This window comes from Vigna unguiculata, chromosome 2, assembly GCF_037176805.1.
Source record: "Vigna unguiculata cultivar grain cowpea cultivar isolate G323 ecotype 2 chromosome 2, ASM3717680v1, whole genome shotgun sequence".
NCBI lineage: Eukaryota > Viridiplantae > Streptophyta > Magnoliopsida > Fabales > Fabaceae > Vigna > Vigna unguiculata.
In genome coordinates this window covers 17,882,038-18,004,941 of record NC_140793.1, presented here as the reverse complement: position 1 = coordinate 18,004,941, position 122,904 = coordinate 17,882,038, and the positions used below count along the sequence as shown (strand labels likewise).

The 122,904-nt window shown below is 34.9% G+C and overlaps 6 protein-coding genes, 1 long non-coding RNA gene and 4 other non-coding genes across 18 annotated transcripts; 2 read left to right on the top strand and 9 right to left on the bottom strand.

Moving 5' to 3' along the window:
* Window positions 1–10,301: 10,301 nt before the first annotated feature.
* LOC146888382 (uncharacterized) lies at window positions 10,302–12,326 on the bottom strand. Its single transcript, XM_085669572.1, has 2 exons — window positions 11,389–12,326; window positions 10,302–11,315 (listed from the first exon to the last, which is right to left on the bottom strand). Exons 1-2 carry the CDS (start codon window positions 12,317–12,319, stop codon window positions 10,402–10,404), a joined length of 1,845 nt encoding a protein of 614 aa, XP_085525698.1. The 5' UTR covers window positions 12,320–12,326; the 3' UTR covers window positions 10,302–10,401.
* A 760-nt stretch (window positions 12,327–13,086) lies between these two features.
* On the bottom strand, window positions 13,087–15,947 carry LOC114173194 (uncharacterized). Of its 3 annotated transcripts, XR_014990055.1 has the most exons (4): window positions 15,093–15,947; window positions 14,594–14,866; window positions 13,463–14,439; window positions 13,087–13,222 (listed from the first exon to the last, which is right to left on the bottom strand). XR_014990055.1 is itself a non-coding variant. In XM_028057451.2 (3 exons), exons 1-3 carry the CDS (start codon window positions 15,853–15,855, stop codon window positions 13,526–13,528), a joined length of 1,950 nt encoding a protein of 649 aa, XP_027913252.1. In that variant the 5' UTR covers window positions 15,856–15,947; the 3' UTR covers window positions 13,293–13,525. The 3 variants fall into 3 exon arrangements, 2 of the variants coding, with proteins under 2 accessions (XP_027913252.1, XP_027913253.1); XM_028057451.2 differs by lacking the exon at window positions 13,087–13,222 and having other exon boundaries at window positions 13,293–14,439; XM_028057452.2 differs by lacking the exon at window positions 13,087–13,222 and having other exon boundaries at window positions 13,293–14,439; window positions 14,594–14,791.
* A 16,161-nt stretch (window positions 15,948–32,108) lies between these two features.
* On the top strand, window positions 32,109–36,819 carry LOC114173147 (B3 domain-containing transcription factor VRN1-like). 2 transcript variants are annotated; one of them, XM_028057390.2, is made up of 7 exons: window positions 32,109–32,299; window positions 34,436–34,521; window positions 34,822–35,374; window positions 35,470–35,621; window positions 35,730–35,988; window positions 36,091–36,254; window positions 36,387–36,819. In XM_028057390.2, the coding sequence occupies exons 2-7, from the start codon at window positions 34,453–34,455 to the stop codon at window positions 36,648–36,650; spliced, it is 1,461 nt and encodes a 486-aa protein (XP_027913191.1). In that variant the 5' UTR covers window positions 32,109–32,299; window positions 34,436–34,452; the 3' UTR covers window positions 36,651–36,819. The 2 variants fall into 2 exon arrangements, with proteins under 2 accessions (XP_027913191.1, XP_027913193.1); XM_028057392.2 differs by lacking the exon at window positions 32,109–32,299 and having other exon boundaries at window positions 34,045–34,521; window positions 36,091–36,313; window positions 36,387–36,521.
* A 4,520-nt stretch (window positions 36,820–41,339) lies between these two features.
* Window positions 41,340–44,229, top strand: LOC114174098 (acyl-acyl carrier protein thioesterase TE3, chloroplastic-like). Of its 2 annotated transcripts, none has more exons than XM_028058851.2 (5): window positions 41,340–41,552; window positions 41,868–41,968; window positions 43,196–43,305; window positions 43,478–43,573; window positions 43,651–44,229. In XM_028058851.2, exons 2-5 carry the CDS (start codon window positions 41,869–41,871, stop codon window positions 43,765–43,767), a joined length of 423 nt encoding a protein of 140 aa, XP_027914652.1. In that variant the 5' UTR covers window positions 41,340–41,552; window position 41,868; the 3' UTR covers window positions 43,768–44,229. The 2 variants fall into 2 exon arrangements, with proteins under 2 accessions (XP_027914652.1, XP_027914650.1); XM_028058849.2 differs by having other exon boundaries at window positions 41,343–41,602.
* A 1,888-nt stretch (window positions 44,230–46,117) lies between these two features.
* Window positions 46,118–46,998, bottom strand: LOC114174099 (endonuclease 2-like). Of its 2 annotated transcripts, XM_028058852.2 has the most exons (4): window positions 46,840–46,998; window positions 46,574–46,748; window positions 46,390–46,448; window positions 46,118–46,298 (listed from the first exon to the last, which is right to left on the bottom strand). In XM_028058852.2, the coding sequence occupies exons 1-4, from the start codon at window positions 46,948–46,950 to the stop codon at window positions 46,269–46,271; spliced, it is 375 nt and encodes a 124-aa protein (XP_027914653.1). In that variant the 5' UTR covers window positions 46,951–46,998; the 3' UTR covers window positions 46,118–46,268. The 2 variants fall into 2 exon arrangements, with proteins under 2 accessions (XP_027914653.1, XP_027914654.1); XM_028058853.2 differs by lacking the exon at window positions 46,390–46,448 and having other exon boundaries at window positions 46,118–46,268.
* A 6,390-nt stretch (window positions 46,999–53,388) lies between these two features.
* On the bottom strand, window positions 53,389–55,127 carry LOC146888381 (uncharacterized). 3 transcript variants are annotated; one of them, XR_014992947.1, is made up of 3 exons: window positions 54,613–54,944; window positions 54,379–54,411; window positions 53,389–53,692 (listed from the first exon to the last, which is right to left on the bottom strand). It is a non-coding gene; the product is annotated as an uncharacterized LOC146888381 (long non-coding RNA). The 3 variants fall into 3 exon arrangements; XR_014992948.1 differs by lacking the exon at window positions 54,379–54,411 and having other exon boundaries at window positions 54,613–55,127; XR_014992946.1 differs by lacking the exon at window positions 54,613–54,944 and having other exon boundaries at window positions 54,379–54,606.
* Window positions 55,128–69,380: 14,253 nt separating this feature from the next.
* LOC114174097 (endonuclease 2-like) lies at window positions 69,381–75,453 on the bottom strand. The gene is made up of 9 exons (XM_028058848.2): window positions 75,294–75,453; window positions 73,429–73,603; window positions 71,831–71,932; window positions 71,697–71,752; window positions 70,450–70,533; window positions 70,267–70,356; window positions 70,113–70,180; window positions 69,690–69,763; window positions 69,381–69,604 (listed from the first exon to the last, which is right to left on the bottom strand). Exons 1-9 carry the CDS (start codon window positions 75,405–75,407, stop codon window positions 69,489–69,491), a joined length of 879 nt encoding a protein of 292 aa, XP_027914649.1. The 5' UTR covers window positions 75,408–75,453; the 3' UTR covers window positions 69,381–69,488.
* An 8,335-nt stretch (window positions 75,454–83,788) lies between these two features.
* On the bottom strand, window positions 83,789–83,860 carry TRNAR-UCU (transfer RNA arginine (anticodon UCU)). The gene has a single exon. It is a non-coding gene; the product is annotated as a tRNA-Arg (tRNA).
* Window positions 83,861–91,500: 7,640 nt separating this feature from the next.
* TRNAG-UCC (transfer RNA glycine (anticodon UCC)) lies at window positions 91,501–91,572 on the bottom strand. The gene has a single exon. It is a non-coding gene; the product is annotated as a tRNA-Gly (tRNA).
* A 1,379-nt stretch (window positions 91,573–92,951) lies between these two features.
* Window positions 92,952–93,023, bottom strand: TRNAG-UCC (transfer RNA glycine (anticodon UCC)). Its single transcript has one exon. It is a non-coding gene; the product is annotated as a tRNA-Gly (tRNA).
* Window positions 93,024–94,342: 1,319 nt separating this feature from the next.
* TRNAV-UAC (transfer RNA valine (anticodon UAC)) lies at window positions 94,343–94,414 on the bottom strand. The gene has a single exon. It is a non-coding gene; the product is annotated as a tRNA-Val (tRNA).
* Between the last annotated feature and the right edge of the window lie 28,490 nt (window positions 94,415–122,904).

Genomic DNA, 122,904 nt, shown 5'->3' with positions numbered 1-122,904 from the left:
TGGACCCTAACTAATCTTCCGCCCGACACCAGCACAGTAGGCTGTAAATGGGTTTATAAGGTGAAGCACAAAGTAGATGGATCTATTGAGCGACACAAAGCTCGTTTAGTTGCTAAAGGATATACACAACTTGAGGGCATGGACTTCCATGACACGTATGCTCCTGTTGCCAAGCTCTCTACAGTTCGTCTCATCCTAACTATTGCAGCCTCTAAAGAATGGAAGTTATCCCAGTTTGACATGAACAACGCATTTCTCCATGGGGATCTTGAGGAGACTATCTACATGGACCCACCTCCTGGTCTTACCATTGAAAAGGGACAGGTTTGTCTTATGCATAAATCCTTATAAGGATTAAAGCAGGCCAGCAGACAGTGGTATGCGAAGCTTTCCTCTTTTCTCTTCATTCATAATTTTATCCAAACTGCTGCTGATCATTCTCTCTTTGTTAAATTTGTTGATAATCGCATCACCATTTTACTTGTTTACGTGGATGATATCATCCTTACTGGTAATGATCAATCCTCCATAGATCAGATTACTTCACAGCTTGATAAGAACTTTAAAATAAAAAACCTAGGGACCCTTACTTATTTTCTTGGTTTCGAAATTGTTAGAAATAAGCATGGTATCAATGTATCCCAGAGAAAGTATACCCTTGATATTTTAACTAAGACTGGTATGATCAATTGCTCTCCTGTTAGCTCTCCTCTTAACTTTTCTGACAAGATGCAGGCCGCAGGTGATCCTCTGGATGACCCTACCACTTATAGAAGATTAATTGGAAAGTTAGTCTATTTGACCAACACCAGGCCGGACATAACGTATGCTGTTAGTCACCTTAGTTAATATATTGTTGCCTCCACAAAGGATCATCTACAAGCCGCCTTTCGTGTGATAAGATATCTCAAACAAACCATTGGTCAAGGCATCTTTCTCCCTGCTTATAGTGACATCCACCTACGAGGATACAACGACTCTGATTGGGTGAATTTTGTAGATACAAGACGATATGTCATTGGTTTCATTGTTTATCTTGGAGAATCACCAATTAGTTGGAAATCCAAAAAGCAAGCAACCATCTCCAGAAGCTCCTCAGAATCAGAATATCGTGCTCTTGCTCAAACATCCTGTGAAATTCAGTGGTTAACTCATCTCTTACAAGCCCTTCATATCACTTACACATCACCGACTACTATCTATTGTGACAATGCTTGAGCAATTAAAATTGCCACAAACCCAGTCTTCCACGAACGTACCAGACATGTGGAAATTGACTGCCACACTATCAGAGAAAAGATACAACAAGGATTACTCAAATTACTTCTTGTCCGCACCAACCAACAATTAGCTGATATCCTAACCAAAGCTCTACCACCTGGGTTATTTTCTAAGCTTAATTCCAAGCTTGGTAGTCACAACATCTACTGCCCGCTTGAGGGCGAGTCTCAGAATACAACAGAACCCGTTCAACAGCCTCAAATCCTACTGCCCCGCAATTGAAAATTCATAATTAAATAATATTCTGCTTATAACATAATCAATAGTTAGTTTCTTTTTTTTCTATATAATTCCTTTCAATGTTACTCTGTACATAAGCTTTCATACTAATAAATTCAGTTCAGTTTTTTCTCTCTCCCCTTTCCGTTGCATTCTGCAAACCTTCTCTTTCTCTGTCAACGTAAACCTGTTTCTGCATCTAAGTTTCTTTTGTCTTCATGAGGCTGCATGAGGTTTAAGACTCAAAGAAAGAAGATTAAGACAATAAAGTATTAGAATTAATTTTCCCAATCTATATGAATTAACAATTAATGTTGTATCTAAATTTAGAACAATTTAAATTAGCACTTCTTTTTTGAGCCAAATTTCTTTTCGATTTTTTGATTTGTGTTTCTCATTACTTAAGGTTTTTTCTATTTGCATTTTTACGTGCTTTTAATTTTCTAAATTACACACAATAATAATGTATTTCTCAAGTAAGATTTGAATTTGGAAATTCAAAAAGGTAATGACGAGAATAAAGGAGGTTTGGTTGAAAATTAGTCATGATTGTCATGTTTACTTCATGCTTCTCTTGTCTCGCATGTTTTTCAGGCCTTTTTCTCCTTCACTTTTCTATACTTTGACTTTTCTTACTTGGCTAAATTTTAAGTAGGCTTTACTACACTTTGATGACTTCAAATTAGTTTCTTAGTTTATTTCAATGCTCACAACCCTAACCTTATTTGACTTAATAGCCGTAAATACAAAATTAATATTTATACTTATTTTACACATAAAAGTACATTTAAAATTTTACGATCAAAATACACTATTCTACAAAAACTTATTTATTTAAGACCATTTAAGATTCTTTTTATGCACATACTCGTCAAAAGATAACTATCTAATAGCAATTTCAACGCCACACAAGTACTAGCAATAATGAAACTCATCAACTGGAACAAGTAAATATTTTAGAAAACCTAGGAAAAAATACTTTAATGAAAGAGGGAACAAATTATGTGTGTTGTGAGGGAAAAAAAAGTAAAACTATAAAGGAAAAAAAAATAGTGGAAATATTTTAAAAGTTTGAGTGAGATTATTTCATTAAGGTATTTTACTAAAAAGTCAATGTGAAATTTATTGTAACTTTTTCCTAAAAATATCCATATTTGTATCTTTAAATATCATTAAACATTATATAAATTGTAAAAAATCTTAAAACAAAAATCACGTTTGGATGTCCTAAACGTGGACAAACGACTCGAGAAACATGCGTGTCCATTGTCCCACCTCGAGAATTCCGTTTGTGAAGACCCTACTATGCACTAGTTTCGTATTTACCTACCCCTGTTGAAGACCTTCGGAAGGAACACAAAGCAAACCCCATCTTCTATTCATACTAATAATCCTAACTAAATAAAAATATAGATCATGAACATACAAAAAATAGGAAAAGTAATGCTTAGATAAATTGAAAATACCTAAAGATATATTAAAGATACTAGTTAATATCTTCCATATACTCTTAGCGTTTACTTGTTGCTAATTACTAAGTGCAGGGGAGCACAATAGATGAAGAATCAAATTGCATCTCTAATGGGTTCATGCTGCATTTGGAGATGGAAGTGTGAAATTGAATTTGGGATGAAACTGTGTTGTATCTGATACAACACGATGGGGATGGACCAAACCAAACATCACAGGAATGTCAAACTAAACTAGACAAAATTGATCTCAAATTTAATGATGAATCTCCCTAAGTCATAACTGTACTGTACCTAGCCAAGCCCAATCAAGTAAATAAGTACACACGTTAAAACCACATACCATCCAGCATCCGGACACAACCAGCACTAACCATCTAGACAGGTAGCCGGCCAAAACCGACTACTTGCCTAGAAGGCTAACCCATTTCAATACACCTCTGGAAACTGCTTTAGGACCAGGCCCACTCATGGCACAAGCTGGGGCCCAAGCTAGAGCCCAAGTCAAGGCCCAGCCCATGAAATGGTCGAACGTCATTAATGTCTATAAATACACGTGGACCCCATCATTTAAAGGTACGCATTCATTAATTGCTGATTTGACTCTTGAGAGCTTTGACTTACTTGAGCTTCGGAGATTCTTCTGCAGGTAATCCCTCCTGGGTTCAAGCCGGCATGTATCGAATGGGAAGAGGCCAACTAAGGAGATAGCGGACTACATAGTAAGGTGACGCTCGTGCCTAACTTATCTTATTTGTTCTTCTGCAGGAACAATTGGCGCCCACCGTGGGGCCGAGACGAACACCCTTAGTACCCGCTTTTCTCTGAAGATGGTTTCTACCCGCAGCAAAGCTGGAGCTAGCAAGCAAGTTGACGCTGGTCCCTCTGGACCCTCTGGCGTCACCCCTGATTTGGCCGCCATCCTAGACGGCCAGATGAAGATGCAAGAGGAACTTGCAAACCTCAAGAAACGCAACGCTGAAGAGATGGAAGCGCTCAGACAAGAGAACTCCCGCCTCAGGAGGAAGATCGAGGCAGATGCCGACCTGAAAGGAAAAGCCAAAGAGACCTCTGAAGCTGTGAAGTCTCCGGCTTTCCAACCTACAGAGGAAGAAAGTGAATACAACCCCACCCCCCACACCTTCACCTCCACCCAACAAACCCCTCTCACTATCACACACCCCCAACACTTCCCACCAGGTCACCCGGGACCCACCGTACCCTCAACAACCCACGTTCCCCACAACATACCCACTACGCTCCACACCGCGTATATCCCACCCTACAACCCCCCATATCTTCCCACAACCCACATCCCCCCTCATAACATCACCTCCACCTACCCTACCATGATCAACCACCCACTCCCATCCCACATTCTCCCCTCCTACCAGCCCAGACGCCGCCACCCATTCACAGACTTTATCGCTAACACCCCTCTCCCAACCCAGTGGGAACCATTCAACCTCGATCGCTACACTGGCGAAACCGATCCCGATGAACACCTGAAAGTTTACATCACGCATGTTGCTCTGTATACGTCCCATGACGCAGTCTTCTGCAAAGCCTTCCCCACAACACTAAAAGGCCCCGCCCTAGAGTGGTTCACTACCCTCCCACCCTACTCCATTGATAATTTCGACACCCTTTCCCACATGTTTTCCACACATTTCGCCGGCAGCCGCCCCCACCAAACCACCACCATGTCCTTACTGGGCATCAGACAGGAGCCTAATGAACCTCTCAGAACATTCATCGACCGCTTCAGTAAAGCAGCCCTTCGCACACCACACCTCAACCAGGAAATGATACTCCAATGCATGACCCTCACCCTGCAACCCGGACCCTTCGCTAACAACGTCTACCTTCACCCACCCACCTCCATGCACGAACTCAAGCTGCGTGCCGCTGACTACGTTCGCATGGAAGAAATGCAAACCCTTCACACTAAATTTTGCAACGACTATGCCGCCAACACCACCACCCCCAATCCCAACCCCGTACCCAATCCCACCCCACACCCTCACCCGCGCCCCGATACTCGTCCACGTGAACCCCGCCAACCACGTTTTACCAGATACGCCCCACTCACAGTAGCCCGCTCCCGCATCCTTGACGAAGCCCTCCAAGCTGACCTCCTCCCCCCCCCCCCCCACGCAAAACGACCACCCCTCCTAACGCAGACATGACCAAGTATTGTCGATACCACCGCAATCACGGTCATACTACAGAAGAGTGCAAAGCGCTACAGGATAAGATCGAAGAACTGGTACGCGCCGGCCACTTTCGCCGCTTCATCCGCAGAGATGACCACACCTCCTCTCGAACCCACCACCCCCCACGACACGACCACAGACGACAACCAAGCGACGCTAACCACAATAACCAACCCGCCCAACCCAATGACCAACATTCACAACCCGCCCACACCAACATCACCCCTGCCGACCCCCCCTTGCGAGGCACTATTAACACAATCTCTGGTGGCTTCGCAAGCGGAGGCTCCACCTCATCTGCCAGAAAGAAACACCTCCGTCACATACAATCTATCAACCACATCACCCAAACCCATCACATACGACGTATGCCCCCCATCGTTTTCACTGATGATGACTTTCACGGCCTCAACCACCAACAAGACGACCCCATGGTCATCACAGTTGAAATCGAAAACTATGCCGTTAAAAAAGTACTGGTAGATCAAGGCAGCTCAGTTGACATCCTCTACTGGGCCACTTACCAAAAATTGCAAATCCCTGACACCGCTATGATCCCATATGACGAGCCTATATACGGCTTTTCTGGCGAACAAGTCTCTACCCGGGGCTATATAGACCTCCATACCCTCTTTCGAGAAGGAACCCAATCAAAAACAATCCCAATCCGCTTCCTAATAGTCGACGCACCCACATCCTATAACATACTCTTGGGCCGTCCTTCCCTCAACACCCTCGGAGCAATCGTCTCCACCCCCCATTTGGCCATGAAGTTCCCGGCACCATCCGGTGATATCCTAACCATCCACTGCGACCAACGTTTAGCACGCGAATGCTACATGGCAAGCTTAAGGCCCCAACTCCCAATCCAACAAACAAACCACATCCAACGACCACCTAATTCACGCATAGCCTTATCCGGCGAAGACCTAGATCCCAGAATAGGCCGAGATGCCCGCCTCGAACCAGTCGAGGACACAACCCCCCTGGAACTCCCCAACGGCCATTCTATCAACTTGGGCACTGGTTTAAGTCTTGACGAGCGTGCCACAATTACACCCATCCTTATAAACAACACGGATCTCTTCGCTTGGTCAGCCGCCGACCTCCCAGGGGTAGACCCCAACGTCGCGTCTCACAAGCTCTCGGTATATAAAGAAGCCCGCTACGTATCTCAGAAAAAACGCAAACTTGGTGAAGAACGCAGACAGGCAGCCAAAGTAGAAGCCGAGAAGTTGCTGAGCGCAGGATTCATTGATGAAGCGCATTACACCACCTGGCTTTCTAATGTTATCTTGGTGAAGAAGGCCAATGGTAAATGGCGGATGTGCGTGGACTACACAGATCTAAACAAGGCATGTCCTCGCAACGCTTACCCCCTACCCAACATTGACCGCCTTGTAGACGGCGCGGCAGGAAATAAAGTACTTAGCTTTCTGGACGCATACTCAGGATATAACCAAATACCCATGGCCACAGCAGACATGCACAAGACCGCCTTCATCACAGATGATGCCAACTACTTCTACAGAGTCATGCCCTTCGGCCTAAAGAATGCTGGAGCAACCTACCAGCGGCTAATGGACAAAGTCTTCAGCCACCTCGCGGGACACTGTGTCGAAGTCTACGTTGATGACATGGTCGTCAAATCCCCAAGCCATCACCAACACGCTACAGATTTGGAGGCGGTCTTCTCCGCACTGCGCCAGTACAACCTCCGCCTAAACCCAGAGAAATGCGTATTCGGCGTGGACCGGGGTAAATTCCTCGGCTTCATGTTAACCCAGCGAGGCATAGAGGTTAACCCTGAAAAATGCAAGGCTATCATCGAGATGCGTAGCCCCACCACCATCAAGGAAGTACAGCGACTAATTGGCCGCCTCACAGCTATATCCCGTTTCCTACCAAAACTAGCAGAACAAACTCAACCCATAATCCAGCTCCTCAAGAAATCCGCCCGGTTCACATGGACCGAAGACTGTGAACAAATCTTCCTTAAGTTCAAAGCATCCCTAACCTCACCCCCCATCCTCCGCAAACCTGACACTAGCCAACCCCTGCTAGTATACATCACGGCCACCGATCACACCGTCAGCGCTGCCCTTGTCCAGGAAGCAGAAGGCACCCAGCACCCTGTTTACTTTGTAAGCAGGACACTCCAAGACCCTGAAACCAGATACCAAATGGTAGAAAAACTAGCCTTATCCTTGGTCCACGCCGCACGCCGTTTGCGCCCATATTTCCAAAACCACACCATAACCGTCAAGACCGATTATCCAATTCAGAAAATATTGCAAAAACCAGACTTAGCCGGGCGCATGTCGTCATGGGCCGTGGAGCTCTCCGAATTTAGCATCCGCTATGAACCACACGGCCCCATCAAAGCCCAATGTCTCTTGGACTTCGTTAATGACCTACAACAAACACCCACCGAGGACCAATGGACGCTTCATGTAGATGGCTCCTCGAACCCAAGAGGTGCAGGTGCCGACATCGTACTAGAAGGCCCCAACGATATCCTCATTGAGAAATCCCTTCATTTCGCTTTCAAAACATCAAATAATCAAGCCGAATACGAAGCTATACTAGCCGGTCTCTCCCTAGCCCGTGAAGTAGGCGTCAAAAAGCTAATATGTAAAACCGATTCCAAACTCACAGTAGGTCATTTGAACGACGAGTTCCAAATCAAAGACCCCATCCTCCAACAATATTACCATTTAGTCCGCGCAATCATCCAATCCGCCTTCGACCTAGTCCGCGTCGAACACATACCCAGAACCGACAACGTCAGAGCCGACATCCTTTCCAAATTAGCCAACACCAAACTCAAAAACCGCAACCGATCCTTGCTACAGCAAACACTATCCACACCCTCCGTCACACACACTTGCCAAACGTTAACCCACACCCCATCAGACAATCTCACCCCTACCCAAAGCCCAAACTGGACCACCCCTTACATTCAGTACCTCAAAACTGGCAACCCCCCGCCCGACGCGGACAAAACTTGGATGGCCAAGGCCGCCAGGTACACTATGGTAGGCGACGACCTCTACAAACGCGTATATGGCCAACCCTTACTCAAATGTGTCACACCAGAGCAAGCCTAGTACGTCATCAAGGAACTACACGAGGGGATCTGCGGTTATCACTCAGGAGCGCGCACCATGACCACAAGAGTTCTCAGAGCCAGGTACTTCTGGCCTACAATAGAAGCGGACTGCCAAGAATACGTCAAAAAGTGCAAACCGTGTCAAAAGCACGGTAACCTCATACATCAAAAACAAGAACAGCTACACCACATATTGTCCCCCTGGCCATTCGCTAAGTGGGGAATGGACATCCTAGGCCCATTCACACCCGGCAAAGGACAGGTTAAGTTCCTCATCGTAGCCGTGGACTACTTCACCAAGTGGATTGAAGCCAAACCATTGACCACTATAACGGCCCAGCAAGTCCAACAGTTTGTGTGGAAGGACATCATATGCAGATATGGTATACCGCATACCATCATAACAGATAACGGCCGACAATTCATTGACAAGGAACTAGCAAAATTCTACACCGGTTTGGGCATCAAACATATCACAAGTTCTGTAGAACACCCACAGACCAACGGGCAAACGGAAGCAGCAAACAAAGTTATCCTCGTGGAACTGCGTAAAAGATTGGATACCGCTAAGGGCCGATGGCCAGAGGAGTTAATTGAAGTACTATGGGCCTACAGATGCACCCCACAATCGTCAACTAACGAATCCCCCTTCAGCCTAGTATACGGCGCAGACGCCATGATACCAGTAGAAATTGGCGAACCTTCCCTGCGCCGAGAACTATACGACCCAGCTCACAACCACCAAAACATGGCCTTGCATCTCAACCTCCTTCCCGAACTCAGAGAAAAAGCCCAAATACGCAATCTCGCCGCCAAACAACGAGCCGCCAGGAAATATAACGCAAACCTGCACCCGAGATCGTTTGTCATAGGAGACCTAGTATGGAGAATGGCCAGCAGTGCTAGAAAGAAGGATGGCAAGTTCTCCGCCAATTGGGACGGCCCATACCGCATACGAGAAGACACAGGAGGTGGGGCTTATCGCCTAGAACAACTATCCGGGGAAGAAATCCCCAACACATGGAATGTATCCCACCTAAAGTTTTATTTCAGTTGAACATACACCATACTTGTAACCACGGGTGTACTCTTTTTCCTCACTTGGTCTTTTTTCCCTAAGGAGGGTTTTGGCCAAGGAGGTTTTAACGAGGCACCCCCATTTCAATCAATAAAATGAGTGGTTCCCTACTCTATGACTCTATGATACTTGTGTTTTTAATTCGTTTAAGTTCCCCACCCTTACCACAAGTAAGCGGCCTGGGTCGAACACCCGCTACTTGTGTTTAAATCGTTTAAGTTCCCCACCCTTACCACAAGTAAGCGGCCTGGGTCGAACACCCTCTACTTGTGTTTAAATCGTTTAAGTTCCCCACCCTTACCACAAGTAAGCGGCCTGGGTCGAACACCCTCTACTTGTGTTTTTAATTCGTTTAAGTTCCCCACCCTTACCACAAGTAAGCGGCCTGGGTCGAACACCCTCTACTTGTGTTTAAATCGTTTAAGTTCCCCACCCTTACCACAAGTAAGCGGCCTGGGTCGAACACCCTCTACTTGTGTTTTTAATTCGTTTAAGTTCCCCACCCTTGCCACAAGTAAGCGGCCTAGGTCAAACACCCTCTACTTGTGTTTTTAATTCGTTTAAGTTCCCCACCCTTACCACAAGTAAGCGGCCTGGGTCGAACACCCTCTACTTGTGTTTAAATCGTTTAAGTTCCCCACCCTTACCACAAGTAAGCGGCCTGGGTCGAACACCCTCTACTTGTGTTTAAATCGTTTAAGTTCCCCACCCTTACCACAAGTAAGCGGCCTGGGTCGAACACCCTCTACTTGTGTTTAATTCGTTTAAGTTCCCCACCCTTACCACAAGTAAGCGGCCTGGGTCGAACACCCTCTACTTGTGTTTTAATTCGCAAAACGCCAACAACGTTCCCTTATTTAAATACACATACAACATATCTCATATTCCTATCACATGCTATCATCAACAACCACAAAACATGTATATATCCACAACATGCATCATATTAAAAACAAATCAAAATATTGTACGAGTTATTACAGACTTAGGATTCATTGCGAAATCAAACAATATAAAAACTACATCCTAAGCTGCTTGGTTATCATCACCCTCCACGGTCACATCCGCTTCCTTCTCTGCCTCGGGCGCCTCACTCCCAACCCCTTCCTCAACTTCTTCATCCTCCCCTACCAGCTTTCCACCGACCACATCTTTATCTACATCAAACCTTGAATCCAGTGCATCCACATCGTTATAGAAGAAGGCCGCCTGCCGCAACCCCTTCTCAAAGCCGTTTATATGCTCCTGAATAACACTGTTCTTTAGGTCATCCAATTCACCGACAGCCCCATCATACTTATCCTTTAGATCCTCATAGTCCTCCTCCATCTCCCCTATCCGCTTATTCAACTTCTCCTCAGAGTCTAGACAACGAACCTTCCACGACACCAACCTTTTTCTCTCAGCTTCCCATCCTTCCTTCTCCTTCTCCAACGCCGCCTTCTCCTCCGCCAACTTGTCCAACTTACCCTGCAGCTCCCCCACCTCCTTCACTTCCCTTCTGTAAAGGGACCCCACACGTCTACCCAACACCAATGCCTTACTCCCAAATTCAACCATGGTCCTCACAATATGATCAACCTCCATATTGTCGATGGAGTTCACAACAGTATCAGGCAAGTTTATCGAGATATCCTTCCTCACGGATATCTCCGGCAACTCGATTAGCCCGGCCTCCGGCGCCTTCTCCCCGCTGGCCGATCCCGCCCCATCACCTGACCCAAGGATAGCGGCTCTTATCTTCTTTACATCCTTACCCTTCCCAGGTCGAGCCGGAAGCTCAACCCTCCTCTTCGTGCCGCCATGTACATGCACTTCCACCACGGACTCCTGCAGATTGGGAACACCAGCTTTCCCAGCCTCCTTGGCCTTGGCGGCCATCTCTTTCCTCAGTGCTTGAAAGAGCGCCAAGTTCTTCTTGCCAGACTGCGCCATATGCCCTGCAATAACATATCACAACTCGGATCAAAACAACTTAGCATCATTAACACAGATTAAGTAATAAACAGATACCTTCAATATCTATAATCGGATGCACCGAATTATAAACCCTAACTAAGCCCTTAGTGGGCAACTTATCCACAAATCTTAACAACATCCCCACCACCTCCTTATCTCCGGACGACAACTCCTCCATCCCCATATCCTTGTAACGCGAAGGGTTATTGGTCCAACTGAAAGGGAACTTTGTACTCCCATCCGCATTCAGGAAATGCTGCTCACCTCCCTCCTTCACCACAACCTTGAAGTATCCATCCTTGAAGTGCTTGAAAGACTGGGAGAATGCATCCAACCTGCTAATGCTGGGACGACTTATCAACGACAACCATGTAGCCGGCCTCCGGGGTCTGGTATCATAGAAATACAAAAACGCATAAGGTGAAGGCTCCAAGTACAGCGACTCGCACAGAATGCGGAAAGCCTGTAAGTAAGCCCAGCTGTTAGGGTGTAGTTGAGTAGGCGCCACATTCAAAGCCCGCAACACGCCCATGGTAAAGTCGTCGAAAGGTAGACGTATATGCAGTTGAGAAAAATGGCACATATACATGTAAAAGAACTTCTCGGTAGCCCCTTCTTGCCCATGACATACCCGGTCTATGGCGCTCACTCTTTCCAATGAAACAATGTCTCCACTGACCCCTCTAGAGATGACGGGTGTACAGTTTAGCCAGGAATTCAGCAGACGAGACCACCTGAACAGGGATGACTGCTCACGAACATCAGATGCAACCCACGCATAACCACCCTTAGCCGGCCAGTTGCTTTCCTCCAGTTCTTCAAGGGGATCTTCTCGGATCTCCCTCACTACTTCCATTGGCACCCCGCTTGTGCCAACTCCAACATTCACACCCTCTCCACGGAGCTGGTCACCTCTACTCCTATCCGACTCAGTACTCTGACTACTACTAGACGTAGATAACGATGAACTATCGCTACTGGACATACCTGTTTGATTTTTTACGGAAAGATGTCGGCGGAATTTGGAAACTAGTCGGACAAGATGTCGCGCACAAGATCTCTGATTTCGAAACTCGCAAATGAACCAAGTAAACCATCAGCTGCATTCAAAGCTGTATTTATAGTCCACGATCCCAAACGACTTAAACTCTTCCCGCCAAAATGGAATCCCAGACCAAGCGACACCATCATTATGAAATGTATGACACATAAAAAACGACGGCGCCAAAAGTTTAACGATGTGACCACCTGGCGCCTTTTCACCTACCTTCTGACACTTCATAGCCTTAACACTGTTCATCACACTTAAAGGCTGGGGGACTGGTGTATCACACCTAGCCGGTTTTGCTAGTTCACCAACACATGTTATCCTTGACCGACAACCCATATCGGACAAGGCTGGGGGACTGGTGTATTGTACCTAGCCAAGCCCAATCAAGTAAATAAGTACACACGTTAAAACCACATACCATCCAGCATCCGGACATAACCAGCACTAACCATCTAGACAGGTAGCCGGCCAAAACCGACTACTTGCCTAGAAGGCTAACCCATTTCAATACACCTCTGGAAACTGCTTTAGGACCAGGCCCACTCATGGCCCAAGCTGGGGCCCAAGCTAGAGCCCAAGTCAAGGCCCAGCCCATGAAATGGTCGAACGTCATTAATGTCTATAAATACACGTGGACCCCATCATTTAAAGGTACGCATTCATTAATTGTTGATTTGACTCTTGAGAGCTTTGACTTACTTGAGCTTCGGAGATTCTTCTGCAGGTAACCCCTCCTGGGTTCAAGCCGGCATGTATCGAATGGGAAGAGGCCAACTAAGGAGATAGCGGACTACATAGTAAGGTGACGCTCGTGCCTAACTTATCTTATTTGTTCTTCTGCAGGAACAATAACAAATGACATCAAACTAACAAAGACTATGTGATTGGTAATACATGACTATCAAAATATCATGATGTTATATATATATATATATATGATCAGATCATGTTTTCTATATAATATGTTGAGCTAAGGGTATTTTGTAAGCATCCGAATCATCAAATTTCAAAAAATGTATATTGACACACTCGTTGATTCTAATGATGCAAAGTGGAGTTGAAATCTGCACACAGTACCAAGTATATATCAGCAAATAGAAATGAAAGATAGCTTCTGACATATTTTGCAGATCCCTTTTATCAGTTTGTTTTGAAAAGGCGCTGTTGTGGGTTTATCAGAGTGTTTGGAAGAGGTGGATGAACATAGCTTTGAGAAGCCCTTATAGCACCATTAACGACAATTCCATCCTGATTCGGTGGCTCATCCCTGCCACTGTGAATTCTCTCCAGCACCTCCAATACTTCACCCATAGAGGGTCTCAATTCCTTGTCTTCTTGCAGACACCGAAAAGCCAACTCTGCCACCGAACCTATCATCATTTTTAGTTTCTCATCTGAGTGGAAACCAAGGGAAGGATCGACCAACTCATAAAAGGCACCCTTTTGAATCTTCCTAATGGCAAGATTTGCCAACTTAATGTCTTCCCTGTTCCTGTCCATGTCAACTGCTTTGAGAGATGATATTAACTCAACAAGCACAACCCCAAAGCTATATACATCACTCTTTGTTGTCAGCTGGTAGCATAGGCGATAATCCGGATCAACATAACCAGGGGTCCCTCTTGGAGCAGTGGAAACGTGGGTGACATCATCAGGGAACAGCCTTGAAAGACCAAAATCCGTAACCTTAGCATCAAACGAATTGTCCAGGAGAATGTTGGTGGTTTTCACATCCCGGTGAATGATGTCAGAAGCGTGGAGATAAGCCAATGCACTAGCAGTTTGTATGGCAATTTTCATTCTCAAATGCCATGGCAGAAAGCTTGAATTTCTTTGATCACCGTGGAGATGAGAGCTAACAGTGCCATTTGGGATGTGCTCGTACACTAGCATTAAGTCCCGGCTGTGACGCGAAGTGCAGCCATAGAGGGACACAAGGTTTCTGTGTCGCAGACGTGTGAGGATCTGGATTTCATTGATGAATGACTCCACTGGCCTGTAGTTGCGCTCGAACAGCCGCTTCACTGCAACTTCACGACCATCTCTAAGTTTTCCTGCAATTCAACATATCAGTTTGAAGTTAAAATAGCAGATTTTCTTCCTTTTAGAAACATGGAAAACTAACAAAACTAAACTATACAAAATCGATGAAATTTGCATGTACTATATTCGATCTTCAGAAAAGTGTGAGAACTTGGAGTTCCTTACCGAAGTAAACGATTCCAAAGCCTCCTTCTCCAAGCTTCCTGTCTTCAACAAAATTATTGGTTGCCTCTCGGAGCTCGTCGAAGGAGAAGACAGAGATCCCAAAGTAGACACCTCCACTTTCCATGGACGTTGTATTTCTGAAGGAAGAAGAATAAGCGCTTCTTGATTTGCTTTGGAGGCCTGAACGTTTCTTTCTTCCTTTCAACAACAAAAGAATAATAACAACAACCAAGGCAAAAACCACAACCAGGATTGGTATTCCAACAAATAAAGCTGCAGAAAAAGTGAAGGATCAACCAACTCTGTATAACAGCGTGTTCTTTTCCAACAGCAGACAGTAATTTTTTTCATGAATATAAATAGAATATGAGCGTGTCTATTATTTTTTTCCTTTTCAACATTAGTCGTGTATTGGCGCATGTGAGTGTTCCACAGTAAATATGAAACTATGTTAGCGTGATTCAAAACATATGCAAATAAAGAGAGTTAACTAGAGTACCTATTTTCTTAGCCTTAGCCGTTGCAGGTGGAGGAACCGGGGGCTGGGAAAGACGAGGTGGTTGTCCATCACAATTGAGGCGTTGTCCTTCAAAGTTAAACTTACAGAGGCCATGACAGTGTTTGCAATTTTTGGGTATTTTTAATTTAATTTGGAGAATAGAAAATAGAAATGTAAATGAAGGGCAATTGCAAAAGGTTCCACATGGACAAACCGGAAAAAGCAAGCACGCGAATGGAATGTTGGGCATGGGATAGTCGAACGAATGGGAAGAATTATAGTACATGCTGTGGTTTTGGCAATGTCTGTATAAAGTCATGTTTGAAGGGATTGAATTTGTGATTTCGTTGGGGTTGAGAGAGCATCCGAAGAAGGTAATATTGTTAGCGATCGTGAAATACTCGTTTTCTATCTCAGAAGGCTGTATACGCTGCTGCTCTGTAGCAACGGTGTCAAGATCAGGGTAATGGATGAAAATTGAAAGGTAATTGAGGTCCAAAGGATTTATTATGGCATCAATTTTATACAATTTTTTGCCTCCCAGTGAGATTTGTTTGACTGCACCGTCGTCTTCACAGCCACTTATTCGCAACCCACATTTTGGATTGGAGCTTGTTGTGAAGGGGAAGAAGATTTTCCCCAGATAGCCACATGGTTGAGGAGAAGAAGGACAATCGTCTTGGGGTTCCCAATTAGCTGCAACCAAGACAAGAAGCATGAAACAAGAGAGTAGAAAATGGAAGGACAACATGGAGCCAAACATGGTGTGGCCCTTGAGCAAAAAACACTTGGTTGATCTTTAGTTTTATTGTGTCCTGTGTCGATCCTGGTTTGTCTTCATAATATAGTACCGTTAGCTGCATACTAATGTGTTGTGTTGTGTTTGGTGTTGTGAGTGTCCACTACGCAAGTTGACTTGACTTACCATGACTCCAGAAACTAGCCCGAAAGAGGGGTATTCCGAATTCTGCCTATTATTCTTCGGCGGAGGAATAAAACATGGCTATGCGTGACTTCAGTGGCTTGACTTTTGGAGCTGCCTTTCTCACGAACTCCAACTACAATTTTGTTCACAAAAATTTGGAGATATTATAAATCATCTTAAATTAAGTTTAGATGTGATTGCCTTCAACACCCAGCTTTTAAGTTTAAGACAATATTATAAATGCTTATAAGGCAAGGATTATACAATTTCCATCGCATTACCTCCGTACATCTCAAATATATATGAAAATAAATATTAACGAGTAGTTCGATAATTTAATAGTATATGTTATTATAAGTTTAACAAATAATAAATTTTGCTAAAATAGGTTTTAAGTAACTATAATATCATCTTAAGAAATAAATTTTAAATTTAATTCAATTTTATAAAATTGATTTAAAAAGTAAGGTTTATATTAATTCATATAATGTGAAATTATTTTATTTTCAATTGATGTAGATCTCTCTCAAAATCCATGATAAAATACTGACCGACAATATTTATTTGAGAGATAAAAATATAGATTTATTTAGAACATATAGTATTTCTAAAATAAAATATTAAGTTAAACAAATGGCAATAGTCAAATGCATAAAAAGAGAATAATAATTAAAAAAAGAAGAGAAGTGAAACATCTATTTCTATAAAATTATCAAAGAAGTTATTGACTAATGACGTGAAAGAGGTATTTCATATTTGAATAAAATGTTTTCTAAAGCTAAAGCTAAAGCAAAAGTGTTTCAAGTCAAAAGTAAATTGTTATATGATGGTTAGAACTATACAAATTGCAACTCAAAAATGACTATTTTAATATTAATGATAAGTAATTCTATTATAACAAAAATAAATATAATTCATAATGTCATTTTAAATTAAAAATAATATATATATATATATATATATATATATATATATATATTGATGAAAAAGAGACTTGTTCGAGTAGCAAATGATGGAAGAGAGTTAAGACACTCTTCAATAAACTATGAAATTGATGTTAATGAGGGAACATGATTGGAAGAAGGAACAAGCTTTGGTGTCAAATGATGGAAACTCACTTCATGAAAGTTGAAATTGCTTCCATCGAGATGATGCGCTTGGATGCAAAATTAGAATGTGTTTGGAGAGTGGTTTGGATGTGTTTCTTGAAGGAGGTTGGACCAAACCTCAAGAAAAAAGGTTTACAAGAAGTCAAGTAAACAGTCTATTTTAGTGAACTTGAAACAAAAAAGAGGTACAAAATTGATAGAATTCTCTATATCATTTCAAAGTTTAATTTACAAGCACTTTTATTTATAGAATTTAGAGTGAACCTAAGTTTCAAAAAGATACAAAGAACCTTGAAACTAACTAGCTCTAAAACTTTCTTTAAGAGTGACTAATGAGTTGTCAAGTTCATGCACTAAGTTAACTACCTAATGCATGTACCTTTCAAGGTACCTTGGCCTCCAAGCAAAGTTCTAAGGGTTACTTGAGGCCAAGCAAGCCCAAAGAGCACCTTAGTTTGCATGGTCACTCAAGAATCAAGTTAAAAAGCTCAGAAATATAAATATGCAAACGTTGCCGGATTTAATCGATTATGGTACTTACATAATCAATTAAATACACCAGCCTTGTAAAAAATGGCTAAAATACAAACTCCAAAAGAAATATATGCTAGGCCAAAATACAAGGCCTAAAGGAAAGACTTATTTACTTTTTAACAAAGCCAAGAGGAGGAATCTCAGAACCACCATAGCCACCGCGAGACCTGAATAGACATCCAAATAATGTACCTCCATATCTAGTACGCGAAGTCAATACAAACTCCATCAATCACTACAATGCCACTAACCCATTTATGCAAATCACAAGCCTCGTCAACCCACCAACGTCATTCCTCTCACAAACATCTGCAGAAAAACCCTAATGGAGAGAAAGAAGAAGATGCCACATGGCAACCTCTCAATGGACACTCAAATGGTCAAACTTGACCAAACATTCAAAGTCTAGTCAAAGTTGGTTAAACAATATGGATTTAAATGCAAATATTGATATATTTGGAAATTTAGACTACAAGATTTCAAAAAGGTTGATTTAAAAAATTAATGCAAATATTAGTTGGTGATAATTTATCAAATATCTTTAAATAATTAATTTATTTAATTATATCAGAAATTTAAAACCAACTATATTTGTCAAATAGTTTTAGATATTCATAACAATTATAAAGATAAATGATTATGATTATTTTAAAGATATTTGAGAGATTCTAGCAATAGAAAAGCTTAGTCCAAGTCCTATATAAAGAGACTAAGGGGAAGCAAAAAGACAAGTTCAGAACTTCAGAGTTTAGGAACCCTTAAGGGGCCTAATTTCTTTCTCTCTTTCCATCCTTTCTTCTTTTATTTTAATTTTATTTTGATTCCATGAAATGCTAAGCTTCGAGGGTTGGTTTCACTGTAATTTCATTATGGATTCTGAGGTTAGAATGAAATAATTTCTTTGTTCTTTTCACTATTGTTGTGGTTTTCATTTATCTATGTCTTTTATCTTTGAATTACGTAAAAAGTAATGATTTTACATGTTATCTAATTAGCAAACTTTTTAAATCTATATGCATGTTGATCATATGAGTCCAAGGGTTTTTAGATTTAATTGATACTTTACTTTGTATTTATTTAGAAACTTTCATATGATTAAATGAGTTTTTACCAATAATTGAGACTTTACTTTGGTTAAAGGTATTTACTTTAACTAAAATTAGTCAAGACTTTACTTTGATTAATTAAGCTTTATATTTGGTGAGGGATAAAAGAATAGACATGATTAAGCATAGTAAAATTTGGTTGAGATTGTACTTTGGTTGAATTTATTATGGATAATCTAAAAGTTCTCACTTTTAATTGAAATTGTATTTTTGTTAAAAGTGAGAACGCCAACAAATTAATTGAGACTTTACATTGATTAATTTGCAAACCTACAACAATAATTAATTGAGCAATAATCTTTAGATAGCAGATGATGAATCTATTTTGAAAAAGCAGTGGAATCAATCTATTTTATTTATCATTGTTTTTTATATCTTTTTATCTTTATCTTCTTCTATTATTTTTCAAATATTATTTAACTAATCCCTATTGTATAATTTTATAAGAACTAATTTGCCAAGCATCAATTCTGTTTGGTTGAGAGATGACATAGGGTTAACTTTAACCTTTCTATTTTCTTAGCAATACTGAAGTTGCTAGAATTTAGTAGTATTAATTTGATCGCGTCAACGATAGCGTTATCACCCCCTTCTTTTTCTAGACAACCTAGTTCTCTTTTTCTCCTTTAAATAGAGATCTCTAGTTCTCGTAAATTCATCCATGAAATTAGTAAAGTTATGCTATTGAAATGCATCCATATGACTCTCTCTTTGTGAAATCAACTTAGGCTAGAGTTCCCCTTAATGGTTTCCTCTAGCCTCCTTCCTTGAGTGTTGGCCTAACCTCGCTTGAGAGCATCTTTCCCTCACCATAGTAGAACCACTTCCTCTCATTTCTTTCTTGCTTCCACGCATCAACTCATTCCATGGAGTTCTCCCTCACTTGCTCATGGGCTCCAAGCTTGAAGATAGACTCATCATGTGGTATTGTGAGCCTTGGTTGATCACATTCCAAGATAAGTTCATCTTCTTCTTGTTTTCTTCAATTTTGAGTTGTCTTGAGTTTTTATTGATTGGATTGTGGTTGTATGTCTTCTTCTTTTGGATCAACTTCATTTGCTTCATCTTGAATCATCCATGTGTGCTTTAGGTGTTTTCTTTTGATTGTATCGATTGCTTTTTTATTTTCTTTGAGTATTTGTTGGTTTTGTTTGGTTAAAGTGTTTGTTCTTGAGTCTTTTGATTTTTGAAATCCATATGTTGTGTTTAAAGTCATGTTTAGTCCATATATGCCATTACATCTGTGTTTAGCCATTTAATTTGCTTTGAATTTGTGTTGCCTTCTTTGAGTTGGTGTTATGCGCATATGTACTACACTTTAAGTGATTCAATTGACCACGTCTTCTCTCTTAGAGCCTTGGAAATGCACCTTCACATCTAGATAACCTTGGTTGTCTTAATGTCTAGTGAGAATTTTCCTTGTACTTGCTTAATCACCCAATCCCCTATTTTATTAAGTTATTTAGTGATTTTGAGTTCTTTTAATTTTTGCATTTGAGTTCATACTTGTTAATTAGTCCTTAGCAAGTTTATAGAGTTAGTTTTCCATTGTGTTAGTTTCAAGTTCTTACTCTAAATTTTGATTAATTTAAGTTTCCCTTCTACTACTTGTTTCTTGTTTTTCAATTACAAGTTATATCATGAAGTATTGTGTAGTGGTGATTTTGTTTTTGTGCTAAAAGGAGCTACTGGAAAAAGAATTAAAAGAAAAAAAAGAGCACAATAGAACAAAAGAAAAGTTCCCAAAAGAGTTAGATAAAAAGAAGCAAAAGAAAGTGGCAAACAAGTCCACTAGAATCACTATTAACATTTGCAATTTGAGTTGTTTTGTGTGCTTTAAGCTTTGACAATTTAAATCTAGAAAAATATCCATATGTATGTCTCAGCCAGGAGCTAAATGAGTGTTTATATGCACCATTAGTATTTGACAATCAAGAGACAAAAAGCATCCATTCAATTATAGCTTTGTTTTGTCTTTTGTAATCAATTCTATTACCTTTCGTTAGTTGCTTCTTTTGTGTGCCTACTTCCATTATATACCTTTAATTTCTTGATTGTCTTTACTTGTTATTCTTTGAGTATGTTTCACTATTTGAAGTTTAACATTTCTTCATTTAAGTTTTTCTTGCTTTATTTTTTTGGCTTCTTTTGGTATATGTGATACATTTTGGTGAAAGACTCCCTTTTTTATGTGGATCAATTACTTAAGGTAGCATCTTAGCAGGTAGAAACCAAAGTGGAACTCCAAGCTACAAGTGAAGTTCAAAACAAGAAAAGAAAAAGAAAAAGAAGATAGGGATAGGTATATTGATATCTTAGAGGAAGGAATGAGATAAGTTAGGGAGCAAGAACGAGTTAAGGAAAATCTTAAGAGTAAAGCCACCCAAGAAGCTTCAAAACTCCTAAACTTGTCACACACTATGAGGAGGAAAGTAGGTTAATGAACAGTTTTTGTCAACCTCCTCCATCAAGGCCTAAAGGAGAACATAAGGAACCAAGACCTATTAGAGTAGACCTTCCCCCATTCTAAGGAAAAGATTATGTGAAAGCTAATTTATTAGATTGTGAGATGAAGTTGAAACAACTTTTTGATTGCCACCAAATAAGTGAGGAGAGGAAGGTACCCTTAATTACCCTAAGCTTTCAAGGAAATGCAATGTATTGGTGGACGTCCCTAGAAAGGGAGAGGAGAATCAATCAATTCCAATATTGGAATGATCTTAGAAGTGCCCTTAGGGAGAGACACATTCCCTCCTACTACCATAGGGAACTTATGGATAAGATCCAAAGACTCCATCAAAACAAAACAAGAGTTAAGGAATACACACAAATGGAGTTATATATGACGAGGGCAAGGATTAGAAAGCATGAGGATACTACTATTTCTAGGTTCCTTAGTGGCCTAAGTCTTAAAATAAGAGATAAAGTAAAATTGTTGTCTTACCAAGATTTAAATGACTTGGTACAACTTTGCATAAAGGTAGAGCAACAAATTTTGAGAAAAACTTTAGAAATAACCACTGTAGTTCTTATATTAAGAAATATTTCAAAAGGGAGGGTAAACAAATCAAAGAAAAAACCCTATAAAAATTTCAAAGAAAAGGAAAAAACAAGGGAAAGGACATTTACTCACACCCGTACTAGTGATATCAAGTGCTTCAAATGTTTTGGTAGAGGTCACATAGTTTTTCAATGCCTCACAAAAAAGATCATGATTCTTAGGGAAGTTGACATCTAGAGTAGTCAAGATGAAAAAGAAAGTGAAAGTGATAGTGCGGAATCAAGTGAGTTAACAAATGAAGATGCTTACCCTTGTGAAGGGGACATAATTATAATAATGAGGATCCTCAACAATCAACCTAGTCCATTGATAATGTTAACTTTTACCATTATCCAAGCTATATTTCATTAGCAAAATCATCTCTTCCAAAGCTTTTAACCTACTTAATCCTCAATTTTATCTTACTTTTGTAAATAAATACATTTTGGGTTACATTGATCTAAATATACCACTAATCCCCATTTTTGAGTCCTTTTTGTGGATTGGAAGCTTTGCTCCAAAAGTCTAGACAAATGAGTGACCCGGAATAGCAAGGAAAAGAGCAAAAATGTCAACAGGAAGCGCCAGGCGACACAGAGCCAGCACCAGGCGGAACAGGCCGCCAGCACCAGGCGCCAGACAAGCGCCAGACAGGTGCCACTACTGCTCACTGCCTGGCGGCACTTGGACACCGTCGGGCAGTAGCGGGAAGATTTGCCCACTATTTGTTGGCTAGCGCCTGGCGGTGAGACCCTTCCTCTAGGCGCCAGTGTTCGCTGATGTGGCAAGTTGGCTCTTTTTCTTCTGTTTTCGTGAGGGGAAACGCATCTTGGACATTTTGGAGCTCGAGCAACGCGATTTGGAGAGTTTGGGGGAGTGCTAGGGCTTGTGGGAACAACTCCATCTTCCTCTTTGTATCTCTTTCTCTTCCATTTCCATTTTGTAAGCTTGAGCTCTCCATGACAATGGAGTGCTAAACCCATTTTTGTTGGGGTTAGATGTAGCCACTGAACTTTCATGTATTTTTGAATGGTTTGAATATATATATATATATATATATATATATATATATATATATATATATATATATATATATATATATATATATCCATTGATTTCTAGTATCTTTGTTTATGTATTTAAAGCTTGCTTTGTTTTACCCATTCATTGCATGATATTTGGATCATTAGGTATTGGAAAATATCTCTTGAAACCTTGAATTGGAACAAGATACCTAATGGAACTTGTATCTAGGAATGGAACTTGAACCATTAGTTGTCTTAAACCCTAATTTGTAAAGCGGGTTTGTTTATTTAGGGATTCAAGGAATTGACTCTAAATAAGGAAACCTAGGCTCATTCAACTAAGGGATTAGAGTTTGAGTAGACTTGTGGGTTGACATTAGTAATTAATGGAGAAGAGTTTTATTGCTTAATATACATGAGAGTGAAGTAGGTGAAGTCTAACTCCAACAATATCAATCCATTGCATTTCTAGTCTTTACCATTTTCTAGAGTCTTCAAATATCCAAGTTCAATTTTACTTGTTTATGAAATATTTAATTTCTTGCATACAAAAACCCAAATTATGAATTTATTCATTAGTTTAAATTAGTCACTAATTACACAATAATTTAGTATACACGAGTCTCTTGGGAAACAATATCCTGGTCTTACCGGTTACTACTTGCGCGACTTGGTACACTTACCAAAGTCCTAACATCCATAAGCACTAACACAAAGAGAGAATATTTTTCATAGAACGTGCAAAATTTTATAAAGTACTTGTTCTCTTATTGTGGAGAGTGGATCGTGTTGTAACTGCTGGAATAAATCTCACCAACGAGATTACCTTCACCCAAAAGGAAAAGAAATTTCTTCTTCATCCTCTTCTATCATCTTAAGTGGTAGAGGATCAAGTTTAAATGACAAAGAAAATAGGACAAAAAAAAGTCCTCAAACTCTCCAAAAGGTAAGTAAAAATGAATTTGAGGTGGGAGAGATTGGTGTTCCCTCTGCCAAGGTCATTCAATATGAGAACATGTTAACAAAAAATATTTAGAAAAATAGGGCAAATGGAAAATGTGTTGTAAGTGTAGAGCCATCAATAATATTACTATTAAATATAGTCACCCAATTCCTAGACTTGATGATGTGATTGATAAGTTGCATGGGTCCATTGTATTTTCTAAAATTGATCTAAAGAGTGTTTATCACCAAATAAGAACCAAAGAGGGTGATGAGTGGAAAACCACTTTTAAGACTAAGTTTGGATTATATGAGACGTTGATGATGCCTTTTGGCCTTACTAATGCACCTAGCACATTCATGAGGCTCATGAATTATATTCTTCAAGATTGCATAGGTAGGTTTATAGTAGTTTACTTTGATGATATTTTTCTGTATAGTTGAAGTTTGCATGATGATATAGGACACTTGAGAGTTGTTCTCTGTAACATCTCGACTGGATATTACTGATTTAAATATTAAAATAGAGAAAATATAATTAAATTGCATTTACTGAAATATCATTTCCCTAAAACGCGGGAAATTTTAAAACTTTTATTACCTCAACAATAATCCAAAAATCCATGATAATAAATACTATTATAATTGTCCAAAAGTGTAGTAATATCCATGTTTACTATTTATTTGAAATCATAATTAACAATATAAAACTCTGAGAAAATCCTTCTCCCAAGTCTAGCTTCGCTCCGGCTCTACGCTCCACCAAAACCACCTGCAACCTCATATGCTCCCTGTACCGCGTACACGATCATCGCCAAACACAAGCAGATAGGGTGAGCTAAAGGAATATAAACATATGTAACTATTTATATAACAAAACACACACATTAAAGGAACTCCATCCTTTGATCTCATCACACATGGCCACCACCATGTAATCCATGTTCTACGTCTTTGGTTGATAATCTCAAGATATCATTGTTATCCAACCTACAAGCCACCACTTGTAGAACACATGTGGGAACACTCGCTATTCCGAGCCACAACTCAAAGAATGCTCGTATTACCCTCAATCCTGAGCCACAACTCCAGGAATGCTCCAACATCTGACCCTTGAGATATCGCCCAAAGCCTCGTAGACCATGTAACATCCCGTTCGGATATTACGAATTTAATAAAACGAAATAGAGATAATATGTCAACATCATTTATCAAAAACTCATTTAATAAAAAAAATACCTCGTTTCCCAAAACACGAGAAATGTAAAACTTCATTAAATTACCAGTAAGTCCATAAATACAAAAATGTGATTTTAGTCAAATAGGCCATAAGCCTTTACATCATAATTCAAAATAGAATAACAAAACGTGAACATAAAAGTTCCCCTAAACATCCCCTCTTCGCAGCTAAGCCTCACCAGCTCCACCTGCATCATCACCTGCTCACGTGTACCGCGTACACGATCATCGCCAAACACAAACAGATAGGGTGAGCTAACAGTTAAAACACACAAAATATACCTAACATACATATACATGTAAACCCAATACAAATAATTCAACAATAGTACGAACTCTTTCTTTATACTGCATGGCCACCACCATATAGAATATCCTTACTTTTCCCACAGAACCTTACTCCATTTCCATCACATGGCCACCACCATGTATACCGATGCACCTAGTGGAAGACTCGTTACCTTCCCTCCACATGGCCACCACCATGTATATTAAGTACATCAGGGAACCTCGTTCCATTTCTTTCACATGGCCACAACCGTATTGCTGCCACACCTATCGGCCACAACCGATAGAGCACGTGCGGAAACCATGCTACGGATCACACACCGTAATGCCAGGTGGAGTTCCCAAATACGAACATAGTCTGCAACGTCCCAGGACTACCAAACTCGTCAATGACTCACTGAGAAGGGCAATCCATCTGGACCCATCCGTACTGGCCACAACCAGCACACTTGCCAACCCGAGCCACAACTCAAGGTTCCTCGTGTTCTTCCGCTATCCCGAGCCACTACTCAAGGAAAGTCATTCTGAGCCACAACCCATAGAATGCCACGTGCTTAACCCCTATCCTGAGCCACAACTCGAGGATACGTTCCGGGCCACAACCCATGGAACACCAGCAAGCCCACCAAGAAGATATTTTAAAAGCCATGTAGAACACCTCTCACAAGTTTCATCTCATCTTATAAACACAGCAGGTACGTCTTCCTTAAACGTACCTCTTCACCCTTACTTGCTTTAATTGAGAGCCTTTGTTTAACCACTACAACCCACCTCCCTTAAGCTAGGCCCCCAACCTGTGCAAGCCTTCAGAACCACTGCAGCCTACGTATTCTCGCTTAAGCGAGCTCATGCTCGCTTGGGCAAGACTCTCGTTCGCCCAGAATAAAAATGCCTCGTCTAGGCGACGAGTCCCACAAAAACACAAACCTTCCCTCGCAATCTCGCTTAGGCGAGAGGGTCTCGCCTGGGCGAGACGTACTCCCACTCAGAACAACAATCAACCTCGCCTACGCGAGTTGTTCAATCAAAACACCCAATTGCATATGAATTCTCGCTTAGGCGAGTCTCACTCGCCTAAGCGAGATGAGCCCTCGCCCAAACCCCAAAACTCTCCGCCCGAGCGATGGCCACGAGCAGATAGAGGATACGCGTCCCTGCATATCTCGCCTAGGCAAGCTTGACTCGCCTGAGCGAGAATTGCAGGTTTTGACACTGATTCACGCACACACTACACCAGCGACCCCAAAACACATCTCAACCACACCAATTCTTTAAGCACAATTTAGATAGGCATATACGCATTATTTGGACGCGAAAATAACCCCCAACCACCCAACTTTGCATAATCACAGAATACACCACATACCATCCCATTATAGGCAACATTTAGGTCCAATTCCAATGCAACAGTCCCCAAAATCCACAACCCCGAATTGCCTCAAGTATAGCACGAATTTTAGTGCAACAATTCATCAAAATCAAACAAAAGTAGTGCAGTAAAGCTAAGGTTCGGGTTCAGCTCCCCTAACCTGAAAAATCTCTTGCTTAACTTCTAAAATTGGGGAATTTCCTTTGATCACCAAGGCTTGCCTTATCACCACTTCAATTACCCTCTGTCCTTCACTCCCAAATTTCATCCTCCCTCTAAAGCTTTCAGAAAACAGCCTTCCAAAACCCTATTCTCCTCTCAAATTTTGCCTTTTATAGGTCTTACTAATTGGTTAATGAAAAAAAAAACGGGAATATGATTAAATTTGGGTTTTATTGCTTTTTAAGGGCCATGACTTGATTGTTTCTCAACCCTTTAGCTGCCCACTTTCTGCTAGGTTTCTCCACCTATTCATATTCAGTCCACAACTAAAGTTTAAGCCAAAAAGAGTTAAATTTGACTCACCAAGGTTTGAACCCATGACCTTCCCCATGCCAAATCAAAGCTAAACCACCAGGCCAACTTATGTTTCTTGCTAACACACACAATTCAAGCATTATCTCATACAAAAATGTGGCCCAACATACCATTAAAACAATAATAACAAAAATACACACAAAAACAAAAATACACTACACACAATTGGCATGCATAGGACTCGAACCCAAGTCCTTTCACATAAACCAAGTAGTCTCAACCACTTAAGCTAGTACTTTTCCACGTCATACATTACAGAATTTAATGTCATAAATGTACAACCTACCCACATTTATTAATTAATTAATTAATTAAATTCCGCGGGTCTTACAGACCACGCGCATCCAAAGCAAGCAAAACACAATGTCTACGTCATCAAAAATTGTCTGGCGCTCCACACGAGTCGCCAAGCGCAAAAGTCTTCCAGACCGCCTGGTGGGAAACACATGCTGCTAGGCGCCAAGCACCTCTGATGCTACTATTTCTACGAGTATCGCCTGGCGGGACAACCCTTATCGCCAAACGCTACACACTTCAATTCTCTACTGGTTTTGTAGCTATTGCCTTGCGGTCAAACACCATCGTCAGGTGCTACACCAATACTTGCGTAGTACTGGATTTTAAGCACCCATAACAAAGTAAAATCAATCCATTTACATTTCATATATATATATATTCCCCTTTAAATCCATGCTAGCATTCCATTCTAACTTATGAATAACGCATGCTCAAACAAATATAAGCAGCATCACTCTAACATTTTAAGCATATGATCCTATGCACCAATGCAAATTCATATTGACACACATGCATTCACCAATAACCAATTCTCCACATGTGACTAACCCAAAGGAACATTCAAATTGTTAGAGACTTACCACATAACCCAATCATGCTTCATTAGAAGTTACTTGAAATTATCAAGACCTTAATCATGTATTCAAGACTCCAAAATCAGCAATATTGAGTAACGTATATCTCTAGCTACTGTCCTCCAAATCAAATCTCCACCGTTCAAAGTGAAGAACTACATGTTATGGACCACCTGTCAAAATTTCACCTAAATCGGACGGTTAACGAACTGGGAACTGCAGTTTTACGAAAATTATGCAAACTAGAAAAAATGGTGGCGCCCAGTGCCCAAATATGAGGAAGGTGGCGCCTGGCGGGACTAAACTACCGCTCGACGGTTCCTGTTGCGCGAAAAGTACGAAAAATAACATTTTTCATGATCAGAACACCACGCACCTCTGGTGTGGTGCCTGGCGGCCAATTGGGTGTCGTCACGCGGTTCCTACTGTTCCAGGTACCCAGAAATCCTCCCTTTGCACCTGCGGAGCCCCAACACTCCTTGGTCTTCCTACATTATAGATTTCACCAAATCTTCACTCAAATTCACTTACAGTTATAGAAATTCCCATCCCAAACCCACTCATTCTTTCTTTCCAATACACTTGAACCACCAATTTCCTTAGGACATCAAGAACCCAATTTCCAACCCTAACATCATCTTCCCATTGTTCCATTCATTTACATTAATTTAAATGTCGTTTGACATCAAATCATCCTTTAACAATTAAAAATTGGCTTTTCCTCCGATTAGAGTCATCCCAAAACATCAAGAATATCAAAACCGAACCAAAATTGGTTCGCGTTGCCTGGCGGGTGTTCATCATCACTAGGCGCTTCATCCAAAAATCTAGAAAACTGGGTTGTACAGTACGCATCGCCTGACGACCAGTTAAAACTTGAGTTTTAGAGTTCTTCCTCTTTGATCAGTAGGCCGCTTAGCGCTTCCCTTTAATTCAGCTCCCAAATGCACTCAATTCTCACCACACACTATCTGAATTCGTACCTCTCCCAATGCCCAGTAATGGGAGCATAGAAAAACCCTCCTCCACACTCAAAATTTGCCTTTTATTGGTGCCTTAATGGTAGTTTAATGTGCTAAAAGGAAAATGACATTAAAAGTGATGTAAATACCATTCAAGGTCCATCATTAGTTGTTTTCCAGCCCCTTGGACTGCCTTCACATGGTTGCTAGGGTTCCCTGCCCCTCTCATCCTTGCCAAAATAAATTTAGAAAAAAGAAACTTAATTAGTGTCTACCAAGAGTCAAACCCATAACCATGTCAATGCCTAAACCGATGCACAACCATTCAACCAAAGCATGTTTCATGATAATTCTTAAAATTCTAAGACTATATTACCACTCACATAATCATACATTTATTAAAATTAATAATAACTTAAATAACACATAAATGGCTTAACTAGGACTCAAACCTAAGACCTCTCACACAATTAAGTACTCTCAACCACTTAAGCTACACTACTGTAACTTTGCCTTTCTAACTCGGCCATTATGCCTCGGTTCCTCTAAAAACGAGGCATATAAAAAAGCGGTGGCATTTTTGAAATTTAAATGAACTTATATGCCTCGGTTCAAAACCAACCGAAGCATAATGTTTGTCCAAAATTTCAAAATTCCCGCTCTGTTAACATTCTTAAACTGAATGACGAAGATTCTGCCTCGGTTTCTTTAAAACGGAGGCATAACGTTCTTATGACTTCGGTTAAAGCGCACCCGAGACAGATACGGTCATTTAGATTAAAAAATTATTTTTTTTAATTTTTTGTGCATGTTTATGCTTCGGTTCTATGTGTACCCGAGACAGAAAGTGGAAGGGGAAAGGTTCTGTCTAGGGTTTAAAATTGGGAAAATAGATAATCTTTTTCGCATTTCTCTTCGCGAGCCACTGGTTCCCTCTTATGCGCGTTGTTGTTTCATCCTCTTCGTGTTGCTCCCGTTGGCACCTCTGTTCTGCACATCCACCGTCAGTACTGTGCGCGTCCACCGTAGCTACCTTTGTCGTTGTTGTGCGTGTCCACCGCAGTTGCCGCTGTCGCTGCTGTGTGCGTCCACTACAGTTGTCGTCATCGCTGATGTGTGCGTCCACCTCGTTATTGTGCACGTCCAACGCAACTGCCGCCTGCTGTGCGCGTCCATCGTCGTTGTTGTGCGCGTCCACCGCCGCTGCTGTGCGCATCTATCGCAGTTGTCGCTAAAGCTGCTGTGCGCGTCCACCTCGCTGTTGTGCGGGTCCACCGCAACTACCGCCATCACTGATGTGCGCGTCCACCATCGTTGTTCATCACATCTCCACTACTACAGCTACTGTTAGTGTTGTGGAGGATAGAGGTCGCGCAGTGCTACACAAAACCACCATTGGTTGGTGGTTTTTTTGCTACATTTTTTAATTTATTTTTTGTCCTTTATGTGTGTAATGGTGGTCCCTTTTGTTTTGCAGGATGGGGAAGAGGAAATTGAATGAAAGTGATAGTGATTATATTGATGATTCTGATGTAGAGGGAAAATGGAGAAATCAGATTTATTGAATGACCAAAATGAGTCTGAGTCAACTAAGGCTAAGGGCAGTCTGGGTTCGGTGACTGGTGGAGGAGGCACCTCTGGTTTCGGCTCGTGTGAAAGTGGCTTCGAGGAAGAGCAGGAAACTATTGGACAAGGAAAAGTGGGATTTGTTGGGTTGTTGAGTGATGAAAGTATTCAACCCCTATTCTTTTTTAATTTTAATCACTTTTCTGTCTTGGTTGCAACTAGACCCGAGGCAGAAAGTCCAGTTCTAATTTTTTTTAATGCTCATTAGGCCTCGGTTGCCTATAGAACCGAGGTAGTAGTTGTTGAATATGTCTCGGTTTTCAACCGAGGCAAAAAAGTGACCTTTTTGGCCTCGGCTTTATATGCCTCAGTTTTGAAACCGGGGTAGAATAGTAAAAATAACTGTGGCCAAATTTCCTGTTTGTACTGGAACTAGTACTATTCCACGTCATAAAAAAGCAGAGTTAAATGCCATAAGGCTCCACTACCCGTATTTATTAAATAATTAATTATTTACTTATTTAAATTTCACGGGTCTTACATCAGTGGAGACGAATTGGTTTGACTAATCATATCTACACTCACATTTTGAATAGAGTAGATGTTTCAATCAAGGATTAGATGTTCTATTACTACTTAATTTGATCATATAAATGATAGTGATCAATAATAATCCCATTCAAGATTATTTTCCTAAATATAGGTTGTGATAGCCTCCTCGTCAAGCTAGGTTAGGTCGAAGCCTGAAAAATAGTGGTTATGGTAAAGAATGGCTAGCGAAAGCAATAAAGTAATGAGAGGAAATATGTCTCGGTTTGGAGGTTTTGGTGATGGGATGAAGCTGGTTCATGGTGCTCTTAGAGAGGTTGGACCAACTCTAGAGAAAGGTGGTTAGAGAGACCTCATGAGATGCTCTAAAAATGACTAAGAGACAATTTTATGGTATAAAATAATTTTGACAGTATCAATACCTAATTTTGTTCAGTAAAAAAAATTGACTTGGAATATAATTAGGAAGAAGAAAGAAAAATAAAAAAGAAGTGGACATCAGTTTGAGTAAGGATGTATATTTCTATTTTTACTTTGATCTTATTTTAATTTTTTTATCTTATTTTATTTTTATTTTATTCTATTTTATCTTTTTTTAATTTTAATTTTATCTTATTTTAGTTTTCCTTATTTAATTTTAATTTTAATTTTCATCTTTTTTTGTTTTATCATTTTTTTATTCCATTTTGTTTTATTTTAATTTTAATATTTATATATATATATATATATATATATATATAATATGAAAAAAAGATAGAAAAGTCAACTAATTTGAAACCTGTCCAGCTATTCCTTTCCTAATCCATGCAACGAAAAATGATAAAATCTTTACATTTTCCCCCGCTTTTGATCTTGGCATGAAAAGGGAAAGATTGGGTATCTGTGTCTGTATCACTGCTGCACCCCGATGACAATCGTACCGGAAGGCAACCTGTCTCGTCCTTTTGTCATTTCAAAAAGAGTTCAAACAGAATATGAAGAAAAGAGGAAAAGTGGCATGGTACTAACAGGGGCTCGTTCAACTTTGAAGTAACAAAGATAAAGAGACAACAAAAACGTGAAGGACCCTTAGAATCAAAGAGGGCAAAAGAGGAGAGGAGAACTAGTAGACGAGGCCAACAACACGAGAAAGGAACTCCAAGAGGTAAGTACTACACCTTGCATAGGAACAACATGTTTTAACATTGTGTGAAACTGGTTGTGTTTCATCTACTGCATTTGTTGTTGCCACACGATTATGCTATGCTTGTATACCAAAGATGTTGTTGTCATACACGCCCTCTGCCAACAAATCACCACGCCATTATCATTCTCACTTCCCCACCGTCAAACACTCATAAACTCATACAGAGCCACAAGCACAGATAAAAATACAAGGCAATATTCAAATCAGTCAGGATTAATCATCATAACAGAGAAATAGAGGAGGGGATTAATCATCAATACAAGGCATCGTCGCCGGCTAGTCAGATTTCGAGCGGTATGGCGGGAGGCGCGGCATTGATTCTTCGGCGGTGGAGGAATGGACGACTTGGGGTCTGGGAAGAAGAGAAACGAGGGAGAAGGAGACTGAACAGGTTGGCGCTGGCGACGACTCCGGTAGTGAGGGTGGCGAGGGTGCTGGAATCCGCGTGCGAGAGGGAGAATGAGTCGCCGCGAATGACGCCGACGTTTCCGGCGTCCACTTGTGTCGCCGGCGAACCAGCCTCACTCGCTACACCCTTCATTTTAGTGTCTAGACCCTATGTTATTATTTGTTTGTTGGGCTTTTGCTGTTTTATATACTTCATGCACCACCACATGTGATAATCCTACACCCCGAGTTATTATTTGTTTTGTGTTTATTCGTTGCACCTCCATATTACCTGCACATTGCATGTTAATTGTTTACTGCACCACTCATTTTATTATTTTGCACCTGTGTTGTTGGTTTTATTTTTTCTATTTGACCTATCTTAAAGTTTCGACCTTTATTTTAGTTTTTAATTACATGTTATAAACTCTGTATGATCATTCACAACGTTTTAATACTTAATATCTTTTATTTTTCAAATAATTAAATACGTTTTAAAGGATTGAATATTTTTTCACTTCATTTTGATATTTTTCGTCGGTAAGAATGTTTTACCCTTGTTTATGGCACTGTACATGTTCAATGATGCATGATTCTCACCCTTATAGATATACACCTTCACGTTACACTTCTCTAGAGCATGTCTATATTCACTATACATCACCGCGGGTTGCTATTTTTTTTGAGCCCGGTTATTTTCATTTCGATGTGTTTGTGTAAAGGTGTGAACCTGTTTTAAGCCGCGTGTACCATTATTGTTACTGTAACAGTACCTCCAAGCAGCGGCAGCAATATATGTTTTATGTTTTATTACAGGACTATGATTTTTGACAAATTTTTTTTTAATAAAGTTTGACAAAATTTACTTTTTAATTAATACTAAATATTTTTCTTCTCTTTTCAAATTATATTAATTATTTATTTTATTTATTAAAATATTGTCATGTTCACTTTGTCAAAAGTTTATTAATAAAATTTTGTCAAAATATAATTTTCCTTTATTATAAAATAAAATGAAGCATGCATGAAGAGGAGGTCCACGTTTTAGTAGTTTATATCTTTCTTAAATTGTTTTTTCTTATAGTGGGGCGATTTTATTAAATGCATTTGGTTGGCACACAACGTATAGCAGATTTTCTTACTAATTAATATTTACCATAAATTTATAAAAAAAGTATTACTAATTAATAAACAATTTATATATATATATATATATATATATATATCTAACGTCAATATATACACGTGTTATAATCCCCCCGTTTAAAACTCACAAATAATCAATTACGTTTTAAACATAATCGATTATGCTTCATCATAAACTGTTTGTCATTAAAAATAAAGTTTAACATGTTAAAATTATCTTATTTTTATTTTTTAATATTATAATATTATATTTTCTCATTTTTTTAAACTGTTGTCGAGAATTTTTTAATTTTATTTTTCACTTCTTCAAATTATGTTAAAAACCTTCAATAAAGAAAAAAAAAAACTTTTAAAATCAGGATTCGTGTTGTCCAATCAGCTTACAATCTGACTTTGACTACAAAAAACTAGATGGTACTCTCTTAAGCTTGAGCCATGCGCATTTATTCAACTAGGTGTAGCACAAAAAAATTAATTTTTTTTTTAGCATCTCAAGAAGCTGACCTTTGTTTGTTAGTTTCAATTGTTAAATCAGAATTTCCCTTGAGTTTTGATCTTCAGGTATAATCTAAGCATCCATGACTCCCCCCTGCAACATCCGTTTCTGTAAGATTATCCCCGGAACAAGTCTTGCACATGGGTTACTGGTAAGAATCAATATTCAGTATTTTATAGTAAAGTTGATGTTCATTTTAGTAGCATCAAACGAAATGAGTCTTCTTTCCCAACTACAGTTTGTTATTGGTTACAAATGTGATAATATGTATAAAATCAAACTTGAACTACCACTCCTGTATCTCTGCATGCCTGATCCATGCTTATGATATACTATTATTTTCCTTATTTATTGGTAATGATATTTGAATTTGTAAGATAGGGATTTGGGGTTTTACAAAATGTCATGCATGTGAATTTCATCATTCGTGTTAAAAGCAGAATCTTTGCAGAAACTTCCAGGAAAATTCACTGCAAAATGTGGAGATGGCATGTCAAATCCAGTGTTCCTCAACCTTCCAGATTGTACTGAATGGAAAATACAGTGGACTAAGCATGATGGTGAGATTTGGTTTCAAGAAGGATGGAAGGAGTTTGCAACACGCTATTCTCTAGATCATGGTCACATGCTGTTTTTTGAATACGTGGGAATTTCTCGTTTTGATGTCCACATATGTGACAAAAGTGCTGTTGAAATAGACTACCGTTCCCACTTCACTCATGACAACCCTGATAATTCTGTTGAAACTTTGGATGAACAATTTCATGATGAAACAGACAACATTGTGCAGATTAGTGATGATTCTGAGCAAATTTTGGATGAGCAATGTATCCGAAAGAGCGGAGTCAAAAATACACAGTCACCTTCTCAACCCTGTAAGAAAATGAAGAATAGCATCACTACAGATGCTGGACGAAGCCCCAATGGGGTAAATTTGCATCAGCATGATCAAAGTAGAAGTGCTGGTTTGCAAAAGCAAAAATTTACGAAGCAGAAGTTAGAAGGTATATGAATGTCAACATGAGATCATTGTGTGGATCCAATTAATTTTGGGAGACCAATTTTTCATAACTTACTGATGACATGTTTGATTTTTCAGAAGAAAAGGGAAAAAGCATTTTTCATGGTGAATGCCCAAAAGTGGAGCAATTAACTTCCTCGGTTTTAAACAGAGCGACGAGTACTTCTAAATCCATGCATCCTTCTTTCAAGCTTGTTATGAGGCCATCCTTTATCAATGCAGATTACCTGGTGAGCATTTGAGTTAATATATCGCTTGTTATGAGTTATGTTCTTTTGTTGCAGCAGAAATATAATCCCCAAGAGTGTACATTTTACCTTGTAAAATAAAAATCCCAGGTTATTCCGTCAGAATTTTCAGAACAATATTTGAAGAAAAAAACAAAAGCAGTTGTCCTTGAGGTCATGGATGGGAGAAGTTGGCCTGTAATTTTGTCTGGTCCTAGAATTACTGCTGGATGGCCGAATTTTGCATCAGAAAATAATCTGAAAGTGGATGATGTCTGTGTGTTTGAGCTGATAACGAAGATCCAGAGTCTGGCCTTCAGAGTTTCCATTATCCCATCTGCAGGAAAACCTAGCACACCCATTTTACATGGTAATCCTTTATTTCATTTTATCTACATTGAAAATCCAACACAGGAAATTTAAACAAATACTGTGAAGGAAAAATCTGATTCCTGTGAAATTGCAAATATAGATCATTCAAAAAGCAGAAAAGTGCATCCTGCAACTACCTCTAGAGGTGGGAGTTCAAGTGTAAGAACTTTAGTAGGCAAACGTGAAGAAGCCAGAGAATTCTCATCAGAAAATCCCTTTTTCATGAGCACTCTAAGTTGGCAAGGAAACACAACCAGATGCCCGGTGAGGTTTAGTTAAGCACTAGTTGTGGGGTTTCACAATGTCATGCTGTCTTCCAACAGGTGTTGTTTTTCGTTCATAAGTTGTTTTATGTTGTTCTAATAACTGTTAACATGTATGTATAACTTGATGCAGCGTGTGCCGAGAAACTTTGCGAGGAAGTATTTCCTAGGGATGAATCATGATTCGATAATGATGCAGTTCAGAAATATACTGTGGCCTGTAACCATTGTATTAACTAAAAGTGATTTATCAGGCACGCTTTCTGCTGGGTGGCCCACGTTTTCAAGAGCAAATAAACTGCGAGCTGGAGATGTTTGTGTCTTTGAGTTGGTCAACAGAGATGTTATGACACTCGATGTTCATGTTTTTAGAGATCACAGTGAGGTGATGCATTAAGAGCTCTATCTATATGTAACTTCTTAACTTCACTTCATTGGAATGACTTTGCTGTTGTTTACACTTCAATCTCAAATTGTTGGGTCTTTCGAGGATTCCTAATACGACCATGAGATGTATGTGAATGGATTTGTATCTGCTAATATATGTAATGCCTGTCTTCGTTTTCTCTTTGTTTTTATCATCTTTCCTTGTCTCATTGTCATGGTTTCCATCGTTATGTAAGATATTTAATCGTTACAAGGGAGATTTTAAAGGAAAAACTTTTTGTATTCTTTCTTAATGTTCCTATAATCTAGAAAGAGTAATTAGGAACGGTTCCAATTTCAATGTTTTTCTTTTTCCATATGATTATAGTTGATTTATTTTAAGGATAATAACAAAAAAAAATATAGATGGAGTTTGTGCTATTGATTTTTACCAATTAATTACTTAGTTATATACTAATGTGAAGTTAACGGAACACTCTAATGTGTGCAATAAATTGGATTCATTTAGATTTATTTATTTAATAGTTTAAGTGTGTTCAGTGCTTTAAATTCTTCAGAACAAATTTTATTCCAGATTAAAAATTAAAATTGAATGTAATATTTTTAAGAAAAACGACAATTCGTATGTTAATGCAAAGAGAATGGATTCTCTGGTAGACTCGGATGAAATACCTAACTTTGACTAATTTTTGTTCTTTATCTTACTTTTTATATCATGTTAGTTTGATCTTCTTTTCGTATAAATTAATTAAAAAAAATACTTTTTTGGTTGATTTATTAAACATTAAAAAGTTGTTTAGATAAGATGTTGGAAAATGCATTAAAGATGTATACTACATGTTTATTTTCATCAGATATTTTTTTCTCTATTTTTTTTGTCTTTCTAGTAGCATAACTTCATGTTTTGAAAAGAGCTTCTTCTAGTTGTAGTACTTGAGTAGCTTGATGAATATATAGATCTTAAAAGTAAGTAAATGAAAATTCCAAAATTTTGATATCCCCACATTAGAAGTCAACCTACACCATTTATATTGTGGTGATGGGTTTGTACATGAAGAAGGAAAGCCAGAGCAGAAGATCTCTCCGAATCACTACTGAGATAAGAAAACAGAGCACAGAGAAAAGCAAATAAGATCGGAGCCGCTCACGAAGATGCTCATCATCATAGAGGTGAGAATAGGAAAACATTTATTGCAGATCTCCTATGGTTGTTGTGCCTCTTTACGTAGGACTCAAAAGGTTGTTCATATAGGGATTCATTTCTCTTTAGAGTACGTCTTTCTTTGGAATGATGTTTGCATATGGTGAGAGATTCATATTTTTTATATTATATAATCTGATGCATGACTTTTTGTTTTGAATATTATATATTATATAATTATATAATTGATGCAAGGTCATCTTTTTCTTACACTTGCTTAAAGTATTTTCTTTTTCATCAAGTGTGACTATATATATATATATATATATATATATATATATTAATATTAGGTGTACTGTATGGCCTATCGTCATCTTTAGTCAAACCATCAGTCAGGAGGTCCAAAGATAAGTGGTTGCAGGTCGTCCGCTACAGGCAGACGATTCCTTGGATTATTGATGCAACAATCTCTCTGGTGTGCTTTAAGGGAGTTCGCGACCGAACGGCCTCCGCGTTCATTCCAATTGAACTTTGTCTCCACATTTATGGAGACAACCGCCAGGACGCACGGTCCTCTGGTCGGGCAGCCACACCAGAACTGAATCAGTAAGTTAAAAGTGAATTAAAGTAATACAAGTCAGTAATCAAGTTTAAAAAGCAATTGGGTCGTGATTAAGAAAACCCTAATCACAAGCCCATATCAAAAACTATAAATAGCGGTCCAACAACATTAATTGCACTATCATGATCGGACTCGAACTGACTTAAGCATCAGAGCTTTTTAGACAAGTACCCCGATCGTCTGAACAACCGAACGGGAGAAAGAACGAAACAACGAACTGTGGAGTGTTGGACAAAAAAAATTTAAAGGACAGCTTGAGTGTTAGAGATAGGTGCTTGACCCCTATACCCGAAACACTAGGTATTTAATTTTCTTATTTTTAAGTAATTCCAATTTTATAGACCGTAATATTAGTACATTTATAAAATAATAAATTTAATTTCCATTATTTTCTATAGAGACATGAAAGCTTATTATATATAATTTTATTAAAACAATGAAAGTTATGTAGTACTAATAGAGCTGAGGGATACACGGGATAGGTCTAATTCGGGTCTTACAACACAATCTGGATTTAATATTTGAAATTTATATCTTATCATTTTAAATTAAACGGATGAAACATTTTAAGTTAAACCAACACTGCTCATTAAAACTAAAATTTCTAGACCTTTTAACCCCATTCTTACAATTATTTTTATTATCATGAAGCTTGATATAAAATTTTGTTAAAAGTCAATCACTAACATTACTAGTACACAAGCCTTAAAAAAATTTATAATACCATTTGTCATGGTTCCAAGAATGGTTGTATATTACGGGACCAATTAAGTTAATAATTCCTCCCAAAATAGTTAGGATATGTGTAAACTTCAAAGTGTTAAAATCTCATATTACATCATTTATATATGTTCGGTTTATTTTTTCATATGAATGAGTAATTTATGTCATGAAAGTAGATAGGTATTTTGGTGGAACACATTCCAAGTAGATTTTTTAGAAGCAAAAATTAGTTATTGATAAAATAAATCATTTGTTCCATACCCCTAAAGGAAAAAGATTTTGAGTTCACAAATACACAATAAATCTCAAAGGAAAAACAAAAGACATAATAAGAAAATCCTTAATAATTAAAAAATAATTAAAGTGTACTGATACTGCTAGTAATCTCGTTATTTAAAAAAGTAGAATGACAGTTATGAACTACTACAAGTAGCAAAGATAGATTTCTTATGAATTAATCCCATCAAATTTCTTGATTATTAAATGTCACATGTGAAAAAAACATTGTAGTCCACTAAATCGTGCAGCTACCATGGTGTTGTTTTTGATGGATTCTATTTTAAACAACAAAACCGTGTGTACCTTTGATGTTTGGTCTTACAAAACCGTCCGACTTTGCTAAGCCACTAATAGATTATACATACCATAGAAAAAGAAATGAAAAGGAAAATGATAAACTTTACCATAGAGATAAAAAATTTCTAGTGAAAAAAGATAAAAACTCATTTTTGGATAAGAGAATGTATTACTCATTGAGTATAAGATTCTTATTTATATTACATGTACAACAAGATAGACCATTAAAGCTAAACTTTATCTCTTAATTAAGTAACAATAAGTTTTAATAAGTTTTAGGAATTAAAATAATTAATCACTCTATTGAGTAAGTTAGATATCATTTTATAAACTAATAATTATTGATATCTAAAATAAAAAATTATAATTTGTGTGGGACTAGAGTTTATAAATTTTAACTACTTATTATTATGATTATAAATTAATTTCTAATTTTAAATTAAAGACTAATTTAAAAACTAATTTTATTGGGTTAATATTAGAAATTAATTTAAACTGTAATTCAAAAATCAATTATATTATACTATTTTAGATATAGTAATTTTAATTTATAAAATAATATCTAAATTAATCTATATATAGTAATTAATTAATTTTTATCTAAAAATTGATTTATATCTAACTATTTTTTTTGTAATAACGTGTAAATTTAGAATTCCAATATGTATATTGATAATTAAATGTAATGAGAAAGACATAATCATTTTATAATGCAACATTCTTAAGTATCTTTTTCTCCTTTTGAATATCTTATCATGTGTTAATGATTACATAGAGATGTTACAATGAATTTCAATTTCCAATCTCGGAGCCAATTCGATTCACCACAGGTTTAAGTAAGGTTGGGGTAAGAAAAATTTAATTTTTTCAAAGGTGTGTTGAATTAAGCTCAGCTCACTTAATCCACGGGTTAGACTAGTTCGAGTCAGGTTGAGGGTGGGTTGACCCACTTAACCTACCAACATTTTCTTACATTTTTTTCTAATTATTTTTATAATATGATTTACTATTCTAATTATATAGGTTCAAAATTTTATATTTTTAAATGCTAGAACATTGTTTAATAATATTTGAGTAGTTTGAATGTTTAATTTGTTTGTCAAGTTATATATGCTGATACTTGATACTTTAATTTTTAATTATTGTCTTTATACTAATATTTTGATAATTAGATGAACACTTTGATTCCACTATCATACATGATAAATTAAATCAATTCACTTTTATTGTAATTTAATAGATATATAAGACAAATTGTAAAAGAAAAACATTTGTAACTTAACCGACCCACCAATCCGTGATTGATTGAACCGGTGTTGTAATATTTCTAGTTCACTAAAAAGTGAATCGAGTTAAACTGATTATTTTTCAGCTCAGCTCAACCCGTGATGGGTTGACTCACTTCCACACTTCTACGATTTCAGTTGTGAGAGAAAAATATTTTTTCTTAAGTTTTATTTCTTCTTTGTAGTTATAATTTTGTTATCAAATTTGAAATTACTTTGCTTCTAATATCGTATGATATCGTGCTTTCCGCTTGCAAACATTTTTCTTTTCCATTTTCATTTATTTTAGCATGTATGAAAAATTACCTTTTTGTCACCGACCTAAAACCCACCGGTTTTGAAAGCATTATGAACAAGAAAAGCATAAAAGCATTAACATGGGTGATAACGCCTACTGTCACAATCCCATTGCTCTCGAAAAAAATGTTCTCCAATCACGCTTCTACGGTGTCATTACCTCCCACGTTATTCCTCAAGGCGACGTCGTTTCGTCCCGTACGCCAATTTCCTTTTCCTTTTCTCCGCCGACCGCTCAATCCGCCGGTACTCCGATCAGTTTTTCCGGTGAGTTTCAGCGCCTCTACACCACTCTTCGATCTCAGAGGTGGCAAAGGGTAACTGCAATTTCTGACATATCCCTTCTTTTACTCTTTAAACTTTTACCTGTGCGTTCAAGAACTGAACTTCAATTCGGGGCTTCATTTTTGTGCAATTGACGGATCCCACCTGGAATTGCGTTAATTCTCTATTTTTTTACTGTGATGGGCAATTTTCATTCGTGCTCCTTTTTTAAATAGTGATTAATGTATTCAATGTCAGACTATATATAATAATAACTTCATGCAATTTATAACCTCACGATTGTTTACGATGTAACAGAATGAGTGGATTCTGTGATGTCGAACTGACAGTGCGTGATTATGAGTTGGATCAGTACGGTGTGGTCAACAATGCAATTTATGCAAGTTATTGCCAGCACGGTGAGATCTCATGAGCTTCTACTTAAAATTTTTCCGCACTCTGAACTCTTATTGATACATGAATTAGAACTATCCTATCAACATGAATTTACATTTTTTATTTCTTTACAACATGATCTTGAATTTACAACGCAGTCTAGATTTGATATATTTTAGTGTTTGTAAAAATCATGAAGGTAAAACAACAAAATCAGACTAGCACAAGCAAGTTGTAAAACACTTACAATCTTTCTTCCCAATTCCTTATAAAACACATGTATTGATTATGACAGCAATATTGTGAAGGAATTTTATTGGACAAGTTCTGAACTTTATTGCAAAATGGACAAAAGAGTTGGTTCGAAAGGAATTAGAACATATACAGTTTCCTGGTAAAACTATTAGAAGTCACATGTGTAGTTTCATTGAAGTGTATTCCTCAGAATAACATCTTGCTGAAAGAAAAATTCTCACGTCCAGTATGCAAGATGAAGTTGGTGAAGTCTGACAAAGAAGAAAGTCACAGTTTGTAAGAAATGAAGGTGAAGTCTGACAAAGAAGAAAGTCATATATACAAATGAACGTTTGTTAGGTTATAAGAGAAGAAGAGAGAATAACACAGAAAATAGTGCTAGGACACTGAAATATTTCTTGGTATTATTAACTCAAGAATAGTGATTTTGGGTGTTTCTTGGACTACAAGAATCACAGAGGGAGAAAAAGTACTGAATAGAAATGAGTCATTCCAAGCATGTTGGTCGAACATCGATTTTCTTGGAACTTCCCTATCCAAGCATTTAATTCATCACTTGGGATGAAATAACCTATGGAGCCTGAGTCGAGGACTTATTTCCAACGCAAGGATATTTGCAGTATGAAACAGAGTGATATTTTGTATGGTTGCATCAAAGCTTTTATGTTCTAATTTAGATGCAATACAATGGTTCATCATCACACTATAGTTATATTTGTTTCTTGTACATATAATATTTTTCTTACAATTCGTGTATATGCTCTGGAAATGTTTCCTCTCTTCTGTTGAGCTTTGTTTTGGTATATTTGAGCCAGTATAACTGCTATTATGAGGGGATTGACTATTAACATGATACTGAATTGAAATGTATTGAGTTGGATGATCTGCAAACATTTTAAGTTATCCTTGTTCATTCATGTGTGACAACTGTCAATTAAAATGCTACTTTCTATTTTAGATGTCTAAATTGATCAAATTCCATACATATTTGTTAGGTCGTCATGAACTCTTGCAAAGCATCGGTATTAATTGTGATGCCGTGGCTCGCACTGGTGATGCATTGGCATTATCAGAACTGTCTCTCAAATTCCTTGCACCTCTAAGAGTAAGCCTCTCCGATTCTGCTTGCTATTTCTGTATGTTAAGATATACATTTGTTGTGATGTAGTGTAAATAACGTCTTAATACATTTTAGTACACTAAAAGAAGGATATGATTTTCTTATAAGCGAGTTCTGTTTACTAATATTTGCTCTCCTTTTAAGAACATGTAACCAGAGTGGAGACAAATTTATTGTAAGGGTTAGGATTTCTGACTCTTCGGCTGCTCGTTTATACTTTGAACACTTCATTTATAAGCTGCCAAACCAAGAGGTCTGTCTCCACAATTTATCACATAGTTTTTTTCCATCTTTATGAATATGTGTTGATATTTGGTGAATTGGTTGCAGCCTATTTTGGAAGCTAAGGCTACTGCGGTTTGGCTTGACAAAAACTATCGTCCTGTAAGAATTCCAGCGGACATGAAGTCTAAATTGGTAAAGTTTATTCGAGTTGAGGATTCTTAAATTCGGATACCAGATGACTATAGCTTATTGGTTAATAGAGCATTCAATTATTTAAGTGCTGGCCTTTATTTTAGCTTGTGAGTGGGAAGGAGGTAACGGTGCTCTGTAATGGATCCACCAATGAAGTTTTAAAGTATAAGAATATTAAATTCATGATGCTGAAAAAGAACAAATGTGTTTTCAGTTTTCTTGTTTTTCTAAATCTGTACGCCTTGTCTGGCCTAATTTAAAGAGGGGGGAGGAATTACAGGCTTGAAGCATTTTTCCATGTCCCTGTATCCTTAGTTTCTTCAGGTGTTTGACAAAATGCCCTGTGGGAAATTGCTGCCATGCTTGTTCAATTATAAACACAACGTGAACTTAGTGAAGAATTGAAATGTTATAGATGGAAATTTCCAGATCCAATAATGCTGAAACTGATCAGAAGGTGATTTTTAGCAATATAGCCTTTATTTCGTTTTATGCGGATTGCATACTTAAAATTTTTGTTGTACATGCTTGGAACAACATTCCTCTTCACTGAATATGTTCAACTTCGTTGGTTGATTAGTTCACTTCCGTTGACAGTCATTGGAACCTTTGTCAACTGATACCTAAACACTCACGTAATCTCTGCTTGCCCCATTAAACAGATAATTTTACTTTTTGCAAAGTGCAGATTCAATTTAACTGAACATTTATCATTCTCCTGCAACCATGTACCACCTGGTTATGTGCAGTTTAATTTATATGATGATATCGGGTAGCTTATAAAAGAATTGATGGTATGTAACAGATTCTTTTAAACACAGCAATACGATGTATACTAACTGAAATCTCTTAAATTTTTGAGTGTGATTATTGATATTGCTAAAGTCAACGAGTCTGAAATAAACAGACATTACTTTTGGTAATCCTTTATAATATTAGTGACATACATTTAACTTAAAATTGGATATTACACTGGTAACTTAAAATTTCATTCATCTCACTTTTTCGTATTCTTTCTGTTTTTCTCTTACATTCAAACTAATTTAGCTTCTTTTTCATATATATATATATATATATATATATATATATATATATATATATATATATATTGTCTCTGTCTCTGGAATATAATTTTCCAACAAAATAACACAATATTCCCATCCTCTTGTGAGTCTATTGTATAACCATCTTTGCGTGATCAGTATATTGACCACTGAGAAGCAGAAGCCCTTAGTGTTGTGAGAAGCAAAAGAAGTGGTGTCTTGGATGAGCTGATTGGGTGTTGGAGTTTTTTCCTTTACGTGACATTTCAAACCCTAATTCATTTGGTCCTAACATGATTGTTCATATGTGAAGTGACAATATCCTAAACCTGGTAAGAACTCATGTTTGCGTAAGTGAGTTTTATACATGGAGAAACATAATATTTGACAACTTGTGTTTCAAACGAGGTTCCCAATGTTGAAATGGAAGGTCGTTGAAAAAGTGTTGGTGAGAGGCATAAGAGGTGCTTTGTTGGTTGAGGTAAAGGTTCCCAATGTTGAAGTGGAAGGTCATTGAGAAGGAAAAGGTTTCACTAGCTAGGGTTTTCTAAAGTTTTGACAGCAATTTGAGAGTTGAGTGTGGGTTTATGGTTATTAGGCTTTTGGGTTGTTTGGCCAATTTTCATTTCAAATTCAAACTCATTAGGTTAAACACCAATTGTCATACTGCAATTGGAATTTCATTTTAAATTAAATTTGATAACCAAATCATGAATTCAAATCACACTTTCATTTGGAATTGGGCTTATTTAAGAGTTGTTTCATAGGCATTGAATTTCAAATTACAATAAAAATTGGATTTGGGGCATTTCTTCTTGCACGCCCTATAATTTATGATATCTCCACTTTATCCTTTACTAAAAATTTAATCAAAATTCTAAAACCCTAATTTCACACTCCATTTTTCCTTCCTTGCGTCGTGAATTCCCTTGCACCTCCCTCCATTATAACGTCGAGACTCTCTTTTCTTGTGAAGTGGGTGGTGGTTTCGGTTGCCAATACTTGTAACTATGTGTGGGCATTGGTGGTTAATGTTTGTTAATAAATAATTAAATTTTATTGTTTTTGAGTTGACTAAGTTAATGTTACATTCTCATAATAAATTAATGTTAAATTTATATTGTCTCCTAAATATGAGTTTAGTTCATACTATTACCTTTTCCGTATTTAGTGGAGGCAAAGAGTCCTTTTTTCTACTGACACAAGGTAGAGACTAATTACTTGTTAGCGTTCGTTATTTGTTATTTTCGCTGATTGAACACTAATTATAATTAAATTTTCTTGTAGTGTTTTTATAGTATAATAATAACAATTTCTTAACAAGATTTGATTCACCGTTTAAAATAAATATAAAATGTTTCACCGTTCAAATCATTTTATTAACCATCATGATCCAATCACACTACATCTCCGCTGCATACTTGGTGTTAAAAATACGATTAAGAGCTGCAGCCAATCGAACTCCTCCTTGAGCTAACCGCAAATTCACTATCGGAAAACGAGACAAGAAGTATTCATCTGCAGAGTGCATTTTCATGTTGTAGTTAGAAAAAAAAGAAAAATCGATAAAAGAAATTTTTTCATAACTATCAAATCTCTCATTGCTTACCATCAAGTACTGCACCTTCAGTGGCATCTTTATAGGCCCATTTACAGGCATCTTCGGCACTTTCAGACGCATAAGTTTAATTTAAATGTATAAGATAAAGTATCACTTCGAGGTAAGATCTGCATTTTGTCTAAAGAATGATGAAGAAAATATTTGAAAGATTTGAGAGGAAAAAGCAACTTACTGGTGTGGTCGTAACTGCAAACGGAGTCGGGAGTATCAGCAAAGTGCAAGGCGGAAGACCAAGGAATCACCTTTCTCACATCATCTGGCCATGAACACTGACTAGCCAGGTCATTTTCTGCAGATTTGGGCAACAATTTGCTCACAGCTTCTGCAGCTGCAGTGTCGAGGCGAGCCTGCAAATTCAAATTTTAACCCAAAGAAAGATTTTAGTGATACACTAAATGGAATGTTGGAACACAAGATACAGATAAAAGAGAGAGAAACCTGAGCAATTTTGCATACAATGGCGTGCCCATCTTTTCCCCATCCTTCTGCATTTGGAAGCACCAGCATGAGTGACAGTATAACCACTGCCTCAATTCTACAACAACCCATTCTTCCTTACTGTACCACTCAAACCATACAGATAATATATATAATGTATATGCTCCTTTTAATAAAGGTTTACTTATTAGTTTTTTTGTTTATGAGAATGGAATGGAATGGAAGATTCGAGTTATCCATGTCAATAACATCATTTTTTATTTATTTAAAACTTTAAAGTCTTAAAACTTCAATATGTATGATTTTTTTTTTTTTTTTATGTTCAATTAGTATTTTTGATTTCAATATTCTTGAGTTAATTTAATGTGATTTTTTAATGTTTTAATTTTAATTTTAATTTGTTTTTATTTTATTTAAAAATATTCAATGTGTTTTCTTTTTTTAAATTGGTTTAAAGGTAACGTGTGTTACTTATGTTTTTTTTTTTTAAATATTCAATGTGTTTTTCTTATGGTTTAAAGAGTCACAAGCTTTACATTTCATTTTCTTACAAATTAATTATTTGAGGAAGTTATTCGTTTATAGCTGTTAAATTACAAAAGTAACGAAGGTGTGTGGGTGAAAAAGAATTTAACTGGCACCTAGAACCATAAAAAATAGTTATTTATTAACAAATAATTAATCTCTCTAAAAGTATTAGATACTCTTAACGTCAGATTTGAGTATTTTTGGACATGAATCGATTTTAAGGAGAAATTGATGTTGAGGTGAGTTTCAATATTGTCAATAGTTAAATAGTTAATGTATCTCTTTCCGGTGAATGTTGTTTTATGGGATTACAAATATCAATGGGCTTCAAAATACATTTAAAGTTTACCCTAAAGATATATAAATATACTGACTTAGAAACAATTTTTTCACTAAAAGAGCTCTTGCTAGAAAAACTATATTTTTAGTCAAGTGCATTTAGCACAAGTATTCCTTTTTTTTTCCATTCACGTGCCCTTGGTTCTTTCGTTATTGAACTCTAAAAATTTGAACAATGATTTGTTTATATGGGTTGTAATTAGTAGTATAAAACTAATAAAATAAAACATTTTACAATAATATTCAAAGACAGATTTATGAAATAAAAAGTATAATAATATAATCCTTTAAAAGTTCGGACTATAAAAATATATTATTTATACAATAAACAACAACAACAATTTTAAAGTTTATCCTATATCAAATGTACTAGTCATTCATTCAACTACCTTAATCTCACAACTCTAACTATGGACTTCTCATCCTTCGAAGCGGCCTCTAAATCTGCATTTCCATTTGCTCCCACCAGAATGGTAATCATCACAAAAGAAGAATGCAAGACAAGACCACAAAGTGCAAGGGTAAGTGATAACGCTGTCGTTGACGCGATCAAATTAATACTACTAAACTATAGCAACTTCAGTATTGCTAAGATAGTAGTCAAGAAAATAGAAAGGGTAAAGTAACCCTAAGTCGTCTCCCAACGAACACAGAATTGATTTTTAACAAATTAGTTCTTATAAAACTATACAAATGAGTTAGTCAAATAAAATAAAAAATATAGGGGATTAATATAAACAAAGATAGAAATAAAGTTTAAAAGGTAAAAAGAAATAAAAACAATAGTAAAGAAAATAGATTGATTCCATTGCTTTTTCAAAATAGATTCATCATCGGTTATCTAAAGATTATTGCTCAATTAATTATTGTTGTAGATTTACAAATTAATCAATGTAAAGTCTCAATGAATTTGTTGGCGTTCTCACTTTTAACCAAAGTACAGTCTCAATTAAAAGTGAGAACTTTTAGATTATCCACAGTAAATTCAACCAAAGTACAGTCTCAATCAAATTTTACTATGCCTAATCATGTCTATTCTTTTATCTCCTCACCAAATAAAAAGCTTAATTAATCAAAGTAAAGTCTCAATTAATTTTCGTTAGAGTAAATACCTTTAATCAAAGTAAAGTCTCAATTATTGGTAAAAACTCATTTAATCACATGAACGTTTCTAAATAAAATCAAAGTAAAGTCTCAATTCAATTTAAAAACCCTTGAACTCATATGATCAACATGCATATAGATTTAAAATCATTACTTTTTATGTGATTCAAAGATAAAAGACATAGATAAATTAAAACCTCAACAATAATAAAAAGAACAAAGAAATTAATTCATTCTAACCTCAAAATCCATAATGAAATTACAATGGAATCAACCCAAGAAGTTTAGCAATCCATGAAATATAAAAGAAGAATAGAGAGAAGAAAAGAGAGAGAAAGAAATTAGGCCCCCCTAAGGGTTCCTAAATTTCGACGTGCCGAGCTTGTTTTCTACTTCTCCTTTGGTCTCTTTATATAGGAATTGGACTGGGCTTTTCTGTTGCTAAAATCTCTCAAATATCTTTTGAAATAAAGATAAATATAAATATTTAAAAATACTTGGAGAGATATAGACTATTTGACAAATATAATTGGTTGATAATATCAATATCTAATATAATTAAATTAATTAATTACTTAAAGATATATGATAAATTATCACCAATTAATATTTGTATTAATTTTCGAAATCAACCCTTTGCAATCTCCTTAAATTATCTTCTAAATAATCCAATATCTTCAAGATATATTTGTTTGTTGTGGAACTAAAAAGATTCAAGAAGATCTTGTCATATTTAAAAAGATTTGGTAGTTATTATCTTTTAATATTTTATGATATAATTAAATAAGATAATTATTTAAAAATATCAAATAAAATATCTAAAGATATATTTTACCAAATTATCTTCTATCATAAAGATAAAGAAAACCGCAAGGTCCAATTTTTCTTTCCTCTCTTCTTGGTTTAGCCAAACTTCTTCACTTTTTCAAGCTTTTCTTGCCGTCTTCATGTAATGCTTGGCCTGAATTTTTGTGCTTTTGATAATTTCTTATTCTTTGATTTATCTTTAAGGTGTCATGAAGCTTTAATCAATTTATTTCCACACCTCTAAATGAGCTTAAAACTTAACTTCAGCTGCATCAACAAACGTTAAAATATCCAAAAATAATTTATGCAGCTAAAAATCACTTTTTAAGACATTTTTATCTCACAAGCTCAAACAACCTAATTATCAAAATTATCAATTAAATCACTCTTTAGGCACACAAATTCAATTAAATACCCAGAATTAAACATTAAATGAGGGCAAAAATACGTACTCATCAGTAAGCTAGTTTACAAAAGAGTTGTCTTAAAACCATTTAAATCATATCAATTATAATTCATACATGGTGGCAACTACAATTAATTCACATAACTGCACACAAACAGTTGACACTAAACTCGATTATCCAGATACATGCATTTGAAATCAGAATCACTAGAGACTTACACTTGTGGTGACCTCTATTGTTCTGTAAAGCCATTACCAATGGGTTTCACCTTACCACACATAAGGTAAATCCATGTCATCTAAAACCATTATCCTACCTTAGACTAGGATTTCCTGCTACTCTTACCACATTAACCATTCTACTCTATTTGAGTGTGAATGATCATCAGAGTTTAAGGATGTTACCTTACTTGAATCCATAGTCCAATACATACATTAAATTAACACCACCATAAAATCTCCCTATGAAACCCATGAAATTACGTCAAACATATATAATGTTCGTGTGTGTGTGTGTGTGTGTGTATATATATATATATATATATATATATATATATATATATATATATATATATATATATATATATATATATATATATATATATATATATATATATTCACAAACCCATTATCATCACAGTTTCACAACAATACTTTCAAAATCATATACATCCTTAATCATATTTTCATATTCACATATCAATAATTCCATATCAAATTCTAAATATTTAACCATCACAAATTTTGCAACAACATATGAGGTCAATTCTTAAAAATACCACATCATTCATGTATAGCTTCATACATCATATTTTTAAAACTTATTTAGCCAATCTTAGGTTAAAAGTAACGAATTAAAATTCTACGACATTCTCGCTTGACATAGAAATTCTCGCTTGAGCGACAAGGGCTCTCGCGTAAGCTAGAAATTCTTGCTTAAGCTAAAAATTAAATAGAGACAAAAATGTTAACAAAAGAAGAAAATAAACAACTTGCTTCAATAAAGAATTTTGATGATGATGACTTATGGAGAAATGCAGAAGACTTAATGATGATTCATTGAGAAATGTTGAAGACTTAAAGAATGCATGGAGCTTGGATTCAAGATATACATTGAAGACTTAAGAGTTTAGTTGTTTAAGTCTTGTAATATGTGTATGTTATTTAAAATATTTAAATTAGTATGTCAAGAGTCAAAAGACAGAACCCAAGCAACAACGCACTTAGAGAAGGTTTTATTTTTACAAAATGCACTATGATAATCGATTATCACTTATGATAATCAATTATCATAAGTATTTTATTAATTTTTCATAAATGACTTTGGGATAATCGATTATCTCAGAGGATAATCAATTATCAATGTGAAACAATATTTTTCAAAAACTGCTTTGGAATATCATATCATAAGTGATAATCGATTATCTCTATCAATGGTGACTTAAATTTTCATATTCTTAACCTAATTTCAAAATAGGCTTCTATAAATAAAGTGGTAGGCTTTCATTTGAAAATACAGAAGTTAGAGAAGTTTTTTTACTTGAGAACTTTCTGTGGGAAGGCTTTGAAAAACCTAGTGTGGGTAGAGCGATATCTTTCATCAAGTGGGATGTTGAGTGATCGAATGCTTCTACTGTTGCTAGGAGAAGTTGTTCATTCTTTATGTGATTCAAATGAGGTGTTCATCCCTTATAGATTTCAAGGTAGGTGTTTTTTAAACCTTAAACTTTCTTATCTGTGATTGTATTAGTGGTTTATTTTAGTGATAGAGTTAATCTCGTTTTTTAGAGATTAACAACTAAACATAGAGTCTTTTAATCCCAACCAGTATAAATGCCTTGTGCAATTTTCTCTTCCCTACTCTCTTTATTTTATTGTGATTATTAAAATAAAGAAAAGGATTTTAATTGAACTTTGATATTAAAAGGGAAAAATTCTAAAAGCACAATTTTTATTAAGAATCCAATTCACCTTCTTTCTTGATTTTTGTCCACACGCGAATCATTCCGTTGCTTGATTTCTAACAAGAAAGAGTTCTAGCAACTTTCTCGCTTAAGATAGAAATTTTCGCTTAAGCTAAAACTCGAATAAAGAGCAAAGTGAAATTCTAACTATTTTCACTTAAACTAGATTTTTCTCGCTTGAGCTAGAAGACTCTCACTTAAGTTATAAATTCTCGCTTAAGCTCGGATAACAGATTTTCACATGTTTTCAGCATGCAAAACCAAAAATCAAACACAAAAAAAACACAAATCAGTCTAATTCAATACACTCATCAATTTTACACATCAAGACACAATTAATAACCAAGATAAACAATTCATTTCAAAATTTTTAGAAATTCTAGCTATCCTTACCTCAAACATAGACTAAGATTAGAACAATCAAAAACTCTCTAAAATGATTTTTAGTTGTAAAGCACCAAATCAACCTAGAGGAGCCCAAAACACAAGAATGCCGAGAAGAACGAGGTTGTGATCAATTATTAAAGCAATAATCAACCTCCAAAAACAGTAAAAGGAGACAAATGTAAAAATTTTAACTTACGTGGATGAAAAATATGTTTGGATAGCTTCGAAGGGGATTCGGCCATGAATCTAAAGTTGGTCTGTGATTCGAAACAAGATGAGAATTAAATGAGGAAGAGGAAAAACAAGGTTAAATGAATTTTTTTTTGAATTTGAAACAAAGAGAGAACATGCGTTTCTTTTCTTTAGAATAGCTGAGTTTAATTCTAAAAAAGAAAAGTTTTTACATAGGTAAAGAAAATAAAAATTTATACACATACATACATATTTCTATTTTATATACGTCAGTCAAATATTTTTTTTTCTATCTTTTTTCTTTGCAGCTTAATGTATTTTATATATTTATAATTTTTACTTATATGTATAATTAATATTTTAAATGTTGATGAATATTATAAAAATAGAAAAGATGTGTACTGTCAGTTTTAATGAGCTGTAAGGAGACAACTTTTCTAAAAGTTTTTGTTTTGGTTTAATTATTACGTTGTACTGTCAACTTTGAAGAGTACAAAATCTTTAACTTTTATCCATAAATGCTACCAACCCAATTAACATTCATTGAATTTTGCATTCCAATGCTCTGGTGCTACGGGTGTCAAAACGGGCCAACCCGGCCCGTTTTAACCTGGCCCGATTTTGGCCTGTATTAAACGGGTCGGGCCGGGCTGGTCCACCGTGCTAAAACGGGCTACATTTATGGCCCGGCCCGCGGTCTGGCGGGCTGGCCCGCCAGTTTTTTTTGGTCTGTGTAATTTTTGGCCCAATCAGTCAGATTTGAATTTTGAATTTTTTCACATCTGTCCAACAACAATGATCTATTATCACAACACAAAAAACAGCCCTGGAATGCAATATATAATAACATAACTGATTCAGTTAAGCATCAGGCAGGTTCATTCAGACAAGAAAATGATCACAAACAATAGTCAGGGTGGTCTGCATTAATACAATAGTCCATGATTTAATGTAACCTAAAAAGAGGAGCATCATGAAAGTCCAAACAAATTGAAATGATTAAAAACACATGTAAATGACGTTTTGCTCTCTGCAACTGCAAGTCATCAAGGTCACTTTTGCAGCATTAATAACATGTCTGAATCAGAACATCATTCGGCATGGAGCATAACCAAAGTGCAAGCAACTACACAAAAGAAAAATAGAAGCATTTAAGACTAGCATAAGCAGATTACACATAAAAATAGATGTGCATAAAAATTAATACATGTGCTGCAGTGTGAACCAGTGGCAGAAATTGTATAGGCTTGCTTTCAATTTAAGTTAATGCCAAACAACTCAATCCCAGTTTGAAACATGCAGAGTACAGTACACACATCTAAATATGAACCAGTGGCAGTACTTATTATCAACAAACAATGTATCTGTAATTTATATGAACAAAGTTACTCACCTTCAATTTTCATCAATATCAAATTCGAGAAAATTCAGCAAGATCAACCTCCATACACATTATTAGTCACTCAAATAACTGAGTCACTCAAATCAGGGCTTGTACAACAACATAACACCATCAATAGACATATGAATATGGAATTCCTTAAAAAGATAGTAAATTTGAGTATAGCAAAACTTGGTTCATTCAATTTCATAAACTTGCAGGGATCACATTGCATTTAGCTACCAACATATCTGTCATCGTGTATAGTTCAAATAAACCAAGGGATAAATAACAGAAAATCAAAACGATAATCATACTGAGGTTTGTATCCAAGCATTTCTAGTCTAACAAGGGTGGTGAATAATTCATCAAAACAGCAACACAATTACACCATTATACAGCAGCAGCAGTCCAGTCCAACACATGGTTACCTGAATATTGCTCATCCAAATAAGCGGCAGCAGCTACGCAAATTGAAATTGGGGAAGATTTAACGATGAACATCCATTAACAGCAGCAGCACCAGCAATTACGAACGATTCATGATTCACAGAATGGGTCGTGGTGGTCGGAAATCAGAAAATCAGAAATTTAGGGTTAACAAAATTGGGAATTTAGGTTACAAAACGGGAGAAATGGAACCACAACTCAAATTAGGAACATACCTGTCTTCGCGGTGGTCGTGGCGGTCGGAATCGTCCGCCAATCGCAGTCCGACGGTGGCTCCGCTGTTTTCGCGGTGTTCGTGGACGCTGTTTTCTCGAAATAGCCAACGGCGTGGTGGATGTGAAGGTGGAGGAGAAGAGAAGCGGCGGGTATGGTTAGCGTGGTGGCCTGTGTGTTTCGCGGTGGCCGGCGGCGACGTCAGTGGAAGAGAAGCGAGCCCAGAGAGAGAGTGCGCGGAGGGAGAGATTGTGTTGTGGGTGGGTGGTGGGGAGCGCAGAGTGTGTCAATATTGCAGAGTGTGAGTTGTGTGAGGGATGCTGAAAATAAAATATGCACGTGGGATTTTTTTACTTAAGTTGGACGGGCCGCGGGCTGGCCCGTTTTAGCCCACGGGTTGGCTCGACGGGCCAGCGGGCTTGACGGACCGGGCTGTAGGGGGTTGGCGGGTTGAATTTCTTGACCCGGCCCGTGTCTTTTTTGTGGGCTGACGGGCCGGCCCATCGGGCCCGGCCCATTTTGCCATCCCTATCTGGTGCTGACACCCCCCTCTATCTGTTTGCATAATGGGGTTGCGAAGTTTTAACCCTTTCTTTTTCTCATTTTAAATTGAGTAATGCTACTTTATACATTATGGAGTAAAATAATTATAAAAAATGAATTTTTATATTTAAAAAAGAAAAAAATAAAGATAGTAAAAAATAGTACTAAACGAATATAAAAATTTACTTGTGAAAATATCATTACTCTTTAAAATTGGCCCTACTGATGTGAATGCAATGTGTAGAGAAATAATATTTATATGCTTTAGGTGGACATGGACGTTGGACGATATTATAAAATATTGTAGGCGAGCAAAACATGGAAATATTATATATCGATTAATTTCTGTCTGCCAACTAAATGGGAAGATAAAGGAAACTACAAATATTTACTTGCCACGTTAGTGTGATCCCGAAACAATGCCTTCGTATACACTTTTCTTTTTCTGATAATTATTGATAATTATGGAAGAGACCCACGTTTTAAACACTCTGTTAGGTGGTGAAAAGGAAACGGATTATATTTTATTGTTATAGGAATTTAGAAAGAGTGGAAAGCACACAAAAGCAAAGACGTGAACGTAATAGTTATTCATATCAATGGCAGCTATGTTAGTAATATAGCTAGCCTATGTAACAGTGCAGTATAGCCAATTAAATAAAGCTAGTTTTTATATGTTTGCTCCTATGACATGTTGGATGTCTAGCTAAATCATTTGTTGATCTGTGTCTACCTTTAGCTTTGTTTTTTCCTTAACTTCAATCTCTAAACCACCGATGAGATTTCTTATCCATATAGCTTTACATGTTGCATTTGATGCACTTATGTACTTAGCCTCGCAAGAAGAAAGAGCAACTACATGCTCCTTTTTGGAGCTCTAAGGTGCTCTTCAAGGAAGAAGATATAACCAATTGAGCTTTTCCTATCATCCTTATCACCACACCAATCTGAATTTGAATTTGAGTACCCAACTAACCTTAGATCAAATTTTTCCTTTGGGAACAAAATACCAACTCCAGCTGTGCCTTTCAAATACCTCAAAATTCTCTTTGCTGCAATGAGGTGTAACTGTCTAGGCTCTTGTACGAACCTGCTTATCACGCCGACATTATAAATCAGGTCAGGCCTAGTTTAACACAAATACCTCAAGCTTCCCACCAATTTTCTATAAGCAGCAGGATCAATAAACTATTTTGTAGGATTTTTCTCCAATCTCAGAAAAACCTTTGGTGGTGTTCCAATAAAATTGTTATCACTCAGGTTGAATCTAGAAAGAAGATAATGAGCATATTTACTCTGATGCATAAATGTTCCATGCTTCGTTCTTAGGAACTCAATGCCTAGGAAGTAATTTAGCTCTCCTAGATCGCTCATCTCAAACTCACTCAACATCTATGATTTGAAATCCATGATCATCTTTTCACTACTGCCAGCCAAGAGAAGATCATCTACATACAAACAAGTGATAATCTTTTTTGCTTATGCACCCTCGGAGAAATTCTTGACATATACACCAAGTTCTGATGTGCATTTTAGAAACCCTGCTTGACCAAGAAACTCGTCAATCCTCTAATTCTAGGTCCTTAGGGCCTGCTTTAGTGCATTCAAGGCCTTCTTAAGTTTGTAGACTTTATGCTCCTGCTCTTTAATCTCAAACCCTTATGGATGTACCACATATACCTCTTCATCAAGAAATCTATTTAGAAATGAAGATTTTACATCTAATTGATGCAATAACTAGTCTTCACGAGTTGCAATAGTCACCACTTTGCATATTGTCACAATATATAAGTGGGTGTAATCATCACCTTACAAGCCGGTTTTGTGGGGTTGAGCTGATAGCTTCTGCCAATAGAAAAAAATTGAAGATTCTTGCACCTCAATAGACATCTCACCATGTTTAGCGAACTCCTATTCTTTCTTTTCGCTGTGCCATTATGCCGAGGTGTGTAGTGGGGAGTAACCTCATGGATCAATCCTTCTTCTTAACAAAGTCTCGAGAAGTCACTAGAGATATATTCTTCATCACCATTTGTCCTTAACACTTTAAACCTCATACCACTGTGCTTTTCAACCAAAGTCTTGAATCTTTTAAACGCATCAAGCAATTCATTTTTTCTCTTCAAAACAAACACCCATGTTCTCCTGGTAACATCGTCAATACATGTACAAAAATACTTATTAACAACAGGTATCTCTACTTGCAAATGGCCACAAACATCTGAATGAATTAACCACAATTTCTCTTTAGCTTTCAAAGGTAGCAATTTCTCAAAACTGCCACAATTTTGTCGTCATCTGCACCTCACGACACCACCGGATCGGAGCCACAACCTCGCAAGTGATAAACCTCTTGTTGCGTAGATATTTAGTCAATAGTCGATTTCCTCACTAACTAATATAGTGTAGTGGTCAACCAAGAATAAATCTAATAGGCAAAAGCAATTGAATGAATTCTTGAATATGTGTTATGAAATGGAGAAAATCTATAAAATCTACTAAAATCTGAACTAAAACTGAAACTAGAATGTCACAAATGTATGCAAATGTAAACTATTTGATGAAATACCTAAATGAACTCAAATGCAACTAAAGTGTTTAATGAAAGTTCACTCTGATCCTAATGTATGCTAATGCATGAATCAACAATGCAGCTATCCTAAATTCAATCTATACATGAAAAATGCTTTTAACACTTAATTGAAACACAAATCCATCATCAGAAACGAATTAATAGCTAAAAATGCGAAAAGCAAAATTCAAGAAAAACTGCCTGAGAGTGTTCATATGCATAGGTATAGGGTAACATCCTAACACGAATTTTAATGCATGAATTGAAAATGTATGAATGCAGAAGTACTCTAAATGCTCTTTATTGATTAGACAAACAAGAATTAGCCAAAATGATAGAGTAAAACTCGAGATCCTAAAATGTGAACCCTAAACTAACAAACTTAACAAACATGGATGTGAGAATGTGAATTGCGAAAATGTAGCATGAACTGATTGTGTAAATGGTTCAAATACCTCGTGTATAGCATCATAAATGGATTATGAACAAGAAACGAGCACAAAATACATGAGAAAAATGAAATCAAAATCAAAATTAGATGGAACAGTGCAACGATGAATAATTCTACAGAATTTGCAAGTCGGTATGCGAAATTAGTGAATTAAATTCGAAATTACTCTCAGAATACTCGTGAGATAAAATAGATGACTTTACATCTACTTGAATCTATGGATTATGCCAATGGAAGTCAATTATCAAGTGAATTTCGAAATTCAGCCACTAAGTTCAAGCATGAACCTAAATTATGTAGAATTGAAGTTGGAAAAAGGAAGTAATGGTAGCATAGTCGTGAGAAGTCACTGAATCAATGTTGGTTTTGAAGTCACTAGCTCAATTCGATCCAAAAACATGTTAATCCACAGAAAAAAGAAAATTGGAAAGGGTCTTTGGTTCAATCCCTACTGTGGGGTCATTTTTCCAAAGAGTTCTCCAACAAAGTGTAGAATAAAAAGTAACACAGAATTGAAAAGGGAAAGCATGGTTTGATTAATAGAAAATGAATGAAATCCTTACAACAAAGGAGAATTGGATTGCAACACCTATTGTGTGGTTGCTGCCTCCACAATTACTCTACGAAAATTCAACAACAATGGTTCACCAAAACTAGTGAAAGTTATACTGTGATGTGTTTGAATGGATAGAAAATGAGTGAGAGATGTGTGGCTAATGAGTGTGGTTTAATGAATGAATATGTGTGTTGAATGAATTGAGTTTAACACTTACAAATCCTCCAGTTCTATTACAAGTAAAAATTAACTACCTAACCAACTATTTTCTTCCTAACACCTAACAACTTTCACTTGCAACTCGGGTTGCAAGTCTTCCAGCAATTTGCCAAGGCCATAACAGGTCACTCTTTCCACTTCTCTTTGGCTCTTCATGCTTGTAACTTGCTGTAGGCATTGGCCAATCCAGATGGCTCATAGCAGCCTTTAAGCACCTCTCAAATTGCCTCCCACGTGCTAGCTTGTATGACACACTCTTGATCTTCTTATCATGGTTCATTCATCTTAGCAACCTTCCAAGACTAAGCTCACTTCAACACCTTAGCTCCCAATCCATTCTACAATTTAAAACTAAAGAAACTAATTAGCAACACAATTCAAAGCTATGCGACCACTAAAATTACCTAATTGAACCTAAACTTGCAAAAAGGAGATTCAAGAGTTCCATGCATCGTTTGATCACTTTTCAGCCATCCAAAGATTATCACAAGTGTATTTTAATGTGTGGTTGACATTCTCGCATTTTTACGTTTTCAGGTGACGTTTTGCTAGTGACATTGTTTGTCGTTTTAGTCACGGTGGAGTAGATGGTTGTGACGGCGTAGTGGCTGCCAACGTCAAGGTGCAGAAGGCAGAAGTTAGGGTTTTTGGTTGAGATGAAGGGTTGAAGAAGATGATGACCTGGCATGATGTGATCGGTTTAGATGTTTTAGTGAGGATTGATAACATGATGTGTTTTGGTTGGACAATTTAGTAAGTAGTAGAAGGGATGAAAGTTAGTAAATTAGGGGGTGGAGAAATAGGTTGTCTGTGTGGCTCATTGCTGAAAGAGGGAGTATATATGTAATTTAGGGGTGCATTTAGCTCCTGATTTATTTTCTTCCATAATTTATTGATTTTGGCCTTATTTTGTATCTTTGAACAATTTAATTTCACACTTTTAATTAACCAAATTTAACTTTTGTATCAACAAACATTAGAATATTCAAGAATATTTTATGCAACTAAAATAACTTTTTAACCCATTTTTATCTCACAAACTTGATAAACCTAATTATTACAAATCCTTATTAAATCATTTTTTAAACATTAAAATCAATTAAATTCCCAAATTAAAGATTAATTGAGGACCAAAATATACACTCGTTAAGTAACTTTCAAAATTTTGTTAAAGATTTTAGGCCTAACTTATTGGTATATGAGGAATTTGGCTTTGCTGTCTAACTTCTGAAGATTCTTGGCTTCATCAATAGCTTTTGTTCTAGGATCTTCCAACCCGATCATCACCACCTCAACTATATCATGAAATCCAAAGATTGGTTGAATCTTTATCTTCCAATCATCAAAACCCCTTCCATCAAACATTGGTATTGCACCTTGAATGATACTTCCATTCCCAGCCATCTTGAAATTGTGAATGCAAGAACCCCGCTGATCTTTGATACCTTCAACTCTTCTCGGTATTCTTCGATATTACTCTTTGTGGGCTACGCACTTCACACACCAATGCTTGCACAATGTTGACAACAATGCTTAGTGCCTCTCTCTACTTCACAGGACTAACCATGCTCTGTATAACACATAGGAATTTAGAAAGAGTGGAAAGCACACAAAAGCAGAGACATTAATATAATTGTTATTCGTATCAATGGTAGCTATGTAGTTATATTGCTAGCCAATGTAATTGTGCAGCATAATTGAAAATCTGAAATAATTGTCCAAACCTATGATGCACAAATACGATACGTGTATCGGATACGATACGTATTCGATACGTTGATACGTTTATTTTTAAAATAATAGGATACGACACGTGATAGATACGTGATATATGAATGTTGAAAAGTGTACAATAATTCTTACAAACAAATATATATATATGATTGTTAATGTGTGAATCCAAATTTCCTAATTAGAGACCAATTATTTTGGTAGTTAAAACCTGGTAGCTAATGTTAGTGACCAATTTAAAAACCAACTCATAATTGAAACTATTTTAATTATCAATTTAGAAATCAATTATAATTTGTTTGAACTATTTTAGTTCTAAAGTTGGTCACTATATAGTGACTAATTATTTTTTTTACTAAAATTGCTCACTATTCAAAGATTTTATTGTATTGTACTAAGACTTTATAAATTAGATACTTCATTGATAAATATCGCTAAAGTATCGGACACGATACGTGTCAGACACATATATGTGACCCAAGATTAAGTATTGGTGCATCATAGGTTCAAACCCTTTTTGAATTAAAGTTCCTATATTTGTACGGTGAAGATGATAGAACAAATCAATGAAAATAAGAAATATTATTTTACTACATGTTTGGACATAAAGTAAGTGATTGGTCTTATATTATTTAAATTATTTATCTTTTAATAAATTTTCCATATTACTTAATTATCAAAAGGTATCTTTCCATATATTTTACTCCACCAAATCATTAAGAATGCAATTTTATTCATTATTGTCTTATCATTTTTTCAATATACTTTTAATTTATTCATTTTTATTTTCTTTTTCTAAATTAAACTCTTATATCGTGTATGAATTGTTTCATAGCATAAGTTAGATATAAGTTAAGTCACAATCAAATTATAGTGTTTAATTATTATATGTTAAAATGAATGAGTTATATTAAATTTATTTGTTATAATTTTTACTTTAGTGATAAGAACTTGATCTAATAATTGGTATCCAAATTAATATTATGAACTTAATTTTTCAATGAGATATTTATTCAAATATAGATTTTGCAGGTTGAAATTTTCCTTTGATAATAATATATTTTATTAAAAATAGTTATTGTTGACCTCTTTCAATTCTGTTGACTTATCTTTTAAAAGAAATATTTTTCTTCTCTTAAGAGATTGAGCACTAAACTTAAGTTTTGGTAACAAATATGTAACAACATGATCTTTTACAAAACTAGGTCAAAAGATGTGATTGAAATATGAAAGGTTTGTCATTTACCACCTCATGGTAGGAATCTCTTTTAAACTTTCACACATTATTTTCACAACCTTTTGAAGGACTAATAAGGACAGGAACAATGACACTAAAAATGCTCATTATACCACCTTGTTAAGACTTGAATGATCTAATACATTTTTTTTATTGGCAAAAACATATGAAAGTTTATTTACATTAGACACTAGAAGCGTTTCAACCCGATTACATAGTACCCGATTACATAGTTAATCAGTATACATAGTGGTTACAAAGACTAATCATACCCGATACATAGTAATTAATGTACCTAACAAATTAAAAACATTTTCATTTAAGCAATCTTCCATTCCCAAAGTCCCATACTCCCTTGTGAATTTTCTAGACATTCATCCATGAGTAGTGACAATCAACATACCTTGTTTGTTGTTCCATACAATATATATAAGTTTTTGGTGCAATAAGATGCCTTGAATTTTGTTTTATATCCCCTCTGTCCCAAGTTTAAACTTTTTATTTGCTTTTTACCTTATTTTATGAACTTATTGTATATGCAAAATGAAGTCAACACTCCTAATCCTTCTCACTCCCTGATCCATTCAACTACTTCCAATCCGATATGTTCACTTGTGACTCACTTCCACTACAACTCTTAGCATCACCTATATATCAACCCTTCAAGGCTTTTGTACACTCTATTCGATTTATATACCAATCTAAATATGAAAATGTTGCCTTGGATATTTTTATCTAACCCAAGCCTAAGCTTTCATTTGTGCCATATAAATAATTTCCTCTACATAAACTCTCTCATCCCTAATATTATTTCATTCCTTTGATTCCACAAATTCCAAATTATAGCTATCCAAACACCTTTCCAAATTGTATTCCTCTTGCAATTTAGTTTCTTGAGGTTGAATGGTTGCAAATGTTTCATTGGTTATGATGTGTTGTGCTAAGAGTACACTTAGGATTTTCCATATTTCATGGAGATTTTCTTGCAAATTTTTTATAAAATTTTGCAGGAAAAGTGTTTCTTGTAATTTTTCTTACAAATTTTGATTAGAAGGTAATACTTTCAAGGGCAATTAGTTACCTTGAAATTTAAAAATTCACGAAAAATTTCTTACAAATTTTTTATGAAAAATAATTGCTAAAACTATGATATTGTTGTTAACCTCACAATGAGGCGTTGTACCTCTTTCATGTATTTGGGACTTTTCATCTCGATCACTACTTCACATTTTTTTTGGGTTGGCTTCAATAGCCCTATGTGTCAACATAAATCCAAGAAACTTGTTCCGTCTACCTCAAACATGCATTTATACATGTTCAAACGTAAGTTGTATGCACGCAAGGCAGAGAAGACCTGAGACAGGTCTTGAGAGTGTTGTGCCGAGGTTGGGGACTTAACGGCCATGTCGTCAACATATACTTTTACGTTCTTTTCAATTAAATGGTTGAATACCCTGTCCATCAATCTTTCATACGTCGCTCTAGCATTTTTTAGGCCAATAGGCATGACCTCATAATAATAGTTGGTCTCCTCTGTGATGAAGGCAATTTTCATCTTATCGTCCTCTACCATGGGAATTTGATTATAGCCTAAGAAGGTGTCCAAGAAGCTTAATGTTGTGCTCGACAACGTCTCTACTAATCGATCAAGGCTTGGTAATGGATATGCATCTTTAGGACACACCTTGTTGTGGTTTGTATAGTCTACACACAGACACACGTCATGTTCCACTTGTTTTTTTAACTAGTATGACGTTGGCAAGCCATGTCGTATTTCTTACTTCTTTCACGAACTTGACCTTTAACAATTTGTTAGCCTCAACCTTGGCAGCTTTTCTTCTTTCTTCTTTCCTCTCCTAGCTTCTTCTTCTTTTATGAAATGAGTTTTTCTCCTTTGAAAACAAATAGACGATGCAATGCCCCCTAGGATCGACCCTTGGGAGGTCAACCATTGTCCATGCGAACAAGTCGGCATTGGCAGTCAAGGCTTGGTCAATGACTCTTTCTCCTTTTGTGTTGATCATAGATCCAATCTTGAAACTTTGACCTTCATTTGGTAGGGGAAAGGCGTTGGTTTCTCCAACGGGCTTCATCCTTTCATCATTATTAGTCCATGGGTCGAGGCCTTCTCAATATTGTTGGTACTTAGCGGAGGGAATGGTAACTTTAAACTTGCTATGGAGCTTTCTCTAGCTCTTTTATTATCTTCGTGCACTATAATTATGTCCCCTGAAGCTAACACAAACTTCATAGCAAGATGGGGGGTGGAGACCACGACTCCAAGAAGATTCAACGATGGTAATCGTAGTAAAACATTATAGGACGTATGCGCATCAATTACCATGTATAAGATGGGTATGATTTTGGTTATGCTTCCTTCTCTAAAGGTGGTATAGAGGTTGATATATCCTTTGGTTTCTACTCTTTCTCCAAAGAAGTCGTATATTGGTTCATCACAAGGAATCATGAAGTCTTCTAGAACCTGGGGCTTCTTATATGTTTTCCAATAAGTATATCTACTGAGGTGCCATGATTAATCAATATATTTTTTTACCGAAATATTATTCATTTCTATTACAATAACTATGGGGTCATCATGATCCGGGTTGACTCCTTGGAAGTCAAAGTTTGGAAATGTGATTGAGGGCATCCTCATCTTGTATCCTCGTGATATTGCATGCATTGATTGTACGACCCTCAAGTGCTTCTTTCTTGTCGAGGATGAAGAGCCTCCCACTACGAAGCCTCGAGATATGGTATAGATTATACCCCTCAAGGATGATTTGTTATCTTGATGATCTTGTTGCTTATTGTCCTGTTGTGTTGGTTTTTCTCTTCTTTCATACTTGTCTTTGTCCATCCTTTCATCTCTTTTGTCATCAAACCTGTGGTACCCAACCTTAGATACTCCTTCATCCTCTCGCTTAACAAAGCGATTAAGGTTCGTGCACTCATTAGTTGTATGGCTGTTGTTACGATGGTTGCTACAGTATTTTCTCATGTCAACATTAAGCGAACTTTGGAACTTTCTTGGTGGTGGGATGAGGTCGGCTTGTACGGCTTCCTCTAGGATGTGCGATCTGCGAGCATTGAGGGGCTCGTAGTGCGAGTATTACACGGGCTTATGCTCTTGTGGGTCGACATTACTCTTAGGTGCGGGTACCTTTGCGACCTCTTTCTTTTCAACTAGCGTAGTACTAACATACTAAGTTAGAGTTGGAGCTTGTGGATGCAGTAGAGTCAAGTGCTACTATAAAGGCTTTTTTTTTATCCTTGTACTTCCTCATATCTTCTACCCACATGAACTTGGCAGCCCTCTGCCTTAACTCATTCATGTTGGCGGGAGGGTTTATGCACTATTCATCAACAAATGGCTCTTCTAGCAAGCCGTTAATCCTATAGAGCAATATGATTTCATGGTTCATTCCAAGTCATTTAATTACCTGATAATGAAATTAGCACATTTAACCTTGGGTTTAGTTGTTTTGAGTGATGATGATCCCGACTTGGTTCGTTGGTGTGGGTCGATGATCCCAACGTAACGTGTTTTCCTTAGTAATGTTTGCTATGCTTTTTGTTAATCTCACTTACAATTTTATAATGTAGAATATAGAAAAACTCATCAAAAGTATAAGTGACAAAGTGGGTTGGGATCGAAGGGTCAGCCTACTAGCATGCCAAAATGAGGCGGGTCGGGTTGGCAATTTTAACCCGCTAGCTTGTTTTGGCAAGGCCTTTCTAGCCTATCCTTAACCTATTGGCCTTTTTTTAAAATTAAAAATAATTGAAAATATTAAGTTTTCTATATTATTTTTGTAGAGATATAAATGTATAATACTATTCTAATTTAAATCATTAACACTTACAAACTAATTCCAATTATTATTTATAATAGAGTAATTTAATATGTAAATATAACAATTATTTTACATTTTCCAATTAAAAATATGAATTAATCAATTAAAAACTTAAAAAATATTTATATGCTTAAATATGCTTTAAATATTCATTTATAAGTATATATACAAACAAATTTTATAAATAAACTTTTTTAAAATTAAAAAAAAAAGATGTGTGAATTTGGTCCTTTTAACCAAATTTTGTTAAATTTATTTGACATTTCAAGCATATTTCATGATAGTCTATTTGATAAATTTTAGCTTCAATGTTAACTTAAATACTTCCATAAAATGTTATTGAAATGTCAAATAAACTTAAAAGTTTGGTAAAAATGACTAAATTCACGTATTTCTAAAATTGGGATACACTAGAGCAAAAAGGACATTCTAAACAAGATATTAAATCAGTTATGTGAAAACCGATCTAAAGAAAAACGTGGTGGCAAACTTGTAAATACTAGGAAGCATATAAGATCGGTTGAATTTTTAACCGATCTAATATGTAAATTTTAAATCGGTTCTTTATATAACCGATCTAATATTCACTTATTAGATCAATTAAAAATTCAACCGATCTAATACTCTTCGCAGATTTAACAAAAATGTGAAACCCTTTTCATTGTCACAACAACTTCTCTTCTTTCTCTTCTTTCTTGCTACTACTGCTTACCACCAGACCTCATCGTCGCTCACCACCAGACCTCATCGCCGCTGGTCGTGCCTCCGCTCTACTGCTCGCACCTCCGCTGCTCGCGCATCCGCTCCGCCTTTGCTGCTCGCGTCGCCGTTGCTCGTGCCTCCACTACTCGCACTTCTGCTGCTGTGTTTATCTATTTTGTTTTTTCTTGATTTGGGTTTATTCCAAGGATGATTAGGGTTGATTGGGGGTAGGTTAAGGGTCTGTTAAAACCATATAGAGTTGCTCATATGAATGTTTAATTTTCTGGAATGATTTACTTTTTAGTGTTCATGTTGATTTAGGAATGGAAATTTGAAATTTTGTGGAGATGTTTTCTGTTCTGGTGTAATATGTATTGATCATTTGTCTTTAATTGTTGTGTATGCATATTGAATTTCAATCATTCAAGTTGAGACAAGGAGTGTGAGTGCACGTCTGTTTTTTCTTTCTAGTTTAAAGTATTAGATCGATTGTTTTAGAACCGATCTAACATCGTTGTATATTAGATCGGTTACGGAACCGATTTAATATGCGTTCTAAAACCGATCTAATATATATATATATATATATATATATATATATATATATATATATATATATATATATATATATATATATATATTTTACACTAGTGATACTAAATTGGGTCAAAACTTTAAAGAGAGACTAATTCCAATTTTCACTTAAAGTTAAGCGACCAAAAGCATATTTAACCCTTTAAACAATTATCTTAATTGACTAGTCCCGTTTACGCATTTTATTTTTCTCCCCATTGTGACTTGTGACACTTTATTATATGTAATAGAAAAACTTATAAGATTCTTTAAACAAACTCCAAAAATACAAAAGTAATATGAGTTTAGTTCTCTAGGAACCAAGTTAAGGGACAAAAAACATATTTAACCCTTAAACAATTATCTTAATTGACTAGTCCCATTTACACATTTTATTTTTCTCCCCATCGTGACTGATGACACTTTATTATATGTAGTAGAAAAACTTATAAAATTCTTTAAATAAACTCCAAAAATAAAAAAGTAATATAAGTTTGGTTCTATAGGAACCATTTTTGTGAAAGAAAAATAAAAGGTTAAATTATTCCTTTGATCCCCATTTTTGTAGAAAAATATCAATTTAGTCCCTCAATTTTTTTTATCTCAATTTGGTTCCTATTTTTGGAAATTTGATGCAATCAAGTCATTTCCATTAGTGGTGTAGTAACGGTGTTAAATTGGGTGCCACATGTTAGTTTCTTGATTTTTAGAATTATTTATTTATTTATTTTTTGAATATTTATTTATTTTTTTTAATATTTTTAAAAAATTAAAAATTTGTCACGTGTCAAGCTGACATTGTGCCACGTGGTCGTGACAGTGCCACGTGTCACAATTATGTCAGGTGTCATTTTCTCATTCTGAATTTGGTCCTTGTATTTTAATTTTGTCTCAATTTAGTTCCATTTTTTGTAAAAATTGTGCAATTTCATCCCCTCCAAATTGAAACAAAAGTTAACTTTTATATAAATTCTATACAAATATTTTTATTAAATTTGATTTTTTTCTTCAAATTGATATTTTTATTATATATTTTCAACAAAACTAAGTTTATTTAAATTTGCTTCACATTCAAGTTTACTTAAAATTGTTTTTAAATTTTAAATTTATTTGTTTTTTATTGTTACATAAACTAGTTAATTTTTCTTAAATTTATATAATTATTCTTTTTACACCAACTAAAACATTTGTATAGAAATTATTGAATTTTACACATTTTAAAAATATGCAATTATTTAAAATATAAATTCAAATAAAAAACAATATTAAAGTATGATGTAATAAAATATCAATATAATTTATGATTTTTTTTTGTTATTAGCATTATTTTCTATTAACAACTTTAAAACAATTTTAATAAAGTTTAATGTAAAATATAAATTAAAATAAACTTAATCTTCTTAAAAATATTTACTTAAAATATCAATTTTGATAGAAATATTTGTGCACATTTATATAGAAATTAAATTTGGTTTAAATTTGGAGAGAGACAAAATTGCAAAATTTTTACAAAAATTGGGACTAAATTGAGACAAAAATTAAAATACTGGGACCAAATTGAGAATAGAGAAATGATTCTTGGCATAATAGTGACACGTGACACTATCACTACCACGTGGCACAATGTCAGCTTGACACGTGACGATTTTTTTAATTTTTTAAATCTTTTTAAAAAGATAATAAAATAATAAAAAAATGCAAAAAAAAAAATTCAAAAAGAAAAATAAAAAATTCAAAAAATCCAGAAACTAACACGTGGCATCCCATTTAACACTGTTACTACACCACTAACGAAAAGGACTTGATTGCATCAAATTTCTCAAAAGAGGGACCAAATTGAGATAAAAAAAATTGAGGGACCAAATTGATATTTTGCTATAAAAATAGGGACCAAAAGAATAATTTAACCAAAATAAAATTAACGTTAACTTTTTTATAAATTAAAATTAAATTACGTAAATTAATTTATGAAAATTTTCATATTATTTATTAAATAATCCATGAATTAATTTTAACATAATTTTTTTCTTATTTTTCCTTCCACATTCACTGATAACCAAATAAATTGTTTATTGCAATTACAAGTCTCACTTCTTTGAAAAGTTCACACACACACACACACATAATTTTTCTTTTTATTTTATTACATCTTAAATCCCCCTATTTAAATTAACATTTAAAAGTTTGATGCATGCTACATTTTAATGTATTCAATATCATTTATTCATTTTGATTCAATGAAAGCATAAGCACCTATAATATGATATCAAATTGCTCATCACCCCCGTCCCAATGTCTTTCTTTTCTTTTCTTTTCGTTATCAGCAAAGTTATCTTAAATCTTAAACTCACAAACTAGAAATTGAGCTACAAATTAGTTTTTACACTTTATTCTGTTGTAACATGGAAATTGTTGACCTATTCTAACCTTCAATAAATTACACTGACATTGCAGACCCTGTGTCAAAAATACGATTAAGAGTTGCAGCCAATCGAACTCCTCCTTGAGCTAATCGCAAATTGACTATCGGAAAACGAGACAAGAAGTATTCATCTGCAGAGTGCATTTTCACGGTATAGTTAGAACAAAATAAGATAAAAGAAAAAGTTTCATAATTATAAAAACTCCCTTTGCTTACCATCCAGTACTGAACCTTCAGAGGCTCCTTCATAAGCCCATGCACAGGCATCTTCAACACTTTCAGAAGCATATCTGAAACATTTACCATGTTAATTAACAGCGAATAAGCATTAGTTCACGTTTCAAAACAATTTGCAATCAAAATCTTTACTCAAGATAAAACACGCAAGTGATTCTTAATTGTGTAAATACAAACATGCTTTGAAAGAAATAAGAATAAAAAAAAAGAAATTGAGAATGTAGTTTACACTTAGCCGAGGGATTATCTTAGTTTCTAGGGAGAATCTTCCTAAAAGTTTGTAAGCAACATTAACTCAAACACCTTGTACTCTAAAATTTATAAGATGAACTTTTATGAGAGGTTAGTGATATTTTTGATGCAATGACTAATGATCTTAGTAATGCATTTTTAGAGACATACATAGTTGGGCATGATATGTCATCTTTTCTGCAGTTTTCCCAGTCTTCTACTTCATCAGCCCATGCTTTCTGTTCATTCAAAAAGACTAAAAAAAATAAAACTTCAACTGACAAATCTTTACGTTGAAGACAACAGAAGAACCTGCACACAATACCGTAATGTTCTTTTGAATTGCATCAACGAAATCGTCAATATCATCGTAGAATCTTTCAATTTCTGTCTCAATAATGCTAGCATCCCAAACCTGTACGCATATATGGTATATAAAAACTATATTAATAGCAGAAACAGATGATGATGATGTTATATGATTGGAGAAAATTGGAATTTGACGTACATGGTGAAGAGTTTGCTTTCTTCTGTACCAGTGAACGCTGATGTCATTGCCACCCCTGTCTGATCCAAAGCCACAGTGTAGAGGCTGTTCATAAAGCGTGTATTGGAAGTTAATTAAAATAAAAAAGTAATATTTTCAATGTTGGAGTTCCATCCATTTAAATTCATGCAGATATTTTATAATTTATTTGAAACATGTCCTGTTTTTTATTTTAATCCATTACTTTTTTAAATCAATATTTATGAATTAATTTCTTTTCTACAAAAAACTATTTCAAGAAAATTTTTAGAACTTAATATACCGAAACTTAATAACAATCAAAGATAACTAAAAGTAACATTTAAGGCTCATTTAACCCGTATAAAAAATACATCAAATCAAAGTAGTTTATTCAGAAGTTTCTATAATTTACAATTTTTGCCCGTATCTAATTTCTAGATTATAACTTATTTGATTTTTCTCTTTTACTACGTATTTATATCTTAATATATTTTTTATTATCTTTATTATACTTTTAACCTTTATTATTATACTTTATTATAACTTATTTTATTATTTTTACTATTAGTGGAATTACTTTTTATGTTTTACTTGTTTCAAATTTAAAAGAATTTTCATTACAAATTGAATTTTTTAGTACTTCTTTACAAATAATGTCAAAAGTATAAACAATAAAAATTATAAAAACAATTAAATGTCATGATAGTTTAAATTGAAAATTAAAAAATAAATTAAAAATTATATTTAATTAATATTCTTATATGAACTCATTTAAATAAAACGCCCTATTTATTAAACTTTTAAATAAACAATAAAACTAGTAAAGAGTTTAATTAAGAATTTAAATATTTTAAAAATACATAAAATTATTACTTCATAGTAACATATTTTTTCCAAAGAAAAAGAAAACTTTAATTTTTATACTAAAAATTATATAATTTTATATTTACCAACTAATTTATTAGTCAAATCATTTTAATCTAATAAATTAGTTTGTCAATTTAAAACTTATAAATTAGAAATTTATTGCCTAATAGTTAATATATCAACTAGTAGCTAGTGAATCACTCTCAACTACCTCTAATTGTTTTGATACTAAAATTAACTTTCCTTCATAAAACTTCACTAATTGTTTCCGTTTTTTTTTTTTTTTTTCATTAGTGTTATGGGTTGAAACTTCAGAAGCCATATAAGATGTGAGTGATCTAATTAATTGAAAAATAGATGTTTTTTAAATGCATAGATACCTGATGAATGTCTCCCATAAAATGTGAAATGAATAGCAGAGACTGAGTGAGATTATCTGATATCACAAAAGAAAATTATTAGTGAGGTCGAAAATGATGTGGATGGATAAATACAACATTAGTTTCACATTTACATTTAGTTTTGGTTCCGTATTCCAGGAGCTGGTTGGTGTAGTTGGTAATCGCTGATACAACACATCGCCCTTTAATTCCAGTTTTCAAGTCTACACAATCCCCTGAATGTTCAGGACCAGGTTAGTACTACATCAAATTCAGTTTTTTAAATTCTATTTCTGGCATCAGTATTTAAAATTCATAAATTCTTATATATATTAAAAAATAAATTATTTGATCAATCACTTTTAAAATTATTGGGCTATGAAATCATATTAGAATAGTGGAAAGTATGCATATCTTAATCAGACTAAATCGATTCATACATCTAGATCGAGATCTTAAAGAAATAAATTTAAGTCTATAAAAATCTATTTATAAGATAAGATTTAAATTATTTATAGTTTTTGGTTGGATGATTTTGATAATAATTAAGAGATGAACATCAAACGTATATTGATCTTACGAAATTGGTTTATACCACTTAATATAAATTTGACACATCTCTCATTGTGAATTTTCAAAAGAAAATATTGAACATAAGAATTGAGAGATAACAAGAAATACTTAAATCTCAATTAAGATAGGTTATTAATGACTTTAATAACACTAGTGAAAAGATAGATGTTATCGCGTATATGTATTTAATTTTTTAATTTTTTGTAGAAATTTGAGTTAAGATCAATAAAAAATATATAATTAATTTTTAAAATATTTTTAAAAAATAAAATATGTATACAAAAGAAGAAGTTTTTAAAATAATTGTTAAAAACGAAAAAGGTTATTAGAATAACAGTTAATGGTAAACTATTTATAAAATAATAATTAAAGATAAAATTGGAATAAAAAAATATAGATACAAAAAGAGTATCTCTTTATATATTGTTATAGATATTAGTAATTGAAATTTAACCCAAACTTAATTTCATTAAACCATTTTGGTAAATAAAAATTTACAACAAAATATTTTTCTTATTAGCTAAATAATGTTCAATTCATACATAATATTGAACCTTGAAATTTAATGTAAAATATGATTGGATTCATTTTAACATACATGTGTAGGGACAAAAACAAGCTGGGTTGGACATGAATAATGTCTATTCGTCGACATGTAACAAAAAAAATTCACTTGTTACCCATCTGTTTTTTCATCGGATACCCGATTAGAAAATATCTACGAGTTTTTTTAAAATTTGTTGATACCCGTGAATATTTACAAAAAGATATCTTCTAAATTAAAAACAAAATTAAATAAAATTACAAAAGAGTATAAAATAAAATATAAAGTAAATTTTAATTTTAATTATATCTAACTTAATAAAACATAAATTAAATTTTAATTTCAATTTTTTGAGGGTAATGGATACGTATGGATATGAATAGTATGATACTGCACCCAACCCGTTTATAAATAGATATTAAAATACTCGCTACTCACTATCCAGAAGTAGTAAATATTTACAGATAATAATTATCCGTTACGAATCTTATATCTGAATACTCGTTGACAGGAAAATTTATTTTTGTTATCCCTTTGTATGTAAGCTTTTACAAACTTTTCTTATATAGATAGAAAGAGTAAGAAGATGAGTTGAGAGAAGAAGAAGGAACTTACTACTGTTCTTGTAGTTGCAAGCGTCTTTAGGAGTATTTGCAAAGTGCAAAGCAGAGGACCAAGGAAACACCACCCTTAAACTATCAGCCCATGAACACTTGCTCGACAAGTCATTGTTCGCAGATTTTGGCAATAGTTTCTTCACTGCTGCTGCAGCTTGAGTGCTTAGCCGAGCCTTCTCAATATCAAACCACCAAAGATAAGAAAGGAACATGAATTTCAGTCTCACTTCTAACTTTAAACACAACAACTAATAACAAAAGGATTATGTTCAATATTTTTAAGTACATTTTAATTTTAAATCAATAAGGTAATATATACTGTAAACTATTTTATCTCTAGTTGATGTGAGATTTTCAACACATTTTAACCTTGAAACATATATATATCAAACACGAAATTAGAGATTAATAGATCTTCGATTATGATTCGTTAAGTGATAAACAAGATAGATATAACAAATACCAAATTTTGTGAAAATAAATTTCAGATGACTAATACCATCTTAAGGAGTTAATTATAAACCTAACTCAATTATATAAAATCGAATTATAAAGAGAAATTTATATTTATCACTAGTGCAGAATCACGTTTTTAACTCCCTTATAGGCTTCGGTTACTGCGGAACCGAAGACTATAAGGACGCGGTGGCATTTTTGAAATTTTTCGAAACTTTTTGCCTCGGGTCCCTATCCAACCGAAGCTTATAAGAGATTTTATGCTTCGGTTATCACTCAACCGAGGCCTATAACTCGTCAGTGTTCCCCAAAATTTCGAAATTGCCACTGACAGTGGAGGCTTTGGCCTCTGGTGGAATAGGACCGAGGCCTATACGACTTTATGCCTCGGTCATTAATGGAACCGAGGCCATATACCTTATTTAGGGTTCCAAATTCGCGAACCCTGCACCTGTTCATCTTCTCTACGCCAACCCAAATTTTTCTCCTCTCCGTGAGCGTGGTGCAGATCTGTTTCGCTGTTGCAGATCTATTTCTGGCTCACGCGTGGAGGCTCGCGGTGAAGCTGCAACAATGGTGGTTCGCTGCCTTTGTTCGCCAATGGAGGTGCTACTGCTGTGAAGCTGCCACACGAGATAAACTGGTGCAGATCTGCTCCAAGCGCGGTGATGAATGGATCTGTTGTGGTGGTTGCGTCGCGGAGGCTTGGTGTGGTGAATCTGCCATGGTTGGATGCGTGAATGGACAAGTTCTTCGAGGATGTGGAGGACGTGAAAGAGGACATGAGGAGCGTGGAGATGCTGTACAGAAAGCTGCAAGAGGCGAACGAGGAGAGAAAAATGGCGAAGGCAATGAAGGAGATCCAGGCGCGCATGGATAAGGACGTGGAGCTGGTGCTGAAGCGCGTGAAGGTGGTAAAGGGGAAGCTGGAGGCGCTGAAGCGGTCGAACACGGCGAACCGAAGCTTGTCGGGGTGCGGACCGGGGTCATCGGCGGACCGGACGAGGACGTCGGTGGTGAGCGGGTTGGGGAAGAAGCTGAAGGACATGGTGGCTGGTGCGCGAAACAAAAAAAGTCTTTATGGCTTCGGTTCCTTTGCAACCGAGACCAAACTTTTGGTCTCGTCCCAATATGTCTCGGGTCTAAAACCGAGGCAGAATGACGAAAATAACCGGGGCCAAAAACCCTTACTGCACTAGTGTATTCTGTATTATAAATTTATCTTATTTCTAATCAACGTGGCATATTCCATAAATCAATTAAGTAAGTTTTGGCAAGAGAATACAAGAGTTATGAGATTGATTTTTTTCTTTCATGTACATACATCTTCTCTTTTCTTCGCTGTATTATGATTTTGACAGAAAGGTTTTACTAAATACATCATTCCGACATGATATGTTAACGTACCTGAGCAATCTTACAAACAATGGCATGTCCATCGTCTCCCCAGGCATGGGTATTTGGAAGCAAAAGCACGAATGAGACTATGGCCACAACCTGAACTACTCTATAACAACCCATTCTTTTCTACACTTCAAAACTATGCAAATAAACCCAACTTCGCTTGCTTTTCTAATATACTTATATACACACACACACTCTCCAATTGGATAACCCTGTTAGTTAAATGCCACGAGGTGTGTCAAACCCGATCTGCGCAAAATAGAATATTAATTAATGTTAGGTGATGATAAACACACCATTCTTTTACCAAATACCCTTTTTTTTTTTCCTACTGAACCCCTACCAAACATTAACGAAATGGCAATTTTATTTTAAAATATAATATATTTATAAATAAATAATCTACGTAAGTAAAAAAAAATTATTAAGTATCTCAACTAATTGAAATCTGTATTTAACATTTTTTTTTAATATAGACATTCAACATTAGAGAAAAAAAGAAAGAAAAGGAATAAATACAACAGTTATATATAATTATGTAGTAGTAAATTAAAATAAAACTAAAAAGAATATTACGTTTTTATTTTAAATAATGATCCTTGTTATTTATTCAAAAATTGAATTTAAATATAACCGCTAAAAGTTGATTTGTGCAATGAAGGTTATGTCAAATAGAGATTTACAGAAACAAAGAAAGATCTAGGAGTAAATAATAGACTACGTCTAAAAAATCCTACTAAGATGGATTCAAATTAAAAAATAAATTAAATTTTATTCAATTTTATAAAATGGGTTTGTGCACAGAATCAACTTGTTTATTTGTAAGATGAGATTTAGATCTAGTTATATATTTTAGTTTAACCTAATTTGTAAGGGAAAAGAAAATCTCTCTAACATGTGTTTAGAAGATATTCCTTTTAACCTTTATTTGTAAACGTGCTTTGGGTTAAGTCAAGATGGGCGTTCAAGGAAGTGATTTTTGTATTTTCGTATGGGATTCATGGCAGATATTATTATTATAATCTGCCAAAAAGTCTACGTCTATCTACTATCAGAGTAGTAAAGTAAAGAACATAAGAGGAATATTCCTTTCGCATGTGGTATGATCCCTAAATTGTAGTAGCGTGGACGTGTTACAATAGTTTTTGTGATCGTTTAAATTCTTTTATTAAAAGGAAGTAGTCTTAGTTAATTCAGATTCCACGTGCTAAAAATATCATATGTGCTTACTGTATATCATGACTAAAACAATACCTATTTAAAAAAAAAACTGAAACCAATGGATAAAACTAAATTCTACACAAATGAATTGGTTTCAATGAATTAATGATACGTTTGTACCAGATAATTTAGAAGGATTATTTCATTTATTTGAAAATTTAAAATTTTTTATATTAAAATGATTTTTTTGGATAAAGTAATTTGAAAGAATTCAAATTTAAAGAATTTTGAAATGTATTTTAAAGGAATAAAATAGAAGAATATTTAAATATTCTCAAAAATATAAAAAATTTAAAATTTTCACATTTTTATTGTTGAGTCAGTGGATTTTGAAGGTCTAGTTAAGTTGGACCATGTCGAAGGTTGAGCCGAATAAGCCTGTGCCAAAGGTTGGACCAAGTTAGCAAAGGTTGAATCTTCGTAAGTCGACCTAGATTGAAAGTCGAGATGAGTCATCTCGGATCGAAAGTCGAGTTAACTTAGCTCGGACTTAATGATAGAGTTGAGTTTTCCTTAAAATAAAAATTAAATTACTTTATACAAATAAAAAAAATTGAAATTTAAGATATTTTAATTACTCCACCCACACAAACTATTTAAAAAATAAAGAGAATTCAAATGTAAGTAATTCAAATAATATATATTTTACTTTCTTGGAATAGTTGAAGTTTCTCGTACAAATATAAGGTTAGTGTCCATTATAGAGTGATTTCCTTTGTATAAATGTTTTAGTACTCTTAATAATCTCACTTGTATATGTTTGTCTAATCTGTTTAATTTAAAAGTAAATAGTTTTTACTTTTCCATAAACAAGTTATCTTTCAAAGAAATGAATATTTGAAAAATTATTTATTTTATTTTATCCAAACTTATATATAATTTGGGTAAACTCATTCTATATGTAAGAAAATAACGGATATATTCATTAGTCCTGTGATTTTTATCTAAGCACATTTGCGTGGTGCATTTCTTTGTGATTGTTTTAGACATTTTCGTTGCTAACTTATAAAATATACTATCGTTTACTTTTAAGTGTGCACATCTTATAAAACTTTGAACGATTGTTTGAATTATTTTAAGCCTAGATTTTAAAGTAAACTCAACCGAATATGAAGAAGAGAACATTTAGAAAATAGAATTCAAATGAATTCAATGCTTACGAGACAAATTTGGATTATACTTACCGGTGATAATAACTTTTATAACTATACAGGACATGCTTCATATCATCTCGAGCACCCAATCCGAGATTTTCTTGAACTACATCTATTTGGACAACATGATATTATGATAAGTTAAAAGGCAGTTGAATTCACTCATAAGAAAGAGAGGTGTGTTGGAATGTCAATGGGGCGGAGAAATGACATCTTTCGCTGTCCCATACACATCCTTCAAGATAAAATTCATCTTTATTCTTATATTCAAACTCGACAGACATCAAAATTTTGTCTCATTCCCATTTCACCGAGTAACGGGTATATACTCGTGCCTATACCTGTAGTTACTTTTTTACTATTTCAATATTAATTAATAATTATTTTATAAAATAATAAAAAATTATGGTAAAAGAAACATAATATTATCACATATTCAATATTAAAAGGAAGTTTGTGTTCCAGTACACCAATAAGTCTCACATTGCTTAGGAGTCGATGTCAAATGTAGTTTAAATACTCCTTCCTCCCTCCCTTCTAAGGCGCCGTTTAAGGACAAAACTGAGACAAAACTCCATGCTTCAAAGCGGACAATACCTCGGGAACGAGATTGTTGTTCATAACGATCCTACCTAATGGACTTGGTCAAACCAGAACATTGGCGCCCATGATAACTCCCCTTGTCCTTGACTAGGGGGCTTATTCCAGTACACTCAATAAGTCTCACATTGCTTAGAGTCAGGGTCAAGTGCAAATTAAATGCTCCTTCCTCCTTCCACCCTTCAGATACGGGAACATGGTGCTGCCGGACGAACTTGGGTAGGGTTGAAACATTGGCGTCGTATGTGGGGACGACAAGCCCCCTTGCCCTTGACTAGGGGGCTTATTCCAGTACACCCAATAAGTCTCACATCTCTTTGGAGTCGGGAACGCGGTGCTGCCAGACGAACTTGGGTAGGGTCGAAACATTGGTGCCGTCTGTGGGGACGATAAGCGCATTTTAAATACTCCTTGCTCTCTCTACCCTAGCACTATAGTTTAAATACTCGTTCTTTCCTCCCCCTCTAAGGCACCTTTTAAGGACAAACCGCGACGTAGTTTCACGCTCTAAAGTGAACAATACCCCAGGAACGTGGTGATTGTTCCTAATGATACTGCTGGACGGACTTGGGTTGGGTCAAAACATTGGCGTTGTGTGTGGGAACGACAACTCCCATTGCCTTCGACTAGGGGCTTGTTTCAGTACACATAATAAGTCCCATATCGCTTACGAGTTGAGGTCAAGTGTAGTTTAAATTGTCATTCCTCCCTCCCCTTTGAGATGCCTTTTAAGGACAAAACCGTAATAGAGGTGCATGCTCCAAAGCAAACAATACCTTAAGAACGCGGTGATTGTTCCTAACGATGCTACCAGATGGACTTGGGTTGTATCAGAACAATTTGTTTTCTGTATATCAAATTTTTAGAAAGAAATTATAATTGTATATATTTCAATTGTATACATTTCAAATTAAAATACCAAATAAAATTTCATAAGAACCGAAACATTTATTAAATTTGCAACCAGTAATGAAACCTAGTTGATAAAATTTTAAAATATTTTTAAAAAAGTATAAAAAGGAAAACAAATATTCAAATTAAATACATCACTTGATAAAAATCACAAAAAAAGGATTAAACTAATAATAATAGAATTTTAACATAAATATTTCATCTTTTGAAGTTCAATATATGTTGAATGGTGATAAAAAAAATCATGATAATTACATTAAGTTATATAACAAATAATTTTTTTATACAATTATAGTGATAAAATTACACGTATGATAATGAGTTAAAAAATGAAAATAATTATATAAAAATATCAAAATAGTATTTTACATGAAAAAAATAAACAGCAAATAAATATATTAAAAAATGATGAAATATGTGTTTTATAAACAATTTGATTGACCATGAATGAAATTGCACAAACGAAAATAATGTTATACTTATGGATATGATAAGATGAAAACTACCTTAGAGATCTAAGAAAACCTTACAAATATCAATCTAGTCGATGATTGAGAGATAACGAAAATTGTTTCAATGAAACAAAATAGTTCTTAAGATGTAAGGAAAAAATAATAATAATAGAATAAAAAGGTTCTTTTTATAACCTAATAAATAAAAGGTTTATGCTATTGAACACTTAAATTGAGATATTCTCATGTGAAAAGAAAATATACAATAGATAAAAATATTAAAACATAGTAGAAATATTAAAATGTGAGACATAAACAATATTTAATTGACATACATCATTTGAACATAATTTCATAAAGGTTGTGATAAGACCGAAAATATCTTTGAGATGCGAATGAACTTCATGACAAGACAAACAATTAGAAAAATTAAAAAATAGAAAGTGTGTATATCTCTTTCTTTCTCTCTCTCTCTCTCTCTCTCTCTATATATATATATATATATATATATATTACTTAATATATTATGAGTATTTTAATAATTTAAATGGGGACGAGAATATGATGAGTATGAGGACGGGGACAGAATGAATATGTACATCCCCATTCCCATCCTTATACCCACCTGAAAAAGTCGAGTATTTCCCCTACGCATACCCATACACAATCAATGCGGGGATTCCCCGTACAAATTGAAACGAGTTCAAGCAATACCAACGGGGGTGGGTTTATTTGTCATCTCTAGAGGTGTGTCACAATGGACAACTTAAATACCAAGTCTTTCTTATCCAGAGTATTTCCCAACTAGTGTAAAAATTTACCAAAAAGAAATTCTTAATGAAGGAAAAAACAAAAAAAAATTGCTAGCAATTTAAATATATTTGCGTTAAACAAATAAAATTAAAATAAATAAATAAAAAAATAATTTTGTAAAAGAAAGAAAAAAATAAAAATAAAAAATTTAAAAATATTAACCGTATTTTGTAACATCCAATTTAATTATGCAATACTACTAAATAAAACTTCATATAAGTGATAATCCATGAACAACTACAACAAGATATATAACTGTACACTTTTACACTCATCCAAAATAACCATCTCCCTCCTAGGTACCTCACTACCTGCTTCATCATTTGTTCCCACAAGTAAAGGTGATCATCGTAAAGGAAGAACGATAAACACAAGACAAATAGATAAGAAATGGTAAACTAATATACAAAAGAAGTGCCATATATCGTGAATCAAATCATATTAAGAAACTAGGTAATTCACACCATTAAAGCCACAAAACACATCGTAAAAAACCCATTAGACTCAATTATTCGGATAATAAGCATTGATGTGGAACTACTTGGAAGTTTTGGCTATTGTGATGGATAACTTCCACCCACAAGGTTAATCCTATACTAGTTCCTATAACTACAAACAATTATTTCAACCAGGACCTCCTGCTACTCCCACTCTTAATTCATTCTCCTCTACATGATTTTGAATAATTAGTAGAGTGTCAGGTTAAACTTCCAAATCCTGAGTCTTTACATCAATTCACACCAAAAGCACACTTACTTTAAATGGATTTTGCCCTGTAAATCCATTCATCATTCTCAATTCACTGTTAAACAATTCTCATACATTATATCATCAATATACAACACATATAGCCATGGACAAGGTCATTATGATCAGCACAATTTCATAGATCATTATATTCCAAAAGTTCGTATCATTCCCACACATTCACATAATCACGAAGTGTATTACATAATAACTTAACAACATATATGCAAATTGGTTAGGGGTTTCAAAAATAAAACTACAACTTGTACAAAACTTCAAAAATTATGTTCTTACATTCAAATTAAAGATTATTGAATCAAGAAATAAATGCAAAAATAATTAACCAAAAAGGATACCCATAGAAAATGTAATGCACTAAACAAGTGACAAAGGTCAAAGTTGTCAACAACCTAATCTACGGGAATCTTACAAGACAAACTGCTTTCACTATATAATTTCAAACAAAGACCACAATGGTTAAAACAAAGCATCGTATGTCCAGGACCTATTGTAAAAATTTTAACTCGATCTGGGTTAATAAGGATGGAATTCAATTTTTTTCAAGATGACTCAAAGTTGGAAACCCAACTCGCCTAGTGAGAGGATTTCTCGCCCAACGAGGAAAATTCTCCATCAAAATTAATTTTGTCACTTACTCAACGAGCAGTAGGCTCTCCCAGTGAGTCTGTATAACGTATAAACGCAATTTGTACATTTTGAGAGTGCCAAAATAGAAAGCCCCAAATTTTCTAACACATGCATATTAAAAGATGCAAATTATGGATTCACAAAGACCAAATTAAACTCACCCATTAGAGTTAAAAGTCAAAGAAACAAACATTCATTCTAAATAAAATTAAAAAGGTCACACAAAATTTATTACATAATAGTTGTAGCTTTAGCTTCCCTTACCTTCCAAGGACCACTTAAAATTCTAAGAACTCCAAGACGCCTTAGAACACACAAAAACTCTACCTCAACTTAGAGACATTGAAAATAAACAATCGAACCGAACCAAACAAACCATTGATTAATAAGGAGAGGAAACAAAGACTCTAGGAGCACATGCTACCCAAGATGAATCGCATGCACGACCCAGAAGGGCACTTTGTGAAGAAGCCAGAACTTTCAACTTACCAGAAAGAGGATTTTTTTTTCTATCAAATTAGAAGAGGGCTTCACAACGATAACAACTTCGACCTCTAATGACGAAGATGATGGAATATGAGTGAGAAGCTTGATGAAGAAGATGAAGGTTGTGGAGAGAATGCATTTTAAAAGAGAAACAAAGGTTATGTGTTTGAAACTTTTATTGTAGCTGAGTTTGGGTTTTCATTTTAATAAAAATAAATTTAAAATTTGATAAAGGGGTTTTACATATTCTCTGATAACGACACCAAATTTGATAATATTGTCATTGATGCTATCAAATTAACAATACTTAACTAACTCTAGTATTGCCAAGTCAGTAGTTAACAAATTAGATAGGGTAAACTCAACCCTAAATCGTTTTCCAACAAATACATAATCGACTCTTAACCCATTAACTCTTATAAATAATTAAAGATCAAAGTAAAGATGTATTCTAATGGAATTAAAATTAGTAAATTTGAATGATATGCAAAAATATAAAGGCGAATTTGATAAAAATAAATGAAACAACAAATTAATGAAAAAGCTTTAAAATAATGAGTCACTTAAATATCTAAGGGGCCAACACAAGTTAAATAAGCAATGTGCAAAATGGATGAATTTCTTAGAACAATTTCTATATGTGATAAAATACAAGAATGACAAAAGTAATGTTGTGGTTGATGCCTTATCTAGGAGGCATAACTTGTTTTCAAAACTGGAAGTCCAAATTCTTGGATTTGATCACATATTTGAATTGTATAACCAAGATTATGATTTATCCTTCATCTTTGCTAGTTGCCAAAAGAGAGAACAAGGAGGTTTCTATGTTTCTAATTTCTTTTTTTTTAAAGAAGGAAAACTTTGTATAACCAAGAATCTCATAATCCTAGTAAAAGAAACACATGAAAGGGAACTCATGGGCCATTTTGGAGTTGATAAAACTCTAAGTATGCTTCAAGAGAAACTCTTTTGGCATAATATGAGAAGGAAGTCCAAAGACATTATCATAGATGTATTGCATGCATTGTCATAGGACTATGCCTTATGGTTTATACACCCCCTTGCATGTTACTTCATCCCCTTAGTAAAGATATTAGCATAAATTTCATCTTTTGTTTACCCAAGATCCAAAGGAGATTTCACTCTACCTTTGTGGTAGTGGATCGTTTTAGCAAAATGACTCATTTTATACCCTATCACATGGTAGAACCTCTAGATTTGAGGACAAATCCTTTTTAAGAAGGATGACATGATGGAAAATTCCTAGCCATGGGACCAACCACTAGAGCCATGGCCAAGTACATACAAAAAGAGTGGACCCAAGCTCTAAACCAAATAATACAAGGATTCAAACATGATTTTTTGTAAAGAAAATGTATTATGGAAAACATTCCTTATTTGATGTGCTTAATCATAAAAAATTATTTCCCTTATCAAAAAAGCAACCCAATTACCAATTTTTATTTGCGTTTGTCGAGAGTTGAACCCAAGTCTATTGCTTAGAAGGCAATTATCCTAACCATTGGACTACAAACGCTTCATGTTTTGTTTAAACTTTCTTCAATAATGCTAATGAATATTTTCTTGACAAAAAGTAAAGGCGAAAATACAATAATGGTTTCATATACACTAGGTTAGTACCCAAGGAGATAACAACGAAAATTACATCATAGATTTGAAACATTCATCTGAATCATTTTGTTTCTTTTATTTAATGTGTTTCCACTTTTTAATAACTTTTAAAATAAAACCAATAATCAAGAAAAAAAAATTGTTGCTTTACTATTGATATTGTATAAGAAAAACACTTTTATTTTAGAGAGTACATTGCAAATCATGGACAAGTGTACACTTTTCAATAAAAAAATCAATTGTAGGAAACAAAAACTAGTAGCTAGTGGTGGAATTTTAAAAAATATTTTGTGTTATCAAAATTTTATTTTCAAGTATTTACAAAATTTGAAGAGATTATATATTATAATTAAAAGAAATTATTTGTATATTAACTCTGCCACTGATTAAGACATTGTTTGAATATGAAGTCACCAAATTTTTTAATGTCATGTATTTTTTATTTTAAGATTTATAAGCACAAGTTTGTTGGAGAAAAAAATGAAATGATCTGTAAACTATCACAAAGCTAGGTTACACAAAAAGAATAAAGTGTTAACCTGTTGGAGACTTCTTGTTGTATGCATCATACATTTATTAATAATGGATATTTTCATACATTTATTAATAATGGATATTTTCAAAATAAATTTATATAAAATGACTTCAGATTGTTAACCTGTTGGAGACTTCTTGTTGAGACGATAGGGTTCTTTGTCTTAGTTTGACATAACCTCTATACTCTTGTAGAGATGGAAGGATAGTCGCATGTGTGGATCATATGTATCAAGTATGTAAGAGTTTGAAGGAGTGATGCAACAATGCGCTAAGGTAATTTTTTTTTTCTGGGTAATGCTAACTCTTCTAGAAGACTCATTATCTCAAGAGTCTTTCTTTATATAGTTTGTTCGTCAATAGATTTTAGATGGAAGTCATCCACAAGACGAACTAAGGGTTTTCCTACTCGACCCATGGAATACTCAATTGTTATGGGTTAGATAAAGTAATACTTGAAGGTGCAGTTGGCTCTAAAAGAGAGAAGATGAATAATGATCCTTTCCTAATTGTTTTTGTTTCTTTAGAGTAATATGAATATATACTCGTTCATGTAATTTTTACCAATGATCTTTCATTCTTCATTGATCTTCCATAACTTGATCAGAGCAGTGAGGATAACATACGTACTTTGTAAGACCCGTGAAAATTAAATAATTAAATAATTAAATAATTAATTAATTAATAAATGAGGGTAGGAAGAACATTTATCATATTTAATTCTGATTTATATGACGTGGAAAAGTACTAGCTTAAGTGGTTGAAAGTACTTTAATTGTGTGAGAGGACTTGGGTTCAAGTCTTATGTATGCTATTTATGTATTAATTAATTATTATTGTTTTAATAATATGTGTAATTTAGGGGTGCAACTTAGTAAAAAGGAGGGGTGCAAAGCAGAAAATAAAGTTAAATAACAAAAGGGGTGTAAACCAAAAAACAGGGGGTGCAGAGGTGTAAACATGAAAATTGGGGGTACATTTAGTACCTGAACTATTTCTCTCCAAAATTTCTATTATGGGACTTAATTTATGAATTAAAATATTCATTATTTACACTCTTAAGGACCTAAATTAAATTACAATTGCATTATTAAACTTAATAATATCCAATAATATAGTATGCAATTAAATAAAATTTTTAAGCCCAAAAATAATAATAAATTCCTAAAGTTTAAGTATTGAATGTGAGCCAAGGTTCGACTCATCATACCTTCCAAGCGGTTTGGAAGCGAGCAACGCTTGGCGGTACGTGTCCCCCGCTAGGCGATTTTACTACAGCAGCATTGGTGTGATTGTGTGATATATATAACTATGCAATAGTGTACGCGGTACACGGGAGCATATGTTATTGCAGGTAGATCTGGTGAGGCCTAGAGACGGAGGGGGCTAGTTTTGGGAGAAGATTTTATCAGAACTTTTATGAAGATTTTATGCTTTCAAATAATTTGTAATTATGAATATTCTAGACTTTTGGATAATTACAATCTTATTTACACTTATGAATTTTGGTTTATTGTGAAAGTAATAAAAGTTTTTAATTTTCCCGCGTTTTGGGAATATCAGTTATAATAAATGAATTTTTTATTATTTACTTCATTTTTTTAAATCCGTAATATCCGATCGGGATGTTACATGCTTACAATTCTTCCTAAATGATAAGACTTCATGTAAGATTAGCTCCAACACTTTATTCTTTAATATCAATATGAATGTTTGATTTTATGATGCTTATCCATAAGACTTTTCAACATTCAAATATTTCACTAAAAAAAAGAAACTTTGTAAGTTTTATTTGTCAACGTTAATTACATATGATTAATCTTATATAAAAGATCACAATATTTTTATATTGAGAATAAACTTTTATTATTTATGTTGAGATATTTTAAGAAATTTTAGATGTTATTTTTATTTACTATAATTATGTATTTCTTAGCCTTTAATTATTTATATTTTCTAAAATTGCCAGGTAGGATTTCAAAATTGTTCAGAAGGATTTTTTTTATATATATATATATATATATATATATATATATATTTATTTAATGTGTCTAATGAGAGTGTGAAAATCATTTTAAGAAAACTTTGTGCAACTTGATTTTACATTTGAATCATTAGAACAATAATATCTTTAATTCAATCAAATAGTGATAGGTTATATATTTTTTCATATATGGTTATGATCATGGTTATAGTCATTGAGAGATTGTGGTTCTATATCGTTATATGACATTAGTCTTACACATATAAGACCTTAGACACTACTTTTACACCAAAACCTTAAGGCAATGTTGTTATGGGTCTTTATTCTTATATAGTGTTTAACTTTGTCTTTTCTATCCAATGTGGGACTTTGACTCACACTTGGACTATTCCCAACAAATAGTTCATTCATAAGACATTTCTCAATATAATTTCCTTTTAATGTTTGATTCAAAACTTTCTTCTTCTAAAATGATAGTATTCATTGTAATTCATTTCATTGAAACTCCTATTCAAACACTTGTACCAATATATTAATTTTCATGATTAATTAGAGATAAAAAAACCTGTTTTAGATCATCAAAACACATCATAAAAGTTTCAAGATTAAAGGTTGTCTCACACTTAGGTCATCTAATTACTTAAGTTGCTTTAGGTTGTCTAAGACCTTCGTCTTCTGACACTTAGGAAGTCTACTGACTTAACTTGTCTTAGGTCGTCTAACCCTTAGTCATCTAACACCTTAGTCATCTAACACCTTAGTCATCTAACATAGTGACTAAGGTTGTCTATGGACATAGGTCATCTAATGAATTTTCTTGATGATTTTTACTGTTAGACACGTCTAACACCTTTACTTGTTTAATCCTTAGACTTGTTTAATGCTTAGATTTGGCCTTTGTATTTACCAAACTTATTGTTGTTGTTTACACATTCAATGCATGAAAAAAATGAATTTCGCACATGCAAGCAATACTATGTATCATGTATTTTTATGTTCAAACAGCATTGATCAATTTCTCCTTCTCACTAATTCCCTTAGACTCTCTCTCTTAATCATCTAATATGCATTTCTAAATCTTGAATGGCATGAGTTTAAGGTTAAATTGTTTAAACAGAAATAGATGCAGATATCGTTATCAACGTAGACATTGACATTATCATAACTACTTGGTGTTGATTGCGTACGATTTTTTGTTTCTTTTGGAATTATGCATTTGAGTATAATTAACAATGGCTGCATTCGTGTGATCCTAAAGGATGATTATTTTATATTTCTTTTTATATATTTAAATATTAAATTTATTAATATAATTATGTATAATTATAAATATAATTTATAAAGATATTGACACATACAGATTACAAACAAAAATATATTGAAAAATATTGATATGTGTAATAATATATATATATATATATATATATATATATATATATATATATATATTAATGATAAAAAATATTAAGATTAAAAGATTTATTAGTGATGTACAGTTATATAATTAAAATTCAAATTAGATTTTTTAATAAAATATTCTATTAAATAAAATATTCTAGCTTTTCTTTTGTTGTTCTTAAATTTATGATATAGAAAGTATTTGTTACTAATAATAAAATAAAAAGAATACTAACACTATTGTTAATTTTAATGCCAAAGCCAATGTCAATAATTATAATAATAATAATTATTATTATAATAATAATTATAATACAAATAATGATACTACTACTTAAAATATCATTAATAATAATAGTAATAATAATAAAAATACTAATACTAATAATGCTAATACAAATAATACTTTTAATACTAATAACAACAATAATAAAAATAACAACAATAATAAAAACAATAAAAATAATAACAATAAAAATAATAGGAATAATAACAATAATAATAATAACAACAATAATAATAATAATAATAATATATTATTATTATTATTATTATTATTATTATTATTATTATTATTATTATTATTATTATTATTATTATTGTTATTGTACTACAACGGTCAGATATGCCATAAACTTAACTTACACACTACAAGATTCATCAGGTACTTAGTAGTCTTGCAAGAATAGATATAGAAAGTTAGGGACTTGTGTACTGAGAAAACCAGGAAAGTCGTAAACTTTCCAGACTATTAGAAAAAAAGGGAAGCCATGAACAACCGCATAAATCAAGAAAGGTTGACTACCCCACGACAGGGCACGTAGTACCTATGATGACATCAAAACTAGTGAATCCTTGAATTGCCAACTAAAGCCTAAGTTTGGCTACATAGATATTGTGTTGAGAACATCCTTTCACGTAGCTGGCTAACAAGAAGTAAGTGGGCATTGTGAACATGATGGTAGGGCGACATGTTTACGAATTTTCTCCCAAAACCTAACTTAGACAAAATTTAACTAATTATCAAAAAGGTATCTAATAGAAACTAGGCTTGTAACATAAGGCCAATTAGCCCTAATCAAAGGTCCAAAGCCTGAGCCCACAAAGAGTAAGTAAAATATTTAAAAGTGAACTAAATTACTATAAATACTGGTGGACCCAGGTAATTAGAGGTACACAATTCATTAATTCCCTAATCATAGACTTAACTTTTGGAGAGTTTTGCTGACTTGGTCGTCGGAGTCCCTTTTGAAGGAACTATTGATGCCCACTGTGGGGCCGTATCGATATCTTACAAGCGAGATCCAAAGACTTTTCCAAGATGGTGTCCACCTAGTAGGAGCAAAGGAAGCAGAATTATCCCAAGTCCACTTGGTAGCCATCCTTGAAGGACAAACCGAGATGCAACAGGAATTTGTTGAGTTCAGAAAGAGAAGCACTGAGGAGATAGAGGCACTAAGGCAAAAGAACTCTTGCCTGAAAAGGAAGGTAGAGGCTGAGATAGTCACTGACAAAGCCAAGGAGAAAGATGCCCATTGGGGATAACAAAAACCTTTGTACAATAGCAGTGCTCGCGTGGTAGAGGAAGAAAACGAGCACAACCCCAATCCTCGTACCACAACCACCACGCATAATACTACCACCAACAAGACCAAGGGTTAATATCCTTTCAATGACGACATCACCGAAGTGCTATATCCTAAGCAATGGGAAGCATTCACCTTGGAGTGATATGGAAAGGACATAGATTCAGATGAACATGTGTCCATATATGCCACAAAAGTAAGCATGTACTCAACAGAAGACGTCATCATGTGCAAGGCCTTCTCCACGACACTCAAAGGACCAATGCTAGATTGGTTTACCTCCTTGCCACCATATCCTATCGATTTTTTCGAGAACTTGTTTAGCCTGTTCTCAACTCAGTTCGCAGGCAATCATTCTCACCCCTTGACTTCATTGGGACTTCTTAAAGTCAGACAGGAAAAAGACGAGACGTTAAAAGCCTTCGTTGATAGATTCGCATGATGGCTTTGAAAATCAAGCACCTAATCCAAGAATTCATTTTGCAATATATGGTAATGGCCTTCAAGCTGGACCATTCGCTGACAACGTATGTCTAAAACCACCAACCACCACACATGAGTTAAGGCTGCGAGCCATCGACTACATACATGTCCAAATACAACAATGTTAGAACATATAGATATCAAGGAAAAAAGTGGAAACTTGAATCATGGGTAGTAATATCTTCAGTTCACCACACTCACGAGCAACACATGTTATGACACCTTTCATTTCGTAGGAATCAACTATTGTGAAACATGTTTAGGAATACTTACAAATATGCATTATTGCTAGGAGTGGGATGTAATGCGATGCTTTAATACAATTTGATAAATTACCAAAGCTTATATCACCAAAAGCACATATCACAAGAACACAATATTCACATATAAGAGTTATTATTACCCAAAAACAAAATTCCATACCTTGTACAAAGGGATTTTATTCATTACAACACTAGCATTACAGACAACAAGTGACACTGCCAAAATAACATTGGCACCCAGGTGAATATGTCAACATATTTAAATTCTAATTAGCATAAAATGAATACCTAATACAGCTACAAAAGATGCAATCACCAAATAAATAATTCAAACAAAACATGTAGTGATACCTTATGCTTGCATCACCCCCACTCATTAACAAATGAAATCAATTTCCACCATTAACATGTTCTAAATAATATTCCACAAGTAGAATTTTGCAGCTTCATAATATCTTCTCAAGAACAGCAGGTGCTATAACTGCATTCACCTAGGCATACATTATTTATCAATTATACCACATACATTAAATGTAAAGTTGATCCAGACATCATAAAAATTAGCTTAGACTAGAGGCATCATACAAATAAAATTGGGTTGAAATATACAACAAATACTTTCACAATAATCACAACAAAAAAGAAATGGTTACGTCATATAATTTATGGAACTACCAAAGCTAACATTCCATTAAAAAGGGATAATAATATAGTAAGAAAAATATAACAAAATCCAAAACTTCATAAACTTAGCATACCAACCACGTAAACAATCCTCTATTAAAAAGATTACAACACATACTAGTAAACCAATTCGTAAAATGGTAATGAGATATCATACAAAAGTTGTCAACCAAAATGATGAATATAATAGGAAAACTTAGCTTATCAAACTCTGAAACTATGAACAAAAACCTTACCTATAAAACCCTACACCATCAAAGGGGAAACAAAATATTAACGTCAAATATTCGTATCAGGTGAATAAAATATAAATCTGAAATTTTAGAACATGTTTGGATTGGGATAAAAAAACTTTAGTGAAACAAAAGGGTTTTGTAAATTGAAAAAAAGAAAGAAGAAAAATGAAAACACATAAAAAAAGTAATTACACTATTAACTCCATTTATAGTCCTTAAGGTTTCTAATAATCTAAGAAATGAAACTAAAAAGTTGGAAACATCTCTAAAAGAACTGAAAACGAGAAATGAAATTGGAAGAAGAGTTTGGTTATAAATCTCCATGACCTATCTAGACACACGTAAAAATATTAAAAGTTCAAACTCATCCTAGTTTGTGCATTTGCCGGGAGTCGAACCCGGGTCTATTGCTTGGAAGGCAATTATCCTAACCGTTGGACTACAAACGCTTGATGCCCTTTTCAACCTTTCTTTAATTATTTTTTTCCACTATCTCATGATCAAAAGCTCATGGATAATTTGTTAAAGAATTATCTGGTCTACTATAAAGAATTCTTTCCATGATCAAAAGATTAAAAAACATAGAAACATTAATTATTTTGTCTATAAAGAATTCTTTCCATGATTAAAAGATTAAAAAACATAGAAACATTAATTATTTTGTCTGCTTTACCACTCGTTAACAATTCCATCAAGTTGTTATACCATATAGTTGCCAATTTTAGCATGCTTGGTTGAGTCTTGTAAAGATAAAAAGAACATAACAAATGAAATCAATTTCCACCATTAACATGTTCTAAATAATATTCCACAAGTCCAATTTTGCAGCTTCATAATATCTTACCAAGAAGAGCAAGTGCTCTAACTGTATTCACCTAGGCACACATTATTTATCAATTATACCACATACATTAAATGTAAAGTTGATTCAGACATCATAAAAACTAGCTTAGACTAGAGGCATCATACAAATAAAATTGGATTGAAATATATCTCAAATACTGTCACAATAATCACAACAAAAAAGCATGGTTACGTCATATAATTTATGGAACTACCAAAGCTAACATTCCATTAAAAAGGGATAATAATATGGTAAGAAAAATAGAACAAAATCCAAAACTTCATAAACTTAGCATACCAACCACGTAAACAATCCTCTATTAAAAAAATTACAACACACACTAGTAATCCAATTTGTAAGATGGTAATGAGGTATCGTACAAAAGTTGTCAAGCAAAATGATGAATATAATAAAAAAACATAGCTTATCAAACTCTGAACCGATGAACAAAAACCTTAACTATAAAACCTTATACCATCAAAGGGGAAACAAAATATTAACGTTAAATATTCGTATAAGGTGAATAAAATATAAATATGAAATTTTAGAACATGTTTGGATTAGGATAAAAAAAACTTTAGTGAAACAATGAAAGGAAGGTGGGTAAAGTTAGTAGAGGTAATAGGGCGAAAGTTAAGAGTGAATCAAAAGGGTTTTGTAAATTGGAAAAAGAAAGAAAAATGATAACACATAAAAAAAAGCAATAACACTATTAACTCCATTTATAGTCCTTAAGGTTTCTAATAACCTAAGAAATGAAACAAAAAAGTTGAAAACATCTCTAAAAGAATAAAAATGAACACAAAAATCTTACTTGATAAACAACCTCAAAACATGGAGAAAACGGGAAATGAAATTGCAAGAAGAGTCTGGTTATAATCTCCATGACCTATCTAGACACACATCAAAATATTAAAAATGGGTAGAAATTGACCTATCTAGACACACTTCAAAGTATTAAAAATTCGAACTCATTCTAATTTGTGCGTTTGCCGGGAGTCGAACCCGGGTCTATTGCTTGGAAGGCAATTATCCTAACCGTTGGACTACAAACGCTTGACACCCTTTTCAACCTTTCTTCAATTATTTTTTTCCATAATCTCATGATCAAAAGATCATGGATAATTTGTTAAAGAATTATCTGCTCTATTATAAAGAATTCTTTCCAAGATCAAAAGATTAAAAAACATAAAAACATTAATTATTTTGTCTGCTTTACCACTCGTTAACAATTCCATCAAGTTGTTATACCATATAGGGTTCAATTTTAGCATGCTTGGTTGAGTCTTGTAAAGAAAAAAAGAACATAACAAATGAAATCAATTTCCACCATTAACATGTTCTAAATAATATTCAATAAGTCCAATTTTGCAGCTTCATAATATCTTCCCAAGAAGAGCAAGTGCTATAACTGTATTCACCTAGGCACACATTATTTATCAATTATACCACATACATTAAATGTAAAGTTGATCCAGACATCATAAAAACTAGCTTAGACTAGAGGCATTATACAAAAAAAATTGGATTGAAATATATCTCAAATACTTTCACAATAATCACAACAAAAAAGAATGGTTACGTCATATAATTTATGGAACTACCAAAGCTAACATTCCATTAAAAAGGGATAATAATATGGTAAGAAAAATAGAACAAAATCCAAAACTTCATAAACTTAGCATACCAACCACGTAAACAATCCTCTATTAAAAAAATTACAACACACACTAGTAATCCAATTTGTAAGATGGTAAGAGATATCGTACAAAATTTGTCAAGCAAAATGATGAATATAATAAAACAACATAGCTTATCAAACTCTGAACCTATGCACAAAAAGCTTAACTATAAAACCTTATACAATCAAAGGGGAAACAAAATATTAACGTCAAATATTTGTATAAGGTGAATAAAATATGAATATGAAATTTTAGAACATGTTTGGGTTAGGATAAAAAAGCTTTAGTGAAACAATGAAAGGAAGGTGGGTAATGTTAGTAGAGGTAATAAGGCGAAAGTTAAGAGTGAATCAAAAGGGTTTTGTAAATTGGAAAAAGAAAGAAGAAAAATGATAACACATAAAAAAAAGCAATTACACTATTAACTCCATTTATAGTCCTTAAGGTTTCTAATAACCTAAGAAATGAAACAAAAAAGTTGAAAACATCTCTAAAAGAACAAAAATGAACACAAAAATCTTACTTGATAAACAACCTCAAAACATGGAGATAACGGGAAATGAAATTGCAAGAAGAGTCTGGTTATAATCTCCATGACCTATCTAGACACACATCAAAATATTAAAAATGGGTAGAAATTGACCTATCTAGACACACTTCAAAGTATTAAAAATTTGAACTCATTCTAATTTGTGCGTTTGCCGGGAGTTAAACCCGGGTCTATTGCTTGTAAGGCAATTATCCTAACCGTTGGACTACAAAGGCTTGACGCCCTTTTCAACCTTTCTTCAATTATTTTTTTCCATCATCTCATGATCAAAAGATCATGGATAATTTGTTAAAGAATTATTTGCTCTACTATAAAGAATTCTTTCCATGATCAAAAGATTAAAAAACATAGAAACATTAATTATTTTGTCTATAAAGAATTCTTTCCATGATCAAAGGATTAAAAAACATAGAAACATTAATTATTTTGTCTGCTTTACCACTCGTTAACAATTCCATCAAGTTGTTATATCATATAGTTGTCAATTTTAGCATGCTTGGTTGAGTCTTGTAAAGACAAAAAGAACATAACAAATGAAATCAATTTCCACCATTAACATGTTCTAAATAATATTCCACAAGTCCAATTTTGCAGCTTCATAATATCTTCCCAAGAAGAGCAAGTGCTATAACTGTATTCACCTAGGCACACATTATTTATCAATTATACCACATACATTAAATGTAAAGTTGATCCAGACATCATAAAAACTAGCTTAGACTAGAGGCATCATACAAAAAAAATTGGATTGTAATATATCTCAAATACTTTCACAATAATCACAACGAAATATAATGGTTACATCATATAATTTATGGAACTACCAAAGCTAACATTCCATTAAAAAGGGATAATAATATGGTAAGAAAAATAGAACAAAATCCAAAACTTCATAAACTTAGCATACCAACCACGTAAACAATCCTCTATTAAAAAAATTATAACACACACTAGTAATCCAATTTGTAAGATGGTAAGAGATATCGTACAAAATTTGTCAAGCAAAATGATGAATATAATAAAAAAACATAGCTTATCAAACTCTGAACCTATGCACAAAAAGCTTAACTATAAAACCTTATACAATCAAAGGGGAAACAAAATATTAACGTCAAATATTCGTATAAGGTGAATAAAATATAAATATGAAATTTTAGAACATGTTTGGATTAGGATAAAAAAACTTTAGTGAAACAATGAAAGGAAGGTGGGTAATGGTAGTAGAGGTAATAGGGCGAAAGTTAAGAGTGAATCAAAAGGGTTTTGTAAATTGGAAAAAGAAAGAAGAAAAATGATAACACATAAAAAAAAGCAATTACACTATTAGCTCCATTTATAGTCCTTAAGGTTTCTAATAACCTAAGAAATGAAACAAAAAAGTTGAAAACATCTCTAAAAGAACAAAAATGAACACAAAAATCTTACTTGATAAACAACCTCAAAACATGGAGAAAACGGGAAATGAAATTGGAAGAAGAGTTTGGTTATAATCTCCATGACCTGTCTAGACACACGTCAAAATATTAAAAATGGGTAGAAATTGACCTATTTAGACACACGTCAAAATATTAAAAATTTGAACTCATTCTAATTTGTGCGTTTGCCGAGAGTCAAACTTGGGTCTATTGCATGGAAGGCAATTATCCTAACCATTGGACTACAAACGTTTAATGCCATTTTCAAACTTTCTTTAATTATTTGAATGAATATGTCAAACTCAAACATGATACCATAAAGACTTTTTTCCATGATTAAAAGATTATCATATGCATTTGCTAGGAGACGAACACGAGTCTATTTCTTGGAAGACAATTATCCTTACTATTGGACTACAAATGTGTGATGCCCTTTTCAAACTTTCTTCAATTATTTTAACAAATATTTCCTTTTTAGAAAGTAAGAGCTATATAATAATTGATAATATACACCAGGTTCTTTAAATTTCTATATATGATTATTATACAGGGAACTACACTTTATTTAGTACCTAACTTAAGAAAATAGTAATGAAAATTACATCATAGATTGGAAACGTTCACTTAAAATAAAAAATTAACGAAGAAAATAGTTAATTGTTACTTTACTATTCATATTGCATAAAAAAATAGTTTTAAAATGGAGAGTACGTCACAAATCATAAACAAGTAACTAGTTACACTTTTTAGAAAAATATCAATTGTATTTAAAAATATTTTGTGATGTCAAAATTTTATTTAAAAGGATTTATAAATTTGAAGAGATTAAATATATTATAACAAAACAAATATTTATTTTTATATTAACTTTACTATTGATTAGGATATAAGTTAACGATATATATATATATATATATATATATATATATATATATATATATATATATATATATATATATATATATATATATATATATATATATATATATATATATATATATATATATATATATATATATATATATATTAAAAATAATATAACGTAGAGAGGAAATGATGCTTGCATATATGGACGATATGCAACAAGCATGTTACGGCTTGAAGTAGTGATGCAACAATATACTAAGCCAAAAACAAAAGAATTATTTTTCAGATGATGCTAACTTTTCTATAAAACTATTTGTTTGTTCGTCAATAGATTTTAAGCATAGATGGAAATGATCCCCAAAAAGAATTGAGGGTTTATGTACTTGACCCATGAAGAGGTCAATCGTCGTGGGTTAGGTAAAGTAATACTTGAAGGTGTTGTTGGTTCTAAAAGAGAGAAGATGAGTAGAGTCCTAAACATTTTTGCACAATTTAAATATGAAATACTTAAGAGAAAATATATCAATATTAAAATAAAGTCTATATTGGTTAACCCAATCACACGAGTTATGTTTAGTTTCCTCTCAAACACATTACTTAAGACATTCCACTGATCAATCATAATTGATTACAAAACAAGTTTAATCTTTCTAGGTATGACGAGTTAAGTCTCTCCAAACAAAGTATCAACCTATTCAGGTCTCACGAGTATTGAACTCTTTATGTATCATGAGTATCAACCTCTCCAAGTATCAAACAATTATCAACCTCTCAAGGTATTAAAAGTTTAACCCTTTAGGTATACTTTATTAATCTTCTCATGAGATTAAGAACTCAAAAATTGAATGATAATGATAATAATAATCTGAATTCAAGTGAGTGGAATCTAAGCTCACAGGATTTAGTTCATAGTCCGTGAAGAATATTTATTTACCAATAATTGTGGAGTCTTTGTAAAACCCCGAAAAAATTAAATAAATAAATAAAAATTTATTTACAAATAATTGTGGAAAAGAAGTTCATCTAAATGAATTAATTTTTCAAGCTATAGTAAGGAATATTGGTAGCTCAAGTGGTTAAGAGTATGTAGTTATGTTAGGAGGTCTTGAGTTTGAATTTTGCATATGCCATTAGGTGCTACTTTAATTATTTAATTTTATTTTTTCATATTATGCATGATTGTGTGGTGGTGTGTTATATTTGTATGTGTCATGAAACTCCATGTTAATGCCAATTGATGGCAAATAATTTTTATTTTTGTTTTTTTATTTTACTAATTTATTTTTTGGGTTGAAAAATAAGTGAAGGGGTGAAGTAGGGAAGGGAAAAGGGTGAGTATTCGTGTGGCTGTTAAAGGGGGTTTTGAGAGCACCAAAGCTTAACCTAGGGAGAATGGAGAAGGTTAAGAAGAGTTCCCACTGGTAGAGGCAAATGCTAGAGCAAATTCTTGGGCAAGAAGGATTGTTAAGAGTGCATTTACAGCGGTAAATTCCAGGTAAGGAGAGTTGTACTACATGTTTATTTTATAAGCTTTGCGTTTTCTGTGGTGTTCTTGGAATCTATGTTTTTGCTTATGTGAGGGTGACTCGCTTAGGCAAAAACAACAAGGTTCTCTCCTGCTCATGCATGCAAACCAGAAAATCAACACAAATCACAACCAACCTCGTTCTTATACAATCACAGTCATCAAACATGCATATTAAACATAAAACAGAGCCAAAACATACAGTATACTTCAATAAAACGTGAAAACTCTAGCTTCTCTTTCCTGAACAGATGATAGCCAAACAAATCTGGGACATAAGGAAGAACACCACTACACGTTTCAGCTTACGGAGTTGGAAAACAGAACAAGAAGAATGAAACTAAGACCCTAGCAAAGGTTAAAGTGAAACCAGTGCTTCCTAATAGAAAAGGAACGAAAAGGGAACATGAGTTTGAAGTTTTACTTACGCAGAGGCAGAGTTCTATTAACTCAAAGGGGGAACTAGTTGTGCCCTAGCAGAGCTTCTACTCAGAAGATGGGGGAGGTGATATCGCTGTCGTTAGGCGATATGCAATTAAAACTAGCAACTATAAAAATAGGGGGGTTTTGATATGCAAAGAAAATGACACGGAAGATTGTAAACACAATAATAGTAAATAGGTCAATTCCACTGCTTTTTCTAAATAAGATTCTTCATTGGTTATCTAGAGATTATTGTTAAATTAATTATTGTTGTTGATTTACAAATCAATCAATGTAAAGACTCAATTCATTTGTTGGCATCCTCACTTTTAATCAAAGTACAGTCTCAATTAAAAGTGAGAATTGTTAGATTGTCCATAGTAAATTCAATCAAAGTACAGTCTCAATTAATTTTACTATGCCTAATCATGTCTATTCCCTTGTTTCTTCACCAAATAGAAAACTTAATTAATCAAAGTAAAGTCTTGACTAATTTTAGTTAAAGTAATTACCATTAATCAAAGTAAAGTCTCAATTATTGGCAAAAACTTATTTAATCAAATGAAAGTTTATAAATAAAATCAAAGTAAAGTCTCAATTTAATTTAAAAACCTTTTAACTCATATGATTAGCATGCATGTAGATTTAAAATCATTATTTTCTATTCGATTAAGAAGCAAAGGACATAGATAAACAAAAACCACAACAATAATCAAAATAACAAACACATAAATTCATCTAACCTCAGAATCCATTTAAGAAATTACAGTGGAATCAACCCTAAAAGCTTAGCCCTCCATGGCTTTGATGGAATACATGATGATATGAAGGAAAGAAAATAAAAGAGAGAATGAGAGATGTGATGGATGACGGTGTCTGCCAAAACCAGAGAGTTCTAAACTGTCTAAGTTGTACCTCGCTTCTGCTCCCTTAAGTCTCTTTATATAGGCTTCAACTGGACTTTGGACTTTATCTGTCAGTTGCTAAAATCTTTTATTTTTATTTAATTAATTAGCAACTTAATTCCTGTCCAATTTCCAATTTTGCCCCTTTTATTTAACCATTTTTGCAGTTTTGACCAGAGTTGACTGCTGACTTTGACCAGTTGACCAGTTTGACTGTCTAATAGCAGCGTGACACGTGGTGCAGAGTGCACTTTCTCTCTCCAGACTAGGGTTTGCTGCTCCTTCCTCCTTCCTCCCTTGGCTGCGCATCTGACGGCGCGGTGGTGCGATGGCATTGTTCCGGCGATTGGCGGGGTGGCTCATGGTGGTCCGACGGGTCTGGTGGTGACAGAACTGTGGTGCAGATGGATTCCGACGTGGTTCCTGTTCGAAGATGGTGGTGAAGCTGCGGTTGTCGTGGCTGTCGTGGCTTGAATGGCGCTGTTGGTACGAGTCTCGCAGGTGCAGGCGTGAATGAAGATGGTGGAGTTGCTGCTGCAACGGTGGCTGCGGAACGCGGGTGCAGGGGCGCGCTGTTGCGGAGCTGCGTTGCGGTGGCTGACGGAGGAACTGCGTTGATGTTGCTGTTCGCAGATGCAGATCTGCAATGGAGGTGCTGGAACGTGAATGGTGGCCGGCGGGAAGGAGAGGAATGCGCTGGTCTCGCTAGAGCGTGAACGAAGTGGTGCGGTGGTGTTGATGGTGGTCGGATTTCCGGCGAGTTGCAGGTTCGTGCTGCCATGGACGTGGTGTTGTGCATGACGGCTCTGCTCCGAACTCCGGCGAGATTGGCGTGAAGGTTGTGGGAATGGAGCAGGTGCAGGCGCGGTGGTCAGAAACGGCGACGGCTACCGTGGAGATTGATGGTGGCGGCTAGGGTTTGAGGAAAATTAGGGTTTCTGTTTTGGGAGATGAAGATGATGGTGTGGCAGCCTTCCATTGGACAACTTGTTAGTGCAAGGATTGTTGCCACATGGCTTGCTCTGGTTGGCTAATTTAAAAGGTGGGGATTGCCACATGGCATGATCTAGTTGAGTGGAGTTTAAGTGGTAGGAGGGGTGCAACTTAGTAAAATCTGGGGGTGCAGAACAGGTTTTTGGTGGTCCACTTTAGAAGGAGTGTGCAAATAAAAACTGGGGGTGCATTTAGCTCCTGATTTATTCTTTTCCAGAATTTCCTGAATTTGGACTTATTTTGTAACTTTGAATATTTTAAATCCACACTATTAATTGACCAAAAATAAATTCTAGCTGCATTAACAAACGTTAGAATATCCAATAATATTTTATGCAACTAAAATCAATTTTTACGCCATTTTTACCAAACGTACTCAATAAATCCAATAATCACAAATCCTAATTAAATCAATCTTTAAGCACAAAAAATTCAATTAAATCCCCAAATTTAAATATTAAATGAGGGCAAATATTAACTCAAAGGGGGAACTAGTTGTGCCCTAGCAGAGCTTTTACTCAAAAGATGGGGGAGGTAAGGGAAATTGTCTTGCGAAAAGAAAGCAGAATGAAAAGTTTTGTGGCTAGAAGGGGTCTTAGGGTACTAAGTGGGCTGACCTTGGGCCCAACTTAAAGGCCAAGCCCTATACATATAAGACAGAAAGAAAAGGGGCCTTACATTAAGCATTGATGTTTTATTTGGGGTAAAAGATAAAATGGTTTCTCCATTTTTTTTTGTGGGGTGTATTATGAAATACAGAAATTTTTATAATGTTATATTTTATAGATTAAGAAGATTTGTATCAAGTAACATATTATATATGTATTATACATAACGTGAATATTTTTGTACGGTAGTTTTTGGTATAATAATAGATATCTATTGATTCTTTTTTTTTTCTTTTGTAAAATTAAAGTTAGTACAATGTTATTGTTGTTGTTTTAAAAATTAAAATGTTGTTGTTTTACAATTGGATGTTTGTGTTGCTCCATAAATTGGTGTTGTTGTTTTAAAAAATAAATTGGGTGTTGTTGTTTTTAAAAATGGTGTTGTTGCTGTTTTAAAAATTTTGCTATTTTTGTATTATTCGGTACAAAATTATGGTTATTGTTTCTATTTAATTTTGTGTAGAATATTTGGTGAGTTATATGTTAAAATCCTTCAAGGCAAAGAAACAATGTTTGGGTTACGATATGATGATGATGTATGGTTAATTTTGTGATGATGAGGTATGATATATGTTCCTACATGGACAATATTAAGTTATTATAGGACTCAAATCTTATCTTACCACAATCTTTGGATTCCTCATATGGATACTCTGTGGTCCTGTTCGTGATGTCTTCGTTGCATGATACTTGGTGGAATGTAAAAAGGTTAGGTGCAGAGAAGACTCTAATGATCAAGTCAACAAAGGCTATCAAAGTCAAATCTCATATTATTACACAAATGAATTGTGTACCTTTAATTATTGGGATCCACCTTTATTTATAGAAGATTGACTACTTGTGGTTCCTTTACTTATTTAACTTGTGGGCTGGGCTTTGACTATGTTTAACTGCCTTTGACCTAACTTTATTGGGCCTAATTGAGCTTAATTGGCTTATGCCAAAGGCCGAATATTCTTTGAAAATGCTTAGTTAGATTTTTCCTTGTTTTCGTTTAAGTTAGAGTAGGTTCGCTAACATACCAGAATAATAGATTTTATTATTTACAAACCTGTCGTCCACATATATGTCTAGTTAGTATACATATCTCTTCTTCAACTAATGGGACCAGATAGTTGACTAGTTTTAGTAGAATATAGGTGGCCTTGTGCCAATGTGGTGTAGTTAGTGGCTGGGCACCTTATTATTTGTTATGTCGCTATGCAGTCGACCCTAGTGTCCATGGTATTTTGGGTTTAGCGGTCATTTGAGTTAACGATCCTCCGAGTTGGCGGCCATTAAGGATAACGACCTTTTGGAATAGCGGCCAGTCCGACAACTATAGTATATCAGCCCCCTAGTCTTTAGCATGATCTATACACTAAAGGTTGTCATAAATATTTATTTGGTTTGTATGTTGCATATGTCAGTCATTTTTGTTGTGCAAAGAAAAATCCTCTTTCTTTGGTCTTTATCCTCCCAGCGTATGGTAGCCCCCCAACCTCAAGGAGCAAAAGAGACACAGAGGTTATGACGAGGAAGTGAAATTTATGGTGAAATTTATGGACTTGTAAAGTGTAATGATGGCATATTTAGGTGGGAAAAGTTGAAAAGTTGCGACACTGATGCTATAAATAAGGACGTTGGGGTCAAAAGTGATTACTTGATTTCATTTGACAAAGATCGTTGAAGAGAATAGTTGTGTGTCTGCTCCTACTCAGAAGGTTTTCCTGTTTGACATATTTTCTAGTGATAACAACTTCATTTCATAAGGTATGTCTCATAGTGATTTTAGAGATTGTTTTGGACTGGGTGTGGGTAGTAGAAGTAGTCGTCCATTAAATGAGTCGTCTAGTGTGTATACTTTTGGGACGAAGGAGTAGCTATGAAGGTTTTTCCGAATGTTAGGGAGGACCCGACTAAAGAGGTAGCTGAGACAGACTTTCTTCGAATGGGTGGGTACGAGTGGGTGCCCCCAACTGTGACCGAACAATTTTCCTTATTTAGATGGTCTCTGTAAGATTCGGGAAAATTAATTAAATAAATAATTATTTATTTAATAAATGCGAGGGCGAGAATCCCTAAGTTAGTAAATGTGGAAAGAAAAGACAAAGAGTAACGGTGGCTCAAGTGGTTCAGCGTGTGGAGTGGTTTTGAGAGGACTTGGGTTCAAGTCATGTGTGTGCCAATTGTTTGTTAATTTAAATTGTTTTATTATTTTACGTGTATGCTTAAGACTAGAGGAGTATGATAAAATCATAAATAAATATGAATTACCAAGAAAGACGAATTGGCTTGATGGTTATGTATGTACTTAGTAATTGAGAGGTTGTGGGTTTAAACCTTGGCTAGAGTAAAATCATAGCATCTTATATTTTTTATGCCTTGGAAATGACTTGAGTAGAAGAAGAGCTGGAGATAGGTTCTACAAATATGGACACAGACAAAGAGGTTTAATTCGTTTTTAATTTAATTTAATTAGTTTTAGGGCTAAAAAAAGAGGGAGAACAAAAGAATTTCGTGTGGCTGCCAACAAGAGAGTTTTAGAACCCTAAAAACAGAACTTAGGATAATGTTACAAGGCTGGAAGGAGTGTTCAAGGGTGAAGATCAAAGGGGAGATCATTTGTGGTGCAAGGAAGGATTCTAAGAGCACTTTTGGACTGAGAATTCTAGGTTAGGGGAGTTGCATCTCTTGTTTCTATTTTTGATAAATGATTCGGTGATGTAAGTATGCATGTGGTACTTGGATTCTATCAATTTTACGCAATCTATTCATGTTTTCTGGAATTTCCAGAAACCGCTTGGCGGTCATGTACGACCCGCCAGGCGATGCATGCTCCAAAATCCAGTTTCTGGGCTTTCTCTATTAACTGCCTGATGGTTGTATGTTGCCGCTAGGCGACGCGAGTCTGAAATTGAGTTTTATATGTTCTGGTTGGTGTTTTTATCATATGCAACCATGATATTATTTCTGTTCAGTGTGTGAGGTGATTTAATGTTTGAATTGGATATGATTAAGGGCTTGGACTTATGTTTTATATGTAATTGGGATGAATCGTGACCTAATTGGGGGTTAGGGTTCTTGTGGGGTTTAGGGATGACTAAACATGATCTTGGCTTATGATTATAATATGTTTCATGTAAATAATTCTAAATTAAATAAGCATGAACTCTCTATGATGTTGGAACATTAAAAATTATGACAAAACGCGTGCTGGAATTGTTGATTACGAGTTTTAGGGTTTACTTAGATGCAGAACAATTTAGGATTTTTCCATAATTGTATGCACCGCCTGGTGGCGCATGAACTACCGATAGGCGACGCATGTTAAAACAACCTAGTTTCTGGGTTTATGTTAAGAACCACCTGGCAGTGAAGAGTTGTCGCCAAGCGATGCATGTTGGTGTTTTGTTCATGAAAAACATTTTTTTCTTGTTTTCATGGAGCAGGTATCGCCGAGCGCTAGTTTTTACCGCCAGGCGCTAGGTTCCTGACATCATGGCGCTGAGCACCACAAATTTTTCTAGTCTGCGTAGTTTTCATAAAAATGTGTTTCCTGATTCGTTAACCCTCCGATTTAGGTGAAATTTTGACAGGTGATCCATAACATGATTTTCTTTACTTTGAATGATGGAGATTTGATTCAGAGGTTTGTAGCTAGAGATATATGTTATGCACGATTGTTGGTTTGGAAGTGTTTTAAAGTGCATGATCATGTATAGATGATAAATTGAGGGCTTGGCATAATGCATGGGAAATTATTGTAAAATGAATAGATTGCTATTGTGGGATTCATATGTATGAAATTATTTTCATGTGACAAGATTGAATTTGGGTTTGTATGTGGGATTTAAGAGAATGTTATAACTAATGTTTGAGCTATTTTGTAAACTTCATGAGTTGGGTGCATATCGGGTTCCAATTTTGATTTCCTTACAACATGAATGGTTTGTATAAAACCAAGTATTGGCAGGGTATAAATGCATGAATCCTTGTGTAAAAATATATGTGCATGATTCTTATGACTTGTGGAATGTGTTGAGTTTTGGTATATTTATCAACATGTTGTTAGTGTTCTAGTTTGCGTGTAGGGTGAGTATGTTCACTAGAATCTGTTTTGGAGTGCCAAAAATAAGTAACATTGATGCTACTGGTGTGGCGCCTGACGGCATGGGGTAAGCCATCAAGCGATAGAGGGTGTAGGTAAGCTCTAGGAGAAACACAACACCAGGCGACCTGGAGCTTGAGTTCGCTTGGCGATGTGCTACGTGGCGCCAGGCGGTTTTGGAAGTAGTGATGGATTACGCAAGGGATTCTACATAGCTTTGGATGGAGGTCTTGATACGATGCTTTGCTAAGGGCCTAATTACGAGTACAACTTGTATTGGGTAACACGTGGCCACTCAAGGTTGTAGCGTGGTGGTTTTGAAAGTCCAATGAAGTGTGTGAGATCGTGGCTCGTACGGATGGGTTCCAAAAGATTGCCCTCTTCAGTGTTATCCGATGAGTTTGGTAGTCTTGGGACAAATACGGACTGCGGTTCGTATTGGGAAACTCCATTTGGTGTTACGGATTGTGGTCGTGATAAATTTATTCTCGCGTGTGGACTATTAGGTGGTGGCCTATAGTCGGAGGGGGGAGTAGACGCTCATGGAAACAAAGATCGATCAATGTAATCATTAAAGGGTGTAGAATCAAGATGCGCTCAAGGGCAATTTTGGAAGTCGATGATTAAGGATTATGGCTTATGAGTCTTAGGAAAAGCAACGCTCTTACCGGGTTTTGGTGAACAAGTGAGGGTTGTTGCTTGTTTTTCCTACGAGGCATTGGTGCGCAAAGGGAGAAATTCTCTTCCAAGATGCGTTAGGGCGCAAGAAAGGAATCTGGTTGGTTATGAGAGAATGGCATATTATATGGTGAGACTTGGGAGTAATAAATGTGTTTGGAATAATGAATGATTATTTATTATATTGTGTAATGTACTTTTATTTTGTTAAGCTAACCCTATCTTCTTGTGTTTGACGATGATCGTGTAATGCATTACAAAGGAGCATATGATGTTGACCAGACTCGGAATTCGTAATCGACGATTATAGTTTGTGGATTTTGTTTTATTGCGGTATAATAAATGTTTTAAATTTTCCCACTTTTAGGGTAAAGGAATTGTCATAAATGTGATTTTATACTTATTTCCTATTTTAATTATTTAAATTTGTAATATCCGACCGGGATGTTATAGTCTCGATTGCTAGAGTTATGGCTTTGATGCATATGTGTGCTTGAGAGGAATGCATCCCTGAACATTGTGTCGTTGGAGCAGGTTAACGCTGTGGAAAGCGTGTGCCATGGACGAGAACAATCCGAGGAGAATTTTTTCTATATGTATATGTGTCACTTCTCCCAGATCCTTGTGCGGCTTCCATTTGATAATTTCACTATAGAAGTGTTACACTTGTTGAATATTGCACCCATTCAGTTGCATCCTAATAGTTGGGGTATTTATAGGCCTTCAGGTTGTTGTGCCGATCACAGTATCTATATTTGTCTCCTCAATGCTTCCTCTATTTCTATGACACTCCTCCAAAAGATTCGATTACGTGGCTATCTTTCGTCAGTTGGCCTAGAATAAGCATTTTGGATGCCTTTTCCCATTCCTTTAAACACTTCAAGGACAACTTCTTCAAGGATGTGGTGCAATCGACAAGCCATTTGCTTTTTGATGACAACAATGTGATTACAAAGTTTCCCTTTTACCAGACTGATAATCCATGGCGTTATAAGGGCATTCAGAATGAGGATTTATCAATGGAGGATAGGCATATTGTGAGGGTACTTGAGAATTTTGTAATAAGTTGCCTACTAAAGCCCTAGTTAGTGTTCATTTATTTGTCAATCCTCTTGTTGATTTGGAAGGTATCTTTTCTTAGCTTGTTTACTTTCTTTATAGTATAGGCGCTGATGATTGGTATTTTTGTTATGTAGGTCATATGGTTCAATAAGGGAAGAAAACTTTGAGTTTGTATTGTAATTTAAGGAAGAAACTAGTAGAAGAAGCCAAGAAAGTCGGGGACCCAAAGGTGCCGAACATGAAGGAGCCATTGGTGGAGGTTTGCGTGCAAGGCGAAACGAAGAGAAAAATGATGAAACTTGTTTCGAGAGGAGTGGGGAAGGACATGAAGAGGGTTAGTGTTGAGCTTCTGCATAAGGAATTGAAGGAAGGGGTAAGGAGAAGATTGAGAAAATGGCCAAAGAACTTGCATTGCTATAGGCCAAACATGAGGAGGAAAAGGCGTCATAGGAAAAAGGAAAAACAAGAACTAGTGGTCGAGAAGAAGCATCTAAGTTCCTGGAAACTTAGATGCTTGAACTCTGAGAAAAAATTTAAGGAGAAGGTAAAGGATCTGTTGGTTGATAACGAGGAGTTGAAGGAGAAATATGAAGGCATATAGGCCAAGCTAAGAGACTTGAAGAAGTGTATGGTGCAAGAGCATATCAATGACTTCCACAAGGGTCTACGGCAAGCAACACTTTTCAATAGCAAGATGATTATTGATTACCCTCACTACGATGTTAATGAGGATGCTTTTGAAGGCCAATTGTTGGACGAGGAAAAGATAGAGACGACGAAGACAACCTACTTAAGTAAGCGGTAAGGAACTCGTAATAGGTATTTTGTTTTGTTCAACCAAGATTGCCTACTTAACTAAGTGGTAGGGAACTCGCTTTGTTTAACCAAGATCACTTAGTGGCAGGGAACGTGTGATAAATATTTTGTTCACCCAAAACCATCTACTTATGTAGGCGACAACAAACTAGTAGAGAAGTATATATGCGATATTTCGAGTAAAGAAGAAACACTTATTTTATTGATGGGGGGGTGTCTCATTAAAAACTCCCGGCCAAAACCCTCCTTAGAGAAAAATATTGGGTAAGGAAAAAGAGTACACCTAGGGTTACATTTGGCCACTCGTCTTTATAGCCCCATCACAGAATAAAGAAAAAACACTAGTAGAGAAGTATATATGTGATATTTTTGTTAAAGAAGATAAACTTATTTTATTGATGGGGATGCCTCATTAAAAACTCTCGGCTAAAACCCTCCTTAGGGAAAAAGAATGGGTGAGGAAAAAGAGTACACCCAGGATTACATTTGGCCATTATGGATGCGGGTCGTGGAAGCCTTTATGGCATTTAATAGTGGTTTATGTGATGTGGAGAAGTACTATCTCAAATGGTTGAGAGTACTTAACTGTGTGAGAGGACTTGATTTCAAGTCCTACGTATGCCAAATATGTGTTATTTCATTATTATTGTTTTAATAACATGATTGTGCGTGTTAATTAAGAATATAATATTTGAATTATATTAGTTGGCATGAAATCTGAATTGGTATGATGGTTTGGTATTGACTTAGTAATTGCATGGTTGTGGGTTCAAGCATTGGGGAACCTAAATTAAACTTTATTTTTGCTAATGTTAGATTTGGATGGAATGGGAAGGGTTAAAGGAAAACCCTAACTAAACTAGCAGCCAAGGGTGGCTGTAAAAAAACCCATAATGGAACAATGAAGGGCAATTAACCACCAATTAAGTTGCATTTTCGTTTTGCATTATTGACCTAACTTTAAAGCACCATTTAAAAGGTAAAATGGGAGTATTAGGAAAGGTTTTGGCAAGGCTGAAATTATACCTAGAAACCAAGCACGAATTCTGAGTGTAGTGAGGCTTGAGTGAGTTTTGGGGGCTAAATTGAGAAGAGGCTAAGGAGGCACTTGGTGTAGGGAGAACTTCTAAATTGGCAAAGCTTTAAGCGAAGGAAAAACCAGGTTAGGGGAGTTCTTATTGCTTGTTTTATTTAGCTATCTTGTGAATGTATGATCTGAATCATAAAGGAATTGTGGAATATGTTTTTCCCTCTAGTTATCCACGTTTCTGGGTTTTCCAAAAACCGCCTGACAGCAGTTCATGAGCCGCCAAGCGACACATACGTTTTCGCCCATTTTTCTAGGTTTCACCATGAACCGCCTGGCGACCGGGGGTGACCTACCTGGCGACATATGCTGCGTCGCCCAGTTTTGGTTGCTTTGATATTTTTGGTGTCTTCTATGATGATTTCCATGGTGAGTGATGTGCATGAACATGAATTCTATGTTGTAAATGTCTGCAGGGAATATTGATATCTTGAGGGTATGAATGTTGCGTGAAATTGGGAATTTAGGGTTCATATTGGGATGAGGGATGAATCAGTTTGGAATTGGTAATTTATATATGAGTCGTGGTATAAAAACGAATAGTGTTCATGAGAATAGAGTTATTCTTGTATGATGTGTGCCATGAAGTTTATGACAATGTAATGGATGTTGTAATTGAGATATTGGGGTTCATTCCCGTGCTGGGAGAACCTGGCAGAACCCAGTTATGCATGCACCGCTTGGCGGTACAGGAACTGCCGCAAGGCGGCTCGTCAGTCTAATTTGCTATGTGATTTTGTATGAAATTTGCATCTTTAGTCATTTAAATGATGAATTAATATGTACATGATTAAAATGGAGCATGTAGTTGCAAGTGGCATGATAGGGATTGAATAAGGTTAATGCAAGCGAAGTGGAGATGATGATATGATGTAGTAGATGTGTTAATTGGTTTTTTTTTATGAAATGAGTTATAATACAGAAAGTTTGGTATCTTGGTAAAATAAAGAGTGTGAAAAAGCATGTAGCATTATTGTTGAAGAGATGGTATGCTAATAAATGAGAAAAATGCCAAGTGCAAGGTGTAAATTGCAACTTCAGTTTGATGAACAGGCTTGGATGCATGAAAATTATGTTTATTAGGGGTGTAGCTAATATGTTACATTGTTTGAGTTATTTTAAGAAGTGTGTGCAACATTGATAGTTATTATTTGCATGATTAAATGGTGTGGATGATAATATGGAATAGAATCGTCCTTGGTGTGACTTAATTGTTCTATACTTTAGTGTGTTGTATGAATTGGGATCCTAGTATATCGCCTGGCTGCGTGAGCGAGCTGCCAAGCGGTAGAAACATAAAACAGTGCCAGTAGTCACACTGCGCGTAGGGCGCCTGACGGTAGGGATGGTCCCGCCAGGTGGAATGGTGAAACAGAAGGTCTGGAGGGAGGCTGGCGCCTAGAGGCGTGTGATGGTGCGCCAGGCGGTGACGAATAGTGCAGGGCGCCTGGCGGCATGGTGGAGTCTGCCCGACAGTGACGGTGCAGTGATGATTCTACAAGCGTGTGGTGCCTGGCGGTGTGTAATGCTCGCCAGGGGGTCTGGACCCAGTTTCCACCTAGCGACATGTGATGTGCGCCAGGTGGATTTGGTTTAGGTCGGTGCGCGAGGAAAGGTTTCTACACAACTTTAGGTGATGTTCATGATGCGAGACTTTGGCTGGGGGTCCAGTTACAAGTGTAACTCGTATTGGAGTAACACGTGACCACTCTAGGTTGTAGCCTGGTGGTTTAGGAAGTCTAATGGAGTGTGCGAGTAGTGGCTCGTACGACGAGGTTCGGGTGATTGCCCTCTTTAGTGCATTCTGATGGAGTTTTGGTAGTCTGGAACAGCTACAAACATTATGTTTGTTTCGGGGAGCTCCACTTGGTGTCACGGTGAGATGCTGTGGCAAAGTTATTCCCATATGTGGACTATCAGGTGGTGACCAGTAGTCGGAGGGGCGAGTAGACACTCGTGCAGCAAAGGTCGATCATTGATCTCACCTAAAGGGTATAGAAATGATAGACGTCTAATGCAAGTGCTGGAAGTGGAGAAGAAAGGAAAAAGGGAGAAGAATACTAACCCGGGGTTAACTTTGAGTTGATGTATTTGTTTATGATATTTGTTTGCTTTTATTTACACAAGCTCACCCTATTTGTGTGTGTGTGGCGATGATCATGTAACTTGTTATATGAGAGTAGATGTTGATGCAGGTGAGCAGGCTGGTGCATAGACATGAAGCGGGGATAGCATGGGAGTCTTTTAATTATTATGTTTAGGAAATAAATTTGTAAACTCTCATGAGTCCTTTTAATATCATTTCCGTTTTATAAACTATGGATTAGTGCTTTTATTGCACGTTAATAAAAGTTTTAAATATTTTCCGTATTTTTGGAAATTTTTGAGAATAAATGACGTGATTTTATTTAAATTTATTTCTTATTTATTTTAAATAAGTAATTTCCGGCTAGGACGTTACATTCTTCGGATAGCTTTTCCTAGTTTATAGGCTCCATTTCCAACATCTTCCCAAATTTTGTAAGGCCCATCCCAATTGACCGAGAATTTGCCATTTTTCTTTCTTACACTATTGGCCATCCGCCATACGAGATATCCTTTCACAAATGCACGTGGTTGAAGCCTGGAATTATACTTTCTTGTTGCTCTTTGTTTAGCTGCCATGTTTCAGATTTGCATTTTTTCTCGCAATTCTCTTTGTCTGACGAAGTCATGACAATCTGCATCCATAGTTGGCTAGAAGTAGCTTGCCCGCAGAATCCTAGTGGCCATGGTCCGATGTAACCACAGATCCCTTCATGAATCTCCTTTATCATGTACTATACTTGCATAGCTTTTCTCCTATAATTGTGTACCATATTGCTTTTCCCAACCATACTTTATCCATTGAGTCCGGCATATTCCCTATTTTCAAGTATTGTATATATGGTGCCATTCAAATTCCTCTATTGCTATCTATATTCATGCAAGTGTTGCTTGTTGAGGGTGCCATCAACGTCTGCTGAAACAACAATTTGTACTTCCCTTTTTTTTCTTCATGCTAGCTAGTTTGGATAGTGCGTCCGCCTTGACGTTGTCACTCCTTGGAACATGTTGTATTAGTATCTCGTCAAAGTTGGTATCAATAATGTCTCAGACCATATGGTAACTAGAGCAACATTGGGTCCTTTATCTGGTACTCATTATTCAAATGTCCTACAATAAGTCTCAAATCGGTTCTGTATATTACCTGATGCACTCTGACTTCCCTGGCTAATATCAATTTGGCCAAGATGGCTTCATATTCTGCTTGGTTGTTCTACACTTTGAAAACAAAGTGTAGGGACTTCTCAACGAATATCTGGTTGGTCATCCTTGCATCCACACTCTGCTAAAATAAGTTTTGCTTTAATAATTTTACATAGAGAAAAATTTTTGATTTCAATCTGGCTATAGTTGTTATACTGTTGTGAGATGAACCAAAACCCAACCTTACTTATGCATATCTGTTTGCTCTAATTTTGGTCCTGAAGTAGATGTTTCGAATTGGGTAGTTTTCAGTGATTGATCATTCTTTTAATTCAAAGAACCATATTAGGTTGGCTGTAAAACCACATTGTTGCATATCCCATTCATTTCCAACATCTTATTATTGCACTCATCATGTTAGAAACAAAATGCATTGGTTCTCTGCTGAATTAGATTATGCATCTACATATGCATTTGGCATAAATTTAGTTCTGTTTCACTTATTTTACTTCTTCCATATATGAATTTGATGTTGATTTTGTTTTTCGTTTGTAGTGGAAATTTATCATGGAAAATGTGTTCATGCATGCTTCATTCATCTAGGCACCCCTTCATTCTTAAAGTTCAACTCATTCTCCCATAGGAATTTCATGCATTCTACATTTTACATTAAACTTGCATCTCTTCATTGGTTTCAATCATGCATTTAGTTTAGTTTTTAACTAATAAATTCTACTTTTCTTTATTTTTAATTTATTTTCCCTATTTAGTTTTACTTATTTTTAGCAAGAATTAAATTATTCAAGCTCAGCTTGATACGCACCATTTCCTTGTATATGATACCCAAAGTTTCCCTATACTTCATTAGGGGAGTTTTGGTTTTGTAACATCCTGACCGGATATTACAGATTTAAATAATAAAGTAAGGAAATAATTCAATAGCCTCATTTAATAAAACATCATTTCCCAAAAATGCGAGAAATTTAAACTTAAAACCAAATTAAAGTATCTCAATTACATCATAAACTTATTATTAAAACAAAACCATATTCAAAATCAAAGTTTATAATCTAAAAATTCATAATAAGACAACTCTATAAGATTCTCCCAGCTAGCCCACGCTCCGAGCCTAAGCCTCACCAGTTTTACTGGCAATATCCTCTGTTCACGTGTAGCGCGTACACGATCATCTGTACTTGCCAGCTATTCACTGAGGAGGGCAGTCTATCTGGACCCATCTGTACTGGCCACAACCAGCACACTCACACCAGCAACACTCGCCAACCCGAGCCACAACTCAAGAGTTCCTCGTGTTCATCCGCTATCCCAAGCCACAACTCAAGGGACGTAATTCTGAGCCACCACTCAGAGAATGCCACATGCTTAACCCCTGTCCCGAGCCACAACTCAAGGAACACCAGCCCACCTATGAGGCATAACACCTAGCTCAGAAGTCAAATCTTTCATCTAGGCGAGTTAAACATAACAGCAAAACACTCCTCGACTACTTTTTAACAAAAAGATAGTTAAATTTGGGTTCACCAAGGTTTGAACCCTTACCATACCAATTGTCAAATCAATGCATAACCATTCAACTAATTCATATTTCATGATAATTCACATAATTCTATAATTATGTTATCACTCAACATAATCATGCATATTATTAAAATTAATAATAATCAAACAACACAACAAAATGGCATACATAAGACTCGAGCCCAAGTCCTCTCACACAATCAAGTACTCTCAACCACTTGAACTAGTACTTTTCCACGTCATATAAGTCAGAATTTAAAGCCATAAAGGCTTCCACTACACGCATTTATTAATTAATTAATTATTTAATTAATTAATTTTCCCGGGTCTTACAGGTTTTGTTACTTTAAGCACGACTATAAAATCTGAGTTATCACACCTAGCTCTTCTTTTCTCCTATAAATAGAACTCCTTAGGTCATGTAAAATCTATTCATGAATATATTGGAGGAACTTTATTGAGATGATAGTAGACACTTATCCTTTTGTGAATCATTTTAGGCTAGAGTTCCCCTTAGTAGCTTCCTGTAGCCCCCTTCTTTGAGTGTTGGCCTAACTTCACTTGAGAGCATCTCTATTTCACCATCATTGAATCATAGACAATAATACTCCTTGTTTTTGCACCTTCAACCTCCATGGCTTGTTTCCTTATATACGCATTGCTTCATGGCTTGAAGATGGACTCATCAACTATTCATGATATATTATGTTAAAACACATATTACTTTATTAACATAATAAATTAATAGATTAAAATTCCAAATATCGGATTAAAATCACCAGAAATTTCTTTTTTTTTATGATTTGTGAGCCAAATAATTGATTATAAGGGGGCTTAATCGATTTTTTAGTGGTTTCGTTTCATAAAATGAATTTTTGTCAAAGATAATTGATTATGAGTGGTGTTAACCGATTATTCTAGAGATTTGTATTTTCTTAAATGAATCTTTCTTCTAGCATAATTGATTAATAGAAAGTTTCAATTAATTATTTAATACATGTTTAAATAGGTCTTATCTTTCTTTCTTTATTATTATTATTATTATTATTATTATTATTATTTCTTTTTTATGATGTTCAAGGGAGGGATTTTTCATATGTCAATGGAGATGTGTTTAAATTATTTCTGGACTCGTGATCATGTCTCTTTGTTATTTGTTTTTCCTAGCATTTCATAATGAGAGCTTACAACGAAAGGGAGTTATCATAGAAAAATGGAGTTCATTGTTATATTTTTATACTTGTGTGTTTGAAGATTCTAATGAAAGTAAATCTAATATCATTTTCAGCATTCGTTATTGGGTCATGCATCAAGTGTCTCATAAAAACACGAGATCATTCATCATGATTGGATCATGCATCAAGTGTGAGTCAACCATGGAAACACTAGTTCCACTATCAAAACTAAGTTTGTACAATACAACCTGCAACCACAAACTCAACATCACAATAAATCAACTTTTGACTCACTCAAAAGGATGTCATAACCAAGAGAACATCAATCATCAATTAATACTAAAGTGCACATATTCCCTATCTACTCTTAAGACGCTTTAAGAGGATCTTAGTCTCATCCACTCTTTAAGTCTCCAAGAAGATATTAGCCTCATAAACTCTTGTGTCAAGCACACAACAACCATTGGAAAATCTCTAGCACGATAATAATCCAAAAATACTATTGGAACTTTTCAACAGATTAACAACACAAGTATCAAATTTGGAACATGGTTCATAAAATAACAAAAAAGAGTTTACCAAATGGTTCTCCATACTAGAAGTTATTACAAGTATCTTGTTTACAGCAAAAATATCAATTGAACTTGTTCAAATGATTTCTCAAGTTATTGTAAAGATTGATATTAAATATCTATTCATAAAGTTTTAAAACACTTATTTAAAACATGTTATGACAAACTTAATCATTAGAACATGTGATTAATCTCTCCCTTGAGCATTATGACCTCTTGGCGTTGAATTGAAGCCTCATGCTGCTGCATCATAGCATTACTTTGTTGGGTCAGGGTCGTAGCCATAACCTCAATTGCCCTAGCCAGATCTGGCGCATCGCCCTGAGGGGGTGGACGAGCTATACGAGGAGGTGCCATATCTCTACTCACACAGGAGAAACCATCAGTCTAACTTGAATAAACCAAAAACTTAGCTAAAACATGACCAAGAAAACACAACGAAAGCTAAGCAAGCATAAGCCCACAGACTCTTAGAAACGAAGGCTCTGATACCATATAAATGTGACATCCCATTTAATAGATAAATCTAATAAAAATATTCGCATAATCATGATAAAATAGAGCCAAGGCAGAAACATATCAGAATTAACCTTTTATAGTCATCCAAAATATACAAAACAAGAAAACTAAAACACAAAACACATGCCATAAATAGTATTTAAACACGTATTAGTTTAAACTGAAAATTTGCTCACGGAGCAAGAAACTACAAGATAAGAGTACTTAAAAAGGGGCTCCATCATAGAGCAAAATCCAACAAGCCTAACTAAACTACAGCATCTTCATCATCACTACAATCACTACGAGCTGCCACATCTGCTTACACCAAATATTTGGTGATCATTGCAAAAAGGAAAACACCACAAGAAAACATAACACAAATAGAGAAAGGGTAAACTAATTGCAAAAAGAAAAAAAATACACATATATACATAACACTTAAAAGAATTGTAGAACAACGCACTAATTACATCAAGCTAAGCAATATCAACTAACCTATCACACAAGATGACACTCTAGACTCAATTATCCGGATCTAGACATTGATGTATGATTCTTGGTGGATTTTACACTTATGGTGTCCTCTAATACCTGTAGAGTCATTGTCAATGGGTTTCACCCTACCACACAAGGTTAGTCCCTTTACCTGTTGGCGAGTTCAAATTTTTGCCCTCATTTAATAATTAAATTTGGGGATTTAATTTTTGTGCTTAAAGAGTGATTTAATTAGAATTTGTGATAATTGGGCTTATTGAGTTTGTCTGATAAAAATGTCTTAAAAAGTAATTTTTTAGTTGCATAAATTATTCTGGATATTCTAATGTTTGTTGATGTAGCTGATATCAAAATTAAGTTCATTTAAGGTGTGAAAAATAAATTGATTAAACTTACAAAACACCTTCCAATAAGGCTGAAATCAACATGTTCCAGAAAAATCACTTATGCACCTCCTAAATTATTATATACACTCTCCTTTTTTCCAGATGGACCACCAAAAACCTATTATGCACCCTTAATATGTCTATTTACACCCCTCCTACTACTTTAACCCAACTCAACCAAAACAGGCATGTGGCAATCCTCCACTAATTGAGTTGACCAACCAGAACAAGCCACATGGGCATAATCTCAACTAAGGAATCTGTCCAATGAAGTAGTGTCATGTCATCGTCATCTTCTTCCCTCAAACCATAGGCACCTTCATGCAATAGGAGTCCACGTCGAACCACCAAATCTGTCATCGGTAGCCACTACGCCGTCATCGTCAAAAAAAATTGCTGCAACGCGCGACAAACAGATTAGCAACACCTCTACATCAACTCCACACCCAAACTTTCACTGCAACTTGCAGCCATCGTTCACAAACTACCAACGCGTCCATGCTAGTCTGCCTACCATCGTCTCCAAACCATTGCAACGAACGTGAACAAACTGCACCGCAATCATTTTCACACAACCCAACCACGTTGCCATCACGCATACGAGGACATGAATCTGCATCTACACCACGATGAAAGTAGTCCAACTTGTGCTAAAAGCCTCCATCGCGTACCAGTAGTAGAGTGATAACGCAACCTACGAAGCAAACCTGCATCTGCACCATGCGAGCTTCCACTCATGCCGGCATCAGTTCAGACCCGTGACACCAGATTCACCATTGACGGAGACCTTAATCACACACACGTAGCAGCAACGAGCGCAAACCATCTGAAGCAGTAACACCTGCAATCTTCACACATCATTGTAGGCACGTCGCAGGAGAAGAAGAAAAACACAACGTTGCCATCACCGTTAGAGCAAACCATACCTGGCAAAAACTACGTTTGGCAGCAGCAGAAATGCACCTGGGAGAGAACCATGGAGTAGCAGCTTGCTGACTGGTCACCACAGATTGGGCAGTAGAAAATGCAAAGCCATTACAGCAGCCACCATTACAGAACGATGCTCAAACAGCTTAGCACGTTCGTTGCAGCGAAAACCCAAATTTTGGAGAGAAAAGCATACTGCCACGTCTCTCAATGGACACTAAAATGGTCAAAGTGGGTCAAATGTTCAAATCTAGTCAAGGTCAAACTAGAGGGGTTTAACTACAAATATTGATATTTTTGGATGTCTCTGCAAATTTAGACTATTAGATCTCAAAATGACTAATTTGAAAAATTAATACAAATATTAGTTGGTAATAATTTATCATATATCATTAACAGAAAAGCCCAGTCTAAGTCCTATAAAAAGAGACCAAGGGGAAAGCAAAAAGAAAAGTTCAAGACTTCGGAGTTTAGGAACCCTTAGGGGGAATTTGGTTTCCTTTCTCTCTCTATTGTTCTTCTATTTTTATTTTACTTTTGCATCCATGGAGTTCTAAAATTTTGGATTCTGAGGTTTGAATAAATTTGTTTTGTTCTTTTGATTCTTATTGAGATTTATTTTCATCTATGTCTTTTGGTTCTTAATTTAGTAAAAGTAATGAATTTTACATTGTAGCAAGTTAGCACGGTGTTAAATCTACACAACATAACAATCATATGAGTCCAAGGGTTTTTAAATTTTAATTGAGAAGTTACTTTGATAAATTTTAGAAACTTTCATATGGTTGCATGAGTTTTTGCTAATAATTGAGAAGTTACTTTGGTTAGAGGTGGAAACTTAGTTTAGAATTAATCAAGAAGTTACTATGGTTAATTAGCTGTTTACTAGATATAAGAGGTAAAAGAATGGATATGATTAGGATTAGTAATATTTAATTGAGATGTTACTTTGGTTAAATTTTCTAAGATTAATCTACAAAGTTCTTGCTTTTGATTGAGAAGTTACTTTGGTTAAAAGTAAGGACGCCAACAAATTAATTTAGAAGTTACATTGATTAATTTGAAATCTTAAATAAGAAACCAATACCAATAATCTTTAGGAAACTAAAATGATGAATCCTATTTTAAAAAAAACAGTGGAATCAACCTATTTTTAATTTCTATTATTTTTGTTATCTTATTATATCTTTTTATCTTTATCTCTCATATTTTATTATTTTATTTGGCTAACTATTTCGAATAGATTTTATAATAGAACTAATTTGTTAAAAAGCAATTTCGTGTTCGTTGGGAGACGACGAAGGGTTGACTTAACCCATATTAATTTTTGGGCTACTTTCTTAATAATACTAAAGTTGTTATAGATAAGTATTATTAATTTGATCGCTTGACGACAACATTATCAATCGTCATAAGAAACCTGAGGTTGTTCTTAAAGATAGGACCTTCTGCACCTCTCATCACATGACTCATTCCACTCTACATGAGTCTTGAATGAGCATTAAAGTATCATGATAAACCTCCAGTACTGACTCTTACATCAATGAACACACTACTAATTAAATCAAATAGGATTTCCCCCATGGAATCTCCTATATTCTCACACAAGCATTTAAAAACACATTAAAAACCATACAACATATGTCTCTCTTGGAAAATAACTAATTCATATAATTTTTATCCAATCCAACTTAACAACACATTATGCAAACAATTTGGGATTTTAGAAATAAAACTACGGCTTGTGTAAAGCTTCAAAATTTTTGTATTTGTATTCAAATTAAAGATGATTGAATCAAGAACCAAATGCAAAAAGAACCAACTTAATTGAATAACTATAGAGAAAGTTCTACAGTAAATAAGCAACAAAGGTCAATGTTGTCAACAACAAAAACTACAAGAGCCTTGCGATAAACACTCCTCTCACTACAGCTATCCGATTAAAGATCTGATCGGTCAAAGTCAAGAACTATGTCTCTAAAATCAGCTGTTAAACTTTTAGCTCGATCCAACGGTTAACGAAGTAGGAACCTTCATTTTACGAAACATGTGTAATGTAGGCAAATGGGTAGCGCCACATCATATGCTTCTTGGTTATGAGATTTTGACTTGTTCCACTGCACAATTTGGTATCTTGCACTTTTATCTTCTCAACCTCATTTCAAAGTGGTTTATAGATGATACCAAACTGAACAATTGCAACAATCAATATATCTCATTCTAATTGCCTTCTAAACAACCTAAAATTCTCTAACCCATAGATACTCAAACATGAAATTCATCCCCATTCAATGCAATGACCAATCAAACATACTTAGCACATTCCAAAACAAAAATAAGTACAATTCAATTCAAAGAAAAATAAGGAGTTCTAGCTTCCCTTACCTTTACAAGTGCTAACCCAAGAACAAGCCCTAAAAGAAGAGCACCACGACACGATTACAGCTTACGGAGCTTGAAAATAGAACCAAAGGAGGCGAAAAATAATACTTTAGCAGAGGTTGAAGTGGAACCGAAGCTTCCAAACAGAAAAGAAACGAAAAGGAGCACAAGTTCAGAGTTCTACTTACGTAGAGGATAATGTTTAATAAGCTCAAGGAAGAATCTTATTGTGCCCTAGCAGAGCTTATGTTTCAGACAAGAAAGAAAAGATGTGGACTATTTTTGGAAAGGAGACAAAAATGAGAGTTAGTGGTTGGAAAGGGAGTTCTGGAGGTCCCTAGTGAGCTAACCCTGAGCCCTCTAGTAAGGCCAAGCTCAAGGCCTTTTTAAATTAGGAAAAGTGGGTCTTACACATTAAATGTGCAAGACTAATTTTATAAATTATTAAAACACTTAATTTATTATTTTGTTCATCTCTATAGAAACACTTAGATCTAAAATATATTTCTATTTTAAGTGATCATTTAAGCTCGATAATTTATTTTTCTATTATGAAAACCTTTCAAAGATTGTTTAATATATCATATGAAAATCTAAACAACTAAATGTCGAAAGACATGCTAAACTTGATTTTATATTTAGAAAAACATTTTCCCTTTTTTAATTCATCGAGTGTTAGAATAAAATAAACTTGTGAATACCTTGTGTGAAGACAATAAAAAAATTAAAGGAAAGTTAGACTCTAAGACTCATTTTCAGCATCAACATCTTCAAACGTTATCAAAAACATCTTCATCAACACTTGGGTCATTCAAGCTTTTCTTTAAGATAAAAAATTTCTTCATTTTTATTTAATTTTAATGTTCTCATAGTTTTTCCAACGTACTCTCCTAGGCTTATCTATTCCAAAGAGTGATTGAAATTCTTATTTCTCATATTCATTTGAGTTTTGAATGGAACCTTGAACTTAGTCCAATATAAGAGAATCAATGGGAATGATTAAAAATAGTATATTTGTATGAAATTTTGTAAGTGATTGTAAATTTACAATAACATTTTGTGCTTCTTCATTTCTTTTCTGTTTCAACTATGTTGACATTGACGAGTCGTAATAAATAATTTAGCAAGTGACAAATAGGTAAAAGAAAAAAAAAACCAAATAAAAACATTTTAAGGATTAGAAGTTTTCCAACATACCTAAATTTGTAAGACAAATTTTAGTACAATGTAAAAGAGTCTTAATGTTAGGTTGAGTAAATCAATCTTTTTTTAAATCACCTGTTATTTAATCTAAGTGAACTTTTGACCTCAAACTTTGATGCTTTTTTAGGTACTTATCTTTAGTCAACTAGTAGTTTGTAACAATTATGGAAATATTCGATCCTGGTGGACACTTTGTCAATGAAAATATTTGGTCCTAGTGGACACTACGTCAGCACCTTCCTAATCCAAAAATGTTAAGCAACTTATTTTTGGTGTCACTTTTCTTGATAAGCCCAAAAGTCATTTAAAATAAATGATATAAGGTTTCAAAGCATCACTTCAACTCTTACACCTAAAATCTTAAGAACTCAATTACAAAAACTCAAAAAGTGAAATTTAAACAAAAAAATTATCTATAACTTGATAATGTAGATTTTCACCATTATCTTGGTTATCTTTTGGTAACAAAATCAACTCCTCTTGAGCTTTTAACCCACTTAATCCTCACTTTTACTTTGCTTTTGTGAATAAATACAATATGGGTTACATAGATCTAATTATACCACTAATCCCCATTTTTGTGTCCAATTTAATGATAGGAAGTTTTTGTCTTAAGCCAAAGAAGTTGTTAACCAGAGAAGAAAGAAGAAAAAAAAGCCAAAATTGAAGATATGAACTTAGCATTTCAAGGTTGAGTGTTAGAATTCAAGGATGAGCGTCATTCTTCTCGCATTTTCCAATGTTGAACACTAGTTGATTCGTATTTCTGAACGCTCAGCTCTAACGCTCAGTCCCATTTGGTTTGCATTTTTGGCCGCTGAGCGCTAGATAGCCAACACTTCGCGTTGATTGGCTCGCAATTTTTGACATTGAGCGGTGCAGGGACAACACTGAGCGGCACCTGTGCTGATGTGGCAATTTTAACCTATTTGTTCTAGTTAGCTCAAGGGGAATGGATCTGTGGCTGTGTGGAGGCACGAAAAACTCATTTTGGAGAGCTTGGAGGTGTGCTAGGGCTTGTGGGAATAGGTCCTTCTTCCTCTTTGTATTTCTTTCATCTTCCATTCTTCATTTGTAAGCTTGAGCTCTCCATGACAATGGAGAGCTAAACCTATTTTTTTTTTTTGGGTTAGATGTAGCCACTACACTCTTTTGTAATTGCAATGCTTTTGAATATTTAAATGCCTCTTTCATTGAACGTTAGTCTTCTTGTTTCTTCACTTAATGCTTGCATTGATTTGGCCATCCATTGCATGATATTTAGTTCATTGGGTGTGGAAATATCTTTTGAAACCTTGATTTGGAACAAGAAAACTCAATGGATCTTGTATCTAGGAATGAGGCTTAACCCATTGGTTGTCTTAAACCCTAGTTCATAATGCAAATTTTCTTATTAAGAGTTCAAGGGATTGACTCTTAATACCTTGAACTCTTAATAAGGAAATTTAGGCGCATTCCACTAAAGAATTAGGGTTTGATGATATTTGTGGGTTGACATTAGCATATTAATGTAGAGGATGTAAAATTGTAGTTGCATGAGAGCATAGTTGGTGAATTCTAACCCCAGCAATATCAATTCATATCATTTCGAATCTTTTCCATTCACTAAGTGCCTTTAGCTTCCAAAGTTCAATTTTAATCATTTATGCAAAATTTACTTTCTTACATGCAACTAAAAATTATGGATTCATTCTTTAGTTTAAATTAGTGACTAATAACGCAAATATTTAGTATACACGAGTCTCTTAGGAAACGATATCCCGGTCTT

Excerpts from the sequence above, each read along its gene's own strand:
- LOC146888382 (XM_085669572.1), bottom strand. The coding sequence starts at position 12,319 with ATGTCCAGTAGCGATAGTTCATCGTTATCTACGTCTAGTAGTAGTCAG. Across the intron at positions 11,316-11,388 it reads TCCGATTATAGATATTGAAG|GGCATATGGCGCAGTCTGGC; the intron begins GTATCTGTTTAT and ends ATGTTATTGCAG.
- LOC114173194 (XM_028057451.2), bottom strand. The coding sequence starts at position 15,855 with ATGTTTGGCTCCATGTTGTCCTTCCATTTTCTACTCTCTTGTTTCATG. Across the intron at positions 14,867-15,092 it reads GGCTAAGGCTAAGAAAATAG|CTTTATTTGTTGGAATACCA; the intron begins GTACTCTAGTTA and ends CTTTTTCTGCAG. Across the intron at positions 14,440-14,593 it reads CTTTGGAATCGTTTACTTCG|GAAAACTTAGAGATGGTCGT; the intron begins GTAAGGAACTCC and ends GTTGAATTGCAG.
- LOC114173147 (XM_028057390.2), top strand. The coding sequence starts at position 34,453 with ATGACTCCCCCCTGCAACATCCGTTTCTGTAAGATTATCCCCGGAACA. Across the intron at positions 35,375-35,469 it reads TACGAAGCAGAAGTTAGAAG|AAGAAAAGGGAAAAAGCATT; the intron begins GTATATGAATGT and ends TTGATTTTTCAG. Across the intron at positions 35,622-35,729 it reads TTATCAATGCAGATTACCTG|GTTATTCCGTCAGAATTTTC; the intron begins GTGAGCATTTGA and ends TAAAAATCCCAG.
- LOC114174098 (XM_028058849.2), top strand. The coding sequence starts at position 41,412 with ATGTTCTCCAATCACGCTTCTACGGTGTCATTACCTCCCACGTTATTC. Across the intron at positions 41,969-43,195 it reads TGCAAGTTATTGCCAGCACG|GTCGTCATGAACTCTTGCAA; the intron begins GTGAGATCTCAT and ends CATATTTGTTAG. Across the intron at positions 43,574-43,650 it reads ATAAGCTGCCAAACCAAGAG|CCTATTTTGGAAGCTAAGGC; the intron begins GTCTGTCTCCAC and ends AATTGGTTGCAG.
- LOC114174099 (XM_028058852.2), bottom strand. The coding sequence starts at position 46,950 with ATGGGTTGTTGTAGAATTGAGGCAGTGGTTATACTGTCACTCATGCTG. Across the intron at positions 46,749-46,839 it reads TTGTATGCAAAATTGCTCAG|GCTCGCCTCGACACTGCAGC; the intron begins GTTTCTCTCTCT and ends TTGAATTTGCAG. Across the intron at positions 46,449-46,573 it reads TTGCAGTTACGACCACACCA|TGCCGAAGATGCCTGTAAAT; the intron begins GTAAGTTGCTTT and ends TGCGTCTGAAAG.
- LOC114174097 (XM_028058848.2), bottom strand. The coding sequence starts at position 75,407 with ATGGGTTGTTATAGAGTAGTTCAGGTTGTGGCCATAGTCTCATTCGTG. Across the intron at positions 70,357-70,449 it reads GAAAGCAAACTCTTCACCAT|GTTTGGGATGCTAGCATTAT; the intron begins GTACGTCAAATT and ends ATATGCGTACAG. Across the intron at positions 69,764-70,112 it reads GACATATCATGCCCAACTAT|ATATGCTTCTGAAAGTGTTG; the intron begins GTATGTCTCTAA and ends TAAATGTTTCAG.